The 121,896-nt window shown below is 42.1% G+C and overlaps 3 protein-coding genes and 1 long non-coding RNA gene across 5 annotated transcripts; 1 reads left to right on the forward strand and 3 right to left on the reverse strand.

Annotated features, from left to right (window-relative positions):
• Window positions 1-20,570: 20,570 nt before the first annotated feature.
• On the reverse strand, window positions 20,571-43,812 carry LOC132820105 (uncharacterized). Its single transcript, XR_009645171.1, has 2 exons — window positions 43,474-43,812; window positions 20,571-22,540 (listed from the first exon to the last, which is right to left on the reverse strand). It is a non-coding gene; the product is annotated as an uncharacterized LOC132820105 (long non-coding RNA).
• A 7,614-nt stretch (window positions 43,813-51,426) lies between these two features.
• zgc:110222 (uncharacterized protein LOC550336 homolog) lies at window positions 51,427-61,087 on the forward strand. 2 transcript variants are annotated; one of them, XM_060832032.1, is made up of 4 exons: window positions 51,427-51,488; window positions 55,602-55,728; window positions 56,734-57,053; window positions 60,617-61,087. In XM_060832032.1, the coding sequence occupies exons 3-4, from the start codon at window positions 56,801-56,803 to the stop codon at window positions 60,823-60,825; spliced, it is 462 nt and encodes a 153-aa protein (XP_060688015.1). In that variant the 5' UTR covers window positions 51,427-51,488; window positions 55,602-55,728; window positions 56,734-56,800; the 3' UTR covers window positions 60,826-61,087. The 2 variants fall into 2 exon arrangements, with proteins under 2 accessions (XP_060688015.1, XP_060688014.1); XM_060832031.1 differs by lacking the exon at window positions 51,427-51,488 and adding an exon at window positions 51,510-51,603.
• Window positions 61,088-75,960: 14,873 nt separating this feature from the next.
• LOC132820107 (heat shock transcription factor, Y-linked-like) lies at window positions 75,961-83,326 on the reverse strand. The gene is made up of 2 exons (XM_060832033.1): window positions 82,751-83,326; window positions 75,961-76,749 (listed from the first exon to the last, which is right to left on the reverse strand). Exons 1-2 carry the CDS (start codon window positions 83,324-83,326, stop codon window positions 75,961-75,963), a joined length of 1,365 nt encoding a protein of 454 aa, XP_060688016.1.
• An 8,278-nt stretch (window positions 83,327-91,604) lies between these two features.
• On the reverse strand, window positions 91,605-113,024 carry tmem185 (transmembrane protein 185). The gene is made up of 7 exons (XM_060832425.1): window positions 112,925-113,024; window positions 108,375-108,551; window positions 106,687-106,894; window positions 104,872-104,955; window positions 102,197-102,373; window positions 101,408-101,531; window positions 91,605-96,245 (listed from the first exon to the last, which is right to left on the reverse strand). Exons 1-7 carry the CDS (start codon window positions 112,960-112,962, stop codon window positions 96,001-96,003), a joined length of 1,053 nt encoding a protein of 350 aa, XP_060688408.1. The 5' UTR covers window positions 112,963-113,024; the 3' UTR covers window positions 91,605-96,000.
• Between the last annotated feature and the right edge of the window lie 8,872 nt (window positions 113,025-121,896).

The following is a 121,896-nucleotide window of genomic DNA, read 5'->3' on the forward strand; positions in this document are numbered from 1 at the left end:
CATCAGGAGTAGAGGCAGGAAGCCTCCAGGGTGGTTCGTTGGGGGGTGTGGACCTGACCAGTAGTCACGGAGGGAATGGTCTTTGCAGTAGGCGGAAAGGGGTGGGGAGGAAAATATATCCCTGGTGGTGGGGTCCGTTTGGAGGTGTCGGAAATGGCGGCAGATGATATGGTTAATGCGAAGGTTGGGTTCAGAAAAGATTTACAAGGATGTTGCCAGGGTTGGAGGATTTGAGCTACAGGGAGAGGCTGAACAGGCTGGGGCTGTTTTCCCTGGAGCGTCGGAAGCTGAGGGGTGACCTTCCATAGAGGTTTATAAAATTATGAGGGGCATGGATAGGATAAAGAGGCAAAGTCTTTTCCTTGGGATCGGGGAGTCCAGAACTAGAGGGCATAGGTTTAGGGTGAGAGGGGAAAGATATAAAAGAGACCTAAGGGGCAACTTTTTCACGCAGAGGGTGGTACATGTATGGAATGAGCTGCCAGAGGATGTGGTGGAGGCTGGTACAATTGTAACACTTAAGAGGCATTTGGATGAGTATATGAATAGGAAGGGTTTGGAGGGATATGGGACGGGTGCTGGCAGGTGAGACTAGATTGGGTTGGGATATCTGGTCGGCATGGACAGGTTGGACCGAAGGGTCTGTTTCCATGCTGTACATCTCTATGACTCTATAACTCTATGGTAGGGTGGAAGGTGAGGACCGGAGGGGTTCTGTCCTTGTTACGGTTGGAGGGGTGGGGTTTGAGGGCGGAGGTGCAGGATGTGAATGAGATGCGTTGGAGAGGCATCTTCAACCACATGAGAAGGGAAATTGCGATCTCTAAAGAAGAAGGCCATCTGGTGTGTTCTGTGGTGGAACTGGTCCTCCTGGGAGCAGATACAGTGGAGGCAGAGGAATTGGGACTATGAGATGGCATTTTTGTAGGAGGTGGGGTGGGAAGAGGTGTAATCCAGGTAGCTGTGGGAGTTGGTGGTTTTGTAAAAAATGTCGGTGTCAAGTCTGTCGTCATTAATGGAGATGGAGAGGTCCAGGAAGGGGAGGGAGGTATCAGAGATGGTCCAGGTGAATTTAAGGTCGGGTGGAATGTGTTGGTGAAGTTAGTGAACTGCTCAACCTCCTCGCGGGAGCACGAGGTGGCGCTGATGCAGTCATCAATGTAGTGGAGGAAGAGGTGAGCAGTGGTGCCAGTGTAATTACTGAAGATGGGCTGGATTATATGGTCTTCAGCAAGGCATTTGATAGGGTTCCCCATGGTAAGCTCATTCATAAAGTCAGGAAGTATGGGATATAGGGAGATTTGGCTATCTGGATTCAAAACTGGCTGGCTGACAGAAGGGAGAGAGTGGTTGTAGATGGAAAGTATTCTGATTGGAGGTCAATGTTGAGTGGGGTCCCGCTGGGCTCTGTTCTTGGGCCTCTGCTCTTTGTAGTTTTTATAAATGACTTGAATGAGGAGGCTGAGGGGTGAGTTGCAGATGACACAAAGGTTGGAGGTGTCGTTGATAGTATAGACGGCTACTGCAGGCTGCAGCGTGACATAGACAGGATGCAGAGCTGGGCTGAGAAATGGAAGATGGAGTTCAACCTGGACAAATGCGAAGTGATGCATTTTGGAAGGTCAAACTCGAATGCTGAATATAAGATTAAAGACAGGATACTTGGCAGCGTGGAGCAACAGAGGGATCTGAGTGTGCAAGTACATAGATCCCTCAAAGTTGCCACCCAAGTGGGTAGGGTTGTTAAGAAAGTATATGGTGTTTTGGCTTTCATTAACGGGGGATTGAGTTTAAGAGCCGCGAGGTTTCGCTGCAGCTCTACACATCCCTGGTGAGACCACACTTGGAATACTGTGTCCAGTTCTGGTCGCCCTACTATAGGAAAGATACAGAGGCTTTGAAGAGGGTGCAAAGGAGGTTTACCAGGATGCTGCCTGGATTGGAGGGCTTGTCTTATGAAGAGAGGTTGAATAAACTTGGACTGTTCTCTTTGAAGAGAAGGAGGAAGAGAGGTGATCAAGGTGTACAAAATACTGAGAGGAATAGATAGAGTCAATAGCCAGAGACTTTTCCCCAGGGCAGGATTGACAGGTACGAGGAGTCATAGTTTGAAGATATGAGGAGGAAGGTATAAAGGAGACGTCAGGGGTAGGTTCTTTACACAGAGAGTTGTGAATGCATGGAATGCGTTGCCAGCGGTGGTGGTGGAAGCAGAGTCATTGGGGACATTTAAGTAACTGCTGGACATGCACATGGATAGCAGTGAATTGAGGGGTGCATAGGTTAAGTTACTATATTTTACATTAGGATTAAATCACAGCACAACATCGTGGGCCAAAGGGCCTGTTCTGTGCTGTACTTTTCTATGTTCTATGATGCCCACTCTGCTCCTCAACACTACCCCTGTGGAGACCATGGTGGTGGTCATTGCCAACAACACCCCCTTCCATAGCCTATCATGCCCTCCAATACTGTTCTGACTACCTTCAATGCAAGGAGAAAGTGAGGACTGCAGATGCTGGAGTCGAAATGTGTGGCACTGGAAAAGCACAGCAGGTCAGGCAGCATCCGAGGAGCAGGAGAATCAACGTTTTGGGCATAAGCCCTTTATCAGGAATGATGAAAGGCTTATGCCCGAACTGTCGATTCTCCTGCTCCTTGGATGCTGCCTGATCTGCTCTGCTTTTCCAGTGCCATACTTTTTGACTACCTTCAATGCAAGTCTAGACTCCCTCCATCATTGCCTTTGTCCCCACTTCAACACACGCCTCTGCTTTCCCACCCATCCCAGCCTTCACTCTCCCACCACTTTAGGCAGTAACCAAATCCATAGGGCTCCTTTTCCCACTTTTTAATGATCGACAAGCAGATAACTAGGACTTTATTCATCCAGACCTCTGACTGACTTCAATAAGCAGCCCCTGGGCTTAACTGACCAGAGCCCTGACCACTGTGTTTGCAGCTCCCTGACGGATGAGATGCTAGTTCAGTGACTGCTGATGCTGGCCCTACAGTACACACCGCTCGCCACTCCTTGGACTGCAGACTCCTGATGGTGAGTATCCCAAGCTGGACAAGATAATGTGTGGACTGTGCCCCTGACTGACTGCACCAGGACTGCCTACCTAATAATAAACTGCACCCCTAACTCTGCTGAAATAATACACTACTGTGAACATTGATGTACTTAAACAGCATTCTAGTCTAATCAGTTACTTTATTTAGATTAAATTAGATTCCCCACAGTATGGAATAGGCCCTTCAGCCCAACAAGTCCACACCGACCCTCCGAAGAGTAACCCACCCAGACCCATTCCCCTACCCTATATTAACCCCTGACTAATACACCGAACACTATGGGCAATTTAGCATGGACAATTTACCTAACCTGCACATCTTTGGATTGTGGGAGGAAACCGGAATCAAATCTGGGTCCCCAGTGCTGTGACGCAGCAGTGCTAACCACTGAGTCACTGTGCCACCCCCACAGTCTGTCATTCTTTGGTTCGACACTCTCAGTGGTCTTGCAACTTCACAAAACGTCTGGTTTTCCAAAGATTCCACAATGCTTCCAATTTACCAGAATTTCGCTGGTGTAATTAAGAAATCATCTCCATTCTCTAAAATAAATGCTTTTCACCTCATTCTGTTTTGCACAGAATGTCACACCTGTGCTGACCCTAACAGGTGACCTGCCAAGGTCCAGAAAATTCTATGATCCAACAAAGGTCCTGTCTCAAGGCTACAGATTACAGAGATACAACCTGTACATGTCATAATATGGACTGTTTGATTTACACATACTTTGAATATCATTTAAGTTTAAATTTAGAATGTTGGAGTTAGTAATGTATGGGTTTTCTGTATGTCTGAAGTTAATAATTAACTTGTAAGTATTATTGTGGTCATGGTGACTTCTTTGAAAAGCAGTTTGTAAGGGTGACTTCGGTGGCCTAATGGATTTGTATTTACTTTAGGGTTTTATGACTAAGCAATGTGAAATATTATGTTTAAAGGCTTTTAGAAATTTCAAAACTTGGGAGTTTTTGATATCCAGCACACACAGTTCTTTGTTTTATTTTAAACAATTTTTATAAACTTAAGGGAAATACCAGCAGTCAGACAGGACGGTATTGATTTCACTTTTATTTTATTTTAGCCAATTCTGTGGAGTCCTTGTATGGACAGACATGTATAGAGCAGTGCTCCTGAGAAGGAGAGAATACAGTTTGAGATTAGCTTAGAATACCAAATTAGCGATAGTCTCAAGCCAGAAGTGTTGGGATAAAACCCTGAAGAGGACATGGACTCATAGACTCATACAGCATGGAAACAGACCCTTCAGTCCAAACACCATGCTGACCATGTAACCAAACTAAACACGTCCCACCTGCCTGCACGTGGCCCATGTTCCTCCAAATCTGTCCTATTCACGACCTTCTTCAAATATCTTTTAAATGTTGTATCTGTACCTGCGTCCATCACTTCCTCTGGAAGTTCATTCCATATTTGAACCAAATTCTTTGTGAAAAAGTTGCTCCTCGTGTCCTTTATAAATCTTTCTCCTTTCGCCTTAAAAATATGCCCCCTAGTTTTGAATTACCCCACCCTAGGGAAAAGACCCTTGTCATTCACCTTATCTATGTCCTTCATGATTTTATAAAGCTCAATACCCTAACCCTCCCACATTCCAGTGAAAACTTTCTTAGTCCTTCCACTCTATCTTTGTAACTCAAACCCTCATTCCCAGCAACAGCCTGGTAAATCTTTTCTGAACCCTCTTCAGTTGAACAACAGCCTTCCTATAACAGAGCAACCAGAGTTGCATACACTACTTCAGAAGAGGCCTCACCAATGTCCTGTACAACCTCAACATGAGGTCCCGACTCCTATACCGAATGGTCTTAGCAATGAACGTAAACGTGCTAACTGCCTTCTTAACCACCTTCTTGATGCAAATTTCAAAGAATTATGACCCTGAATTTCTAGGTCTTTCTGTTCTACTCACTACCCAGGGCCCTGCCATTAATTTTTTAAGTCATGTCTTTGTTTGTATTATCAAACTGTAATGTCTCACATTTATCCAATCAAACTCCATCTGCCACTCTTCAGGCCATTGACCCAATTGATCAAGATATTGTAATCTAAGATAACCTTTTTCACTGTTCATTATATTACCATAATTTTGATGAGATCTGCAAACTTACTAACCATGCCCCCTATATTCTTATTCAAAATATTTACAAAAACGACAAACAAAAGTGAATCTGATACTGATCCCTGAAGAACACCACTGGTCACAAGTGTCCAGCCTGAAAGAACAGCCTCCTTTACCACCAGCTTCTCCTACTATCAAGCCAATTTTGTGTTCAATTGGCAAGTTCAATCTGAATCCCGGGTGATCTAATTTTACTAATTAGTCTATCATGCAGAACCTTGTCAAAGACTTTCTAAAGTCTAAATAAACAAAATCTACCACTCTGCCCTCATCAATCTTTTTGGTTACTTCATTAAAAATCTCAATCAAGTTTGTGAGACACAATTTTCCTCACACAAAACCATGCTGACTATCCCTACTCAATCCTTGCCTCTCCAAATGCATGTAAATCCTACCTTTCAGAATCACCTCCAACAATGTACCCACCATCAATGTCAGACTCACAGGTCGATAGTTTCCAGGCTTCTCCTTACAGCCTTTCTTAAACAATGGCACAACATCAGCCACTCTTTCATCCTCCATTCACCTCACCCGAGTTTGTAGATGATACAAACATTTCTGCTCGGGACCCCGCAATTTCCTTTCTGACTTCCCACAATGTCTTGGATACACTTAGACTACAAGACCATAAGATATGGAACAGAAATTAGGCCATTCAGCCCACCGAGTCTGCCTCACTATTCAATCATGGCTGATAAGTTCCTCAACCCCATTCTTCCGCTTTCTCCCCATAACCCTTGATCCCCTTGGTACTCAAGAACCTATCTATCTCAGTCTTAAATATACTCAATGACCTGGTCACCACAGTGTTCTGTGGCAGTGAATTCTATAGATTCACCACGCTCTGGCTGAAGAAGTTTCTCCTTGTCTCCCTTTGAAAAGGTCTTTCCTTTACACTTAGGCTGTGCCCTCAGCTCCTAATCTCTCCTACCAATGGAAACATCCCAACATTCACTCTGTCCAGGCCATTCAATATTCTGTATGTTTCAATCAGATCCCCTCTCATCCTTCTAAACTTCAGCGAGTATAGACCCAGATGGACTCTATGTTCTTCATATGTTAAGCTTTTTATTCTGGGACCATTTTCACAAACCTCCTCTGAACATGATCCAAGGCCAATACATCCTTCCTGAAATATGGGCTCAAAACTGCACACAATACTCCAAATGTGGTCTGACTAGAGCCTTACAGAGCCTCAGAAGTGCTTTTATATTCAAGTCCTCTCAAAACAAATGTCAACATTGCATTTGCCTTCCTAACAACTGTCTCAACCTGCAAGTTTACCTTGAGAGAATCCTGGACTAGATCTCCTATGTCTCTTTGCACTTCAGATTTCTGAATTTTCTTCCCATTTAGTCAATAGTCCATGCCTCAATTTTTCCTACCAAAGTGTATGACCTCAGACTTACCCACGTAGTACTCCATCTGTCACTTCTTTGTCCATTTTCCAAACCTGTCCAAATCCTTCTGCAGCCTCTTCGCCTCCTTAATGCTGCCTGTCTCTCTAGTTATCTTTGTATCATCAGCAAACTTGATCAGGTCCTGAAGATTTTTCTGCCTTTATGTTTTTGAATAAGAACTGTTTTCAAAACATCAATATTTCTTTCCCTGAGTTTTCTAGCCTCCATTTCTTTCACAACAGTAAAAACAGACATGAATTATTCATTCAAAAGTTGAGTTTGTTTAAATTCAGGTTGAGGAATAACCTATCAGCATTTCCAGTCTAAGGCCCAGCTACGTTAAACCTCTCGAGGTGTTGGAGAAAGGGATTCTTGTGTAAGTACTGTGCAAGGATTGCTGTTGGCTATTGTCCAAGGGATGTTGCTGTTGTTTTTGGAACTTGAGAAGGGGTGTTTTGATTAAAAGGACTATACTTTTGCTATATGTTTACAACATTTTCAATGTTTTATAGTCATAGTCACTGAGTCATGCAGCACAGAAACGGAGCTTTCAGCCCAATTTGTCTGTGCCAACTAGGTTCCCGAAACTGAACTCGTCCCATTTGCCTGCATTTGGCCTATATCCCGCTAAACCTTTCCTATCTGAGCACTTGTCCAAATGTCTTTAAAATGTTGTAGTTATATTTATCTCTACCAATTCTTCTGGCATCTCATTCCATATACTCTGTGTGACAGAAAATAAATTGAGTCCTTGTATCTTGTCTTCTTTAGTTTCTTCTCTCTGATTCAGTTATCATTGCTATTCATCTGGAAACAATTATCTTTAGTGACCTGGTGGGATCATTGAACATCTAATAAAATGAGAGAGTTTTTGAGGATAATGGTGATCTCGCTCAAAGCTGCAACCATTTCTTTCCAGATGGTCCATGCTGCTTTGGTTGTTTTGCTGGTATTCGGACTACATTGCATTCCACCTAACTCTGATATGAGCTAGCAGCTTACAAATTACCATCACGAGAAAGAAACACTTCTTCTAGTTCAAACATAACCATTTCAGTCCTTCTTCACGTCATGTGCAGGTAGTTAACTCCATGAAGTCCTTCTGGAATGAAAGTTGCATTCTATCTTGGCCCCTTTCCTGAATTCTTCCCTCTCAATCCCTAGTTTTTCCTTGCCTACAATATTCGATTAGCTGCCTACAGTATCCAGTTAGTCCCATCCTACCAAATGTACAATCCTGCAACAGGGGGCCTGGAGCTCCCAAATAACATCTCTTAAAATAATGGTGTTCGGTTAAAAAGGTGATAGAAGTACAGCATGCCAAGAACAAATTGAACAGCCACACAAATGTGCTTGATATTATACCTCAGAAATTGTTACTGTCCAATTCCATTCGTGGGTGTAAGACGAGAACAATCAGCCCCATCCTCAAACTTCAATCCTTATGACAACTGAAGGATCAGTGCAAAATGGTCCTACTTTCCCTCCATTGCAGTTACAATGGAAATTCTGTGTTTATTTTCTGTGTTACAAAGCCAGGTCACGTTCTGACAGAGTGAACTAAACAGTAAGAAGGAAACAAAGCAAAAAGAATGAACTTGCATTTATATAGCACCCAGAACGTCAGGTTGTCCCAATGCACTGAACAGCCACGGAAGTATTTTAATAGTACGGCCAATGAAATGTAGGAAACATCCCATCCGATTTACACATAGAAATTTCCGACAATCAGCAATATGGTCATGACCGGGTAATCTATTTTTCATGCTTTTGGACGAGGGATGATTAATGGTCATGGCACGGTGAGAATTTTCAAGAATGTGATTACACTAGTTACATCCATCTGTAAGGGCAAGTGCATCCTCATTTTAAAGTCCCTCACCCAGAAAAGGGCACCTTCAATAGTGGAGCATTCCCTAATACTGAACTGAAATGTCTGCCTCGATTTTGTATCCATGGAAAGGGACAGAGACAAACCTCCAAGGAGCAGAACTCTGCCACTGAGCTTCTTCCAGGATTAGGCAACACATTAGAATTAAAACATTCTTCTTTTTTGGTTGTGCTAATATCCTAAATATTCTTGTTCCACCAGCATTGCCAATAGTTTCTGATTCCAAGAGCTGATTAATTTTATGTATGTTGTGGTTCATGTTGCTTGTCATCTGCGTGTGTGGCTACTAAGGATAGCTGGTAGTGTCGTTTTGTGGCTAGTTGGTGTTCATGGATGCGGATCATTAGCTGTCTTCCTGTTTGTCCTATGTAGTGTTTTGAAATAGAGAACACACACCGCATCATCAACACCACACTCACAGAAATCCGATTCACTAGAGAGGAAGAAAAGGACAACTAACTCCCATTCCTAAACGTGATGGTACAGAGCACACCGAACGGAGAATTCAGCACAAAGATATACAGGAAAGCCACACACACAGATCAAGTCCTGAACTATGAAAGCAATCACCCCAACACACACAAAAGAAGTTGCATCAAGACACTGTTCAAAAGGGCCACAACACACTGCAGCACACCAGAACTGCAAAAAGAGGAAGAAGAACACCTAAACGTGTATTCGCCAAAAATGGATACCTGCGCAATTTCATCAACAGATGTTTAAGGGAAAGACAATGGAATGAGGACATGCTGCAACCCAAAGGACTAGCCACACTACCATACATCAGGAGCATTTCCGAACTGACAGCCAGACTACTGCGACCACTAGGACTCATAACAGCACACAAACCAACAGCCACTCTCAGACAACAACTCACCAGAGTGAAGGACCTGATACCCAGCATGAGCAAAACCAATGTAGTGTACAAATTCCCATGCAAGGACTGCACAAAACACTACATAGGACAAACAGGAAGACAGCTAACAACCCACATCCATGAACACCAACTAGCCATGAAATGACATGACCAGCTATCCTTAGTAGCCACACACGCAGATGACAAGCAAAATGAGTTCGACTGGGACAACACTACTATTATAGGACAAGCCAAACAGAGAACAGGAATTCCTGGAGGCATGGCACTCATCCACAGATTCAATCAATAAGCACATCGACCTGGACCAAATATACCGACCACTGCAGCGGACAGCTGGAACTGACAACTGGAAGTGGCAGAGACAAGCCAGTATAAATGCCGGAGGAAAGATCACAGAAGAGCTTCACAGGAGGCTCCCAAGCACTGAGGATGTCATCTAGACGGGGGACGAAACGTCTGCAACACAAATTCCCAGCTCGGTGAACAGAATCACAACAGCGAGCACCCGAGCTACAAATCTACTCCCAAACTTTAATTTTATATATTTCTCAGGTTTTAGAGAAAATGCAGTGTTATTCACAATTTTACTCAGAGCCTCCTCCCATTAACCTTCTTCTATAAACATGATAATACAATTGTAGCACACATAAAGCAACCCACAAGGTTCCAAACACATGAAAAAAAAGTATCACAACCTGTCAGGATAAACCAAAGAGGCCAGCAGTCTAAGAAAGCCAAACTGTGAACACATACAGGCTGGATCGGCTGGGACACAGACAATGTCTGAGCTGAGATGTTACCTTTTTTTGTATAAAACCTTAAGTTATCTCAGGAATGTGACTTGAAAGAAGTTCTGGGATTTACATATTAACAAATTGATACCTGCAACCTATTCTAAAAAATGAAAGGCTTAACAGCAATCTAGGTTTGTTCAATATATCGTATTGGTTGCATGACACTATGATCTTGTGCTATACATTCTGTGTTCTATGATTCTGCTCCACTAGCTACCCGATGAAGGAGCAGCGCTCCGAAAGCTAGTACTTCCAAATAAACCTGTTGGACGACATCCTGGTGTTGTATGATTTTTAACTCTTTACACAGAGAATGAGTAGTTTGTATGAACTGCTAGAGGAAGTGGTGGATGCAGTTACAATATTTAAAAGACATTTGGATAAGTACATGAATAGGAGATGTTTGGAGGGATATGCAGGCAGGTGGGACCAGTTTAGTTTGGGAACATGGTTGACATGGACTAGTTGGACCAAAGGGTCTGTTTCGATGCTGTATTATTCTATAAATCTACATGTTACCTTTAAATACACAGACACACTGTTCATCTGCATCCTTTTTATGGTCATATAGTTAAATATTTAGCATAAGGAATGATTGAAAATCCATTTGTGGTAAATTACCAATCTTGAATTCCTGTCTTATGTAGACAATATAAATCACATTCAGCAGTATAGTGGTCACACTATTGTCAGTTATTGTATTTCCAACAACATCAAAATCTAGTCCAAATACCACAAATACCCAGTGTCAACTATTGTTCAACTCATGAGAGTCCAAGGTCATGCCAAAAGGCAAGAGTAACACTCTACTGCAATGCTGGGAGAGTGCTGGAGATGCCATTTTTCATCTGAGACATTAAACTGAGGCCATGCAAGAGAGACAGTCACTGGACTGTTAATCCGGAGACCCAGTCGATGTTCTGAAGATCTGCTTTCAAATCTCACGATGGAGGATAGTGGAATTTGAATTCAATAAAAATCTGGAATTAAGAATCTAATGATGACCATGAACCATTACCAAGTGTTGGGGGAAAACCCATCTGGTTCACGAATGTCCATTAAGGAAGGAGACTGCCAACCTTACCTGGTCTGGCCTATATATGATTCCAGACCCACAGCAATGTGGTTGACTCTGAACTGCCCTTTGGCCTAGCCCTCATCCCATGAATAAGAAACAATATCTGCTGAATATGGCGAATGAAAGAGATCCCTGAGGTGTAGGGAGTTCTTGCTGTTGTCCAATAACTAGCCCCACAAAAACAGATTACCTAGTCATTGTCATGTTGTTGCTTGTGGGAGCTGCCTGTGTACAAATTCGATTCTGAGATTCCTACTGTGCAGCAGTGACAACACTTCAAAAACACTTTGAGGTATCCAGAGGTCAAGTGAAGAGGCATATAAGTGCAAGTCTTCCTTTTTCACCCAAGTTAACTTCAGAAAAAAATAAACTAATTCCAGACAAGGTTGAGGAGATTTCTAATGCATTCCCACTTTACTCACTCAAGAATTTCAATAGTTTAAAGAAATTGGTTAATGTGTCTTTCATTTTCATGATTGTCTAGTGGTTTTATATCCAACATGCCCATTATCAAGTTCCCCTAGGTGATGTTTAAATGGACAATTTCTTTCCCAAGAAATCTGGATATAATCTTCCATCTGAAGAATCTTTCATTCTGATAGTTCAGACTCAGTGTGGAGTGTGGCTCAGTCAGCAATTACAGCACACAGCAAAGGATCCACATGGAGTGGTGAGATGAACAGTTAATCAATCAACTGGTATTGGCCGAGGGAAGGATGTTAGCTCAAGCCATGTGGGAGAACTTGCTGTGCTTCTATAAATTGTGCCAGGGGATTTTTCACAGTCAACAGATCATTCAACTTAACATCTCACCTAAAGGGCGATGCATCTGACAATGCAGCACTCCCATAAAACTGTAAAGTATCAGCTGAGGACTTGTGCTTCAACCTGCTGACAGAGAGCTGAGAATACAAGTAGCTGAGCCAAGCTAACAGACTGGAAATAGATTTTACAGCAGAGCTGGGGCTCAGTGGACACAACATGTGATACGGACTCAAACCCCCTTCCACAGAATTATGCTCAAAGTTCAAGCTGACACCCCAGTGCAGTACTGAGGGAGTTCTGCCCTGTCTTTCAAATGGGACCGAAGCACTGTCTGCCCATCTAGATTGGCACTGAAGATCCCATGGTATTGCTTGAGGAAGAGCAAAAGAAAGTACACTAGAGCGTTGGCCAATATTTAACCAACATTAATCTCAGAACAAGCTTGAGGGGCCAGATGGTCCACTTCAACTCCAATTTCTTATGTTCATACCACTTAAAAATAACAGATGATCCACTTGGAATCTTACGCTTGCGAACCCTGCTGTGTGCAAATTGGCTGTTGCACTTCCTACTTTACAACAAGTTACTGCACTTCCAAAGAGTGTTTCATTGGCCATCAAGCACTTTGAGTATGTGAAAAGTGCTAGTTAAATGCAAATCTTCCTATCGCTTCTCATGCAGTCACAACACAAAAAAAAACCCTTCGAGCATTCACAGTATTTTACACTTCCGTCTCCCCAAATTCTGGCTCCTGTTTAAAGTACTGAAATATTGGACAGAGTAGCTGGGAAACGAATCAGAGCCATAACTGGAGTAATTTTCTGCTCCAAACTGTGTTATTTGCCCCTGTGTTGGTTTCTTTTAACTGAAGTATGAACTTAACTGTTCCTCTCAACACTCAGCACTGTAGTTGTTTTTGAAGTCGTTAATCCTTGTACAATATTGCTCAAATCCATCCTCTGCCTGCACAGAAAGGCATCATATTTCATGATTCATATCAACAATAAATTACTTTTAGTGACTTCAATTGTCCAGCAAAAACAATTCAGATTAAAGCAAGACTGATGATTGGGATTACAAAGGAAGAAATGAAATTGAACACTAAGATGTGGCTGTATTAAATTAGAAAGGATCATATTCGGAGGTATTTACTAATTGACTGGAAAACTTGGGAAAACGCTGTAGGAGCAAATTACTGCAGATGCTGGAATCTGTACTGAATACATGTTGTAAATCATAGCAAGTCAGGCAGCGTCCATGGAAAGAGAGCAAGTTAATGTTTCGAGTCTGGATGCTTGTTGCCTATGCATACATGAGTTATTTAGTCAACAAGCAAACTCACAGAATCCCTACATAGAGTCATAAATTCACAGACATGTACAGCACGGAAATAGGCCCTTCGGTCCAACCCGTCCATGCCAACCAGATATCATAGAACATAGAACACAGAACAGTACAGCACAGAACAGGCCCTTCAGCCCACCATGTTGTGCTGACCATTGATCCTGATGTATGCACCCTCAAATTTCTGTGACCATATGCATGTCCAGCAGTCTCTTAAATGTCCCCAATGACCTTGCTTCCACAACTGCTGCTGGCAACGCATTCCATGCTCTCACATCTCTCTGACATCCCCTCTATACTTTTCTCCAACCAGCTTAAAACTATGACCCCTCGTGTTAGCCATTTCTGCCCTGGGAAATAGTCTCTGGCGATCGACTCTCATTATCTTGTGTATCCTAACCCAATCCAGTCCCACCTGCCAGCACCCGGCCCATATCCCTCCAAACCCTTCCTATTCATCCAAATGCCTCTTCAATGTTGCAATTGTACCAGCCTCCACCACATCCTCTGGCAGCTCATTCCATACACGCACCACCCTCTGCGTGAAAAAGTTGCCCCTTAGGTCTCTCTTATATCTTGCCCCTCTCACCATAGACCTATGCCCTCTAGTTCTGGACTCCCCGACCCCAGAGAAAAGACTTTGTCTATTTATCCTATCCATGATCCTCATAGTTTTGTAAACCTCTATAAGGTCACTTCTCAGCCTCCAACGCTCCAGGGAAAACAGCCCAAGCCTGTTCAGCATCTCCCTATAGCTCAAATCCTCCAACCCTGGTAACATTCTTGTAAATCTTTTCTGAACCCTTTCAAGTTTCACAACATCTTTCCGATAGGAAGACCAGAATTGCACGCAATATTCCAAAAGTGGCCTAACTAATATCCTGTACAGCCGCAACATGACCTCCCAACTCCTGTACTCAATTCTCTGACCAATAAAGGAAAGCATACCAAACGCCGCCTTCACTATCCTATCTACCTGCGACTCTACTTCCAATGAGCTATGCACCTGCACTCCAAGGTCTCTTTGTTCAGCAACACTCCCTAGGACCCTACCACTAAGTGCATAAGTCCTGCTAAGATTTGCTTTCCCAAATGTTGCACCTCGCATTTATCTAAATTAAACTCCATCTGGCCATTGGCCCATCTGATCAAATTCCTGTTATAATCTGAGGTAACTTCTTCGCTGTCCACGACACCTCCAGTTTTGGTGTCATCTGCAAACTTACTAACTGTACCTCTTATGCTCACATCCAAACCATTTATGTAAATGACAAAAAGTAGAGGACCCAGCACCGATCCTTGTGGCACTCCACTGGTCAAAGGCCTCCAGTCTGAAAAATATTCATCCACCACCACCTTGTCTTCTACCTTTGAGTCAGTTCTGTATCCAAATGGCTAGTTCTCCCATATTCCATGAGATCTAACCTTGCTAACCAGTCTCACATGGGGAACCTTGTCAAACGCCTTACTGATATCTACTGCTTTGCCCTCACCATTCCTCTTTGTTACTTCTTCAAAGAACTCAATCAAGTTTGTGAGACATGATTTCCCACGCACAAAGCCATGTTAACTATCCCTAATCAGTCCTTGCCTTTCCAAATACATGTACATCCTGTCCTCAGAATTCCCTCCAACAACTTGCCCACCACTGACATCAGGCTCACTGGTCTGTAGTTCCCTGGCTTATCCTTACCACCCTTCTTAGACAGTGGCACCACGTTTGCCAACCTCCAGTCAACACGCACCTCACCTGTGACTATCGATCATACAAATATCTCAGCAAGAGGCCCAGCAATCACTTCTCCAGCTTCCCACAGAGTTCTAGGCTGCACCTGATCAGATCCTAGGGATTGATCCACCTTTATGTGTTTCAAGACATCCAGCAGTTCCTCCTGTAATCTGGACATTTTGCAAGGTGTCACTACCTATTTCCCTACAGTCTATATCTTCCATATTCTGCAGGATAGAAGCAGGCCATTCTGTTCATCGAGTCCACACCAAAACCGAGCATCCCACTTAAACCCACCCCGACCCACCCGATCCTTGTAACCCTGCATTTGCCATGGCTGATCACCCCTGGACACTACGCATAATTCAGCGTGACCAATCCACCTAACCAGCACAACTTTGGACTATGGGAGGAAACTGAAGCACCTGGAGGAAACCCACAAAGACACTGGGAGAATGTGCAACCTCACCATGAGCAGTCATCCAAGGGTGGAATTGAACCCAGGTCCCTGGTGCTGTGAGGCAGCAGGGCTACACACTGAGCCACCATGCCGCCCAAAATGCACACAAGTGATAAAAGCATTTTGACAACCACTGCCTGCAGCACATGTTGTCATCAAATCCTAGAGCATAGGAAATGGAATGAAAGGGGATATAGACGATGCCTGATCAAGCATAGAAAATGCTGGAGAAATTCAGCAGTATGCGATGAGAGAAAAACAGAGTTAATGTAGAGTCGGGTACAACTCTTCTGGTCCAGGGCAGCAGTGCAAATAGAGTTAGGTCAAGGATCAACCTCATTGATTAGAGACAAAACATGCTCAAGAAGCTAAATGGTCTTCTTCTATTGATGAACTTGCATTTATATAGTGCCTTTGGCATAACTAAATGTCCCAAGGTGTTTTGTAGGAGCACCACAAAATAAAATTTGCCACTGAACCACAAGTGATAGTGGGACAGATGATCAAAAGTTGGTCAAAGAGGTAAGTTTTAAGGAGTGTGTTAAAAGAGGAAAGGGAGGTAAAGAGGTGTAGGAAGAGAATTCCAGAGCTTTAAGCACCGGCACCATGGTGGAGCGATTAAAGTGCAGGATGTGATCACGCTGGAGGAAATGCAGAGGTGACTCACCAGGATGTTGGACAATTTCAGCTATGAAGAGATACTGGATAAGTTCGGGTTGTTTTCTTTAGAGCAGGCAATGCTGTAGGCTGATAGAGATAAGACTCTGAGGGGAGTGGACAGGATAGATAGCAAGGGACATTAAAAAGGAGGAATAATTTGAGGGTGAAAGTCAGGGGAATGTAAGGAAAAATATTTTCACTCAGAGGGTTTTGGGAATCTGGAATGCATTGCCCAGGAGGGTAGTTGATGAGGCAGCCCTCAAACCTTTAATAAGTATGTAGATGAGCACTTGAAATGTCATAACATTCAAGGCTATGGCCCAAGTGCTGGAAAGGGGAGTGGTATAGAAACGTCAATGCAGACTCAATGGATTGAAAGCCCTATGTGGCTCTAAGAGGCTAGAAATAGAGGGACACAGATATCTCAGAGTGTGTGTATGGCAATGCTGGGGTTACAGAGTTAAGGGGGAATGAGGTTATTTAAAATATGATAAGAATTTTAAAGATGTTGCTTCACTGGGAGCTGGAGTAGGTCAGTCAGCATGTGAGTGGTGGGAGAATGGGATTTGATGTAACTTCTGTTCTATGGGCTACAGAGATATTCATGTTGCAGGTAGAACATTCAGGAAATCAGCCATTGCAGTACCTCACCATAGTATAACAGGCTGGGATCATTGCCTACAATTACCAGGGTTCAAAATCACTCTTGCTCAGGCATTGCCTTTGTCCCCTTTCATTTCATTTCCAGTCAATTCTTTTAGCATTGGTCCCTATTTAAGATTTCATTCCAGATTTGTAAAAAATTATTTCTATGAGCAATGGAAAACAAAAAGCAAAATGAGATGGCAGTTCTGAAGTGATAATAGTTCTAGATTGGTCATTTTCACCAGTAAAGATGCAAAGACCAGTTCTAATTCTGTTCTAAATATATCTACTAGTGTCACCAAATAGGAGATATAAGATCTTAAAGTATTTAATGTCTTCTGGGAATGTAGGAGATTCCTAGGACACAGGTATTCACATGGGGATTTACATATATTTAGCACCTTGGAGATAGCATTTCAGCATCCATTACCTTCATCACAGACCCATTTCACAAAGCATCCCTTGCACTTGTTAAACCATCTCATCATAAGCAGGGGTTTCCTCTGGGTGCTCTGGTTTCCTCCCACAGTCCAAAGATGTGCAGGTTAGGTGCATTGGCCATGGGAAATGCAGGATTTCAAGGATAGGTAGGGGTGTGAGTCTGGGTGGGATGCTGTTCACCAGGTTGGCATGGACTCAATGGGCTGAATGGCCTGCTTCCACACTGTAGGGAATCTATGATTCTGTGATTCCATATAATTATCTAAATCATGTCCTTGGCATTTGGCACACTGATGCAGGGAATGGGGGTGGGCAGGAGGCACGTTGTCCTTAAGCAGAAGGAAAAGCTTCAGTATGACACATAAAATATTGGCATCTCACCCTCCAGAATCCCTCGTAACTCCTACTCCAGCTGGCAAAAGCAAATTTCAGATTCTAGCACCCAGGGTGTTTAGGTTGTGAGCGTGAGGAGGAAAAACAAATGCTCTTTTATGTCTGAGGATGAATGAGTGAAATGGAAGCTACAGAAAAGCAGGCAGCTAAATGGGCAATGGATTGGAACCAGAATGGGCCTGCATTCATCAGTGAGATAATAAACAAACAAAAGATGCAAAGATCAAAATAGTGCAGATGCCGGAAATCTGAAATGAAAACAGGAATGCTCTTAACTCTCAGCAAGTCAGGCAGCATCTGTGCAGAGGGAAGGTAAACATATGGCCCTGGGTTTCTGTGTTAATTTCAATTCTCCACATTGTTCTGATTCTGCTGTTCCAATGAAGTTCAATACATGTTTGAATAATAGCACCTCACCTTTCAACTCAGCATGCTACCGACTTGGGGAATCAACACGGAGTTCAACAATTTTAGATCAGAACACGATATCCATCTTCTTCTTTGTATGTTTTGTTGCTTTGCTCAGGTTCAATTTCAGTATATTTCCTTCTTATTCCTTGACATTATGTTCAGATGACTGACATTCTTCCATTCACACCTCCTCTAGATACCTTCCGTTCCTTAACTTGTCCCATTACCACCATCTTTGGCTTCAATACCATTAACTCTTCTGTAATTTAATCTCCCTTGCCTTCCACCAATCACAGTCCCTTCCTGCAGGTAAGGGTGAAGTATAAATAAAACATTTCTACTAGCTGGTGAGTCTGGAACCGGGGGGGGACATTATTTCAGAATAAGGGGTCAACCATTTAAGACTGAGTTGGTAAGAAGTTTCTTCCCTTAAAGGCTGGCAAATCTTTGGAGGGCTGTGGAAATCAATGAATAACATTTGCAGGACAGAAATCAATAGATTTCTGGAGACAAATGTGACAAAACAATGGCTTTAAGAGGTGTATTTTGTCCTGTATTTTTTTGAAGAGCGGTTTTAGACAAAGATGTCTATCTGAATCCAATAAGGTCAGGAAGGTGTGAGGCCTCAGACTTTTTTAAAAGTTGGAAAAATAGAAGTAGCCTGAATGGATGGGGTCAAGCTCCTCCAGAACCAGGAGTTTTAGTTGTACCTTTTCAGGAGCAGTTGTTGGGGTCTTGAGGCTGAATTTAGAAGTTGCGGTACATCTCTCCCCCCCTACTCTCTCTCTCAAGAGTTCCCTTGGATTTTTTTTTTCCTTCTATAGTGGAAAACTGCATGCAAAAATCTATTTTACTGAATTTGGCTTTGCCAAGAGTGTGTTTATGGGATGTTACTATATTGGAAGATTGACTGTTTAGTAGTTAAATTACCTATTATTCTGTTACGCTTTCCAAAAGAGTTAAATTATTCCAACTTCTTCTTTCCTTTGTTGGTTTTTTTTAAAAATTAATGAAGAAAGTGTGTTTTGCTTCATTGCTAATTATATCTGCAATGCAATGCCGACCACATGCCTTTAAAATAAGAGAAAGTTAGGGTCAGGGCTATCGTCCTAATGTATTTTGAGGAGGAGGGTGATGATCTAGTCCATAACACTAATGATATCAAGGGACATGAAGATCATATGCAAAAGTGGTACAAAGAACAAAGAAAATTTACAGCCCAAGAACAGACCCTTCAGCCCTCCAAGCCTGAGCCAATCCAAATCCATTGTCAAAACCTATCACCCAATTCCTAGCATTTTTATCCCTCTGCTCCCCACCTACTCACGCATCTGTCCAGATGCATCTTAAATGAATCTACCGTGCCTACCTCTACCACCTCTGCTGGCAAGGTGTTCCAGGCACCTGCCACCTTCTGTGTAAAGTATTGAGGTAGATGATCAGCCATTGTCTAGTTAAATGTAGAAAAGGTCTGATGGGCTGAATGGCCCAATTCTGTTCCAATGTCTTTTTTTCCTTTTGCTTCTCAAAACCATTAAATTTCTAAATTTCCGCCATTCTGATAAAAGGTATGAAATGTTAACCCTGCTTCTCTCTCCACGGCTTCTGCCTGACCTGATTAGTTCCTCCAGCATTTTTTGTTATTTATTTCCAATGAACAAAGTTCTTTCCATCAGCTTTTAAAATGATAATGAACATGCTTCAAGAGTTATAAGTGCAGGGACAGAAGCAAGTCACTAAGGGTTAGCAAGAAGTGTGTGATCAAATTACGCTGCAGTGTGACAGGACAGAATGAATACTTGGGAAATTTAATTCCAAAGGGAAACTTTGGGGAAAGAGGTGCTTTATTGTTTATTGTAAGGTTTATTGTTTATTGTAAGGTTTATTGCCAGAAGTTAAGCTTGCTGCGTAGGCAGTTCAGTGAAGCAGGGAGAGGTTGCAGTTGTTGTTAAGTGTCTTAAAATTAAGAAATTTCAAAAACATAAATTTTTAAAATACAGTATTGCAATAAAAATTAGTTTGGAGGAAATAATACAAAACTAAGGTTAAGGTATGACAGGACAGATCAGCCAAGCAGAATGCTCATCCTGTAACATGTGGGAGTTGTGGACACATCACGTAAACCGGATACACACCTACACAGGAAATATTGTCAGCTGTACAAGCCAGAACTACTGGTTTTGGAGATTGAGCAGCAGTTGAGAGTACTCCAATGCAAGCAGCCCTCCAGTTACGGTCTTCTCAATTTTGGTGTGCTGCCTGGAGAATTTCAAAAGCAATGTCCTTGCTCAATAAATGCTTATAACATTCATTAACATATTACGGATAAGCCTAACAATCACTGACCAGCCATTTTAACTTCAGGGCAGAGGACTTCTCTTGAAATAATTATTCATGATAGAATTAGTTATCATGCAAGGAAAATGTGAGTTAATTAAGAAGTTAAAAATCACACAACACCAGGTTATAGTCCAATAGGTTTAATTGGAAGCACTAGCTTTCGGAGCGCTGCTCCTTCATCAGGTGGTAGTGGAGTACACCATTGTAAGACACAGAATTTATAGCAAAAGTTTACAGTGTGATGTAACTGAAATTATACATTGGAAAATACCTTGATTGTTTGTTGAGTTTTTCATCTGTTCGAATACCATGATAGTTTCACTTCTTTCATATGTAAATCACAAAACTTTTTTTAAAAAGTTACATTCTCAGGTTAACTGTAATAATTGATGTTAGCCAGATAATGTAGAAGGTGCTAGCCTCCTGTGTTCTCTGCCTGTGCCATAATATTTAGACTGATTCTAATCTTAAAAACTGAGTTAACAGAGTCTTACATGAATTCATGCAGTTTTTGAGCAAAGTACAATATAACTCTGCAAGTACAAATTCACCCCACAAACGTATATGTACATATATTTGTGTGTGTGTGTGTGTGTCTGTCTGTCTGTCTGTGGTGGTGGGTTGTGAGTGTGAGAGAGAGTGTATATGTGAGTGTAGAGTGTCTAAGTCTGTGAGTGTGGGAGTGTGTGTGTCTGCAGGAGTGTATGTATGCGTCTGGGGTGGGGGTTTGTGAGTGTCTGTGAGAGTGTACATATGTGTGTGCGTGAGTGTAGAGTGGTCTAAGTCTGTGAGAGGATGCATGTGTGAGCACGGGAATGTGAGTGTCTGTGTGCGTGTCTGTGTATACGTGTGTATGTGTGTGTGTAGGAGTGTGTGTGTGTGTGCGCGCGCGTGTGCAGGTGAGAGAGAGTGTTTATGTGTGTGTATAGTGCAATGGTGGTCACCTGTAGTGTAACATGGACCCAAGGTCCCTTATGAGGCCCTCCCTATGGGTACCGAACTTAGCTATCAGTCTCTGATCGGCCACATTTCGCTGCTGCCTGTCCCGAAGTCCGAATTGGAGGATGGTCACCTGAAGGTCAGAGGGCGAATGTCCTGGACCACTGAAGTGTTCCACAACTGGGAGGGAACACTCCTGTATGTTGATTGTTGTGTGGTGCCCATTCATCCATTATCATAGCCTTTGCTCGGTTTCCCCAATGTACCATGCCTCCGGGCATCCTTGCCTGCAACGTATAAGATTGACAATGTTGGCTGAGTCACATGAGTAGCTGCCATGTACATGGTGGGAGGTGTTCCCACGTGTAATGGCAGTATCTATGTCCACACTCTGACACGACTTGCACTACCTCCTGTGACAGGGTTGTATGGAGTTGTCCTGAGATCCGGGCAGTTTGCTATGAACGTTGATCTGTTTGAGGTTTGGCGGTTGTTTAAAGGCAAGCAGTGGAGGTGTGGGGAAGGTCTTGGTGAGGTGCTCATCCTCATTGATAATGTGTTGCGGGTCACGAAGAACATGGCGTAGTTTTACAGCTCCAGGGAAGTACTGGACAACGAAGGGTACCTTGTCAGTTGCAGCACGTGTCTGTCTCCTGAGGAGGTCATTACGGTTCCTTGCTGAGGCATGTTGGAACTGGCGGTCGATGAGTTGATCAACATACCCTGTTCTTATGAGGGCATCCCTGAGTACTTCCAGATGCCCGTCACGTTTCTCCTCATCTGAGCAGATCTGGTGTACGCATAGGGCTTGTCCATTGGGGATGGCTGTTTTAATATGTTTTGGGTGGAAGCTGGAGAAGTGTAGCATCGTGAGGTTGTCTGTGGGTTTGCAGTAGAGTGTCCACACCCCAGTCCAACAACGACCTCTCCAAATCTTAATTAAGAACCAGCATTTATTTCTTAATGGAAAATAGCATTTAACCAACATGCTGGAGTTTTTAGAAGATATACTGGAGAGTTGATGAGGGCAGTGTTGTTGATGTTGTGTATGCAGACTTCCAAAAGGTGTCGGATACAATGCTATACAACAGAATTGTGAGAATATTCATAGCTCATGGCGTAAACTCGACTGTAGCACCACCAATACAAAACTGGCTGAGTGAAAGCAAAGAAATTGGAATGGTTAATGGATAGTTTTTGAACTGAAGAAAGTTTCACAGCTAAGTTCCCGTGTGGGTGGGGTGGGGTGGGGTGGGGGGGTGGAGAGAGGGAGGGGAGGGTCTATGTTTTAGGACCTTTGCTATCTTGATACATATTAACAATCCAGCTCTTGGTGTGCAGATGATACAAAGCTTGGAAGCATTGTAAACTGTAAGGAGGGTAGAGAAAGACCACCAACTTGGAGGAGGATAAGCAGAGAGGTGGCAGATTGATTTCAATGCAGAGATGTGTGACATGACATCTTTGGTAGAAAGGACATGGAAATACAGTGTAAGATAAAATAGATTATCCCACAGGATGAGTAAGGACCAAAAATAGGTGCAAATGTGCTTAAGTCACACCAAGTGGCAGACAAGTAGAGCCAGCAGTTATAAAGTGTACTCTAGTCTGGACTTTATTAATAGGGCCAAAAAATACAAGAGCAAGAAAGTTATGCTGAACATATATAACACTAGTTAGGCATCTGCTAGAGTATTTTGCACAATTCTGAGCACTAGACATTAGGAAGGATGTGAACGCAATGAAAGAGTGCAAATGAGGTATTAGAGAATGGTTCCAGTGATAAGAATTTTCAATTGTATGGATAGACCATATAAAGGGTGGCACGGTGGCTCAGTGGTTAGCACTGCTGCCTCACAGTGCCAGGGACCCAGGTTCGATTCTAGCCTTTGGTGACTGTCTGTGTGGAGTTTGCACATTCTCCCCGTGCCTGTGTGGGTTTCCTCTGGGTGCTCTGGTTTCCTCCCACAATCCAAAGACGTACAGGTCAGATGAATTGGTCATACTAAATTGCCCATAGAATTGGTTCTTTAGTCAGGGGCAAATATGGGGAGTGGGTGTGGGTGGGTTGGTGTGGACTAGTTGGGTTGAAGTTGGGCCAAAACTATGAGAGAGCTGGACAGAGCAGATACAGAGACATGTCTATTATTTAAGTAGAGACAATATTCCAGGTTAAGGAATAGGAGAAGTACACCGAGTCATAATGCTCATACAGAGAGCCGGTACAGACAAAACAGGCCAAACAGTCTCCATCTTCACCATGACTGATCGATTATTCAATTGGCTGATCTACACACCCTTTCCCATTTCTTTTCCAAACATAATTCCCTGTACATCCAAACCAGCAAAAAGATCTTCCCCACTTCCCTTACACCCACTTGCCTAGACTTTGATCTTCTGTTCACCAAAACCTTTCGAGAGCTTCTAATCTAGTTGACCTCGTCTCCATCAAATCCATTACTCTCTCTCTAAGGGTCTTTTCCTGGTACAGCCAGGGAGACACCCTTAACATCTGAAGAACAAAGACTTGAATGAATATTGTGACCATCATTCACTGTTAGATCTGGCTCGACACTATTCTGTCGACCAAAATGACTCACGATTCCAGGATCATCCTGATAATCCCGCTACTACTGTCTACTGCAAGCCATCTTGTTAAAGGCTCCTCCTCAGTTTTCTCCAGCCTCTGCTGCAACAATCTGCAAAGAGTTCCCCTGGGATGTCTCAGATGGTGACCATTCAATCAGTTGCCTCTGATACATTCTCCCCTTTCACAAGCCCACCATCCTTAACCCCAAACTTACATCTTCTTTTAGTTTCTTTAAAAGACCACAAACTCTGTCCTCCAGCTCCCCTTTCCCTTAACCCCTCCCTAATGTCTGTATTTTATTTGTCATCGTTTTGGTTACAGTCAGAACTCGATGTTATTCTCTTAATACCCAGCTGCTCTGGATCTACGGCTTATCTTTTCTCTAATAGTTACCACTCCCCTTGTCCTTCATTTTATGACACCTTTAATTTCCGGTCTCCCACAACATCCCCCCCACCCCCCCATCCTGTGTCTCTGTCCCACTTCCCACAGACACTCCCACTCCCACTCGTAATCCCTCAACCCCACCCTCAACCCCTCCACCCTACCCCACCCACCCCCCAACTCCACCTCCACCCAGTCATGCTTTGCAGCAATAGAAAACTCCAGATTTTTTTAACCTCTCCCTTCAATCCCAAATAAGTCATGGGACTGGAAATGTTAACTCTGCTTCTTTCTCCAAGGTACTGCCAGACCTGCTGAGTTGCTTCAGAACTTTCTAACTTAACTAAACAAACGGTAATGTATAAAAATATGAGCAACAAACAAGAATAGGCCATTCTGCCCTCTCTGTCACTCAACAAGATCATGACTGCTCTGATTTTAACCTCCACTCTACATTCCTGCATATCTCTGATAATCTTTCATCCCCTTGTAATCAAGAATCCATCTACATCTGCCTTAAAAATATTTAACGATTCTGCATCCGCTGCTTTTCGAGGAAAGCAAATTCACAACCCTTCGAAACAAAAAATGTTTCCTCATCTGGCTTAAATAGATGACCTTTATATTTTAAAACTGTGACCCCTAATTCTAGATTCTCCCAAAAGAGGAAACCTTTCCACATCCACCCAGTCAAGTCCTGTCAAATATTTACCTTATACTCTAACATCAAGAATTAAAATGATGTAAACATGAATTAACAGGTGAACAGTGTTCGAATACACCAAAAATTACCATTAAATAATTACCACAAGCAAGGACCACAAATGTCTCAACAACCCATCCATAAGATCATTAGATATGGAAGTAGAATTAGGTCATTCAATCCGTGGAGTTTCCTCTATCTTTCAATCTTGGCTGATATTTTTCTCAACCTCCATTCTTCTGCCTTCCCCATAACCTTTGATCCCCTTAGTAATCAGGAACCAATCTATCGTTGACTTAAACACACTCAGTGACTTGGCCTCCAAAGCCCTCTCTGGCAATGGGTGCCATAGATTCATCTTCTGGCCAAAGAAATTCCTCCCCATCAACAGGGTCCTTTCCCTGTTGCTGAGTACGATCAAATCTATCAATCTTTGCAACATTTGGTGCTTTAAGAGTTATAATCTCCATTCAAGTGTTATTCTCCACAACTGTTAACACACAACAGGTGGCGATAGGCCTGACCCCATAACGAAAAAACTGTATCACATCCATATTGAAAAAGCTTCAGAAATCAGGACAATTAAACAAGACAGACTTCCAAAAAATGAAACCCAGATGGACCCAACACACCACGTTTCTCTGCCATACTGGAACACTATGGCACAACATCTTTCCGACAGGAAGGAAACCAGAATTGCACGCAATATTCCAAAAGTGGCCTAACCAATGTGCAGTACAGCCACAACATGACCTCCCAACTCCTGTACTCAATACTCTGACCAATAAAGGAAAGAATACCACATGCCTTCTCCACTATCTGATCTAGCTGCAACTCTACTTTCAAGGAATTATGAACCTGCACTCCAAGGTCTCTTTGTTCAGCAACACTCCCTAGGATCTTATCATGAAGTGTATAAGTCCTGCTAAGATTTGCTTTCCCAAAAAGCAGCACCTCACATTTATGTAAATTAAACTCCATCTGCCACTTCTCAGCCCATCGGCCCATTGATCAAGATCCTGTTGTAATCTGAGGTAAGATTAGATTCCCTACGTGAGGAAACAGGCCCTTTGGCCCAACAAGTCCACACCGACCTTCTAAGGTAACCTTCTTCGCTATCCACTACACCTCCAATTTTGGTGTCATTTACAAACTTACTAACTATACCTCTTATACTCACATCCAAATCATTTATATAAATGATGAAAAGTAGTGGATCTAGCACCGATCCTTGTGGCACTCCACTGGGTACGGTCCTCTGGTCTGAAAAACAACCTTCCACCATCACCCTCTTCTTCTACTTTTGAGCCAGTTCTGTATCAAAATGGCTAGTTCTCACTGTATTCCATGAGCTCTAACCTTGGTAACAAGTCCCACCATGGGGAACCTGGATCACGCCCACCCCTCTGCCCTCATCAAGCCTCTTTGTTACTTCTTCAAAAAACTCTATCAAGTTTGTGAGACATGATTTCCCATGCACAAAGCCATGTTGACTATCCCTAATCAGGCTTCAGCGAGCTTTTGCCCAAAACATCAATTTTCCTGCTCCTCGGATGCTGCCCGACCTGTTGTGCTTTTTCAGCACCACTCTAATCTATCCCTAATCAGTCCTTGCCTTTCTAAATACACATACATCCTGTCCCTCAGGATTCTCTCCAACAACTTGCCCACCACCGACATCAGGCTCACTGGTCTCTCGTTCCCTGGTTTGTCCTTACCACCTTTTTTAAACAGTGCACCATGTTAGCCAACCTCCAGTCTTCCGGCACCTCACCTGTGACTATCGCTAATACAAATATCTCAGCAAGGAGTCCAGCAATCACTTCTCTAGCTTCCCACAGAGTTCTAGGCTACACCTGATCAGGCCTGGGGATTTATCCACTTTTATGCATTTCAAGACATCCAGCACTCCTTCCTCTGTAATATGGACATTTTTCAAGATGTCACCATCTATTTCCTCCATTCTATATCTTCCATGTCCTTTTCCACAGTAAACACTGATGCAAAATACACGTTTAGAATCTTCCCCATCTCCTGCGGCTCCACAGGCTGACTTGTTGACCTTTGAGGGGCCCTATTCTCTCCCCAGTTACTCTTTTGTCCTTAATGTATTTGTAAAAACCCTTTGGATTCTCCTTAACTCTATTTGCCAAAGCTATCCCATGTCCCCTTTTCCCCTCCTGTTTCCCTCTTAAGTATACTCCTACTTTATGCAGAGCGTTATGAATGCATGGAATGCGTTGCCAGCTGTGGTGCTGGAAGCAGAATCATTGGGGCCATTTAAGCAACTGCTGGACATGCACATGGATAGTAGTGAGTTGAGGGGTACGTCGGTTAAGTTATTTTATTCTATATTCGGATTGACCCTTGGCACAACATCGTGGGCCAAAGGGCCTGTTCTGTGCTGTACTTTCTATTTTCTATGTTCTACTGCCTGTATACACTGCCAAGGATTCACTCAATTTATCCTGTCTATACCTGACATATACTTCCATCTTTTTCTTAACCAAATCCTCAATTTTTTTAGTCATCCAACATTCCCTATACCTACCAACCTTTCCTTTCGCCCTAACAGGAATATACTGTCACTGGATTCTTGTTATCTCATTTCTGAAGGCTTCCCATTTTCCAGCTATCCCTGTACCTGCGAACATCTGCCCCCCACTATGTTTTTGAAACTTATTGCCTAATAGCGTTAAAGTTAGCCTTCCTGCAATTTAGAAATTTAACCTTTAGATCCAGTCTATCCTTTTCCATCACTATTTTAAATCAAATAGAATTATGGTCACTGGCCCCAAAGTGCTTCCCCACCGACACCTCAGTCACCTGCCCTGCCTTATCTCCCAAGAGCAGGTCTGGTTTTGCAACTTCTCTAGTAGGTACATCCACATACCTAATCAGAAAATTATTTTGTACACACTTAGCAAAAACCCTGAAGACTATGACAGTCCTAGTCTATGTTTGGAAAGTGAAAATCCCCTACCATAATCACCCTATAATTCTTACAGATAACTGAAATCTCCTTGCAAATTGTTTCTCAATTTCCCTCTGACTGTTAGGGGAGTCTATAATACAATCCCAATAAGGTGATCATCCCTTTCTTATTTCTCAGTTCCAACCAAATAACTTTCCTGGATGCATTTCTGGGAATTTCCTCCGTCAGTACAGCTGTAATGCTATCCCTTATGAAAAACGCCACCCGCCACCTCCCCCCGCCCAGCACCCCCCCCCCCACCACCACCCCCCCCCCCACCCCGCCACCCCCTCCCTCTTCTCTTGCCTCCCTTTCTATCCTTCCTGTAGCATTTGTATCCTGGAACATTAAGCTGCCAGTCCTGTCCATCCCTGAGCCACATTTCTGTAATTGCTATGATATCCCAGTCCCATGTTCCTAACCATGCCCAGAGTTCATCTGCCTTCCCTGTTAGGCCCCTTGCATTGAAATAAATGCAGTTTAATTTATCGGTCCTACCTTGTCCCTGCCTGCCCTGACTGTTGACTGGCTTCTTCTCTCAATTGTACCAGTCTCAGAATGATCTCTTTCCTCACTATCTCCCTGGGTTCCAAACCGCGCCCCCCTCAACCTTACTAGTTTAAATCTTCCCGAGCAGCTCTAGCAAATTTCCCTGCCAGTATATTAGCCCCGTTCCAATTCAGGTGCAATCCGTCCTTCTTGTACAGGTCACTTCTACACCAGAAGAGATTCCAATGATCCAAAAATGTGAATCCTTCTCCTAAACATCAGCTCCACAGCCATGCATTCATCTGTTCTATCCTCCTATTCCTACCCTCGCTAGCTTGTAGCGCCAGGAGTAATCCAGATATTACTACCCGTGAGGACCTCCTTTTTAAATTCCTATCTAATTCTCTGTATTCTCCCTTCAGAATCTCAACCTTTTCCCTTCCTATGTTGTTGGTTCCAATGTTACAATGACCTCCTGCTGGGCCCTCTCCCCCATGCACATTCTGCACCTTCTCCGAGACATCTTTGATCCTAGCACTAGGGAGTCAACACTCCATTCTGATTTTTCGCTGTTGGCCACAGAAGCGTCTGTCTGTGCCTCAGATTACAGAGTCCGCTAACACAATTGATCTCTTGAAACCCGACGTACCCTTCATTGCATTAGAGCCAGTCTTGATACCAGAAACTTGGCTGTTCATGCTACATTCCCCTGAGAATCCATCACTCCCTAACTTTCCAAAACAACATACTTGTTTGAAATGGGGATAGCCACAGAAGACTCCTGCACTAGCTGCCTACCTCTCTTACCTTTCCTGGAGTTAATCCATCTATGTGACTGTATCTGTAACTTTTCTCCCTTTCTATAACTGATATCCGTCACACCCCCTTGCTCTTGTAAATTCCTCATTGCCTCTAACTGTCTCTCCAACCGATCCATTCGATCTGATAGAATTCACAACCAACAGCATTTATTGCAGATATAATCCTCAGTAACACGTAAACTCTCCCTAAATTCCCATATCCAACAAAAAAAGCATATCACTCTACTAAAGGCCATTTTTTGTTTCTTTCAATTTACCAACTCAGAAAAGAGCACCTTCTTATTCCTCTACAAAACACTGCTCCAGGCTAACTTAATATTTATGGCTTGTATTTTTAAGTTTAATCAAGAGACGTATCTCAATAAAACATCAAGGAAGAACCCACTCTACTCACTAATGCAAACTTACAGCAAGGTCCCACGACCACACTTAAAACTATTCAGTTGTTATCTGTTTCTGTGCTGTGACCTTTCCCAAACAGGTTCCTCCAAGATCAGTTGTGAATTTCACTGTTTGTTAATTTTCTTAGACACGCTCCAATGTCCAGCGATACGTGAATTCAAACAGCAAAGGCAGTAACTGTGCAGATTCACTGTTGTATCAGTAAGCAGTGTGGGCTTCTTTCTCTCTCTCTCTCTCTCTCTCTCCTGCACTGTCTGACCATGTGCTTCCTTTGCCTGTTCCTCTCCCTTTTAAAAGTGCTGTTGCTTTGACTTTTTTGTTCTCCACCATTCCAAAACAATGCAGCAACATATAAAACAGAAGTTGCTGCTCCTGGAATTCGAGGAAACCACCTCCAACACCTAAAATATCTCAAAAAAAGACCAGCCTGTTACAGCCAGAAATTTTTCCCATCCTCCATCTTGGATTACCCAGAATCCTTTTCATTTTCAAAGAATTCTATTAAGTTGGCAAGACATGATCTTCCCTGCACAAAACCACGTTGCCTATAGCTGATAAATCAATTTTCTTCCAAAGGTAAATAGATCCTACCAATCAGTATATTCTCCAGCAGCTTCCCTACCACTGATGTCAGGCTTACCAGTCTATAATTATCTGAGTTATCCCTGCTACCCTTCTTAAATAAGTGGACAATATTAGCAATTTTCCAGTACTCCAGGACCTCACTCATGTTCAAGGATGCTACAAAGAAATGTTAAGGTCCCAGCTATTTCCTCTCTTGCTTCCCTCAGCAACCTGGGAACTTGTCCACCTTAATACCTTTTAGAATATCCAATGCTTCCTCCCTCCTTATGCTGACTTGACCTTGAGTAACCAAACATCTATCCCTAACCTTAACAGCCGTCATGTCCCTCACCTTGGTGAATACCGATGCAAAGTCCTCATTAAGAATCTCACCCATTTTCTCTGACTCCATGCATAACTTTCCTCCTTTGTCCTTGAGTGGGCCAACCCTTTCTCCAGTTATCCTCTTGCTCCTTATATAGGAATAAAAGGCTTTGCGATTTTCCTTAACCTTGTTTGCTAAAGATATTTCATGACCCCTTTTAGCCCTCTTAATTCCTCGTTTCAGATTGGTCTTATTTCCCCGATATTCTTCCAAACCTGCTTCTGTTCTCAGTCACCTAGACCTTGTGTATGCTTCCTTTTCCCTCTTAGCTGGTCTCATAATTTCACCTGTCATCCATGGTTCCCTAATCTTCCCATTTCTATCCCTCATTTTCACAGGGATACATCTGTCCTGCACTCTAATCAGCCTCTGTTTAAAAGCCTCCCACATTTCAAATGTGGTTTTACATTCAAACAGCTGCTCCTAATCCACATTTCCCAGCTCCTGCTGAAGTTTTCAATAGTTAGCCTGCCCCCAGTTTAGCACTCTTCCCTTAGGACCACTCTCGTCTTTGTCCATGAGTACTCTAAAACTTATGGAATTGTGATCCCTTTTTCCAAAGTAATCCCGTACTGAAACTTCAACCACCTGGCCAGGCTCATTTCCCAACAGCAGATCCAGTATGGCCCCTTCCCAAGTTGGACTAGTTACATACCCTATAAAAACCCTCCCGGATGCTCCTTACAAATTCTCTCCATCTAGACCTTGAACACTAAGTGGATTCCAGTCAATGTTGGGAAAATTAAAATCTCCCATCACCACCAGCCTGTTGCTCCTATATCTTTCCATAATCTGTTTACATATTTGTATTTCTACCTCATGCTCGCTGTTTGGAAGCCTGTATTACAGCCCCAACATATTACCACACCATTCCTATTTCTGAGCTCTGCCCATATTGCCTCACTGTTCGAGTCCTCCATAGTGCAGCACAGCTGTATATCCTCTCTGACTAGTAATGCAACTCCTCCACTCCTCTTACTTCCTTCTATATCCCCCGAAGCATTTATATCCTGAGATGTTTAGTTGCCAATCATGTCCTTCTCTCAACCAAGTACGTAATACCAAAAACACCATACTCCCAGGTACTAATTCAAGCCCTAAGTTCATCTGCCTTACCTATTACACTTATCACATTAAAACAAATGCACCTCAGACCACCTCAGTCCCTTTGCATTCATCTGCTCCCTGCCTACTGTTCCCCTTAGTCATGCTGACTTCATTATCTAGTTCCTTACAGTCTTTAGTAACTGCTTCCATACTATCCACTAATCTAATCTAATCGCGGCGGCACGGTGGCACAGTGGTTAGCATTGCTGCCTCACAGCGCCTGAGACCCGGGTTCAGTTCCCGACTCAGGCGACTGACTGTGTGGAGTTTGCACGTTCTCCCCGTGTCTGCGTGGGTTTCCTCCGGGTGCTCCGGTTTCCTCCCACAGTCCAAAGATGTGCGGTTCAGGTGAATTGGCCATGCTAAATTGCCCGTAGTGTTAGGTAAGGGGTAAATGTAGGGGTATGGGTGGATTGCGCTTCGGCGGGTCGGTGTGGACTTGTTGGGCCGAAGGGCCTGTTTCCACACTGTAAGTCTAATCTAATCTAATCTAATCTACTCATTTGGTTCCTATCCCCCTGCCACATTAGTTTAAACCCTCCCCAACAGCGTTAGCAAAAGCACCCCCTAGGACATTGGTTCCAGTCCAGCCCAGGTGTAGACCGTGCAATTTGTAATAGTCCCAGCTCCCCCAGAACAGGTCCCAATGTCCCAAACATCTGAACCCCTCCCTCCTGCATCATCTCTCAAGCCACGCATTCATCCTGCCTACTCTTTCATTTCTACTCTAACTAGCACGTGGCACTGGTAGCAATCCTGAGATTACTACCTCTAAGGTCCTACTTTTTAACTTGCCTCCTAACTTCCTAAGTTCTGCTTCTAGGACCTCATCCCATTTTTTTTACCGATATCATTGGTACCTATATGTACCATGACGGCCGGCTGTTCACCCTCCCCCTTCAGAATGTTCTGCAGCCGATCTGAAACACCCCTGACCCATTGAATCCTCAGCCACTGCCCAAATACATCAGTTCACTCACCTTCCCAGAGTGCAACTCGACTGGTCCCACTCAGCTCTGCTGCCGAAATGAAAGGGCAATTTACCTTCCCAGCAGCCTCCGGTCCTCACTCTCCCCACTCCCACCACTGCTGAAAGTGGAGGAAGTTAAGAGCGAACCATATAGCCATGGGTCTGGAGTCACATGTAAACCAGACCAAGTAAGAATGGCAGATTTCCTTTCCAAAAGGACATTAAACTAATCAGATGGTTTTCTATTCTGTAGTCAGCAGCCACCATTATGTTAGTTGTTAATTCCAGATGTTTTTTATATAGAATTCAAACTTCACCATCTGCAATGGAGGAATTCAGATTCATGTCCTCAGAATATTCATAGAATTCCCAACAGTATGGAAAGACACCATTCAGCATCAGCACCCCCTACCCTATCCATGTAACCTTGAATTTTCCATGGTTAACCTATCTAGCCTGCACATCCCTGAACACTATGGGCAATTTAGCATGGCCAATCCATCTAACCTACATATCTTTGGACTGTGAGAGAAACCAGAGCATCTGAAGGAAACCAACGCAGACATGGGGAGAATGTGCAAATTCTACACAGACCGTCAGCCAAGTGTGGAATTGAACCCTGGTCCCTGGCATTGTGAGGCAGCAGTGCTAATCACTGAGCCACTGTGCTGCCTCAGAACATTAGCAAAGGGTTCTGGATTTATAGTCCAATGACCTTACCACTATGCCACAGTCTCCTCTTTGGTCATAGGGTGCTAGAGTGGGATTAGAATCGAGAGCTCTGGCTCAGTGCCAGGGACATTGCCCACTCCAGTATAAGACCTTTTTCTATTCCTCTAGAAATAATACCTCGTGTTCAGATGATCATGCCCAGGACTTGGAAAGGAAGAATCAGGCAAAGGAAGGGATGCAACAAGGTTCCTTGCAGAGTGACGGCACAGCCCAGGTACCAAACTGGGTATATTTATCAGTGAGGTGTCAGCCTCTCGAACCTATAGCTCAGGATGACTTGCATATCAAGGCAGCTGTGTTAGACACAGCTAAACTATCCCACAACCAATGAATCAGGTTGAAGCTCTGAGGTCCTGCCACATCCCATTGAGAAAGGTGGTGGACAACTAATCAGCTAACTGAAAGGCCACAAATATTCCCATCCTTGGGGAAAAGCTCAGCACAGTGTAAAAGACATGGCTGAGCATTTTGAACCCGTATTCAGCCAACGTGTCAAGAGAATACTGTGTCCCGACCTCCTCCTGGTGCCACCCAATGCTAAGAAATAGTGGGATCACAGAATTGTACAATAACTACAGCATAGATGGAGGCCAATCAGCCCATTGTGGCCATGGAGGGGCTTTATAAGCATAACCCAACTAGTCCCATTTAGAACCTAAACTAGCTCAGCAGGGCGATGGGAACCTGAGGTGTAGTTGTAGTGCACAGGAGGATGAGTGTAAGGAGGACAGGGACTGGATTTCACGGTCACAGGAATGTGCTGGCAGACGTCGGCTGGATCGGTTTTTGTCCAATGTGTACAGGAGGGTTTCCTGACACAGTATGCCAAAGGACCGACAAGAGGGGAGGCCCCACTGGATCTGATGCTTGGTAATGAACCAGGCCAGGTGTTTTAGTTGCAGGTGAGCACTTTGGACAGAATGACCATAATTTAGTTACGTTTAGTTTAGCGATGAAAAGGGATAGGTACATGCCACAGGTTAAGAGTTATTCATGGGGCAAGGGCAATTATAATGCGATTAGGCAAGAATTAGGATGCATAGAATAGGGTGGCAAAATGCAGGGGATGCAGACAATGGAAATGTGAAGCTGGTTTAAGGAACAGATATTGCGTGTCCTTGATAGGTATGTCCCTGTCAGGTAGGGAGGAAGTGATAAGGTAAGGGAACCGTGGTTTACTACAGAAATTGCATCTCTTGTTAAACAAAAAAAGGAGGATTATGGTGTTGATGAGGCATGATGGTTCAGATGAGCAATGGGGAATTACAGATCAGCTAGGAAGGATTTAAAGAGAGAGTTAGGAAGAATAAAGAGAGGACACAAGCAGTCTTTAGCAAATAGAATAAAGGAGAACCCTAAAGCTTTCTATAGGTATATGAGGAATAAGAGGATGATTAGAGTGGGAATAGGGCCAGCCAAGACAGAAGTGGGAAGTTCTGAGTGTAGACCCTGTGGAGATCAGAGAGGTGCTAAACAAATATTTCTCATCGGGTTTCACCCAGGAAAAGGAGAATATTGTAGAGGAGAAGAATGAGGTACAAGATATTAGACTAGAGAGGATCGAGGTTAGTTAAGAACAGGTGTTATCAATTCTAGAAGGAGTGAAAGTAGACAAGTCCCCTGAGCCGGATGGGATTTATCCGAGGATTCTCTGGGAAGCTAGGGAGGAGATAGTAGAGCCATTGGCTGTAATATTTGAGTTGTCATTCTCTACAGGTTTAGTACCAGAGGACTGGAGGATTGTAAATATTGTGCCTTTGTTCAAGAAGGGCAGTAGAGGTGACCCAGGTAATTATAGACCAGTGAGCCTTACAACTGTTGTCAAGCAACAGTTTGATTTCAAATAGTTAACATGGTTTTGATGGGCAGGTCATGTCTCACAAACCTCATTGAGTTTTTTGAGAAGGTGACCAAGCATATGGATGAGGGTAGGGCAGCTGATGTGGTGTACATGGACTTCAGTAAAGCCTTTGATATGGTATCACATGGTAGGCAGAGAAAATGCAGAGGCATGGCATTGAGGGTGATTTAGCAGTTTGGATTAGAAACTGGCTTTCTGAAAGAAGATAGTGAGTGGTGGTTGATAGAAAATATTCAGCCTGGAGTCCGGTTACGAGTGGTGTGCCACAAGGATCTGTTTTGAGACCACTGCTGTTTGTCATTTTTATAAATGACTTAGACACAGGCACAGGTGGATGGATTAGTAAATTTGTAGATGACACTAAAGTCGGTGGAGTAGTGGACAGTTGGAAGAATGTTACAGGTTGCAGGAGGACTTGGACAAACTAAGTTGGGCTGAGAGATGGCAAATGGAGTTCAATGCAAATAAATGTGAGGTGATGCACTTTGGGAAAAATAACAGGAAGACAGATTACTGGGTCAATGGAAAGATTCTTGGTAGTGTGGATGTGCATGTGGAGTCCATGTACATAGATCCCTGAAAGTTGCCACCCAGGTGGATAGTGCTGTTAAGAAGGCTTACGGTGTGTTAGGTTTCATTCATAGAGGGATTGAGTTCCGGAGCCGCAATACCATGCTGCAACTGTACAAAACGCTGGTGCGGCCCCAATTGGAATATTGTGTACAGTTCTGGTCGCCATATTTTGGGAAGGATGTGGAAGCATTGGAAAAGGTGCAGAGGTGATGTTGCCTGGTCTGGATGGAAGGTCTTATGAAGAAAGGCTGAGAGACCTGGGTCTGTTCTCATTGGGGAGAAGAAGGCTAAGAGGGGATTTGATAGAGAGTTACAAGAGGATCAGCGGATTAGATAGGGTAGACAGTGAAAGTCTTTTTCCTAGGATGATGATGTCAGTTTACGAGAGGGCATAACGACAAATTGATGGGGTGATAGATTTAAGACAGATGTCAGAGGCAGGTTCTTTACTCAGAGAGTGGTAAGGGCATGGAATGCCCTGCCTACCAATGTAGTTAACTCAGCCACATTAGGGAGATTTAAATAATTCTTAGGTAAGCACATGGATGATGATGGGATAGTGTAGGGGGATGGGCTTAGAATAGTTCACAGGCCGGCGCAACATCGAGGGCCAAAGGGCCTGTTTTGCGCTGTATCGTTCTATGTTCTAAACCTCTTACTTCCTATCACTTTTGGTTCTTTTGTCCTTCAGATTGGAGGAGCCCAGAGAGGAACTAGATACTGTGAGTATTGAGAACCTCTCAGCAATAGTCCTGAAGACTTGTGTTCCAGAACCTGCCACACCTGAGCAAAGCTATCCAGTGTTGGCTATAACACTGGCAAATACTTGGCAATGTGCATAATGTAGAAAGGGAGGTCTGCAGATGCTGGAGATCAGAGTCGAGAGTGTGGTGCTGGAAAAGCACAGATCAGGCAGCATCCGAGGAGCAGGAGAGTTGACGTTTTGGGCGTAAGCCTGATGAAGAGCTTATGCCCAAAACACTGCCTGACCTCCTGTGCTTTTCCAGCACCACACCCTTGACTCTGTGCATAATTGACCGTATATGCTGTGCACAAAAGGCAGAACAATTCCAGACTGGCCAATTGCTGCCGTAACTGTCTACTCTCAATCATTAGCACGGTGATGCTGTAGTGTTGACAATACATAGCAATAACTGACCCTCAGTTTTGATTCCACCAGGGCCACTCAGCTCTTGTCCTCATGGACAGGAGGGCAATGGCCTAGGGTAATATCGCTGGACTGTTAACCCAGTAACTCAGATAATGTTCTGGGGACCTGGGTTTGAATCCCATCACTTCAGATGATGAAATTTGGATTCAATAAAATATCTGGAATTAAGAACCTATTCATGACCATGAATCCATTGCCAATTATCAGAAAAACTCATGTAGTTCACTAATGTTCTTTAGGAATGGAAATTGCCATACTTACCTGGTCTGACCTACATATGACTCCAGACCCACAACAAAGTGGATGACCCTTAATTGACCTGTGGGCAATAATACTGGCCTAGCCATTGATGCCCTCATCCAGCGAATAAATCATAAAAATTTGATCCAAACATGGACAAAAGGGCTAATCTTATGAGGTGAGATTGACTGCCCTTAAAATCAAGGCAGCACTTTACTGAGTGTGGCATCAAGGAGCCCTGCCAACACTGAAGTCAATGGGAATACGGAGAGAACTCTCCACTGTTTGGAATCATATCTAATGCAAAGGAAGAAGGTTGGGACTGCGCTAAACCAAACAGCTCAGTCCCATGATATCACCACAGACATTCGTCAAGGTAGTACCCTGGACCAATCATCATTATCTGCTTCTGCCTTATGGTCAGAAGTGGGATGTTCAGTACCATTCACAATTTCATGAACACTGAAAGCAGTCTGCGGCCATATGCAGTAAGATCCAGGCTTGGGCGAGAAGTGGCAAGTAACATTTGAGCCACAAAAGCACCAGCTAATGACCATCTCCAAGAAGACAGAATTTATCTCCCTTTGACATTCAATAGCATTACCATTATTAAATCCTCTACTCTCAAAATCCTGGGGTTTACTGTTCACCAGAAACTGGACTGGACCAGGCATAGAAATGCTGGTAAAAACAATGACTGCAGATGCTGGAAGCCAGATTCTGGATCAGTGGTGCTGGAAGAGCACAGCAGTTCAGGCAGCATCCAAAGTGCAGCGAAATCGACGTTTCGAGCAAAAGCCCTTCATCAGGAATAAAGGCAGTGAGCCTGAAGCGTGGAATGCTGGGAAGAGTCAGTGTATTCTTGTTTCCAAAGTGCAAGACCTTGCATTTGCTCACATTGAATTTCATCAGTCATTTCTTGACCACTCTCCTAAACTGTCTAAATCTTTCTGCAGCCTCTCCACCTCCTCAGAACTGCTTGCCTGTCCACCTAACTTCGTATCATCGGTGAACATCACCAGAATGCCCCAGTCCCTTCATCCAGATCATTAATATATAAAGTGAACAGCTGTGGCCCCAACACTGAACCCTGCAGGACACCACTTGCCATTCCAAAACAGAACCTTTTATCTCAACTCTCTGCCTTCATGGCTTGGAAATATATTGCAGTTCCTTCACAGTTGCTGGGTCAGAATTCTAGAATTCCGTTTCTGACAGTGCTGTAGATGTCCTTACAGTCCAGGATTGTAATGGTTCAAGAAGGCAGCTCATCACCACCTTCTCAAGGGCAATTAGGAATGGGCTAGAAACACTGGCCTAGCCAGTGACTCCCACATCCCAGGAAGGAATAAAAAGGGCCACTGATCAGCACTAATCCTTTAACACTTTGGCATTTGGATGTTCCTGTAAGTTCTGCATGTTGCCCTAAGTTCTGGCATTCCCCCCCCCTCTGCCACTCTGCCTTTTCACTTTTAACATGCATCTTAAAGTCAACTTCTTTGATTATCTGTTCTACTCTCTCCTTTGGATCAGTGTTTGTGTGACTGAGTACATTCCAGGTCAAGATCTCATATTAAATTCTCTCTATGAATCTGAGTTATTGTTGTTGACATCCCTATAGCCTTTGGGGGACCAGTTAAACTAAACCACAGGTTAGAAAATAGGAGAAATACAATATCCACCATCACCATGCAAAAACTTGGCTGTGAGCAGATCGTCATTCATACGAGTCCCATTCTGGGCTCTCAGCTGTGGTTGGTTTGTTGGTTAGGGCTGGTCAGTGTGTCAGCTAAAGGAAAGGTGTTGTAAAATGGTGTCAAGTTCCCATCAGTGGAAACAAATAGCATTTGTTTCTGGGAATACTGAAGTTTCAGAGGTGATCCCTGAAAGATTTATCAAGGTACAGCTTGATTGGGATAGGATTCTTTGGTTTAAGTCGGGGTCAGGGAGGGAGACTGGCTTTATAATTCATGGCATTAGAAAAAAGATAAAAGAATTCAAATAGATCATAGAATCCCTACAATGCAGAAACAGGCCATTCAGCCCAACAAGTCTACACCAACCCTCCGACAAGTAACCCACCCAAACCAATCCCCCTACCCTATTACCCGACATTTATCCGTGACTAATGCATCTAATCTACACATCTCTGAACACTATGGGCAATTTATCATGGCCAATTCACCTAACCTACACATCTTTGAAATATGGGAGAAATGTACATGCTTAAGATACACCTTTGTTTCCTTCCAAAGGTGAAACTTGAAAAAGAGTATATGAATCCAGTTCTGGTCACTCTTTTATGGGAAGGACATTATTAAAGATGGAGAGGGTTTACAAGAGGTTTACCAGGATGCTGCGGGAATAGATAGGCTGGGACATTTTTCACTGGAGCATAGGAGGTTGAGAGGTGACATTACAGAGATGTCATGAGGAGTATAGTATAAGGTGAACTGCAGGTGTCCTTTCCCCAGGATGGGGGATTTCAAGACCGGGGAGGCTTATTTTTAGGGTGAGAGGAGCAAGTTTTAAAAAAGACATGAGGCGCAATTTTTTTACATCGAGAGTGGTTCATGTGTGGAATGAACTTCCAGACAAGGTGTTGAATGTAGATACAGTTACAACATTTAAAAGGCATTTAGATAAGCACATGAATAAGAAATGCTTGGAGGGATCTGGGACATGCACAGGTGGGTGGGACTAGTTTAGTTTGGGATTATGGTCAGCATGGACTGGATGGACCAGAAGGTCTGTTTCTGTACTGTATGATTCTATGACCTATGAAACAGTTTCAAGAGTACAGGGTAAGTGGGACTAACTGGAGAGCTATGTCAAAGAGGCAGTATATTCACCATGGGCCGACTGGTCCTTTTCCATGCTTTATGTTATGTGAGGTCACTTTAGCAAGATATCACAGGATCAGATGAGAGAGAGAGAATGGATCCAATAAATTAGCAGTTGGACTTGGCTAGAAGTCAGACTGGCTTTGGGAGGTGGAGGGTGGATTTGGGTGAATCGTGTGGGCGGGGGAGGGGTTGAACAAAAGGAGCTATTTGCACTGACTCTTCCCAGCAAACCTTGGCACATTGATCAGCCAGCTGATCCAATTTTATGATCTGCCAAGTTAAACAGTGGTGAAAAGGGCAGCCTCTTCATATTTCAGAGCATGCAGTGCAATATGGAATAGACTGCCATCTAGTGCAGCAAATGTTGAAATGTGAAAAAATGATGGATTCATCAGGATGCTGGGTAATGGGGACAGAGTACAACGACAGGCAGGAAGGGGACTGTGTCAGTGTGCTTTGGCATATCATCCTGAACAACAAACCCAAATAAATGGGTTAAAAACCCTCTCGCTGTTCCCACTGTCTGTTTTTAATGAATATATCAAGCCATCGTTTTATGCTTTTAATACAGTCTGACCTCTGTCACTGTCTCTGTTGTCAAACAACCAGAGTTTGTCTTCAACATTTGCATAACGTGCCTATGCCGTGTATAATTTGTTGTCCAAAGTTCGATGCTGCTGAGGACTGTTATAATGAGAATGGGCTATATTTAAAGGGGCATTACTACAAGGTTCCATCATAGACAAAGACAAAAGGACACGAGAGATAATGAGAAAAGCAATGGCATTATTGGGTCAGCAATATGAAAACATCGTTATGGAAGTTAACGCTTCAGCAGACTTAGTGACTGCTCCCAAAACGACCTTGTCATGGCAACCGATGTATCATCATCAGCCTCTGAAGCAGATGACTGTTTCAGGAATGAAGCTTAACTGAAAACTCCCCAATGATGTGCAAAGCTGTAACCCTCTGAATGTGTTAACACAGGAGATTGTCACACATTTGTTTTGCAAACAGTGTCAGTCCCAAAGTTGGCCTACTGGTGGCACTGGTGGGCTTCTCAGCAGCAGCACCAGCTGGTGGCTTTTGGTATTGCAGCCTGGGTCACACTTTTAAAGAGCAAAGATATGGAGGAGTCCATTTCTAATATTGTGGCACGATAGCCTCTAATACTTTCTGATACCTTATCCTAAACATTTACACTCAGTTTTCTAACTTACATAGAATTTACAGCATAGAAACAGGCCATTCAGTCAAACCGAGCTGTGCTGAGATTTATTCTCTACATAAGCTTTGTCCTAACCTTGCCCTTGATCTCACCCAATGACCATACTCTGCTACTTCATTCTTCCTCATGTGTTATGTAGTTTCTCCATACATACATCTTTTATATTCACCTCAACTACTCCTTGTGGTAATGAGCTTCATAATCTATTCACCATCTGGAATAGAGTTTCTCCTCCTTTGATCTATTCATCATTTTCTTCTACTTAAGACCCCAAATTTTGGGCTTGAACTTTAAGGAAGAGCAATGTTGTAATACATTTATCTAACTGCATCCATTGCTTTTTAAAATAATTCTTAGTACAGGGTTACAAAAACCTTCAAATGTACATGAGTGGGAGCTTGGGCTGAGAGGACTGTCCTATGAGCAGTGATTGAATCAAACAAGCCTCTGCAATTTAGAACAAGAGGTGCTTTCATTGAAAGATATTTAATTCTCTGAGGCCTTAATAGGTTTTGGGAGACTGTTTCCCCGGCCCAGGGTTTGCAAACACAGAGTAAGGGGAGATGGTGGCGTAGTGGTGCTGTTGCTAGGCTGGTAATCCCACTACCCAGGTTAATGCCGTGGGGGCATGGGACCCAGGGCAGAAAAGGAAGACTGTTTCTCCTGCCCTGTCCAGCCTTCTTGTGACTCCTGATCCACAGCATTGTGGTTGAAATGGCACAGTTCAAGGGCACTTAGAGATCAGGAACGAATGCTTGCCTTGTCAAATAATGTCCAGATCCCAGGAAAAGGGGGGAAAAAGGGTAAGCTCTTTAGCCTTGAAATAATGTGGAATTTCTTCACACAGAGGATTGTGGGTGTGAGGAATTCTCTATCCTGGAAATGGTCATCCATTGTGTATATTCTGGGAATTAAAGGGCTGGGGCAGGATAGTGGAGCTGAGACTGATATCAGACCTGTGGTGATCTAATTGAATGGAATTGCAGGCTCAAGAACTTTGTGGCTTATTGCTGCTTTGATTTTTATGAACATGCAGTTTGTGTTACAGTACAATATATCACACAAGCATACCTTGCAATTGTGTGGAGGCAGGAGTTATAAAATGAAGGAGCTTTCAAGTACCTGGATCTATTGCTTTCCTAGAGAGAGAGCAACAACTCTGACTAACTGGCTAAAGAAAGACACACACAAAGGTTGGAGAGAACAGTCTGGTTCCCTGTTCCCTAGTCAGAATTACTTTGGGCCCAAAAGAGATTGGAAAGAGTTAAACACCACAGTTTCAATTTTAGAAGGGGTTGCAAAACAAACAAGAAAACAGCTCAACGTGTAAGTCCTTATTCTTATAAACTATCAACATTTTACTTTACACTATGTACCTATTTGTTATTAATCAGACTACAGAGAGTCAATGTAGAATTACACACACTATCTAAAACTTGGTTTATTCCCTCTTCACTCCAAGCCCATTTACTGCGCTGGGTTTGCTACAACCTGACCAGATTATAAGTTTTTTCATTGCCAAATTGAGGCAATAATGTTACCTCGCCATGGTGACGAAACGTCTGAAAACAAACCTTCCAGCTCAGCGAGCTAACTTTATGCCGCCACCTCCCCAACATAAGAAAGAACCTGCATTAAAGTAGCACCTTCTCCTGAAAAGGTTTAGTCCCTGTTTTAAAGGGGGATTCACAGCAGTCAATGTGCATAACGCAAGATCCCACATACACCAGTGTACCAACAACAAGATTGTGTGGTTTTTAGGCGTTGACTAAGACAGTGGGATGGATTTCACTGTTCTTCTTACTCCTACACCGGGATCGTTTACATTTACCTGAATGTCATTCCTGGGTTTTCTGTTCAAGCTTCTGAAACGGGAATTACTTCAATGAACTCCTGACTCACAGGCATGATTGCCACCAGCTGAGCCACAGCTCTGAACATGCCCATTTGCTATCCTGCTAAACCTCACTGTTAACAAAAGCCTATTGAAGTAAAAGGTTCTGCCTATATTGCAAGTGGCTGCTTCTATTTGATACATTTTTACTCACCAACAGAATAAGGCTCCAAGAAGAAAGAGACTAATTTGCACTCAAGTCTCCAGATGTTCGTGAAAGACACGTCGGTGTTAAAGTGGGACGAAATAGCTAGCCAGTGCCTTGCTTTCACTTCAGAAATCCCACGACACCAGATTATGGTCCAACAGGTTTATTTGAAATCAATTATTTGTGATTTCAAATAAACCCGCTGGACCAGAATCTGGAGTCGTGTGACTTCTGGTTTTGTTCACCCCAGTCCAACACCGGCACCTCTACATCGTGACTTTATATCTTAGTCTCAGTTCATTGTTCAGTTTGGCACAAAACACCAGCATGTTCTGGCAAAAAGCCGCTCCCACTGCAATTTTCTGCTGGCTTCAATTCAAACTGCTTTCTGCAAAGGGGGATGGGCGGATAAAGACAGAGAAACTCTGTGTCCGAGCCAGGATTCGATGTAAGGGATGGAACTGCATTGTACAAGGCAACACCAGCCCCTTCCAAACAAGGATTGACGATATGGTTCTGGAAGCAGGAAATTTATCAGCCTGGAGTCAGGTCTGGTCTTGAGCAGTTTCATGTCTGAACCCAAACACAGATGGATTAACAGCTGCAACAAATACGTCCAAGTACCCTCCTAAATGATGGAGACTATTATTTAGAGTGGCACAGTGGTTCACTGCTCCCTCTCAGTGCCAGGGACCCGGGTTTAATTCCACTCTCGGGTGACAGTCTGAGCGGAGTTTGTACCTTCTTCCCATGACTGTGTGGGTTTCCTCTGGGTGCTCTGATTTCCTCCCACTAGGCAAAGTTGAGCAGGTTAGGTGAATTAGCTCTGCTAAATTACCCCATTGTATCCAGGGATGTGCGGGCTAAGTGGATTAGCCATGGGAAAGGCAGAGTTATGGGGATGGGGATGGGGATGGGGATGGGGATGGGCGGGATGCTCTTCAGAGACAAAAGTGAGGACTGTAGATGCCGGAGATTAGAGTCGAGAGAGCAGTGCTGGAAAAACACAGCAGGTCTGGCAGCATCCAAGGAGCAGAAGAGTCGACTTTTCGGACAAAAGCCCTTCAGGGGATCAATGTGGATTCAACAGACCAAATGTCTTGCTTCCATAATGTAGAGATTCTACAATAAGAGAAAGGAACAGGAATAGCCCATTCAGCCCATTGTGGCAGAAGTGGGGACTGCAGATGCTGGAGATTAGAGTCAAGATTAGAGTAGTGCCGGAAAAGCACAGCAGGTCAGGCAGCATCCAAGGAGCAGGAAAATCGACGTTTCAGGCAAAACCCCTTTTTCAGGAATGAAGGGCTTTTGCCTGAAACATCGATTTTCCTGCTCCTCGGATGCTGCCTGACCTGCTGTGCTTTTCCAGCACCACTCTAATCTTGACTCATTCAGCCCATTGTGTCTGCTTCACCATTCATAAGATGGTCTGATAATCCTCAACTCCACTTTTCCTGCCTTTTCCGCATTACCTTGATTCCCTGACTGATGTAAAAGCTGTCTATATAGCCTTGAGTATCTGTGAGGTCACAGCCTCAAATGGCCTCTGCAGTAAAGAATTGCCTCCGAGAGAAGAAAATCCCTCTCAACTCTGTCTCAAATATGCAGCCCCTTATTCTGAGATGATGCCCTCTGATCCTAGATTCTCCCACAAGGGGAAATACCCTGTCTAGATCCCTAAACTGATAGACTTTGAGTTTATTTTATATAACAGCAAGTACTTTTAGTAATATTCTGCTACAAATAACCTCAAGGTTCTCAGTCTTGGAAAAGTTATCTGGTTTGTTTTGGATAGTTATACAGTGATATTGAAGTGCATTCAGAGTTGATTCAAATTTAGGCTTATTTTTACACTCCCCCCTACCAATTAGAAATTGGCGTCTACATCATATCTCCCCTGGACCTCACAATTGAAATACAGACCTCACCCACCAGCTACCTTGGCCTTAGCCTTAGCCTTACCATCTCCCTTTAGTTGACACAGTCTCACTATGGTACACTTTATGTTCTTCTTCTGGATGTAGTGTTGTTCATGGTTCCTTTCGTGACAGAGAAGCAAACACTTTGGATGCTGAAATCTGAAGGAGCAAGAGAAGACGCTGAAAACACTCAGCAGGTCAGGCAGCAGCTGTGGACAGAGAAATTGAGTTATTGTTATGAGGCATCGATTCACATCTGTCTGGTATTCCATTGTCTCTGGACGAATACCACTATTTGCAAATGCTGATGCTAACATATAAAAGGAAAAGTGGATTCATTTGCTATTGTATTATAATGCAACCCCAGCTTCAACTGCAGTTCTCTAACTTCTCTAACCCAGAGAAAGATAGAGGTACACATACACCACACACTCAAATTGTCCCAACTTTGCTTCCAATTGCACTCTGAATATCCTCGATGTTTTAACCTCTACCACTTTGCCTATTTCAAACGTGGAATGTGGAAAGAATCAAGTTGGCGCTATTGCCATTTTGAATTTATGTCCTTTGGTCAAGCTCTTTGTGATTTACTTTGAAGTAACAATCCAGTTTTGCCTCATATGCAACAGTGAATGTTTTGCACAACTCAGTGGGATGCCCCCTCAAAAATTCCCTTTTATGTACCAGAGACATTTAGCTTCATTCTAGCTCAACACACGGCACCAATCCAGCTGATCCTTAAGGATGTGCACAGTGTCGGCAACTGGACGCAGCACATTAATCCCATTGTGCCCACTCCTAGAATCATAGAATCCTAAAGTGTGGAAACAGGCCCTTCAGGGGTGCACACCAACCCTCCAAAGAGTAACCCACCCAGACCCATTCCATTAACCCACCCAGACCCAACCCCATTATCCTACATTTATCCCTGACTAATGCACCCAACCTACAAACCCCTGGACAATTCAGCATGGCCTATTCACCTAATGTTAGAGCACCCGGAGGGAACCCACGCAGACACAGGGAGAACGTGCAAACTCCACACACAGTCACCCAAGGCTGGAATCAAACCTGGGTCCTTGGCGCTGTGAGGCAGCAGCGCTAACCACTGAGTCACCATGCTGTCCCCTACCTACAGCAGTTCCCAAAACACTGTCCTACTGTGACCATTCGAATTTAAAAGTCAGAAAAATAAAATGGCATTAGAGGATGTGTTACAGATACAATCATAATTTGCCTTTTTTTTTTCAAGAGAACCCACTTCAAATACACAACATGAAACCTCATTCGTGCCCAATAATGCACTCTACAATTGCAGACCAACTTCCTTTCTAATTTATGTATTGGAAAACCAAAGGATTACTTCTCCACAAGATTAAACCATATATTGATGAACTGAAACTGAAACTATCAACAAAACATTTATTACTTGCATTGGGATAAATGTTATTTTGTTGTCCTTGATTCATATTTCATGTTCTCATGTTCAGGTTAATGTTATGCAAAGAAAGGTGAAACGTATTAAAAAAAATTAGTGGCTGGTTAGAACTTTATTGGGATCATTTCCAAAAGGTTGTGTTCCTGATTAGCCAGTCCTGCAAATCCTACGCTGTCCCATTGCAAGGTTCAATCTGTGCTCAGTCAGATGCTATGTCACCTTAACAATCCTTTGTTTCAATCTGGCAGAACATTTTCCCTTGTGAATTCTTGTGGCCTCTTTAAGAAAGCCTATTAATTTATTGTCTACTACTGACAAATGATAGGAATTTTTATATTCTAGCCCTTCACACCCAATCGCCACCAGATTGAGCCTATGCCAAGATCATTTTACAGAGAAACTTTACAACCATCAGGCTGTGCTGAACTTTGAAGTCGATTTAGAAGATTAGCCACGATCTTATTGAATGCTAGCACAGGCTCGATGGGCCAAATGGCCTACAATGTTCCTATTTCTTATGTTCATATGTTGAATCCATCAATAACGGAATTGTTTTGCAATTTACTTCCTATTCCTGTTTAAAATATCACATATATCCACTATCAAGGCAGCACCATCAACGCTTGTTGCTTGTGCCTCTCTTCTACAGAAGTGGTATCTTCAGGTGTGCCCTCCTTACCCCAAGACATGACTTCTTCAATATTGTGTATGATCTATCTTGCTACATTGCTCTCCACCTTCAAATCTCCAGCTCATCTAACAGATCCAACTAGCCTGTGGCCTTAATAGTGGTGTCATGATGACTCACTGCTGCCTCACAGCGCCAGGGACCTGGGTTCGATTCCAGCCTTGAGCAACTGTCTGTGTGAAGTTTGCACATTCTCCCCGTGTCTGGGTGGGGGAGTTCTGGGTTTCCTTCGCACAGTCCACATATGAACAGGCGAGGTAGATTAGCCATGTGAAATGAAGAGGTAAGAGGAGTGGGTGTAGGTAGGATGTGTTTTGGAGGGTCAGTTTGGACTTGATGGGCTGAATGGCCTGTTTCCACACTGTAGGGATTCTATGAACAATCATCCCAGACAACAGGTCTATAAAGTCCATCAGTGCCAGTGGTGTAGGAGATGCTGCTCCAAAACTAAACAGGAGCATGGTAGTACCAAGTATTAAGAGTGGGGTTGGTGGTGAATGATATGCGCCAATTCCTTTCTATTTTTCTCCTTAGAGTGCAGCAGCTCTTTGGGCTACATTAAATCTCAAGCCTGCAGTTCATCAATCAATCTTCGCTTAAGTTTATGTACATCAGTTTTACCAGACTATTCAACTCTAAATGAATTATCAGATAACGGACACCTCCCAAGGTAATTCCCAACACTGGATGGCAGCTAAATACAGGATCTTGTGCTCCCAGAGGCGGAAGGGAATATACTTAGGAGCGAAGAAGGAATAGCAGATTACTACCAACTTCCTGCCTCCATCAAAATATTAATTGGTATGATCCCAATGGATATAAATACTGGACAAGTCCAATGACAGATTGAAATCTGGCTTGACAAATCATATTTTGTTTAATGTTGGTTTTAACAAGGTGGCCTCTTTCTCTGGGCTAAAAACACACAATATTGCAGAGTTGGTTTTAACAGTAAAATAAAAGTCTATTAACCAAAATATATGATGATTAAAATAGTACAAACCTATCTGTTTACAAATTTAAAGCTTGTTAAATACATGGTAAATGTATAATCCCTTTAATCTCAAAGAACTCCTTACAGGTCCCAAATAAAAATGGCCTCTACTCATCACTGCAGTGTTTTGGCCTCAGCTTTAGTGGAAATCAATTGTGATATTTGCTGCTTGGGCTCAGGGGGAAATTAAGGTAGCAAGTTTAAGATACAGCAAGAAAACTTAAGAGAAATTAAATTGTCCATAGGGTTAGGTGCATTAGTCAAAAGGGAAATAGGTCTGGATGGGTTACTCATCAGAGGGTCAGTATGGACTTGTTGGGCTGAATGGCCTGTTTCTACACTGTAGCTAATCTATTCTAATCTAAAAAGTCAAAATGTTCAGAAGGTTGTCCAGACGCGATGGGCTAAATGACCTCCCTGTGTGCTGAAACAATCCTGTAAACCAATCACATTGACTTATTCTCACAGACTTCAATTAAATTCTCAGGTGACAAAAAATATTATGATTGAACTAAAGTGAAGCTTAAATATCAATGAATAAACTTAAATAATTTAAAATATATGTACTTTTATGTCACTATGTGAAGAAAAATGTTGTTTCAAAAACCTGGAATTAGTCCCACTGGTGCAATGAAGCTGCCTAGCAACAAGTAAGAAGTTTGCATGCTGTTAGAAACCCAGCTGAACATCTTTCCACAAGATGCAAACTTTTCAGGGGATTTTTACGGAGACACAAACAGCGTAGAGTTCGTACTAGCTCAGAACATTGTAATGATTGCAGTCTGAAGCGCCTCAACACTGCAGCCTTTCAAGGGGCACAGAATTATTGACATAACCTTCTGAATTTCCACATTATTCTCTGCACCCAAAAGCTACAGCCATTACTACATTAAAATATGGGCCAGTGAATCAAGGTTCTATTTGTCTGTTTTAGGTGTGTATAGAAAATCCGCAGCGCTATTCAAAACCAAGCATGAGAGTCTCCCTGGCATCCTGGCCCATGCTGAGTCATTCATCAAAGTCACTGAAACGAAGAATTATCTGGCCATTGAACAGATTAGTGTTTGTGGGATTAGATTCCCTACAGTGTGGAAACAGGCCCTTCGGCCCAACAAGTCCACACCGACCCTCCGAAGAGCAACCCGCTCAGACACATTCCCGTATATTTACCCCTGATTGATACACCTAACACTATGGGCAATTTAGCATGGCTAATTCACCTGACCTGCACATCTTTGGACTGTGGGAGGAAACCGGGACACCCGGAGGAAACCCATGCAGACACGGGGAGAATGTGCAAACTCCACACAGACAGTTATAGAGGCATAGAGATGTACAGCATAGAAACAGACCCTTCAGTCCAACCCGTCCATGCTGACCAGATATCCCAACCCAATCTCGTCCCACCTGCCAGCACCCGGCCCATATACCTCCAAACCCTTCCTATTCATATACCCATCCAAATGCCTTTTAAATGTTGCAATTGTACCAGCCTCCACCATATCCTCTGGCAGCTCATTCCATACACATACCACCCTCTGCATGAAAAGGTTGCCCCCTTAGGTCTCTTTTATATCTTTCCCCTCTCACCCTAAGCCTATGCCCTCTAGTTCTGGACTCCCAGACCCCAGGGAAAAGACTTTGCTTATTTATCCTATCCATGCCCCTCATAATTGTGTAAACTTCTATAAGGTCACCCCTCAGCCTCCGACGCTTGGAATTGAACCCAGGTCCCTGGTGCTGTGAGGCAGCAGTGCTAACCACTGAGCCACCGTGCTGCCCCTTTTGCTGTGCACACGTTGGCAGTTATGCTTCCTCACATTACAAACATTCACAAAGACACGCGCTTGGTCATGGAACATTCTGAGGGAGTAAAAGGCGCTTTCCAGTTCTTCCTGACTCTCTGGTGTACGAGTCCAGCTGCATACTTAGAATTAGGTTCTATTATCACATGTACTCAACTATAGGGATACAGGGTTACAGTGAAATATATACAATGTTGTAATTCACAGCGCCATATTGTGTACATGGTGCCTCGGTACAAAGTCTTAGTTTAAAAAGTATAAAACTAAAGAAATATGTCAAACGTTCAACATTACAGTTCTTCTCAATGTAAAGCAGCAAATGAGAAATACAGTTAAAAGTTCCAAATTAGAGCCCTTCTTTAGCCATGGGTCTGCAGTTGCTCCACACTGAGTTTTCCCCATAATGGCTCCATTTACAATGCTAAAGTACAGTACTGAGCATTATTCAGTATCTGACCTTTTCTTATTTATGAACAAGAAAAATCCGTCAATCAATCAATCAATTACTGGGCTGGCAGAAATACTTTAAAAGTGAAGCCACAATCATCCAAATTGCATTTTAAGAATCTCTCAGACACTCAGGAACAGACTGGCTAGCCCAGATTTACACTTCACCTCATTTCAGATTATTCCAAAGTGAATGTACACACTGGACACCATAACCTTCTAAAGGAGAAATACAGATGCATAATAAGTAATAAATTAGAAATGTCACCAGCGGGACTCATATTCCAAGAATGAATACATTTTTAAAAACTTGGATACTGCTGTCTACATTTGTTTTACTCTCCAATAAAGATTCACCAGATCTAAAGAACACTTTGTACAGAAGGTTCTGTTCAGATTCAACTTGAAATGTTAACTCTGTTTCCCTCTTCACAGATGCTGCCAGAGGTAGGAGAGTGTTTTCTAACACCTGCTGTTCTTATTTCAGTTTTCCAGCATCCAATGTTTGGCCTTTATTTATAACACACAGGCCGTGTTGAGTGAAACGAAAAAAGCGAGGGCGAAACAGCCTGTTTGTTACTCCAAATTTTCATGTATTCTTTACACTGACAGTGGCCCCATGAGCATTTATGTCATCAATTGGTTAGGCCTGTGCATTGCTGTGAGCATGATGAATTGGTTTGGGCTGGTGCTTCCTGTTGAGGTTCCCAGGCTGCAGTGAGTTGTGAAGGTTAGTGTCTGTGTGTTAATTTTTCAATGAAGATACATTCACTGACCTGTGAATCTTCTTTCCTACCCAATATAGTCACACACAGAGGACTGTTCTGCAGCCCCTGTCTTCTAAGGTCAGCCTGAAATTCACTTCTTCCTTATTAAATATCTCTTGTAAATAATCCAGGGATAAGTCTACTTGTGGCCTGCACAGAGTAATTTGCACTGACCAGGAATTGTCCCCTAAACCTCTGTATTATCCAGTAGCTGATCTGCAATAATGTCTTAACACCATTTCTAATTTAGTATGATATGTGCAGTTGAAATCAGAGCTTTCTGTTTCATTCGGAGATGCCGGTGTTGGACTGGTGTACAAAGTTAAAAATCACACAACACCAGGTTATAGTCCAACAGGTTTAATTGGAAGCACTAGCTTTCGGAGCGACGCTCCTTCATCAGGTGATTGTGGAGGGCTACCACCTTCCACATCCACCTGATGAAGGAGCGTCGCTCCGAAAGCTAGTGTGCTTCCAATTAACCTGTTGGAATATAACCTGATGTTGTGTGATTTTTAACTTTCTGTTTTATGACACTGTTTTAAATTTTATGGAAAATACAGTAGCTGGTGTTATTAACTCCAGCCTCGACTGTAGTTAAGCGGTCATTCTCTCTTTTCCTTTGTAAACTTGAGCTCAGTTCATCCACAGCTCTGTCTCGTCAATCACATTGACTCCCATTTACCAACCACTTGCTACATCAGAATGTTAGGCTCATATCTGATTTGAAATGACTTGATGATAAAAGGGTCAACGCAGTTAATGATGACTAGACTGGGTAAATGCAGGAAAGATTTAAAGATGCCGGTGTTGGACTGGAGTGTATAAAGTTAAAAATCACACAACACCAGATTATAGTCCAACAGGTTTAATTGAAAGCACTAGCTTTCGGAGCGACGCTCCTTCATCAGGTGATTGTGGAGGACACAGTTGTGCCTTAAAATTAAACCTGTTGGACTATAACCTGGTGTTGTGTGATTTTTAACGAAATGCAGGAAGGATGTTCCTGATTACTGGGGAATTCGGGACCAAGGTTCACAGTCAAAGGAAACAGGGTAAATCATTTAGGACAGAGATGAGGAGAAATCACCTCACCCAGCGAGTGGTGAGTCTGTGGAATTTTGTACCATGGAACATTGCTGAGACCAAAACATTAGATTGTTTCAGGAAGTTGTTAGATATAGTTCTTAGGGCTAAAGAGATCATTGGGTATGGGGCAAAAGCAGGAACAGTAGACTGAGTTGGATGATCATCGTGAGTACATTGAATGCTGAAGGAGGTTCGAAGGGCCAAATGGCCTATTCCTCTTTTCTATGCTTCCATGCAACATCATTGGACTAGTAATCCAACAGCCCAGATTAATGCTCTGGATCCACAGGTTCACATCCCATGGCAGCTGGTGGAATTTAAATTATTTGAACTTGTACATTTTGGAATATAGAAGAATGAGAGGCAACCCTATTGAAGCATACAACAGGGAACTCGAAGGGGTGGATTTGGAGAGGTTGTCTCCCCTAGTGGGAGAGTCGAGGACTAGAGGGCATCATCTAAGACAGAGATGACAAAGAATTTCTTCTCTCAGAGGGGCGTGAATGTGTAGAATTCTTTACCACAGAGAACTGTTCAGACCAGGTAATAGAGTCATAGAGATGTACAGCAAGGAAACAGACCCATCAGTCCAACTCATCCATGCCGGCCAGATATCCCAACCCAATCTAGTCCCACCTGCCAGCACCCAGCCTATATCACTCCAAACCCTTCCTATTTATATACCCATCCAGATGCTTTGTAAATGTTGCAATTGTACCAGCCTCCACCACATCCTCTGGCAGCTCATTCCGTACACGTATCACCCTCTGCATGGAAAAAGTTGCCCCTTAGGTCTCTTTTATATCTTTCCCCTCTCACCCTAAACCTATGCCCTCTAGTTCTGGACTCCCCCATCCCAGGGAAGAGACTTTGTCTATTTATCTTAACCATGCCCCTCATAATTTTGTAAACCTCTATAAGGTCATCCCTCAGCCTCCAACACTCAGGGAAAACAGCCCCAGCCTGTTCAACTTCTCAGTACAGCTCAGATCCTTCAACCCTGGCAACATCCTTGTAAATAATTTCTGAACCCTTTCAAGTTTCACAACATCTTTCCGATAGGAAGGAGACCAGAATTGCACGCAATATTCCAACAGTGGCCTAATCAATGTTCAGTACAGCTGCAACATGACCTCCCAACTCCTGTACTCAATACTCTGACCAATAAAGGAAAGCATACCAAACGTCTTCTTCACTATCCTATCTACCTGCGACTCCACTTTCAAGGAGCTATGAACCTGCACTCCAAGGTCTCTTTGTTCAGCAACACTCCCTAGGACCTTACCATTAAGTGTATAAGTCCTGCTAAGATTTGCTTTCCCAAAATGCAACACCTCACATTTATCTGAATTAAACTCCATCTGCCACTTCTCAGCAAGGCTGAAATGGACAGATTTCCAACCAGTAAGGGAATCGAGGTTTATAGGGAAAGGGCAGGAAAATGGAGTTGATGACCATCATATTAGACAATCTCATTGAAGGGCAGAGTGGACTCATTGGGCTGAATGTCCTACGTCTGCTCCTACAGTTGATGGTCTCATGGAAACATTAACTCTGTCCTTCTTCATGGCTGCTGCCAGAAGGAGCAGAGTATCTCCAACACCTTCTGTTCTTATTTCAGATTACAGACCGATTTTGGCTTCCTGTCCAGCCCTGCTTTGATTTTAATATTCTCAGACTCCAGAGATGTCGGTTTGAATCCTATCATGGCAGATGGTGAAATTTAAATTCAATTAATAAATCTGGAATTAAAAGCAATTGTAGTGACTGGAAAAGCATTACTGTAAATAACTCATCTGGTTCACTAATGTTCCTTTAGACGAAGGAAATCTGTCGTTACCTGCAAAGACCATTCAGCCCCTTGAACCTAGGCAAAAGTGAGGACTGCAGGTGCTGGAAACCAGAGTTTAGATCAGAGTGGTGCTGGAAAAGCACAGCAGGTCAGGCAGCATCCAAGGAGCAGGAAAATTGACATTTCGGGCAAAAGCCATTCTTGATGAAGGGCTTTTGCCCGAAACATCAATTTTCCTGCTCCTTGGATGCTGCCTGACCTGCTGTGCTTTTTCAGCACCACCCTGACCCAAGCCTCTTGAACCTGCTCAGTCATAGAGTCATAGAAATGTACAGCATGGAAACAGACCCTTTGGAGTTATTCAATAAAATTGTGGCTGATCTTATTCCACATTCCCATCTACCCATGACAGTCCTTGGTTTCCCTACCTTACAAGAATCTATCGCTGATCTTATTCCACATCCCCATCTACCCATGACAGTCCTTGGTTTCCCTACCTTACAAGAATCTATCACAGCAAACACAGGGAGGGATTGCTGGAGAAACTTTGCAGGTTTGGCAGCATCTATAGAGAAAGAAACAGAGTTAGCATTTCGAGCCCAGTATGGCTCTTCTTCAGAACCCATCTGTGTCTTAAAAATATTCAATGACCCCTCATCTCTACCACTTTCAGAAGCAGAGTTCCAAAGTCACACAGCCAACTGAGAGAAAACAATATTATTGCAATTTATGAATGGCTGTGAATATCAGAATAACAAAATCTAACTGTGAAAACAGTTTTGAAAACCAGTTTCACCAGTTTGAGGAGGGGGAGTTAGTTATCGCTCTATAGTCTGAGGTGAATTTACTTCCCCTATCGAGGGTCAGATGGTTTTGTGGTATGTACCTACTCACTTTTGCCTAGGTTCAAGGGGCTGAATGGTCTTTGCAGGTAACGACAGATTTCCTACGTCTAAAGGAACAATAGTGAACCAGATGAGTTATTTACAATAATGCTTTTCCAGTCACTACAATTGCTCTTAATTCCAGATTTATTAATTAAATTTAAATTTGAATGGTTTTCAATGAGGGGCGAGGAACACATTGACAGGATAAATGAATTGAAAAATGATTTGTGAACAAAGGACAAATCATAAATTAAAAATTAACTTTAATTTGAAGTATAATAAATTGTGATTATTTTACTCTTTCTTAGGATCTGGACGTTGCTGACCAGGCCAGCATTTGTGGTCTATGCCGAATTGCCCCTGAACTCAGTGGCCATTTCAGAGAGAAGTCAACCACATTGTTGTGGGTTTGGAGTCACATGCAGAGCAGACCAGGTATGGGTGATGGCAATTTTCCTCCCCTGAACAAGATGGGGTTTTATGACAATAATTTCCTGATACATATTTCCTAATTAACCTGTTCAGACTTGACCTCAGTCTGCCTGGCTTAGAGGTAAGGACATCACCTGATTTTAGATTAGATTACTTACAGTGTGGAAATAGGCCCTTCGGCCCAACAAGTCCACACCGACCCGCCGAAGCGCAACCCACCCAGACCCATTCCCCTACATTTACCTCTTCACCTAACACTACAGGCAATTCGCCTAACCTGCACATTTTTGGGTTGTGGGAGGAAACCGGAGTACCCGGAGGAAACCCATGCAGACACGGGGAGAAATGTGCAAAATCCACACAGTCGCCTGAGGCAGGAATTGAACCTGGGTCTCTGGCGCTGTGAGGCAGCAGTGCTAACCACTGTGCCACCATGCCACCCAATACGCCCTAAAGACACTGGAACCTTAATCCAGTGCTTTTGACTACAGCAAACAACAGCATGTAAGCTGGGGCTCAAACCCCCAATCTTGAGATTAAAGATCTCTCAGTTTATCAGTTGAGCTAGCTGATACTGACCAGGTCTGAGTCTGCTTAGCTTACCAGACCAGACCTACCGAGCTATGGGCAATAGGTAATAGCACAATTACTGGGATTAGGTTTCAATTTCTAGGTATCTTTATGACTCAGTTCAGTATATTAATTAAGTGAATTCAAATTCGACCCACTTCTGTGGTGGAATTCAAACCCCACGTTCTTGGGAATTAGGATGGGCCTTTGGTTTATAATCCAATGACATTACCCCCACGCCACTGTCTTCCTTGTTATGTCAGACGATAATAGCTGCTATCTAGAGTCCAAAGTAAATGTACACTGTCAATTTATGAAAGTAGGCATTTCTATCTCAAATCTGAAAAAGTAACGAATCAAGGTAAAGTTTTCTTAATTTAAAAATTTGAGGTCAACAACATTATGACTGGGGATACTTGTTTATTTCTTTTCTTACAGATCCCGGTCTGGAATAGGTTTACCGTAGTTGGCCCTTTATTGTTTTGAAGGGGTTAATAGGTTGTCAATGCGAGTTGGCTGTCTCTCATTCCGCCAGCCTTATGCAGGCCTGATATTGAACAGTGTGAAGACAGTGGAGACCCGTTGGAGACCTCTGCTGGCTGAGCTGCAGGACTGCACCCTGGCTATTCACATAGCTCACAAGGATTGGGAGGATCTGGAATGGAGAGAGATCCTCACTCACGGACTGCAAATGAGCGAGTCCCAAATACAAAGCCTCCTGGCTGAAGGGGAGAAGTTTGGCAGGGGAGTAATTGTCGGTAAGACGAGAGAATTGTCTCAATTCTGCTTCATCTGAAAACGTGGAACGGTTGTATAAAATGTGCCCCGAGCAGACTCCAAACTCAATACCACCTTCTCATCTCACACTTGCATGCCCTCTGGCATTTACAGAATTACAGAACTGTTACAGTGCAGAAGGAGGCTATTCTGCACATCGTACCTGAACTTACTCAATGACCTGGTGCCAATCTTCTGCCTTTTCCCCATATCCATACACATGATTACTGTCCAAATACTGTCCTCATACATGGAACTATGCAGGTTCAAGGGGCTTGGGTACAAGAACAATTTACAAGAATGGTTCCATCCAACCACAAGGGATGAATGCAAACTTGTCCAGCTTCCTCAGTTCCCCTCCCCCCACCTTATCTCAGTCCCAACCCTCTGAACTCAGCACCACCTTCTTGACCTGCAATCTTCTTCCTGACCTCTCTGTCCCCCACCCCCTCTCCGGCCTATCACCCTCACCTTAACCTCCTTCCACCTATCGCATTCCCATCGCCCCTCCCCCAAGTCCCTCCTCCCTACCTTTTTATCTTAGCCTGCTTGGCATGCCCTCCTCATTCCTGATGAAGGGCTTATGCCCGAAACGTCGAATTTCCTGTTCCTTAGATGCTGCCTGACCTGCTGTGCTTTTCCAGCAACACATTTTCAGCTCTGATCTCCAGCATCTGCAGACCTCACTTTCTCCTCCTTACTGTCCAAATAGCCAACCATAGCTCCCTCAACTGTACCTGCCTCCACCAAATTTCCATGCGGTGCATTCCATCTGTAGTAACTCCTGATGAGAAAAAGTTATATTCTCGCATCACCTTTGCCTCTTTTGCTTGTCACTTTAAATCTATTCCCTCTCATTCTTGTTCTTTTTTTTATGAGCAGGAACAAATTTTCCCAAACTACTCAATCCAGCCTGCTCATGATTTTAAAAGCGTCAGTCAACTCTCTGAGCCACCTTCTCTCCTGGGAGAACCATCCCAACTTCTTCACTCTGTCTTCATACTTAAAGTTTCTCATACATGGAACCATTCTTGTAAATTGTTCTTGTACTTTACTCCAATACATTCACCTCCTTCCTGTAATGTAGTGCCCACACGACTGAGATGGGGCAAGGAGATGAAGAAATATTCTTCTCACAAATGGTAAGAACCAGCCAACAAATCAGATATTGTACCACACTTTCTTGCACCAAAATTAAGAAATGTTAATTTAAATTGTCGTGCAGCTCATAAATTAGATAGTGTTTGAGCTACAAACTGTTTTAGAATTATTCTAATTTTTGCCAACTACTTTATGCTTTGCCTTTTTCAAACATAACTTTCCACAATCATACTTGCCTTGATTAGGCACTAGGTTAAGAGAAAAATAAGACTTGTACTTATATGACACCTTCCACAACCCCTTCAGAAGATCCAAAAGCACTTCACAACAAATAGGGTATTTTTACATGTAGTCACTGTGATAATGTCAGAAATACAAATGGTAATTTGCACACATCAAAATGTTCGAGATACTAAATTGTTGGTAATAATATATATTTCTCAAGGATGAATAGGATTTTCTTCCCATACTCCAGTCTGTAAGTGAGATGTCAGGCTGGAGCTGTGTTCTGCATTTGCTAGTGGCCTGTCTCTCATTGAAGTGACAATTCCTTCAGACCTGGCAGTGCTGAGGCCAATTGGCTCACATCTCCCCCTGTCTCAGCTGAGGCCTTCTGTTATTGTGTCATAGGATCAGGCAGGGATACCTGAGACCAAATGGATTAGGGCGCAGTGTGGGGAGTGCCAACAGTGTGTTGGTATTTAGTGATTTCTAAGTTAAAATAAAACTCTGACTAGAAAAGTATAGTCCTGGACAATGTCTAACCAACCATTAACCTGTTGTGTCTATCACCGACTATCACATTAGGGATTAAACATGTGATTTTATCCATGCAAACGTCACCTCTACATCCAGTGTTCTCCTGTTTGGCCTCCTATCCTTCAATCATGTAATCTTCAGCTCACCCCCAGAAGTTCTGCCCTGTCTCAAGAGTGGTCCCACACGCCCAATTTGCCTGCATTTTCTACAGTAGTGGCCTTTAGTCCCCCACAAGGGGAAATTTAAAATCCCCAATCTCATGTTTAAATAGCTTTATTGTTTTACCTCATCCTGTCTCTGTAACTGTTTTCAACCATCCCTGTGCTCTTTTAAATGACTCTTCTGCTCACTTCGCTACACCAATAATGGCTGTGTTTTCAATTATCTGGGATCCAAGCTTAGGAATGGCCTTCCGAAACTGCTCCATTTACTCATCTCCAACGATTTAGGTTTTTGTTGCAATTACCTTCACCTTTGCCTCTTTGGTCATTATATTTCCCTGAAGCACCTTGGGTCATTTTACTGCATGAGAAGCTCTGTACCATTGCAAGTTGTTGAGAATTTCCTGTACCTCGTGACTCAGTGCCATTCTTTGACATATTTAACATTATTCAGAGTAACTGTGAGTCATTGGTGTACATCATCAGATTGTTTAAACTGATGATTGTAATGAAAGCAAAGGATTTGTCCGCTGGTATTAACACAGATACAGAGCACTCGGCCATTTCAGCATTTTTGCAATGACGGGAGGAGAGTGTGTTTAGCTCAACAGGGCCTCCCTGGACTGTGTATTGTTAGTTTTCACAGTATGATCAGTGACACTATTAACAAGAATAGCTCTAGGAATTAGGACCTTCACTTATGCTGATGAATTGGAGAAATTAGGAAAGTTTTCCTTGGATAACGTGAAAGCAGATGTGATGGAGTTGGTCAAAATGATGAAGAGTCCAGACAGAGTATATAGAGAGAAACTGTTCCTATTGGTGTAGTTGGAAAAAAAAACAATGGAGTGAAAGGAGAAACCGATGGACGCAGTGAGTTGTTGGGATCTGGAATGTGTTGTCCAAGAACATGGTGCAGGCCACTTCAATCGAGACTCTCAAGAGGCAATTAGTTATCTGCTAAGGAAGAATTTGCAGGGCTACATGGGGAAGACAGGAGAACAGCACTTGTGAATCATTCATTTGGAGAGCCAGCACAGGCATGATGGAGCGAATTACCTCCTGTGTTGTAACAAGATTCTGATTCTGTGAACAGGGAGTGAAAGGGAAGAAGGAAAGAGTAAGGGAGGAAGGTTTAACCACACTCTGTGACACTTGTTTGTCTTTACTGCAGAAATGTGGAAACCCACCTGCTCCTCTTAGCCGGTGTCGGGGAGGGGACGAGGGTTTGGACAATGTGAGCAGAGCTTAGTCAGAGGGAGGGAGGAATTTGCAATTTAATCAGATATTGTTGCTGTCCAATTCCTTTGAGAATATTAAAGTTCCTTTGTGAAGATTCTGTCACATAAACACCTGACAATTATTGCCGATAAAAGGACAGTGCCAGCCCAAGAGAATGGGCCTTTGTTGCGTGTGATGCCTGCTCCCTGGCAGCCACTCATTGTGAACCGTCAGGTTCTATACAGCGATGAATGTGTCTCCACCATTTTAAAAGCAAAAATCCCTCTGTGTGTTTACCAAAGGATTAGTTGATATCGGAGAGACCTGGCAATGCCTGAGTGACATAACTCCTGAAGAAATGAGGAAGCTGGAGGGACAGGCTGTCCTTCGAGGACTGGAGCACAAGTATCTCACCACTTTGTCCAATCCGCGATGGCTGCTTGAGCCAATTCCAGCCAGAGGACACAAGGATGTATGGATGGTGGATATTCCTGACGAACTGATTCCATGATGACCACAGACACCAGGATTAAAACCTCTGATAGATACGAAGGAACGAGCAGAATTATTGTGATCTCAAAAACTGGGACTACTGAGCGAGTGGGAAAGTATTACTTTTAATTCCCTAGTTTTTGTTACATTGCTTCTTGTGTATTGCTACAGTTGGTGATGTGGCAAAAAATAAATTGTGAACTGCAATGTGTTCACCCTCAATAAAAAGAGTGGTGTATGTCTATATGTTGCAATAAAGATACAGAATTTCAAATCAAAAATGTTGTAATTTACGTGCAATCATTTTGTACAAAAGCTACTTCTTGTACAAGATAATTGATCAGTGGCTGAGATATGGCAAATGGATTTTATTATGGCTCGGGTCACTCAATCAGCCATGATCGAATGGGCCTAATTCTACTCCTAAATCTTATGGGTTTATGGTTATACTTATACATGGCTAAGATAGTCATCTCAACTCCAGAACATCTCTGCAAGAGTTCCCCATTGCTTCATCAGTGACCTTTCCTCCCATCATAAGGTCAGAAGTGGGAATGTTCACTGGCAATGTTCAGCACCATTCACAACTCCTCAAATACTGAAGCAGTCCATGTTCAAATGCAACAGGATCTGGACAATATCCAGGCTTGGTTTTGCTAAGTGACAAGTAACATTCAGGCCACAAAAATGCCAGGCAATGACTGTGTCCAAAAAGACAGAATTTAACCATCACCATACATTCAATGCCATCACCATCACCGAATCCCCTGAAATCAATATCCTGGGGTTTCCACTGATTAGAAACTGAAGTGGACAGTCATATATATACTGTAGCTACAACAGCAGGTCATAGGCTAGGAATCTTGCAGCACGTAATTCCCCACCTGACTCCCCAAAGCCTAGTCATCATCCGTAAGGCACAAGTCAAGAGTGTGATGGAATACTGCCCTCTTGCCTGGCTGGGTGCACTTCCAACAACACTCAAAAAGCTTGACACCATCCAGAACAAAGCAGTCTGCTTAATTGGCACCACAACCATAAGCATCCACTCCTTCCACCACCAACACTCAGAAGCAGCAGTGTGTACTATCCACAAAATGCACTGCAAAAACTCAACAATGTTCCTGAGACAATGTCTTCCAAGCCCATGACCACTTCCATCTAGAAGGAACAGGGCATCAGATACAGGGGAACATCACCACCTGCAAGGTCCACCCCATCCTGACTTAGTGCTAATTGGTCAAATTCCTGGAAGATCACTCCCCCCCCTCACATTATAGTGAGTCTACGTTACAAATAGATCACAGCAAGTCAAGAAGGAAGCTCACTAACCACTAAAGATGGGCAGCAACACTACATCCCATAAAAGAATAAAAAGAAGAACTCAAAAACCACCCAATTCACTTGAGGGGGAGTCCTAAGTGGCCTTTGTCTGTACAAGTAAATATCTAAATCATCCAATGTGGGCTTCATCGACATCAAATGAGGAGAATTACAATCTGAGTTAAATATCCCCCCCAGTTCTTTAACGGCAGGACACAAGAGGGAGGGCTGGCCTTCCAGATTCATTTGAAAGACAATCTAACTGACCTAACTTGTCAGATCAGACAAGATTGGATTTTATTGTCATGTGGACTCAAATGCAGACGTACAGGAGGACAGTGAAAAGCGTACAAGGTCGCCAATCCCAGTGCCATCTTAGATGCAAATACCAAGGTACAAAATCTTAGATACAAGGTGGAAAAATAAAGAGATAACGTTAAAAGTTAAACATTACAGTCCTTCTTAGAATAAGGTAGAAAAATAAAGAAATAAAGTTAAAGGTTAAACATTACAGTCATAGAGTCATAGAGAAGTACAGCATGGAAACAGACCCTTCGGTCCAACCCGTCCATGCCGACCAGATATCCCAACCCAATCTAGTCCCACCTGCCAGCACCCAGCCCATATCCCTCCAAATACTTCCTATTCATGTACCCGTCCAGATGCCTTTTAAATGATGTAATTGTACCAGCCTCCACCACTTCCTCTGGCAGCTCATTCCATACACATACCACCCTCTGCATGAAAAAGTTGCCCCTTAGGTCTCTTTCTCCTCTCACCTTAAACATATGCCCTCTAGTTCTGAACTCCCTCACCCCAGGGAAAAGACTGTTGACTTATCCTATCCATGCCCCTCATGATTTTATAAACCTCTATAAGGTCACCCCTCAGCTTCTGACGCTCCAGGGAAAACAGCCTTATTCAACCTCTCCGTGCAGCTCAAATCCTTCAAACCTGGCAACATCCTAATACAAAGTTGAAAAATAAAATTCAACATTACATTACTTCTTAAGTTAAATGGTGTCCAATGATTGTGAAAAACAGTCAGTGTGTTAATGAAGACAACATGTTCTGGTCAAGGCTCACCCAAATGTGAACAATAGTATGAAACAGTCAGATAATACTGGCATCCTTTTGTAATGGTTGTTGCAAATATGTAATATTATACATTATATTATCATAGCCTTCAAAGGGGACACACTATTAAAGGGATAGATGAAGAGAAATTTAGAGGAGGGAGACACAGTCCACAAGAAAATATCTTCTCCCCAAAGTAATAAATTATAGACAGCAAAATTAGAGGAAATAAGGATAGAGATTTCTCATGGACCCACTGGTCCTCTCAGAGTCATTCTGGTAAAAAGTGCCTCCTGGCTATCAACAGAGACACCTGCTAAGTGTAGTTTATTTAAAGGCCAGCACTTGAAGTCCATGAACCTGGAATTACATTCACAGGATTACAGGCAATTCACCCAAAGGACTATACCAAGTGTCACAGTCAAGGCTGAAATGTATTAGAAATAATCACCTGGAAATACCCCATTGTTGTGCAGTAATTAATAATCAATGACTATTAATGTTTATTACTCATCTGGTTTATGATATGTGAACAGTTATACTGACATCATACAGATCAATGGTGAGAACCCATTCTAGATCATACCATTCAATCTTATCGCCTTACCTTAAAAGAGGGTGCATCCAGATGGGGAGCAGAAAAACTTCAGATTTGTGAGAACCAAGTTTGTAGGTGGTGTCAAACAAATCAGTGTTCTGTTTCTGAAAAGTAAGACAAAAGAATACATTATAAATCCTTTTCAACAGAATCAAAGCTTTGGACAAGGTTAGAGATTATGAGGAGCGAGGAATATATTCCAAAAAGAGAACTAATTTATCCCAATCATAGAATGATATAGTACAGCAAGAGGCCAACCATCCCATTACGCTTCTGCTGCCTTTTTGAAGTAGTATTCCTTTTAGTCCTGCTCTCCATACTCTTTGTCCACAGTCCTGCACATTTTTCCACTTCCTGCAGATATCCAGTTTGCTTTTCAAAGTTACAACTGAATTTGCTTCCACCATCACTTCAGATCATCAAAACACCCGGTGTGACCAATGGTTTCCTTATTTCATCTCATCTTTTCCCAATTATCAAGTCACAGAGCTGCACAGCATGGAAACAGACCCTTCAGTCCAACTCATCCATGCTGACCAGGTATCCCGAAATTAATCTAGTCCCATTTGTCAGCACTTAGCTTGTGTTCCTCTAAACCCTTCCTATTCATATACCCATCCAGATGCCTTTTAAATGCTGTAATTGTACCAGTTTCCACCACTTCCTCTGGCAGCTCATTCCATGCATATACCACCCTCTGCATGAAAAAGTTGCCCTTTAATTTTAAATCTCCTCTTCCCACCTTAAACCTATGCTCTCCAGTTTTGGACTCAAGTACCTTGGGAAAAAGACCTTGTCTATTTACCCTATCCATGCCCCTCATGATTTTATAAACTTCTATCAGGTCACCCCTCAGCCACGGTCACTCCAGGGAAAACAGCTCCAGCCTATTCAGCCTCTTCCTATAACTCAAACCCTCCAACCCTGGTAACATCCTTGTAAATCTTTTCTGAACCCTTTCAAGTTTCACAACATTCTTCCTGTAGCAGAATTAAAAGCAGTATTCCAAAAGTAGCCTAACTAATGTCCTATACAGCCACAGCATGATCTCCCAACTCCTACACTCAATGCACTGACCTTTAAAGGCACGCATACCGAATGCCTTCTTCACTATCCTATCTACCTGCGATTCTACTTTCAAAGAACTATGAACCTACACTCCAATAGTTTGTTCAGCAACACTCCCTAGGACATTACCATTAAATGTATAAGTCCTGCCCTAATTTGCCTTTCCAAAATGTAGCACCTCACATTTATCTAAATTAAACTCCATCTGCCACTCCTCAGAATATTGGCTCATCTGATCAAGGTCCCATTGTAATCGAAGGTAACCCTCTTCGCTGTCCACTACACCTCCAATTTTGGTGTCATCTGCAAACTTACTAACTATACCACCTATGTTCACATCCAAATCATTTATATAAATGGCAAAAAGCAGTAAACCCAGCACCGATCCTTGTGGTACTCCACTGGTTTCAGGCCTCCAGTCTGAAAAGCAACCTTCCACCACCACTCTCTGTCTCCTTCCTTTGAGCCAGTTCTGTATCCAAATCGCTAGTTCTCCCTGATTTCCATGTGACCTAACCTTGCTGACCAGTCTACTATGCAGGACCTTGTCGAACACCTTACTGAACTCCATGTAGTTAAATCAGGTTTCCCACCACCTATTATTGGAAACAGTTTCTTCTCATTTACTCCTATCAACTCTCTTCATTAGTCTGAACACTGTATTGAATTATACTTTAGCCTCCTGGTAAGGAAAACCAATTTAATTTGTCAAGTCTTGCCATATTACCAAACTCCCACACCCGGTACAATTGTCAAAACTTGGCTCTGTGCGCGAAGGCCTTTTTCCAAAATGATACCTAGAACTGACTAAAAGCAGACGCAAGCTATATGTTTTATGAAGATTGTTGAGTACACCTTCCTGACTTTTGTACTCACTGATTTATTTATCAAGCTAAAAATCCTGTACTGTTTAAACTTGTGCTGCCACCTTCAAAGATTTGCACCCCTTTTAAGTTGCATTACTTCATTCATGTTGCATCCAGTCATCTGTCCAAACAAACTGTATCACAGAACACTTTTCTGTATTAAATTTCATCTGCCACTTTGCCAGTCTATCTACATCCTACTTATGTCTGTTTAAGTCAACACTACTTACAACATTTCTCAGCTTTGTCAGTAAATGTTTAAATTATGCCCAAGTTCCTTACACTAATATAGATCAAAGAGCAGTTCAGTAAACAACTGTGCAGACAACCTCATCCCTCATTCCCCTCTCCCCACATTATCCCAGTTCCAAGCTCAGCACCATCCTCATGAACTGTCCTACCTGTCAATCTTCCTTCCCACCCATCCACTCCACCCTCCTCTCCGACCTATCACCTTTAACCGCCCCCCCATCCACCTATTGCACTCTCAGCTACCTTCCCCCCAGTCCCACTCCGCTCCCATTTATCTCTCCACCTCCGAGGGTCCCTCCTGATGAAGGGCTTTTGCCTGATACATTGATTTTCCTGCATCTCAGATGCTGCCTGACCTGCTGTGCTTTTCCAGCACTACTCTAATCTTGACTCTAATCTCCAGCATCTGCAGTCCCCACTTTCGCTAACCTCACCCAACACAGTGAGCAGTGGTGAGGATCTCTCATACGACATTGTGATCAATGTTTAATGTTCAAAGTTAATTGCATCTATTTCTTTTTATACTTCCTCCCTCTGCATTGACTCATTAACCCAAAAAGATTCCAACACCACATAATTACCAGCCACAAACTCCATTTCAAGGACATCCATTTTTGCACTTTTTCATGTGTCACAGTTATTTTGGAATTTCTTGGAAGGAGGAAATACTCTCCCTACGCTTACCTGCTCCTTTTAGAAGTAACTATTCACAGTTTATCAACATCTCTTAACACCTCAAGGTTAGGCCAGAAGCAGTTTTCCTTTTCCATTTTATAAGCTGCAATTAGTAATTGACTAAGCCAAAAATACATTTGAGGGAATCTTACTTGCCAAAATCAAAGAGTTAAAGTTTTGATTATCCTCATATCTCTTACTTCTTAAGGCCAGCATTTTCTTTTATTTTATATCTTACTCATTCAACCTCAAATATTTATCACCTGTTTGTGAATTTAAATGGAGTAAATGAGAAGAAAGTGTTTTCTTTGGCAAATGGAGTGGTAACCAGAGGACGCATACTCACTAGCAAAGGAAGCAGGGAGAACATGAGAAGCTTTTCGTCAGCATTCCCATTGGAAAAGGGCAATGTTAGTGAGAATACAGAGATACAGGCTAATAGATTAGATGGGATTGAGGTCGACAAAGAGGAGGTTTTAGCAATTTTGAAAGATCTGAAAATAGATAAGACCCGAATGGGATTTATCCTCGGATTCTTTCGGAAGCCAGGGAGAAGATTGCAGAGCCTTTGTCTTTGATCTTCATGTCATTATTGTCGACAGGAGTTGTGCCAGAATAATGGAAAATGTTGTTACCTTGTTTAAGAAGAGGAGTGGGGACAACCCTGGTAATTAAAGACCAGTGAGCCTTACTTCAGTTGTGGGTAAGGTGTTGGAAAAGGTCATAAGAGATAGGATTTGTAATCATCTGGAAAGGAATAATCTAATTAGGGATTATTGAGTTCTTTGAGAAGGTGACAAAACATTTGAATGAAGATAAGGTGATTGATGTGGTGTACATGGACTTCAGTAAGGCGTTTGACAAGGTGCCACACAGTAGGCTATTGCACAAAATACGGAGTTTCGGGATTGAAGGTGATGTAGTGGTTTGGATCAGTAATTGGCTAGCTGAAAGAAGACAGAGCGTGGTGGTTGATGGGAAATGTTCATCCTGGAGCTCAGTTACCAGTTGTATGCCGGCAGGATCTGTTTTGGGGCCACTGCTGTTTGTCATTGTTATAAATGATCTGGAGGTGGGCGTACAAGGATGGGTTAGTAACTTTGCAGATGATACTAAGGTAGGCAGAATTGTGTACAGTTCAAAAGGATGTTGTAGGTTACAGAGGGACATAGATAAGATGCAGAGCTGGGCTGACAAGTGGCAAATAGAGTTTAATGCGGAAAAGTGCGAGGTAGTTCACTTCGGAAGAAGTAACAGGTATGTGGACTACTGGGCTAATAGTAAAATTCTTGACAATGTAGATGAACAGAGCGATCTCCGTGTCCAAGTGCATAAATCCCTGAAAGTTGCCACTCAGGTTGATAGGGTGTTAAGAAGGCATATGGTGTGTTGGCATTTATTGTAGGGGGATTGAGTTTTGGAGCCACGAGGTCAGCTTCAGCTATACAAGACACTGGTAAGCACCTGGAGTACTGCATGCAATTCTGGTCACCGCATTATGGGAAGGATGTGGAAGCTTTGAAAAGGGTTCAGAGGAGATTTACGAGGGTGCTGCCTGGTATGGAAGGAAGGTCTTACAAGGAAAGGCTGAGGGAACTAAGGCTGTTTTGTTGGAGAGAAGAAGTTTGAAAGGTGACTTAATCATGATGTATATGATAATGAGAGAGTTAGAAAGGGTAGACAGTGAAAGCCTTTTTCTTTAAGATGGCGAATGCTAACATGAGGGGACATAGCTTTAAATTGAGGGGTGAGAGGTTTATAACAGATATTAGCGGTAGTTTCTTTACTCAGAGAGTATTAGGGGCGTGGAATGGCCTGCCGGCAACAGTAAGACACTTGCCGATGTTCAGGGCCTTTAAATGGGCATTGGACATACATATGGATAATAATGGAATGGTGTAGGTTGGATAGGCATCAGGTTAATTTTGCAGTTCGGCGCAACATTGAGCGCTGAAGGGCCTGTACTTCACTGTAAAGTTCCATGTTCTAAAGTTATGCACTGCCTGAAAGAGGGCTGGCATATGGATAAGTTGGGCTGAAGGGTCAGTTTCCATGCTGTAAACTTCTGTGACTCGAGGACAAACTTGAAAGTTGGGAGGAAACAGGAAAAGAGTGGGAGTAGTTGCATCTCAGGGCTAGTCTCTTGGTCTCCTAGTCCTAGTGCTCACTCACTTAATGCCTACCTTGGGCCTTCTTCCTCTCCAGAAAACAACACAATCTGGACTTAGCCAAGAAAAGTACGATCCAGCCCGACAGTTCAATGAAAAATTTATGGATTGTAGAGATTTCACTACAGATGTAAGCGTTTGCTTTATGGCAAATTGAAGGTAAAAGTTCTTTCTTATTGCTCCTTTTGTACATCCTTTAATATTTATTCAACTAAATGATTATCTCATGTTTTCTTATCTTCAGTAACTACTCGTGAAAACACACAACATTTTCTAATAACTCTATTGATAAAAAATTCTGAATTCTATGTTTCCAAAGAGTTTTAGTTTATAAGTAATATTTATGGACTAAATATCACCTCTGCTAATAGCTTTTGTGATAAAAGGTATCTGAATTATATACAGGTATATATAAAATCATGTTTTTGAGGTTGGAATTTTAAATAGTGGCATATGAGGTTGGTTACTTCTCAAGAGTTTTAAAAAATTACTAGGTCAGATAGTCCTTCCTAAACAGTGACCTAATCTAGTATGTAGCGAACAGCATGGACCATCTGGAGCGTTAATGGAAAATGATTTTTACAATTGTGGTTTAGGACAGGTGGGGTAAACATAGAAAGCCATTAGCTTATCTTTGCTTCAGTATAATCAAGAATTGATTTTAGATGGGAAAACTTAGAGACTAAAGGGAAATTCAAAGAAGACATGGTGCTGATTAGAAGCAAGTAAAGTATTCTCTAAAAAGGTGGATAGAATAGTTCAGGGAAAACACAGTTACCTCAGTATGAAAGTTTTGTTTGTGCATCTTGCAGACCAGGAATGATCAGCTAGAAATTTGTAAATTATTAGAAGCTGAGCAAATCTAAGCTCTCAATTTTATGAGTATTCATATAAGACTTAACAGTTCAGAAGAAAGAACTGGGAAGAATCTGTTAAGTCAAACTCAAAGTTTTGATATGGAGTGGTTATTTCTCTGGATTTGAGACTCTGTATCAGATAGTGTTAGGAAACAGGCTGTGACTTTGTTTTGATGGTTGTTTAAGATCTTTCAAATTGTGTTCTATATTAAATATTTATATTTCTATAAACCTTTGTTCCTTTTTGAAAGAAACTATGCAGACTTGCGTGACCATGTTTCAGTGAATGTCTGCCACATTAACTGAAATTTTAAGATATGATCCATCAAATTAGATTTCATTCTAACATCTGGCTTTTCTAGTAGTGCTGACAATTGGGATCATAATACTTTGAAATGCATACTACACCCAAGATTTAATGACACAGGAAAACATGCCAGCATAATAAAAACACTTGTTCAAAATACTGAGCTCACAGCAAATACCTTAATACCGGAATTACCATTGATTCATCATTCTATCATCAATCATAGCTCTGCACACTTTGACAATTTAAAATGGTCTCTGTCCCTAAACTGAAACAAACCCATTCTTACTTCACACTTAACAATAGCTCGGCAATGACAAGATGTAAGTGGTAACAGTGAAAAGATATAAAAGAATATAAAATCCAGCCTATTAAACTGAGGTGCAAATTGTTCTGTGGTTAGAGTCTTAGAGTCATGGAAATGTACAGCACTGAAACAGACCCTTCAGTCCAACTCACCCATGCCAACCAGATATCCTTAATTAATCCAGTCCCTTTTGCCAACATTTGACCCATATCCTGATGCCTTTTAAAAGTTGCAATTGTATCTCTTACACCACTTTCTCTAGCAGCTCATTCCATTCACGTACCACCCTCTGTTTGAATTAGTTGCCCCTTAGGTCCCTGTTATATCTTTCTTCTCTCTATATTTTGGACTCAAGTTTTGGTTTCCCCTACCGTCAGAAAACGACCCACCCTATTTACTCTATCCATGCCCCTCATGACTTTGTAAACTTCTATAAGGTCATCCCTCAGCCTCCGACACTCCAGGGAAAATAACCCCAGCTTATTTGGCCTCTCCCTATAGTTCAAACCCTCCAACCTCAGCAACATCCTTGTAAATCCTTCATGCACCCTTCCAAGTTTAACATCTTTCCATAGCAGGGAGACCAGAACTGAACATGGTATGCCAATAGTGGCCTAACCAATCTCCTGTGCAGCAGCAGCAATGACATCCCAATTCCTGTACTCAATGTACTGACCAATAAAGTGTACCAATTGCCTTCCTCACTATCCTGTCATCCTACGACTTGTTAGATATTTGTAATCAACCTATTAAGAGATGTTTTGATACACCTCTGGAGCAGATAGGACTTGGACCTTGGGCTCCTGACCTAGATCTAAGAGTGTGGTGCTGGATAAGCACAGCCAGTCAGGCTGCAAAAGCCTGAAATGTCGATTTGCCCGCTCCTCGGATGCTGCTTGACCGGCTGTGCCTTTCCAGCACCACGCTCTTGGCTCTGATCTCCAGCATCTGCAGCACTCACTTTCACCTCCTGACCTAGATGTCAGAACACTACCACTGTATCACAAGAGCCATATCTACGTTTGTTAAATGCTAATGGAAATCAAGTCAGTTGCTGAATAGGCAAACAAACTAATTTTGAGGTGGTAAGCAAGAATATATGTAAAAAGACAGCCAGCTAATATATTCAGTTAAACAGAATGAGAAGAAATACCATATCCATTTATCTCTCACTGCTGAGAATCTGGGAAAGCTACATTAACACCAGTGTGAGAAATTTGATAGTTAACTTGCAAAAGCAACAGGTGATGTCCTAGTTATACACTACTTTTAATACAGGCATATAAATGCTGTATAAATTGTGACTTATTTTAAAAAGAACTTAATTTATATCCAGTTGTTTATATCAAGTTAGGTTAACACAATGCACTGGCCTGCAGGAAAGATTATTCATTGCCCTTTGTCAAATTTCCATAACATCCCAGCTGGTTGAATATTAAACATTTAAGTGTATTGAAATACCACAATGAAGCCACTATCCCATCAGGACAATTACTGTGATGTAATTTAGCATGCAAACAAAAAAAAACAATTAGTAAATCTGTTTTGATGATGTATGGCCATATTTACAGTATAAAGTATCAGAATTTTCTGTAAAACCATGTGCATTCTCAATAACAATAATCAGTAATATGCTCAGATGAAATACAATTGCCTTACCAGAATGGTACTGAGATATACAAGTTCCTTTGTAGAAATACTCCAAACAACTGCAAAAGAAACATTTGTTATTCAAAAGGAGCTAGTTCAAAGGATATAAGTAAGATGCATACAAAATTGTGGTTACCTGTGAAATCTGTGTATCGGGCAGGTACTGAGCAGTACATTCTCCTTCAGTTCTGGAACTGCAATTTAAATCCAACCCTGTCTAATGGAATGGCAATCTCTTCTCTCTCCCCTGGCTGCATTGATCCATTGCGAAGTTAGGCTGAGATTTCTGATTGTGTTTTCCTGCTGTTCATAACATCATAACGAAAGATTGGCTGTGTCACCCAAGAGAGTGACAAATGAAGATGAAATTAAATCAAACTGATGGAAATTGAAGAGTTCCACCACAGCTCATGACTCACTGGAGAACTTCCTGATGTCACTTTGATGATGTTCTATGCAAGGCAGCTCTGCATAAATTGTTTTTACTCTATTATTTTTAAACATATAACACACAAACAAAGAGTGACTGAAAGACCTTGGTGAATACTGTTCATCACTTTTGGTAACATTTATTGGAATTAGACATTCCAGTTGAAACGTTATCCCCTTTATATAGACAATCGAAAGGTGACACTAAAATAAGGTGACATTTTACCACAGATGTCCAAACTGAAGAATTATAATACATTATTCCATAGAGAAATAGAAACTACAAAGAATTCTAAACATGTGCTGGATGTCTACGAAATTGAAGAAGCACAATGTAGACGAATCTGAGAGACACAATTTCAGTTAATGTGTAAAAACCTTGAATGATGATGGTTATTTCCCAAGAGTGGGACTTGGTTCTATGTTGTACTGTGTACTCTGTCCATACAACTGTCTAACAATTTAGTAAAATTCATGATTAAAAACAAACAAGTCTTTACTATTTGGTCTATTAACTCATGCAACATGTCAAAGAAGTGAGTAGGTGGGGATAAAGAGGTACAGCAATCTTTAGAGTTATTCTTACAGAGTTACTTAGCAGATGCTCAAGTTGAATGTGGCCTATGAGTTTTGATGAATTTGCCTTCCATTGATCAGGAAGATCATAACCCTGCAGCAAAACAGGTCTAATTTGCAGTATTCTAAAATTAAGCTCCAAATGAAGTTTAACCACTTTGAGAAGGCGCCTGGAAACAACTTAAGACATCAGATCAGTTACTGTGACAGAATAAGAAGCATATCGACATCGGAACATTCCAATTTAGTCATCGCCGCTAATATTTATCATAATCTACACACAGTATAAAATTACAACACATTGTGCCACATAACACCAACCAAAAAATAAAGTAGCAACCGAGCATTCATATTTCAAATGATTTTTTTACAGAATACCCAACAAAATCATATAATAACAGAAACATGGCTGTTACCAAACGCTTTTGAAATGGATATCAAATAATCGTCTTTGTTTTCATATGCTTTATATAGAAACAATATAATATCTTCCTCTTATTGCCAGTACAAATAACCTGATAAACTCACTCATATTTGTCAGATTTACATTCACTGATGGCAACAAATTGGGAGAGAGTTGTAACAAATTGTAATGCATGTAGGGAATGACTAAGGGAAGGTAGGAATCAGGATGGCAGTCATATTTCAACAGGCAGTGCATATTAGATGCAAACATAAGAGAAAGAAGAGCACCTAAAATGAGTAGACTTTAACTGGAATAGAGGAGCTGAGGCTGAGGGTGTTCAAATACACAGGTCATTAAAAGCAACTAAAGTAGACATGTCTATTATAAAGATAAGCAGAATCCTTGGTTTTGTAGCCAGAGGGCTAGAATACAAAACCAAGGAGTCTGTTTTGAATTTGCACAAGATTCTAGTTGAGACCTCTCTTGGAGAGTTACACACAGGTTTAATTCCTCTCTTACAAGAAGCCTATGACAATTAGTAGAAAGTGTGCCTTTATTAGGATCTTGCTTGAAATAAGGGTTTTTCAATCTACCAAAGTCTGCGGAATGATGTGCTAAAGATTCTTAAGACTATGAAATGTTGTAGAATAATTGAAATGCCATGCTCCCGCTGTTTGGTGAAACAGTTGCAAGGCTCAAAATTAAGTTGTTCGATTGGTGAATTCTCTCCTTCAACTTCATAAATGAAGTAAAGACCATAAATACTTGAAAGAAAATGAATAACATGGTTGTTTGAGAGATGTTTAAAGAGTGTAAGGAGCAGGAGAATGAGATCATATTAAGTGACCGATCCAGAAAGGCATCAAATGAGACCTGATGGGCCAAATAGCTTATGTTGTAACATTTGAGCCATGCTGTGCACACTCAAAAAGACCTAAGCTTGAATCATCGTCCTTCATTTATAAAATGATGGATGATAATTAATGTAAATTTCTATCTTCTGCAAATGATTTTACCTCAGACAATAATTCCCTCACTAACTCTGTAACTGGCTGAAAAACAACAGCTGGACAAGATGGTTTTAGGGAGAACTCTATCAAACTCAAGGTTTGAAGGTGCCGGTGTTGGACTGGGGTGCGCTATCTTGAGAATGTAACTTAGAAGATGCTCTGGGATTTACATAGCAAACCAGCATATGCCATTCTAAAAGAAGAAAGATTTAATCTAAAATTGTTTAATGTATCACTCATGACACTGGACTCTTTTGGCTATAAATTCTGTGATCATGATCTTACACTCCACGACCACTTGATGAAGGAACAGCACTCTGAAAGCTAGTGCTTCCAAATAAACCAAATAAACTATAATCTGGTATTGCATGATGTCAAACTCAAGGGATATTCTTTGTCATGTGCCATTGTCTAAAAGGTCTAGTGAACTCCGCAGAATGGTGTGTCTTCCTAAATCCAAGAGTATTGCAACCTCTTCCTAATGGCTGGTATAAAATTATTCCTCCTTTTATTTTAGCAGAACATTCTAATGGCTTCTGTATCCAGAGCATGCAGTGCATCTAGTCACTGAGGGGGGAACAAATCAATTCCATCCTCAAAGTAGTCCTCAGATGAATTATTTTAGTACAAACTCTGGCCACCAGTATTAGATCGAAGTATATGTCCAATGGGTATGGCTAATGTTCAATTAGACTGCAGAAGGAATCAAAGATGTCCAAAACTGGACAATCTGTAAACAAGCATAAAGATAAAGGTTTATAATATTTAGATGCTTTGTTACCAGAGCACCACATCTAATAAAGTCCACTAAATCCTCAAGAGTGGAACACTGACTTTGGAAACATGTAGAAATATTTCTCCACTCTGACAATCTAACATCAGCCCTCAGAAAACTGGGATACAGGAACCTGAATCTGACAGAACAATGTTAGTCACTTTAACTACTCCTCCTCTTTAAACATGTCGGATTATGTGGCAAATCCTCAAACATTGATGGGTTCAGTGACGTTCTGAAAGTTTATTTTACAACAGCAACGGGACCCATGAGTGAGTTTACTTTATCAATTTAAGCTGAGATGCAACTGTCAAATCACTACAGCTTTTTCTTTCTTAGTATTTTATTTTTTTCTTATTCTTACAGCTTGCAGACCCTTCCAGAGGGGCAACAGGTTGCAACAGATATACACATCAGGAATACAGTTTTTAACAACATTTTAATGCGCATAAAAAATAAACCAAAGTTGTAGGTTATATTTCAGTCTAAGCTCAGCCTAGTACTGTGTCAATTTTAATAATTAAACAGTAATGCTTCTTTACAGTTACCATATTTCCATTTCACGATGCACCCATTTCGATAGGAAAATAATTAATGATTTTTTTTATGGCAAGCGCCAACAATTAAAGAAACTTCTCAAAAGTCAAGTTAGGAGACTAAAAAAAAAGAGTCACAGCAAAGGAAGAGAACAGGGAAAAAAATCACAGGCAAATACACCAATGTTGATAAGAACATTTGTTCAGGAGTTTATTTTAACATGTTCTTTAGATATCATTTCTGGATAAGTTCTCTTCATCACTTTAAATACTCTTATCTGTGTGGCCCTGTCATATAATCACTGTTTCTGGGACCACTTCTTGTGGAAGATCCACTACCTCCTTGACAGTTGCAGTTGGGGCAGTGGTGATGGTGTGGAGGAGGCCGGTGATGGTGGACCGAAGAGCCCGATGACATAGAAATAGCAGATGCAGCCGCCATCATGGGCATGGAGAACCACGGATTGCAAAATGGCAACAAGCTGGCCAGGTGTGCTTGGGCGGCCGCCGCAGCAAGGTCTGGGTACATGCCTTGGAAACCTGGCATCCCCATCATAGGTCCAAAACCAGCAGCCATGGGGGGCATGAGATGGTACACTGAGGTGGCTGAAGTGGTGCTGCTAGTCTCCACAGCATGATTGCCAGCCCGGATCAGGCCGCCATGTTGTGACGGATGAAACTGAGTCATTTGGTTTACTTTAGTGCTTTGCTCTGTAGCTATATGGTCGGCTGGTCTTACTGCAAGGGCAGGGGGAGCCGGATTGCTAGGACCATTTGTGTTCCCAGTATTGGTGACTCGTTGATTGCTGAGGTTATTTTCAAATGCAAATTTTTGCTCACTTTCCCTCGTAGGTGACACTAAGTTGTTCTGCTGTACAGCTAATGTCTGTATTAGTTGTCTTGGGCCTCCTGGTGTCCCCCCACTGACAGGGAAGTCACTACTGGAATCCCCTTCTGTGCAGTTAAGATTAGGAATCGCACTTTTAATGCCAACTCTTCGCTTCATTCTGGGCAGCAGGTGAGGGTAATCTCTTCTGAAATTCAGGTTATGGTAAAACTGAAACTGAAATGAAAATACCATCATTTTATTAATCACCAAACGGATATAACTGACTTAACCTTTTCAATTTTGAATTCTTTTGGAAGCACTGTAACTGGAGCACACCAGAACGTTGCCTTAGCCTTACAGGGCTGTGGCTATTGAAACTTTAATCACTTTCTTAAGCATCTGAAGTATATTGGGTTGTTGGATGAATCCCTGAACCTATCATCACATGACCTGCCTACAACCACTCCAAGCTCTTAGGAGCTCAATTGCCTATTCCTGCTCTTACTTTCTATCTTTCTATGTTTCCAATGATCCATCCTTGTGCCATTTCACCTTCTCACACCAATTGAAATGCAAAGACTCGTGATCTGAGTGAATGACTGCCCATCATCAAACCGCCCTTATTTATATTCTTAAACTAATATTCGCAAGAGCTCAAGAGAAGTATTGTTAAAAATAGCAATTTTCTTCATGTGTATTTTTTTCTCTCACAGATTGCTCACAGCAGTGTCTTGAAGATTGTTTTTAAATTCCTGGAGGCTGCTGAGCAATTCTGAAAGATCGGCTGCTCTCATCATACATGTTGCAGAGGCTTATCCTTTGCTAATGGATTTCTGTACATCTTTCAGACAACTTTTCAAATGATTAACTAAGCTTTCCATAAGCAGTCCACAACTATTTCAATAAGACAAAGTCCCTCCATTTTATTTCAAAATTTCAATAAATGCAAAGTACGATGAAATTCAAATTTTCACGGTTAATAATTATTCTTCCTCTCCCCCTGCTATTTTTATGCAACGTGAATAAAACAGCTTTTTAATTTGTATGTCTTGGGTGATGATAAACAGTGGTGAAGAAATATCTATTGCCCATGTCTCTTAAGATGTTAAGAATTAACAACGTAATAAAGGGAATTGCAAGTCTAATATAGGCTAGACCAAAAGTTTAGAGCAAGATTTCTTCCCTGGAGTGCATGTGAGAGCCACCTGGATTTTTAAAACAATCCTGCATCTTTCAATATCTGTACACAATGAGGAAAATAAACTTGATTGAAAGATTGAAATTAGGAGAAATAGTAAGCAATAATGCTGATATGTGTAATCCTTGGTAAACATTATTGTTGCTGGCATTTGAGTTAGGACAAGAGATGTACAGCACACAACCAGACCCTTCGGTCCAACTCGTCCATGCCAACCAGATATCCTAACCAAATTAGTCCCATTTGCCAGCACTTGGTCCATATCCAGATGCCTTTTAAATGCTGTAATTGTACAAGCCTCCACCACTTCCTCTGGCAGCTTATTCTATACATGCCCCTTTGGTCCCTTTTATATCTTTCCCCTCTCACCCTAAAACTATGACCTTTAGTTTGCCTGACAAACCTGTTAGAATTCTTTGAAGAGGTAACACATAGATTAGACCAGGGAAATCCAATGGATATTATCTATCCAGACCTCCAAATGGCCTTTGATAAGCTCCCTCATGGGAGGCTGTTGAGTAAGGTGAGGATCCATGGTGTTCAAGGTGAGCTACTGGTATGGATTAAGAATTGGCTGTCTGACAGAAGGCAGAGAGTTGGGATAAAACGTTCTTTTTTGGAATGGCAACCGGTGACAAGTGGTGTCCTGCAGGGTTCAGTGTTGGAGCCGCAGCTGTTCACTTTATATATTAATGATCTGGATGAAGGGACTGGGGACATTCTGATGAAGTTTGCTGATAATACAAAGTTAGGTGGACAGGCAGTAGTACTCAGGAAGTGGGGAGGCTGCGGAACGATTTAGACAGTTTAGGAGAGTGGTCCAGGAAATGGCTGATGAAATTCAACGTGAACAAATGCGAAGTCTTGCACTTTGGGAAAAAAGATTACTGGCATGGACTATTTTCTAAACGATAAGAAAATTCATAAAGCCAAAATACAAAGGGATCTAGGAGTGCCAGTCCAGGACTCTCAACTTGCAGGTTGAGTCCGTGGTTAAGAAAGCGAATGTAATGTTGTCATTTATCTCAAGAGAGTTGGAATATAAAAGCAGCAATGTGCTTCTGAGACTGTATAAAGCTCTAGTTAGGTCCGATTTAGAATACTGTGTTCAATTTTGGGCCCCACACCTTAGGAAGGACATACTGGCACTGGAGCGTGTCCAGCGGAGATTCACACAGATGATTCCTGGAGTGGTAGACCTAACATACGATGAATGGCTGAGGATCCTGGGATTGTATTCATTAGAGTTTAGAAGGTTAAGGGGAGATCTAATAGAAACTGACAAGATAATGCATGGCTTAGAAAGGGTGGATGCTGGGAAGTTGTTTCCATTAGGCGGGAAACTAGGACCCGTGGGGACAGCCTTAGAATTAGAGGAGGGGGTCAATTTAGAATGGAAATGATGAGACATTTCTTCAGCCAGAGAGTGGTGGGCTTGTGGAATTCATTGCAACAGAGTGCAGTGGAAGCTGGGATGTTAAATGCCTTCAAGGAGAGATTGATAAATTCTTAATCTCACAAGGAATTAAGGGATACAGGGAGAGTGCAGGTAAGTGGCGTTGAAATGTCCATCAGGCTTGATTAAATGGCAGAGTGGACTAAATTAGCCGAATGGCCTTACATCCACTCCTATGTCTTATGGTCTTAGTTCTGGACTCCACCACTCCAGGGAAAAGACCTTGTCTAATTATCCTATTCATGCCCCTCATGATAATTAAACTCTATAAGGTCACTCCTCAGCCTCTGATGCTCCAGGGAAAACAACCCCAGTCTATTCAGCCTCTCCTTGCAGTTCAAATTCTCCAACCCTGGCAACATTTTTGTAAATCTTTTCTGAACCTTTTCAAATTTCACAATGTCCTTCCAATAGAAGGAGACCAGAATTGCACACAATATTCCAAAAGTGGCCTAACTAAACTCCTGTATACCCGCAACATGACCTCCCAACTCCTATGCTCAATGCTCTGACCAATAAAAGGAAAGCATACTAAAAGCCTTCATCACTATCCTGTCTACCTGCGACTCTACTTTCGAGGAGCTATGAACCTGCACTCTAAGGTCTCTGTTCAGCAACACTCCCCAGGACTTTACCAATAAACGTATAAGTCCTATTCTGATTTGCTTTTCCAAAATGCAGTGCCTCATATTTATCTAAATCAAACTCCATCTGCCACTCCTCAGCCCATTGGTCCATCTGATCAAGATCCCGTTTTACTGAGGTAACCTTCTTTACTGGAAGAAAGTGAGGACTGCAGATGCTGGAGATCAGAGTCAAGAGTGTGGTGCTGGAGAGGCACAACAGGTCAGGCAGCATCTGAGGAGTAGCAGAATCGACATTTTGGGCATAAGCTCTTCATCAGGAATCTCTGAAACATCGATTCTCCTACTTCTTGGATGTTGCCTGACCTGCTGTGCTTTTCCATAACCTTCTTCATTGTCCATTGCACTTTCAACTTTGGTGTCATTTGCAATCTTACTAACTGTACCTCCAATGTTCACATCCAAATCATTCATATAAATGATGAAAAGTAGTGGACCTAGCACCGATCCTTGTGGCACTCCACTGATCACAGGCCTCCAACTTCAAAAGCAATCCTCCACCACCACCATCTGGCTTCTATCTTCGAGCCGGTTCTGTATCCAAATGGCTGGTTCTCTCTGTATTCCATGAGACGTAACCTTACTAACCAGTCTCCCATGAGGAACATTGTCAAACGATATACTGAAGTCCATATAGATCTCGTCTACTGCTTTGCCCTCATCAATCGTCTTTGTTACTTCTTCAAAAAACTCAATCAAGTTTGTGAGACATGTTTTCCCACACATAAAGCAATGCTGACTATCTCTCATCAGTCCTTGCCTTTTGAAATACATGTAAATCCTGTCCCTTAGGATTCCCCCCAACAACTTGCCCACCACTGATGTGGTGTAAGTGTAAGTATAACAATTGTAAGAACTCAGAAAAGGTTCCAGCAATTCAGTTTCTTTCCTAATCTTCTCACACAGCAAATCTGGAACCAAACCATAAGGAAAAAACATGAAGCACATTGGACAAATCTGCCCATAAGTGGGAAGCACTGAACATTTGTCAATCAAACTGCAACTTCAGATGAAACTAAGCCTAGGCTGCATTTGACTAACCCAATCAGGTAATATCAACTGAATACGACAAGAGAATTGATTAAAACAACTCATGGATCTCTTTTGGCATTGCCAATGGAAAGTTAGTACAAAGCAAATTCCTCTCAGGGTACTGAGATTCGCTACAGGTATCAGTGGTTAGGATCAGGAGTATCTTTTGCTGTAAGTGAGAATTGAGAGTGTGGTGCTGGAAAAACACAGCAGGTCAGGCAGCATCCAAAGAGCAGGAGAATTGATGTTTTGGGCATAAGCCCTTCATCACTTTCTCCTATGTTATGCTGTAAACAAGGAATGGTGGTGTTCAAATAAGGAGTGCTAAATGTCCATCACAAACTTGATATACATTGTACATGTTTTCCTGCTTCGGTATGTTTTGTGTGTTAATCCACAATGCATTGTCGTGAATATTTTTAATAATGGTTCTTCCATTATTTTATCTTTTGTGTGTTTTGCTCTCAGCTTTCTGAACATTGTGACTTTTAGGAGGGCACTGTTCAAAAGGGGCCTCATGACCTCACCTGACACCACTCATTCTTCGTGCGTCATCCAGACAGTGATTGTTGGGTGGGTTATGTGGTCAAAGGCAGCATCAGCCAACATCAGTACACACTTAACAGTGATCCGGCTGGAATCCCAAATACATTTTAGTCACAGGTGCAATCACTTTGGCTGAAATCAATTATTCAAGCACATGAGGAACTAAACTTACATTAAACCTTGGCTTTCTGGCTCAATAATCCAAAACAATATGCATTTACAAACTGAACCATCTGATTTTAATCGTTATGAATGCATTTGGTTTACATATGGTTCAATATGGAGATCATTCCTGGTTGCTGTTTAAGAACAGGGTGGGTCCCATTTTTACAACCCATGAAAGAACACAATGTGTTGGATATACTTCTTCAGCAATCTGTCTGTTGCATATCTACTTGGGCAGATATCGCATCGACATGAATCTCCACCACATATTCTCTCAATTGCAGGTCTGTTAATGAAAGATGTCCAGCCTCCAATTCATTCTGACATCACAGATAATATAATTAACATAGCAACAGGGAATGACCTATTATGGCATCATCACCTTAGCAACAATGTCAGTCACTATTGCAGGTCAACCTAGTAAAAATGTACAGAGGATACAGGTCAGGAGGTTGTGTCCATTTATTCCATGAGTGACTCCAACCTGGTCATAATCTAGGAGCATTGTGATGATCAAGGTTGTGAGTTAAATAAGATTACATAGACAGCCAGCACTTGTCCATTATTCCAAAGACACACCATTAAAGACTTAAATTACCATTATTGACTATGAACGTAAGGGGAATGTGGTTGGTCAGAGGATAAACTGGTCAACAGGCTTAGAACTAGTTCTGTCAGAATGCTGTTGGCAGCTTGGAATGGCTCTGGTCACATTTAACAGACAATTTTAATAATCAGAGGGAAATGCATAACTTCCCTATAAAACTGCCATTGAACTCTACCATCTCCTTTACTGTAGGATTAAACAGCTTACTTAAGCCGGACAGGACAGACTTTAAAAAAAACATTTATAAATATTTTGCTATTTGCTCACAACAACTGCTGGCAGTGATTGTTGTTGTTGGAACTATTATAAACATGACCTGGGAGGCAATAAACCACATCCCAAACACGCAGTCTCAGAAATGTTGAGCATCTGCTGCTACCCACTGAGGTTGACCTTAAGCCATCTACCTACATCTCCAGTAGACTGAGGTGTCTCAGAACAGAAGGCAAGAGAGAGGTTTGGGATTTGGAGGGGATGGGGGTTGTGTGAAGGAGGGAAATGTGCGTCCGTGCGACATCAGCGACAACAATTGTTTGTTACTCTAATACTTGTTTTTGCTTTGATGCGTTTTGTTTCTTTTTTTCTACCTTGGTCATTGAAACTGCTCCTTTTTCTTCAGCAATGAATTCAGAAAGAGAGGCAGATCGTTGAAAATCTTGGCGGATTTTGCTAAAACCATACAGATTCAGCTGCCGAATGAAACTTTTCATGCAGTCAGTTTCAAAAATCCTGGAGGGACCGCGCCGCTCCAGCACCTCTTTCTTAAAGGATTCCTCATCTATAACTACACAGTTTCCACCCTCGTCCCACCGGATGGATGCAAACTGATCGCTCTCAACGATTTTCCAGAGTTTTTTCGGGAAGGTAAGTGACATAAGGTCAGTGTCACCTACCTCCTCGTAGTAAACCAGCCGGGGTCTTTTTAAAACCGACTCCTCAGTCAAAGCTTGGAGAGCATTTTCTTCCAAAATTGTCCTCAATTCCGAGTCTCCTGATGCTGTCTGGTCACACCCGGAACCGGCTGAAAGCACTTCATGTGTTTTGTCAGTAGAGTGAGGGATTTGTTTCTGGTCAGAGCAACCTGCGTCCCCCGCTGAAGAATTTAAGTCACCTTCAGTGTCGCTGTCCTTTTCCACTTTGATGGTTTTCTGGAGTGCAGACATTTTTTTTTGTTTGCTTGTTTTCAAGTTTTGGAAAGATGTGGGGGGGGGGGGGGGGGGGGTGGTGGGGATGCTGATGCTGGGAGGGAGGGGGAAGCAAAAGCTGCTGAAGGTGTTGTCCTTTATTGGTGCCACAGGGAAATGTCACAAGGGTTCAACGCCGCTGATTGAGTTTTGGGTGCACCACACAGGAGCCGGAGCTGGGACGGAATAAGTTGGCTGATGTATTTTTTTTTCCCCCCCACATGGTGAGGAGTTCCAGATCGTCATAAAACAAAACCACCAACGCGCTCAGAGCCGTCACAATGCGGGTTGCCACAATCCACGGGCCGTCACAATAAGGAAACTTTCACCCCCACCCTGGAAAAATATTGTCCATCCTCTTCCCCCCCCACCCCCTCCACCACCACACCCCCGCTCCCTCACCTCTTCCCCTTTTTACACAAAATCCTGGGGGGAAAAAAAAGGGCTGGAGATCAGAAACGAGGAAGGAGGGGTCGCTGGAACCATACTCTGCTTTCTCTGTCTCCAGACCCGCTGAGTTTCTCCAGCAATTTTCTTTTCAACAGCAGAGTTTCAGCGCCAGAGAGTCTCCTGGGGCCTGAAGCTTGTTAAGATTTTGCCTAATTAGTGAAAAGAAGAATCCCGTTGAGGTCTGATCCACGATTACAGAAACAAAACTAATTAGTGGAGTTAAGAAGAGGGTTATTTTTCCCTCCCGCTAGCAGGTTCATCCTGCAGCGCTAATTCTACTCACCAAAAATGAGCCACTAGGCACTCGCATTCCATGCCTAGTTCCAAGCTAGTGAGGCGGGCATGTTACCCATTTAAAGTTCGAGAACACACTGTGATTGTTTCGTCCCCAAGATCTCTAATCATTCGCTTTACCAGGTAAAACTGCGTGGCGAATGAGCACCAGCTATCCTGAGGGAAACTTCAGAGGGAACCAGCCACTAGATGGTTCAATTAGTCTTTTGCCCCAATAACAAGATCAGATGACGGATTTGCATGTCAAGACCAAAAAGTGTGATGCTGGAAAAGCACAGCCGGTCAGGCAGCATCGGAAATGCCTGATGAGCTGTGCTTTTCCAGTTCAACACATTTTGACTCTGATCTCCAGCATCTGCAGTCCTCACTTTCTCCTTGCATGTCAAGACCGCCAAAGACCTCCATCAGAGTTTCTTCAAATTATAAATTTATATTTACTTCTCGACGTGCTGCCAATCCTTTCATTGTCCTCATCAACAGTCAGTCAGAGAGCTTTGGAGCCTTACCAAAACCCACTGCGTGGAAATCCGCACACGAGATTACATTCACATCAATGTAACTATCCAATAAACCTTTCTTCAAAATCGCCCAGGGCACCATTTTGCCTTATGGAGAAAGTGTGGCTCATTTTGCAAGATACACTGACCATTGCCCCTCTTTGACTTATAAAATAATTGCATCAATTGCTCCTGAATCACATGATCACATTCAGCAGCATCAAAAGGTATCCCACTCTTCAGTGAATGTAATTCTGAATTAATCTCAGGTCAGCCATGCACGGAATTTCATACACTGTCTGTTATGTCATCTTCCTCCTTGGCATTATCCTGAAATGGCTCTGCCTTACTTGCTATCTCAGGTAAACATTAACTGGTGGGAGAAGGGTCTACCTGGGATTCTGGTCACCATGCTCTCTTAATTCATTACATATTTCATTGTATGCTTCTCCTGCATTCCCAACGATAGTTCTCTGTGTCAATGATCAAAGTTGATTTTTTAAAAAGTCTGAATCATAAAAGTCTTATGGCAGAGAAATAGACCATTCACCCCATCATGCCAGCACCTGTTGTACAGTATGGACACAGACCCTTTGCTCCAACTTGTCCATGCCAATCAGATATCTAAATTAATCTCATTCATTTGCCACCATTTGGCCCATATCCCTCTAAATCTTTCCTATTCCAGTACTCAACCAGATACCTTTTTAATGTTGTAATTACACCCACCTCCACCACTTCCTCTAGCTGCTCATTCTATACTTCTGCATGAAAAGGTTGCCCCTTACGTCCCTTTTATATCTATCCCCTCTCACCTTAAAATTATGCCCTCTAGTTTTGGACTCCCCTAACCTGGGGAAAAGACCTGCTCTTCAAATGTACATCACTACCTAATGCCAACCTCTTGCCTTTTCCCCATACCCTTGTACATTATTTTCATTCAAATAATTGTCCAATACTCTGTTGAATGTATCAATTGAACATGCCTTCACTACATCTCTGAGCTGAACATTCAATTCTCCAACTACTAGATGAGTGGGAAAAGATTTTGTCTCAGAGTAACCTTGATTCCTTCGCAAATCACTTCAAATCTATGCCCTCTCATTTTTGTCCATTCTACAAGTGGGAACAGTTTCTCCCTATCTTTCCAACCCACACATGATTTTGAAAGCCTCTATCAGGTTAAAACAAAAAAGATGAAAATAAACCAACCAGAAAATGTGAAAGGTTTACAAGTAGAAAGCAAATGTGTAGCTAAAGTAAATGTTGGTCCATTAGAAGCACAGACAGGAGAAGGAGTGAGGAAATTAAGGAAATTAGCATCAGCAGAGACAAAGTACTGGAGAAACTGAAGGGACTAAAAATAGACAAACCCACAGGACCTCATGGCCTACATCCTAAGGTTTTAAAAGAGGTAACTGCAGAGATAATGGATACCATAGCTATTCTTTTCAAAGATTTCCTAGATTCTGGAATGGCATCTGCAGTTTGGAAGTTACCAAATGAAACACATATTCAAGAAAGGAATAAAGAGAGAAAACAGGCGTCTACAGATCAGTTAAACTGACACAGTCATTAGGAAAATCTATTAGTAAGTTAGTTCTAAAACACCACACACAAACACACAAGGGGCTTGAAGAAAATTTGCACGTCTTGAAGTTTGTAAACAAGAGATAAATGAAGAAAGTGGAATTCAAAACTGTAGAAATCTCATTTATCTTTTTAATTAAAAAAACTTCTGGCTGGATGAACTTATTAAACTTGAAATAGATTTCAGCCAGTTGCATTTCCAAGAAAGGTTACAGTTGCAGTTGTTTAACTAATGAAGAGTCAGCCTTTGACCTGTGGTAAACTACTTAATGATAGTGTGATCCAAATTATATATTCCTTGAATGACAATGAGACATTCATTCTCAAAGTATGTCATAACATAAAACTACAGATACCTTCTATCTGATGGCCAAACCTTCAGAAATAAGTATTGCTCTGCAGAACGCAAATTGCATATTTTGATTTGCAAATCAGTAAGGATGAAGAGTTATCCCTGAGTTACATTAACGGAATAGAAAATCAGCGATAATGTGTAACTGATGATTTGCTGGCATAACCTTTCACTTAATTGGCAAAGACCAACTTCCTCTCTTGGCTCACTAGTTTGGCAAAGACAAGATAGATTTAAATCTAAAAACAGCAAGTGCTGAAGAAACTCTGCAGAAGCTGCTCGTACTGTTGAGTTTCATTAGCACTTTTTGTTTCAATTTCAGATCACCAGCATCTGCAGTAGTTTGTTTATATTGTAAGTGTAAATGTACCCTTAATAATCAAGAAAGCTGCTTACATCACAACCTAGAGTCAGAAATTAGGATTGAATTACTGAGACAAGGTCCTGCAGAGATGAAAGTCTCCATGGAACACTAACTTAAAATGAATTAGCTCCTCGAAGAGAGAAAATAGCAACAACAAAAATGCCCTGTATGATGACTCATCACATTTACACTGCACTCCTGAATTGCATCAGATTTCTGCAGATGAGTTTCCGCAGATTTTTAAGAATATAATAAATTCTCGACAGTACACCAATGTAATTATATTCTAGACTGCTTCAAGTGGTAAAATAATTTAGTAACTAATTGAATTCCAGAAAGAATGATGGCAAGTTGTAACTCACCTCTACAGAATCTTTTTAATAAATGTGGAACTGAAGATCCCAAGGGGAAATCTTACTTTGGAACTTGAAATAGTGCTAGAAATTTCATCTGAAAACCGTTCTTGGCAGGGTGACAATTCTTGACGTTCCACAGTTTTTTTGACTCCTCAGTGAGCTGCACTATGATCATATAATGCGAAGTCAGGCGGATGACAGAGATTGGGGATGGGTGGCAGGCGCCATGGTTGGAACAGCAGAAGCCTGAGAGAAAATGTCTTTATTCTTCTAATGTGCAGGCAGTACTGTTTCTGTACAAATTCAGCATCAGTGTACTGAAGGAAGTCATTCAGCCCACACAAAAGCAAAAATCTGAGGACGTTAATAATCTGAAACAGATGCAAAGGATCGAGTGATAGAGGTCTATACCATGGAAACAGGCCCTTCAGCCCAACTTGCCTATGCCACCCTGTTTTCACAATTAAACTAGTCCTATTTGCCTGCATTTGGTCAATATCCCTCTGTATCTATTCCATCCATGTATCTATCTAAATGTTTCTTCAATGATGAAAATGTACTCGCCTCCACCACTACCTCTGGCAGCCCATTCCAGACATTCACCACCCTCTGTGCGAAAAAAGTTGCCCGTCAGGACCCTTTTGTATCTCTCCCTTCTCACGTTAAAGCCATAACCTCTAGAAAAACTCAGCAGATCTGGCAGCATCTGTGGTGACAGACACAGAGTCTCAAGTCTGGTCTGACTTTCTTCAGAGTTCTGAAGAAGAGTCATACCCGACACAAAGTTAACACTGTTTATTCTTCACAGATGCTGGCGGATCTGCTGGGTTTCTCCAGCATTCTGTGTTTGTTCAATTCAGTCCGTTACACCTTCAAGAGAAATGCAAAATTAACTCATCCTATTACCTGACCCTCTTTCTATAGGCCAGCATCTAATTCTGCTTAAAACATCGTCCCTTTTTCTCGCCCTTACAAATTGAAATTGTCTTTCATCTTAATTGCTCATGACAAAGTATTCTATTCTCCAGCAGTTCTCAGAATAAAGGATATGTCCTTAAAACCTCCTCTTTCGTGAGAAATTTAAAATTGGTGCCCACTGACTTCTAACTTAAGGAGGAGTGATTTGATGTGATTTATTACTGTCACATGTACCGAGATACGGTGAAAAGTATTGTTTTGTGTGCTAACCATACAAATCATATCTTACATAAGTAATAGAACAGAATGCAGAATATAATTTTACAGCGACAGAGAAGGTGCAGAGAAAGATCAACTCTAGTACATCAAAGGTCCATTCATAAGTCTGATGACAGCAGGGAAGAAGCTGTTCTTCAATCTGTTGGTGCGTGTTTTCAAACATCTGTATCTTCTTCCCGATGGAAGAGGTGAAAGAGAAAATAACTAGGGTGGGAAGCATCTTTGATTATGTTGGCTGCTTTCCCGAGGCAGCAGGAAGCATTGACAGTCGATGGAAGGAAGGCTGGTTTTTGTGACGGTCTTGGGCAGAGAAGTTGTGATGCATCCAGATAGGATACTTTCTATGGTGCATAAATGAAAATTTGTAAGAGTCATTGTGGACATGCTGAGTTTCCGTTGCTGTCTGGAGGAAGTAGAGTTGTTGGTGTGCTTTCTTGACTGTAGTGTTTATGTGGATGGACCAGGATAGATTATTTATGATAGTTACTCCAAGGAGCTTGAAGCACCATTGCTACAGCCAGGGGATGTCCTCCACTCGCTTCCTGACATTGCTGACTAGTTCTTTCATTTGCTGACATTGAGCGAGAGATTGTTGTATTTACACCATGCCACTAAGCTCTCTATCGCTTCCCTATACTTTGTCTCATCGTTGTTTAAGATCCAACCTACTCTGGTGGTGCCATCAGCAAACTTGTAAATGGAGTTAGATCTGAATTTGGTTACACAGTCAAGCGAAGTCCTTGTCTCTGTAAAATAGTAGTCACTACAAAAATCTTTTTTTTCATAATACCTCTATTCAATCTCCTCAGCTTTTTTTTTGTAACACTATTTGCTTATAATTTGATTAACTCACTCAAAACATCTGAAAATAATCATCTGGCAACATGGCAAGCGAAGCTAAACCCATACCTGCAGTTGGAGTAATTCAACACCATTATTAGGTGTCACTAACAGACTTTATATAAAAAGGTTCTGTGGAAAATAACAGCAGAGAGCAATTAATTCATGGTAAAATCTACAGAAAAATCTGAAATGTCTCTTTTCTTTTGACAATTACAACTTTCAGACACCATGTGTACTTAATTGGAGCCCTGTACACAAAAGCACTACACATGGACCTAGAAAATAGAACATTTCCTGGCTCTGCCTCACTATAGTAGTTTGTCAAATTTGGAACTAAAGTTTAAATTTTAAAAATTGCTGTTGAAAGGTTTAAATTGCATGGTGTTCAAAATAAGCACTAACAGCTTGTAGTTATAGAGACCTTTAACATAGCAAAACATCTCAAGGAGGTTCAGAGTGCAATCTGCAAATTAACCTTTAACCAATGGGAACACCAGAACTGGTGACTGAAAACTTTGTCAGAGGTAAATTTTAAGGATCATCTTGAAGGTCAAAGAGATGTAAAGAAAGATTGATTTACGGAGGGAATTCCAAAGCTTAAAACAGCAGAAGCAAAGCATTTTCCAAATTTCTTCAGTGTAATTATTGCCATTATAATCTTAACACTCAGTTTTATTTTGTTTCATGTAAAAACAAAACTGGAAACAAGTCAACATTATTGTTAGGCACGTGTTTTAAAATGAAGATGCTCTAATTGAAACAGTCTGTGAACACAAACACTGAATTTGTGAAACTTTTGTTGGGGTAAAATCTTAAATAGTTTTGGAAAAGTCAGCAAATATCACTAACTTCTTGCCTGTCCCCACAACACCCGCCCCCATCCTCCCAACCCTTCTAATTTCCAAAACGAACTCTCAAGAACCAGTGCCCTAGCTGGGTGACTCCTTCACACTGCGCTCTCGGTCATTAGATAATTCTCATTCTCCACTCACTGCCAAACCCATCCTTGTTCCCTGCAACCTTTCTCCCCAAAATGACTTGAACTTCACGCTGTTCAAACCACGTGTCTTCATTCTTTCTGTTTGTCCCAAATTTCCACCTTTGCTGTTCTGCTTTCAAATGTGATAAACACTGATGCAAGTTCAAAAAGGAAATAACTATTAACAGTATATCCCTAAGGTAAATTATGATTAATGAGATGAAATTGTTCTGTGTTAATAAAAACAATCTTGGATTTCCTTACATGACAGCCTATGCAGTTACTTTCCAACAAGTTGTGGAAACCATATTTGAATTCCATGGTCATTCCATGGAATATACTCTCCAGGAAGAAGCAAGGAACGGTTATTAATTAATTCATTACAATGTAGATACACCTGCTGGTATACACCACAATGAAATGTGGTGAAAATAGAAAGCTAGAGAGAAACAGGTGACTTCGGGCACATGGTTACCAAAGTTCTTCATGACTACCATTTTACCTTGTGTCACGAATGAGTCTGTAGTAATTGACGGAGATCGACTGTTGTGCAAAACAACTCCATTATTGCTTTATCATGCAATTACTAGGATGATGGAAGCCAAACTAGACCAACCTTGTTTTTAAGCCCTTCTTCATGAAACGTCAATTCTCCTGCTCTTTGGATGCTGCCTGACCTGCTGTGCTTTTCCAGCAACACATTTTTCAGCTCTAATCTCCAGGATCTGCAGTCCTCACTTTCTCCAACCTTGTTTTTTAATATTTAAACAACTCTTGTGGAGGAATGCTCAGCCAGCTTGTGTATAACCTAATTCAAAAGATGGATGTTGGTCGTTTGAACATTGAAATGGACTCAATTCCATTTTGGGACCACCTCATGCTTGCTCAGTGGAAAACCTAATCGTTATTAGGGGTGGTAGACCACAGAAAGCAATCAGCTCCACAATAAATTAAGGAGATCCAGCAGATCTAGTATTATTTACTGATTTTGAAGTTTTGAGCATTCAAGATTACCAAAGGAAAGGAGTACAATTCATGTAAAGAGCTCAGTCTATAAAGTTCTCCTGGTACCTCCCACACTCTCTATACACCATTTCTCCTCACTCAGGCATTACAGCAGGCATATGGCTCAATGACTGTCCCAGCCAGTTTTCCATTCTCAGTCAACGCATGGATTTTGCGAGCAACTTGCCAACTGCTTTAAATTAATTAAAATCGATCAGATCTAGGCTGTGCAATCGTTCCATCAGCCCCTCGTACCCTTAAGGCCAAATTCAGAGCTAGTACATCTGCAGAGAAAGTTAAGTTTTGGTAACGGAACTGAATTCAGAAACATTTGGTTATTTGATTTATTGAACAAAAAGCAGCATGTACACAATACACATTTACAGATATTTCACAAATAGTATTATATGAAAGAAAACAAAACACAAAATGTCAATCTCTGTTTGGTCCAACAATAAACAATTGCTATTTTACACCAAATGATTGCACTTCTTCTCAGGCCTGCTGAGAGTTCCTGCTTTGCACTCTCCTCCTTGATCAACACAAACTCATACTGCTAAAGCTTAACGATCTTTAGGTCTGAAATACTTAATATGTCATACCCGTTTATATAACCACTCAGTGTAGCATTATATATAAAGTACATTACCCCACCCCCCTCGCTCTCTCTCTCCACCAATCAACATGTTCATTTCCCACCCCTCCTCCACAGCATTGGTGAAATAACAACTTACAGAACATCCGTAAAATACTAGTAACACAATTTATTACAAGATGATCAATTATTTGTGAGACTTTCATCATATATGTTGATTTTTAGTGGTACTCAGGATAGTTAATCTAGGTGTGGGTGGCTTGCCAAATATTGCAATTGAACTTAAATTATTGTTTTAAAATTAAAGGAGAAATTAAGCTTTAATATAACAGCGGCAATACCTCAGTTTGAAATAATGTCTGCAAAACTGATCAATTTAAGACATACCATAAAATTAAAGAATAGCTGAGATCAACAAGACTACCTAAGCAATATCCCAAAGGACACTTGATATTTGTGTACCAAAATAACCATTTCATGATGTCATAAAAGATAAGTTTTCTCTTCAGTGACCGATAATCACTGCTCAAAATGCATAGGGATAATTGTCAACTCCCAATGCCTGTACAGTAACCTGGCAGAGCATGTCCCTCCTCAACACTGGTTAAAGCCACCCACTTTACTGTATCACTGATAGTCAGTCAGTCAAGAGCTGGCAACTTCCACAACAGGTTGACAACAGTCTCATTAGGGTAGCATTTTCTTTCATTTGTACATGGGATGTAGTTATCGTTAGCAAACCCAACATTTTGTCACCATACCTAACCACCGTTGAAGTGAGTGGCTTGCTACGCCATTTCAGAAGGCAGTTAAGAGTCAACCACAGTGCTGTGGATCGGAAGTTACATGTAGGGCAGACCAGATACGAATGGCAGAGTTTCTTCCAATAAAGGACATTAGTGAACCAGACGGATTTTTACTACGATAGTATGAAGGAATAGCTTCACAATCACCATTACTGGGACTAGCCTACAATATTATTTTCTAATTTGAATCCTATATAAACTGAAGTAATGTGAGTGCAGCATCAGCAGTGGTACTGGCTAAACTCACCTGTGAAACAACGAATCAAGGAAAAACACAAAGAGAAAAACTTTCAGATCTTAACAGCCCAAATAACAAAATAGATTTTAGTGATAAGATGTTGTAGAGGCAAGGAATAGAATCTCAAAATGCATATCTTACATGCACTCAAAAACTATCTTTGAAACCAGTACATATTTAACAAGATATTGAAACTACACTGAATGCTATTCTAAAGCAGTTTGCAGTCGCCACTGCTATGGTAACACTTCCCTTCTGATCACGTTAAATGCCAAATCACATTTATAAATTCAAATCTGTCACTAATCATCTTATGGAGTTCAGGCATCACCTATGAAAGGTGAAACCTGAAACACTAACTCTGTTTCTCTCTCCACAGATTCTGATTGACTTGCTGAGCGCTTTCAACATTTTCTGTTTTAAGTTTTTCAGCATCTGCACTATTTTCCTTCTGTCATAATCTCCATAGTTTGGATTGACTAGGAAGAAGCAACAGTTGGCAAAGGGTTAGCTACTTAGATAGTAGCTAATGCAGCTTGATAATGCTAAGAATTAGCCAGATTGATTTGAGTTAATACAAGTTAAATCTAGTCTTTCCTAAATGCAATACACAGCTATGAACCATTCGAGAGAAACGCTTTTGATATTGCTGGTGCAAGCTCAAGAAAATAAAGGATAAGAAACTTTAATAGGGTATTACTTACATTACATGGAATTTATCTTTTCTATTCATGCTTCAATTTTGCAGCAGAATCATAACATTGACTGGGCAAGTATTTTGTAAAGTTGACTTCCATCCTGGGCTGAGATCAACACTACTGAGTGAATCACTCCCAAGATTATTTTACAATGATGTAAAACGATTCATTTCAGTGTTTAAGTAGGAAGTTAGGCCACATTATGAACCTCAGTTGTAGAATGTAAATTAAAGCAGCAAACAAAAAATGGCCATGATTTCATTGAATGGCAGTGCAGGTGGAAGGAGCAGTATCACATACTATTTAAACCACAACACGAAAATTTATGTGTAGACATATAAAGTGACAAGAATAGACACTTTTAAACTGTTTCTGACTTCTGATGCATTGCTAAGCAGATTCATCACACTGTTCCATCCCCAAAGCTGAATAAGCTATAGTACGTTTTACCTACCCTCAGAACACAAGTAAATATCTCAAACTGCAGCCCCCCCCCCCCAATAAGTGATGCCTTAACCCAATTTCTGTTTAAAAATCTCAGCAAGCAGATACCTCGATCGCCATTCAAAGAATACATAGCCATTAGAACTAGGAGGGGACATTGGAGGCATCGATATATTACAGCAGTCTTTTACATTGCATCAAACACCTAACCAGAGACAAATATTATTTCAAGGGAAGGTGTTAATCTACTGAGTACTTAGGGTATTCAAAAAGCATGATACACTTTTCACTGGAGTTAAACTGGCTAAACAGCCAATGGCATGAGGCGACCTACTTTAATATGTCACACAATAAAAATTCAAATTTCTATTCATGCATTAAAAAGTTACATTTACTTTCTACACAACATATTATTGCACTCCATGTCTTCGTTAGGAATAAGATCAAGAACAATGTCATGCATCAGGCACACGGAGCAAATGTATTGTTCTCCAAACACACAAGAAGTTTTCTTAATCCTCTTTCCAGGCAGATTCTTTAGAGACCTTCATTGCACTTAGATTTCTAAATGTTTGCAACCACTTTTGGGAATACTAACTTCCCTAAGCAGAATTTTAGTAAGAATGTGGCTGGGCGGCACTGTGGCTCCATGGTTAGCACTGCTGCCTGACAGCACCAGGGACCCAGGTTTGACTCCAACCTCAGGTGACTGTCTGTGTGGAGTTTGCACATTCTCCCTGTGTCTGTGTGGGTTCCCTCCAGATGCTCTGGCTTCCTCCCACAATCCAAAGATGTGCAGATCAGGTGAATTAGCCATGCTAAATTGCCTGTAGTGTTAGGTTCATTAGTCAGTGGTAAACATTGGGGAATGGATCCTGGTGGATTACTTTTCGGAGGGTCGGTGTGGAATTGTTGGGTGAAATGGCCTGTTTCCATACTGTAGGGAATCTCATCTAAGTAAATGAGTTCAGATTTATGATGATTTAATTATTATCGTTCTGAGGGAGAGCTGTGATAATAGACCTGAATGTGTTTTATATCAGGTCCCAGCACAATAAAGACAATCTCTTCAAACTAATATGAATGGGGGAGAAAAACTGTTTCTGGATTTACTATTAAGAGTTTTGTCCTGGGTGTGAATATAAGTGCAGCCATCAAAACAAACTTCAATCAAAGCTGTAAAATGACAGCATGGTGAACAAAGAAAGCACAACTGCAAAACTAAAGAGTTGCAAAAATTAATTGAAGTCTGCCTCCAATTGTCTTTTTATAACAACAGATGCACTTTACCTGGGTGTATGGAGAGAAACGGGTGAAGAAATAGTTCCCATTCCTTGGCTCTGAAAAATCATTATTATTCTTCTCAATTGTCATGGCAGTCGATTGGTAATGTAATTTCAGCTATTCTCTACCGATATTGTGCTAACCTTTCAATCATTATGCTACATGTAAAGCATCACTTAAGTATAGTTTACTCCCCTCAGTTCAAAGTTGGTCAGTTCTACTTACCAGTTCCATCTAATTTCTTTGACCATTAAATTCTGAATTTGCAGTTTTATTTACATCATAATTCAGATTATTGATCATTCAAGTTTTATATTCAAACCTTGAAACTAACAGGCATAGGTTATATTAAAGTGTGAACTCAGCACAGTGTCTTTTCCAACATCAGTGCATTTCAATGTAGCAATAAAATACCAGCACCTTTTCTACTCCCTGGGTGTAACCTTTACGAAAGCTGTAGGCACAGGAGCTCTGTTCACTTTTAAACTGACAAAAAAAAGGCAAACAGAGAGTGAATACAGATTCAATTTTACATTACTGGCAGCAGAATTCCATGTGCCAGAACAAGTCCCATTTATACAAGAACTAGTGCATGTTAATCATAAATGTACCATATCCAGACAGTACTATTTCATTCCAAAGTCCATTACCATCTCCAATCTTAATCAGGCATGTCGATGTTGAGTTTTTGAGGAGGAACAAAGTACTTCCCAGGGCTCTGGGTGATCACAACTCCAGTCTTTTTATGGAACATTGGGGCTATTTTGGCAGGCTCTGGTACAGGTATTTCCTCAGAGTCCTCGCTATCATCATGATGAAGTTCATATGAAATGTTTCCATATTCCCTCAAGAAAGGAAAGATCTCCAGGAGGAACTGGCAGAAGTCTTTGCGGATTCCAAACCACCCTACAAAAATATCAAAATCAGTGCTCTCAAGAGATTCAAAAGTCATTCTCATCATTGAACAGCTAACAGCTCTATTGAGGGTCAAGTCCATTACTTCAATACAATTTGGAATATAAGATCCTTTTAAAGATACAAAGCAGTGAGTTTTTAGATAGCAAGAATGAATGCAGTCCTCAAAATTGAAATATTGAGTCTGAACCCATGTCCAATGTGGATGCCTGAAAATTCAACAGTCAGCATATAACTAACATGGCATTCAAAACAAGGTATCTCCTCCGAGGGAATAAAGATCATTCCTGACTTACCCAATGGAATTAAACCTCTTCTTCCCAATCTTATCAGGCCTCCCCCTTCAACATGAGATAGTTACAGCACAGTCTTTGCTCAGTTCACCCATATCCCCAAAGATAGATGTTTCCCTGAATCTGATTCTATTACAAAGAAATTTGGCCTTGGAAAGTTTCAACATGCACATTGTGATGCTAGAAGAATGGCATTGCCAGATCGTCGGGAGAAGTCATATGAGGCCATTCTATAGTCCAATAGGTTTATTTGAAATCACAAACTTTCGGAGCACTGCTCCTGCATCACTTTAGGATAAAGGTGCAGCGCTCTTAAAAGTTGCGATTTCAAATGAACTTGTTGGACTGTAACCTAGTGTCATATGACTTCTGACTTTGTCCACCCCAGTCCAATACCACCATCTCCACATCATAAAACATAGGAGCAGAAGGAAGCAATTCAGCCCATCAAGACAGATCCACAATTCAATGAGATTATGGATGGTCCTCCACACCACTTTCCTGCCTTTTCATTATAACCCTAGATTCCCTTAATGATTAGAAATTTGTCTCTCAGCCTTGAATGTACTAAACAGCCCTCCATGTTAAAGAATTCCATAGATCCACTACTGTCCAAGAAAATATATCCTCCTTATTTAATGCACCCTTAAACAGGTGACTCTTTGTTCTGTGACTACACCCTCTAATCCTAGACTCTCCCAACTGCGGGAACAACCTCTCCTCTCTACCTATCTAGCCACCTGAGAATCACATATGTTTCAAATAGGCCAATTCTCATTTTCCTAAATTCCAGTGAGGATAGATTTTAGTTATTCAACTTTTCACACCATCCCTGCTATCAACACAGCGAACCTTCTATTGACCCATTGCCAATGGCAATATATCTTTCCTCAGATAAGGAGACCAAAACTTTTCAGTTCCCTACTTTTATGCTCCATTCCCTTTGAAATAAAAGGTACATTTTCCATTTGCCTTCGCTAATAGCTGTAAAATTTGAATGCTAGCTTTTTATGATTTGTACAGGAGAACCCCTAAACCCCAAGCTGAATAAATATTTTATATTAGCTTCATGGCAGAAGACACCAATAACATGCCATGAACGCTAAATAATGGAGAGAAAAAAGAGGAATAGGAATTAGATACAACAAACAATACTAGAGAAAAAGTACTAGGAAAACTAATGGGGTTAAAGCTCAGAAAGCTCCCTGGATCTGATGGGACGCATCCTAGGAAACTAAAGGAACTGACTATAGGAGTTACTGGATGCACTGCAGTTCTTGCCACATTATACATCTTTTCTTTCTATTTCATGCTATCTTTAACTTCCCTGGTCAACCACAGCTGGCTTATCCCCTTCCTAGAATTCTCCTTTCTCACTGAGATATATTTTTGTGGTGAGTCATGGAACATTTTCTTAAACGCCTACCATTTTTCCTCAACCAAGTTTGTTCCTATGCTCTTTTCCTAATTGACTCCAACTAGCTCTACCCTCCTTCCTTTGCAATGACCCTTACGTACATTTAGCACAGTTGTTTCCAACCCAAGACTCTCCCTCTCAAACGGAATACTAAAATTCTACCATGGTATGGTTCTTGCTTTCTAGGGGATCTTTTAATGTGACATCATTTATAGAGTCATAGAGAAGTACAGCATGGAAGCAGACCCTTCGGTCCAACCCGTTCATGCCGACCAGATATCCCAACCCAATCTAATCCCACCTGCCAGCACCCGGCCCATATCCCTCTAAACCCTTCCTATTCATATACACATCCAAATGCCTCTTTAATGTTGCATTTATACCAGCCTCCACCACATCCTCTGGCAGCTCATTCCATACACGTACCACCCTCTGCGTGAAAACGTTGCCCCGTAGGTCTCTTTTATATCTTTCCCCTCTCACCCTAAATCTATGCCCTCTAGTTCTGGAATCCCGATCCCAGGGAAAAGACTTTGTCTATTTATCTCATCAATGCCCCTCATAATTTTGTAAATCTCTATAAGTTCACCCCTCAGCCTCCGACGCTCCAGGGAAAACAGCCCCAGCCTGTTTAGCCTCTCCCTGTAGCTCAGATCCTCCAACCCTGGCATATCCTTGTAAATCTTTTCTGAACCCTTTCAAGTTTCACAACATCTCTCCGATAGGAAGGAGACCAGAATTGCAGGCAATATTCCAACAGTGGCCTAACCAATGTCCTGTATAGCCGCAACATGACCTCACAACTCCTGTACTCAATACTCTGACCAATAAAGGAAAGCATACCAAATGCCTTCTTCATTATCCTATCTACCTGCGACTCCACTTTCAAGGAGCTATGAATCTGCACTCCAAGGTCTCTTTGCTCAGCAACACTCCCTAGGACCTTACCATAAAGTGTATAAGTCCTGTTAAGATTTATTTTCCCAAAATGCAGCACCTCGCATTTATCTGAATTAAACTCCACCTGCCACCTCTCAGCCCATTGGCCCATCTGGTCAAGATCCTGTTGTAATCTGAGGTAACCCTCTTCACTGTCCACTACACCTCCAATTTTGGTGTCATCTGCAAACTTACGAACTGTACCTCTTATGCTCCCATCCAAATCATTTATGTAAATGACAAAAAGTAGGAGGGCGCAGCACCAATACTTGTTGCACTCCACTGGTCACAGGCCTCCAGTCTGAAAAACAACCCTCCACCATCACCCTCGGTCTTCTACCTTCAAGCCAATTCTGTATCTAAATGGCTAGTTCTCCCTGTGTTCCATGAGATTATTAAACCTTCCTCAATAAACACATTACCAGATCCAAAAACAGCATGATTCCTGGTTTGATCCACAATGTAATGTTCTAGGAAACGGTCTTCTTCTGTGTGGATACCTCTGCCAATTTGACTTTCTCAATCTACTTGAAGATTGGTGCACTGTCTTTTTCAAATGCCCTCATAATCTCCTGATTTATTCTCTGTCCTACCACTTGGCTCTTGTTAATGGGTCAATAAATTAAAAACAACAATGTCTTCTTCCCTTTGTTATCTCTTACCTGCATCCTACATCATTCAATCCTCAATCATTTCTTGCTATTGTACTATGCTAATTACCCTAATTTGCACTGTTTTCCTATCTTTGTACACTCTGTCCATCCTGCCCCATTCTGGATATTGTTATCCAAATAGCTGCCCTTTAATGCTGCTATCTGTTTTGGCTTTGTAAATCTACATTTTGAACATCCTAAATATCAACCCCTATCAATTAGTTTGAAGCCCTCTCCACAACCATAGTTATTAGGTTCACCAGGACAGTGCTCCCAGCATGGTTCAAGTGAAGCCCATTCCATTCGATCTCTTTTACCCCAGTACTGATGCCAGGCTCCACAAACTGAAATTCATCCCACCCACAGCAATCATTAAGCCATGCACTTAACCCCTTGATTTTATTTATCTCATGCCAGTTTGCCCATGGCTCAGGTATCATAAAGTCACAGAGATGTATAGCATTATTACCTTGGAGGTTCTACTTTTTAATTGAGCTCGCAATTGTTCAGCAGGATCTCCTCTATAGTCCTATCAATGCTATTGGGACGAATGCGAATGACGACAACTGGCCCCGCCCCTCTTACTCCAAGTTCTTCTCCAGCCCCAAGGTGATGTCCTTATACCTGGTACTGTCTAGGTAACGCAATCTTCGGGACTCTCACTCCCAGTCACAGAGAACAATATCTATCTCCCTAATTATAGTGTCCCCCTATCATTATTACATTCCAAATTCCTCTTCTTACTTGAATGGTACTTTGTACCACAGTGCCATGGTCAGTTCACTCATCCCTGCAATCCCTACCCCATATCTGCACAGCTTGCAAGGCCTTAATCATGTTATTAAAGTGCTTATAGGTGGCGTTGCTGCTTCATCAACCCCAAAACTACACAAAAAAAAAACACTCCATCACAGAACTGTTATGGTGCAGGAGGGTGCCATTCGGCCCACTTATTTGCACTAGATCTCTGAGCATTTGGGTTTCATGCCTATCTCGTGCCCTTTCTCCCTTAATCAAAAAATCAAAATCAAATTAAACTTCACTCATGCACACTTAACTCCCCAAAGTCTCGACTCTATTTGTACATTGTTAAATTCCATTAGGTAGGAAAGAAAATTATTCCAACAATTCTCTCCTCATATCCCCTCTTTTTCTTTCTTTAAAATAACAGCTTCACAGTGGGTAATGCTGTTACACCATACCCACCCGCATTTACTCTCTCAGTGAGGTAATACTGTACTGGGCAGGGTGTAAAACCAGTGTTCTCCCTGATTCCATGGGATTCCCACCTGATGAGCCTCTCTGCTCTCACTCAGACGTTGCAATGATTGGACTCTGAAAGACTCTTCTGACAGGTTCTACTCCTTTTAGTCAATTCAGCTGCAAATGTTTTGAGGATGAATTTGGCCATAACACTGACAGAACCAAGTCAAACTCTAATAATTAACGTACTCAGAACAGGAACAGATACCAATCAACAATTTATCACAACTAATAGTCCTCGAGGAGCTCATTCGGAATAGCAAGTCAGCAGAAAACAACAATATCAAGAGTAAAATTGAATGTGGGCTTGTGTTTTTTCTCAAAAACTTTAATAACTAGTGCTCAAACCAAGATGTTCTCTATGCATACATTTAATATAACGTTATTTATTAGAGGCTGAGGAAGTTTTGTGAACAGAAATGAAGCGTAATGAATATTGCTAGTCCCAAACAATATTTAATCAGGACATAGCTATCACTATATTTGCACAGTCTGATCTCATTACTGTAATGAGCCACTGCACTATTGTGACAATATACATCAAAATGATTTACTGTAAAAAGTTAAATGCACACGATTCATACTTACAGTGATTACCTCCTTTCTGTCCAAATGTGGTTGCCATTAACGTTATCAGAGAGAGCCAGAGAGGGATGAAAATTGGTATATAAGAAAAATTATTGTGGCCATCCAGTTTGTGAACCAAAAGAATCTAGGGAGAAAAACCAGAACTATAAATACCTATAGGGAGAGCTTGGACACTCCATCTGGGGCAAGGAGAAACCACACAAGGGTGACTGTCTCAGCCGTCTGATTTGGACAGTCTTGTGCCAGGTTGGCATGCACGCCAAAAATACTTTTGAATTCAAGCCCAACTGATACTTGAACATCCTCTACTTGAATATTAAGCTAGCCAGCTGGCTTGAGAAGGAATATTTATTGGATTATTTGGAGTAGTAGTGAAAAGGACATCAATCCCAGGCTGATTTTGTGCATTGCTTTATGAACACTATGAAGTGGTGACAGCACCTTTGGTTTTATCATTTTTCACCCTAAGTCAGCGAGGGGAGAAAGAGACCTGAACTAAGGTTTCATGACTCAACAGTCCTCCCCCTGTGGCTTCCAGATTGCTACTGATCATTGCATTTCAAGGCTGGCTTGCAAAAACACAATACTTGTCAAAGGCTTTTTGTGCTTGATCAATCAAGCGAATGACAAAGTAAAACTTAAACCTGGAAATTCCCTAAATGAATGAAACTGTCCACTAAGCATCAATATATCTTCAGCAATCAAAGTCAGATCAACCAAACACTAACTGCAGTAATGCTGGAGTAACTGAAGAGTGCACTGACCCCACTGCCCAAGCAAGTTGCATACCTCAAAGGTCAAAAGTGGAACAACAATGGTCATCCAACTGATAGCCATTGTAACATGGGTCCGTCTTTGTTCAGCTATCACATCCATAGACCGCAAGAAAAGTACCGACCACACAATGTAGTAGAGCACAACAAGGCAGAGAAATGACATCAGGATCCACAAAGGAACACAGACCACCTACAAAAGAAAATCAGCAATACCTGGCTGGAGAAATTATACTGTTTTTAAAATGAATGTTCCTAAATTTACACATTTTTCATTTCACTGATGTTCTACCTTTAATAATATTCAGTTACTCTGAGCCTCTTGACATGTTGAAGATTTAACAACAGTAACTAATATTGTAATACAATGCACAGAACATCAAAAACAGCTCAACCCACTTCATGGCTCTTATAATCTGCTTATCACAGATAATGCATAATGTTTTGCTTCCTAAAGCGGCCAAGTGATTTAACTGCATGCCTTTTAACACCCAGCAGAATAAACCTTCCTGAACCCAGTATATAATGTTAAAAGAGATGTAGAGCTTTCTGATGCAGTTTATTGAAATGTATTCCTATGCTAGTGAGCAGTGAGAGTGAAAAATACATGAATAGCCAGTTGTATCTATATCCTGCTTAAATTGAATCAATTGGATTCCATTTCTTTTAAAGGCAGGCTCCTTGACTCGTTGCTGGAAAAGCTCAACAGGTCTGGCAGCATCTGTGGGGAAAAATCAGAGTTAACATTTCAGGTTGAGTCACATTTCCCCCGAACTGATGGTAGCTAGGAAAATACAGCAGGTCAGGCAGCATCCAAGGAGCAGGATATTCGATGTTTCGGGCAGAAGCCCTTCTTCAGGAATGAGGACAGTGTGCCAAGCAGGCGAAGATAAAAGGTAGGAAGGAGGGACTGGGGGGGAGGGGCGTTGGAAATGCGATAGGTGGAAGGAGGTTAAGGTGAGGGTGATTGGTCGGAGTGGGGGTGGGGGCGGAGAGGTCAGGAAGAAGATCGCAGGTTAGGAAGGTGGTGCTGAGGTTGAGGGTTGGGACTGAGTCAAGGTGGCGGGGGGGGGGGGGGGGGGGGGGGGGGGAAGAGAGGGAAAATGAGAAACTGGAGAAATCTGAGTTCATCCCTTGTGGTTGGAGGATTCCTAGGCGAAAGATGAGGCGTTTTTCCTCCAGCCGTCATGTTGCTATGGTCTGGCGATGGAGGAGTCCAAGGACCTACATGTCCTTGGTGGAGTGGGAGGGGGAGTTGAAGTGTTGAGCCACGGGGTGGTTGGGTTGGTTGGTCCGGGTGTCCCAGAGGTGTTCTCTGAAACGTTCTGCAAGTAGGCGGCCTGTCTCCCCAATATAGAGGATGCACAGCGGATGCAGTAAATGATGTGTGTGGAGGTGCAGGTGAATTTGTGGCGGATATGGAAGGATCCCTTGGGGCCTTGGAGGGAAGTAAGGGGGGAGGTGTGGGCGCAAGTTTTGCATTTCTTGCGGTTGCAGGGGAAGGTGCCCGGAGTGGAGGTTGGGTTGGTGGGGGGTGTGGACCTGACAAGGGAGTCACGGAGGGAGTGGACCTGCCTGACCTGCTGCGTTTTTCCAGCAACACATTTTCAGCTCTGATCTCCAGCATCTGCAGTCCTCACTTTCACCTAGCTAGGAAAATGTCAGTTTACATGCAAAAGGCGCATTGGATGGGGGTGGTGATGGCAATGGGTCTAATAGCTGACTATGTGTTAACAAGGCTGTTGTGCGAGGGTTGGAAGAGGTCAAGCTTGGGAGAGCTCAAGCCCGAAAGTTATTGAACTCGATATTGAGTCTTAGCATGGGGGGAGGAGGTAAGGAGTTAACAACAGGTGGGCATAGAGCCCAACTGCTCTTCTCTCTCTTTGGGCGCTATCTCCATCTGTCATTTAGTCCTTACCACACTCTCTCCTACTCCTTCTTCTCCCCCCACATCTTCTCCATGAAAACTGACATTTTCCTAGCTTCCAACAGTTCTGGGGAAGGGTCACTTGGCCCGAAACGTTAACTCTGATTTCTGTCCACAGATGCTGCCAGAACTGCTGAGCTTTCCTAGCAATTTTTCTTTATGTTTCCGATTTACAGCATCTGCATTTTTTTTTAAATTTTCCTTGACTCACTGTCTACTGATGGTTCATCTTCACTGTCTCCAGAGCAGTTTTTGTCAGTGGTGTTTGTCATTGCCTTCCTGTCACAGGGGTGGAGCAAGGAGGTAAGTCTCAAGTCTACCTCAGAGTGTGGACTGAAACCCTTTGGTGAACATTTCTACAGGCAGGTCATGTCCATCTTAACAGACCGTTCCACACAGTATTCAATGCTAGTAACAGACCATGGAAGAGAAGCCTGAAATCAGAGTCAATTTTGACCTTTAAAATGTATTGAAATATCTCCGAGACAGAACATTAAAACAGGAGATGACCATTTAGCCTTCCATGCTGATCTATACCTCAAATAATATTTATCTGCCTTAGCTCTATATACCATAATAATTGCTTAACAAACTAATAATCTCGTTACTGAAAGTTTTTTAATTGACTCGCACATCCAGGATAAAATTCCAAATTTCTATTACTGGCTGCGGGAAAACATCTCCCATTTTGCCTCAACTTATGCCCCTCTATTCTTTACCAGCACTCAAAAGAAATGCTTAGCAATCAGTGGAAGAAAAGTTACCAGCCAAGGCCACTTGATGATGTCATCCAGTCTTAGAGCAATGAATATGAACTGAAGAATGTTCACAGAGCACAGGATTTCTAACTGATGAACAGAGTAAAAAAAAAGGGAAATGTAACAAAATATTACTCAAGATATTCATATAACATTGTAATATTGTTAAAAGTATGTACATCAACATTTATTTGTAATATTAGCAATAAGATAAAAATATAAATTTAAAATAGTTTAATCCATTACATCAGATCTTTATACCTGAAATGAAAACAGAAAAAACTGCAGAAACTCACGTCCGGCAGCATCTACAGACAGAAAGCAGAGTCAACATTTCGGATCCAGAACTCTCCTTCATAACTCAGCTGAGTTGTCAGATGAATTTCAATGCAGAGAAATGTGAGCCATTTTGTTAGAAGAAACACAGAATGACAATACAGACTCAATGATACAACTATGAGGAGAGTACAGAAGCAGAGAGACCTTGGGGTTCAAGTAGACAATTCTCTGACCTCAGGGAGGTTGAAACAGCTGTTAAGGAGGCTTACAGGATTCTTGAGTTTATGAACAGAAGCAAAGAATATAAAGCAAGAAAGCGATGCTACACCTCTACACATGTGGAGTATAACCTTCAGTCTGGGTACCTTAGTTAAGGAAGGATATTAAATCCCTGGAGAGAGTTCAAAGTAGATTTACTGGAATGACACCAGGAATTTGGGATCTTAGACATAAGGAAAGAAATTAGGCTTATTCTCGTTGGAACATAGAAGACTAAGAGGTGACCTAAATGAGGAGTTCGAAATTATGCACAATTTTCACAGAGTAAATAAAGATATTCTGTTTCCACTAGTTGGTATAACAGTAACTAAGGGTCACAATTTCAAGATGATCAGCGAGACAGCTAGGAGTGAGATGAGGAGAAACCTCTTTACTCAAAGGTGTTGTTAGGATTTGGAATGCACTGCCTGGGAGACTGGTGGAGGTGGATTCAATAGGAAGTTTCAAAGTACAGCTGAATAAATATTTGGAAGTGATGAATTTGGAGGAGAAATGCTGCAAAATGGGATGGGTTAGGTAACTTTTGGGAGCCGGTATAGACGCAATAGAGCCTCCTTTTGTATTATATGATACTATGCTGCCAAACATGCTGAGTTTCTCCTGCTCTTTCTGCTTTTGTTTCAGATTTTCAGCATCTGCGATGCTTTGCTTTTTTTTGTTTATATCTGCAATAATTGATGTGTGATAGCCAAAACAAGGTTTTAATTCCACTCAAATAAAAGCAAAGTACTGTGGATGCTGGAGACAGAAATAAAATCAGAAAATGCTGGAGAAACTCAGCAGGTCTGACAGCATCCCTGGAGCCAGAAACAAAGTTAATGTTTCACGTTTGATATGACACTTCTTCAGAACAGAACAGTCTTTCAAAGAAGAGTCACATCAGGCTGGAAATGTTATCTCCTTTTATCTGTTCACAGATGCTGCCACACCTGCTGAGTTTCTCCAGCACTTTCTGCTATCTTGTTTTGAATTCTACTAACCAGGTTTGAGTTGCATTGGCTGTTTTGATTAATTCATACCGGTATTCTGCAGAAAGGCGCGTGCGCACTATTGTGTATCATTTCTTAACAACAATTTCCATTTTTATAGCATCTCTGAAGTAGAATTTGCTGTGCAGGAACTATTAGCAAATAATAGTTTGATGCATAAGGAGGTATCAGCGCTGATTACCAGAAGTTGGTTGAAGAACGAGGTTTTAAGGAGCTAACATATTAAATACAAGATTTGCCCAACCAACAACAATCTCTAGCAAGGATATCTTACCTCCAAAGACCGATCATGTCGAAATCCCCATACACAAGCAGCTACTGACACCGGAGATACAAAGAACAGAGGCATGAAGACAAGGAGCCAGAAATGAGTGCCTCGTTCAATCCGGTCACACACCAGAACTTCAAACATCAACAACAAAAGGTGGATTCCCACAGCTATCAGCATTGCTTTAAATTCCACACAGGTTTCCCCTTCAGCCCTGTATTGAAAGAGAAGTAAAGATGAAAGAACAAAAAACAACCTGCAACTTTACAGCATACTTATTAATAGATTCAAATTAACAGAGATTCAATCAAAGAAGAGTATGGACTGTTGTAGTGCTTTTGATTTACTTTTAAATGCAGGAAAATGGAGCTAACTGGATTGCTGTTTCTAAGAACTGAGATAGGCATGATGGATCAAGTGTGCTATGTCATTCAATGCTCAACAATAACTTTTTCATATAACCTACTTATATATAGTGTCCTTAATCATCTCAGGTGATATACAATGTTAAATAGAAAAGGTTAAAATGCGACACAGAGTCCAGTCATAGATCTGTTGAAATAACCTGATCAGATAGGTTATGAAGCATCTCTAGAGCAGGCGGGACTTGGACCAGGGCATTCTGGCCCAGAGGTGGGGAACAGACCAGTCATATATTAATCTCTTCAAGGAAGTTTGATTTTTAATTCATCAACTCCAACAAAACTGCTACTTACTCACCATGTTTCTACACCAAGTTCTCACCTAATTATCCTTGAATTAAGATGTAACCCTCACTTGTTCCTTAGTTCCACTAGGTTTCAGAACATCAGATATTAACAGACAGAACTATTAACTAACTGACAGTTGAACTTCCTCTCACAGAATATAAATTAGTCCGATAGTTTGAAAAGGAGCATCCATTGATAAATTCACTTCTTGACACAAAGGAACATTCTGAATTTGGAATTCAGGTGATAACAATGTAACAAATTAATTGTTATCATGTTGATTTCCCATCATATCCCAAGATTTGAACCAGAGGACACCATCTCAAAAAAGACGCCGGCCATTTCGGACCTCCCTTATTCCCTACAGTGTGGAAACAGGCCCTTTTGGCCCAACAGGGCCACAATGACCCTCCGAAGAGTAACCCAGCCAGACCCATTCCCCTCCTCTCTATTTACCCCTGACTAATGCGTCTGACACTATGGGCACTTGAGCACGGCCGATTCAACTGACCTGTACATCTTTGAATGGTAGGAGGAATCCAGAGCACTCAGAAGAAACCCACACAGACACGGGGAGAATGTGCAAACTGCACACAGTCGGTCGCCCGAGGCTGGAATTGAACCCAGGTCCATGGCGCTGTGAGGCAGCAGGCTTAACCACTGAGCCACCGTACTGCCACGTCTGCTCCAGAAAGGCTCAGTCATTGAGTATATTCAAGACAGAAGCAATAGATTCCTAAATAGCAAAGTTGGCAGAGGGCATATAGGAAGGGTGTGGAAAAATGGCATTGAGGTAGAACGTTTGTCATAGCCAGTTGATTGGCAGGGTGGGCGGGCTATTTCTATGATCCACTAGCTGCCTACAGGCTGTGCACTGTCCTGAATGCTTCTTTCTTCGGCATTTTTCAAATTAAACCTTCAAGCTGCCTTGCTAAGTTTTGGGTGGCATACATACTTGACGTCACACTTTCAGTCACTGCTCACCTGTACTGCGGATTCCGTGCCCACACTCCTGTTCCCACTGAAGCTCCAATGATGACCATGAGTTTCCATAGCCAGACAGGTGTAAAGACAGCCCAATAACTCCACTGGATAATCCCATCCAGGCGCAGAGAAAGCAAAACAGAGAACAGTAGCAGGCAGGCATAGATCAGGAACTTGCTGCAACAGAGGGAAGTGAGACAGAGACAGATCGAGGTTATATGGTTGTCGTTGCTGATCTAAAAGACTAAAGACATAAAAGCTGCATAGTGCTAACTCACCTGCACAGCCAATGAGGAAGTGAGCATTGTGGCATGGATGACACTTTCATATTCTTTAATAAGGCTATTTAGGAATTTCCCAAACAGACTACATATAAAGGGATATGCAAATAACTCATTAGAATGGGAAGAGGTTTGTGTCCACCATAATATCTACATGGACCAGTGGGCAAATGTTATGTGTCTATGCTGTGAATCTCCTTTTACAAGATTAAACAGGATTGTTTAAACTCTGTAAATGGATGTCTTCCACTCATAGGTAGGATACCAACAACTCCATCACAGTGTAATGTTAAAAGATTAACTCTCTGGAATATCTCTCTGGACATTGATGTAATATTAAAGAGTTAAACTGCACGGGGAGTGAACATTTTGGAAGTGGATGGGGGCAACATTCATACAAGAATGCAAATCACCAACACCCCAATTAGACAGGCATTTGCTGCTACTCCCCTACTATTATAAAATTAAACTATCATTCAATTTCTTCCATTCAGAATGGCTTTCTAGCCATCCCCTGAAGCTAGGTTCATTGCACCTGCATTGTCCTGGGGAATTAGCGAGTCAGGAAATTGTCTGCATCGATTATCTCGGGATGGGCAATAAATGCTGACCCAATAAGCAATGCCCACATCCCATCAATAAATAAAAACCGGGGGAATTAAAAAGAAAAATTATAAACAGGAAAAAAAATTTTAAAAATAAAAAAAAGAAAAGATATATTTTTTTAAAAATGGCAAAGGTAGCATTGCCCTTTGATGTGAAGGGCACTGCTTGTCACAGGCCACTTGGGTGTTTCCTTTCTTCCTGGTGGTGGAAAAAAAAATAAAAACCTGAGGGCACTGTAACCTCAAAGCCTGGTTCAGATGTAGAGCAGACCCTTCATACAACTCCATGTATTATTTTGGTGTGGTGTCAGGCTGAGTTTAGAAGTTGCCAACCACCATCATGTAAGCAATCATCTCTTTATATCAGAGTCAAAAAGTGTGGCGCTGGAAAAGCACAGCCGGTCAGACAGCATCCAAAGAGCAGGAGAGTCGACATTTAGAGTATAAGCTCACCCTCACTTTCTCCTCTCTTTATATCAAGCTTTATAAGTGTGCTTGAGCATTGGACAGTCTTGGTTACAACATTAAAACATTCAAACACAAACCAAAAACACACACACAGAGCTCCAGGGTTCATAAGTTCTCTTGGTAGCAGTGAGTCATTCACAGAAACAGGCAGCCTCCAACATACTAATGGTTTTACCAGCTGCAAGTCACATTCCAGTAGCTATTGCTCTCTCACTGCGGGCATATAATACCCAAATATATTAGGAGATCCTGTGCAGCAGCTTGACTTTTTCTCAAAAAGACTAAAAGCTTAACCTTTTAGAGGAAGGTCTGGATAGAGTGTCTAATTATCTTTATCTGCAGATCCAAGACAATTGTAAGAGAGTCCAAACCATCTAAACCTGTGAACCATTCAGACTGTCTGTCACTATTACCTGGCGTACATTAATTGAAAGAAAACTTCAGCAGCAAATTCATGTCACAATAAACAGACTCAAGATACAGCACATTCCTGACAAACTATTAATTCTCAACTCCTACCAATTTCAAAAGATTTTACAACATGTTAGAAAGCCCTCTCTGGCTATTGGACCTTGCACAGAATTGTGACATTCCAAAATTACTGTGTGTGTGATTCCAATAAACTGATGCTGCGGAGCAGGAGAGATAGCAATGTACACACTTCTCTCCACAAATTCAAAGCATCCTGCAGATGCTGGAAATTGGAAATTAGAAACTAAAGATGCTGGCAACAGGTCAGGCCTGCAGGTGGACCAGGCCGTGTCGTCATGGCAGTCAACGGCTGAACTCCTGATCAGGTGTGAGAGTGACTGCCCGTGACATCAAGGCAGCATTTGATCAACTGAGGGATCAAAGAGCCCGAGCAAAACTGGAATCAATGGGACACAGAAAAAGCTCTCCAATTGTTGGGGTTAGACCTAGTACAAAGGAGGTCGGTCACCTCCATCCCTGGACATCACTGCAGGCATTCAGGGGAGTGACCAAGGCCCAACCATCTGCTTCACTACAAAGGGTTTTGTTCATGATTGCCCAATATCCAGCACCATTTGCAACTTTTCAAATACTGAAGCTGTCCACGTCAAAACATGGACATCATTCACGTTTGAGCTGATAAATGACAAGTAACATTCATGCCAAGCAATGAATATCTCCAACAAGAGCAAATCTAACCATCAACTCTTGACTTTCAATGGCATTACCATCACTAAATCCACCAATACCAGCATTGTACAGTATTAGAAGAAACTGAACTGGTGGAGCCAGATTAATGTTGTGGATACAATAGCAGGTCAGAGATTGGTAAATTTGCATTGAGTATCTCCCCTCCTGACCTTTCAAAACCTGCCCACCAGCTGCAAGCTATAAGTGCAATGGAATTTCTCCACTTATCTGGATGAACACAGCTCCAACAATATTCAAATATTTTGACAATTCCAGCACAAACCAACCTGCTTGATTGGCACCGCATTCACCACCTTCAACTTTCACATCCTGCACAATCACTGTACATAATTTGCAAGATACAAGCTAATAAGTCACCATGGATTCCTTAAGACACCCTCCAAACCCAAAACCTCTATCATCACAAAGGGTAACGGCAGCAGAAATATGGGAATGTCACCACCTGCAAATTTCCCTCCAAACCACTCACCATCCCAACTTGGAACCATGTCATTATTCCTTTAGTGTTACTGGGGCAAAGTCCTGGGACTCCCTCCCTATCAGCACTATGGGTGTAGCTACACCACATGGACTGTAACAGTTCAAGGCAGCAACTCAGCATTACCTTCTCAAAGGCAATTTAGAATGGACAATAAATAGTGGCCCAGCCAATAACACCCACATCCCATGAATGATTAAAAGAGAACTTTCCTCATCTGATATCAGTGTCATTCCCCTGATAGCATATTCAAGGCTGAGATAATTTTTAAACAGTATGGGAATCAAGGCTTATTCGTGAAAAGAGTTGAGGATTATCACAGCAGCCATGATTTTACTGAATGACTCAATGGGTTGAATGGCCTCTTCTGCTCCTGCATCTTGTCGTCTTATAGGAGTGAAAAGGACCTGACAAGTTGATTACTTTTCCATTGATTAAGCAACTCATCCTGCAAACCAGCTCAGAACTCCAGCATGCAGGCTTTAACTGGGGCTCTTGAAACCATAATCCATTCAGTATCAAATGTAGATTTGTTGGTTGCCCTTTAAGAATTTGGGAATAAGAACTCACGTGACTGTCAGGTATTGTGGTTCACTTGTCATATGAATTTGATGAAAATAATCAAACTTTTAATCAATGTATACTAGTGAACAGGCTGGATGGTTTATAGGTTCAGGTGTGTATCATCCTAAAAGGGTTCAAGTCCAAGAATTTCACTGCAACAATATAGGCTGCTGTACTATTGGAGGAGGGTCCCGATATATGAATGTAAAAGATTCCATGGCTTATTTCAAATTGCAGGCATGGTATCCTCAGTGTCCCTGCCAGTAATTTTTAGTGATGTTTGAGGGATAAAAAGACTCAGGTCACTGTAGTATTGCTGCTTGTGGGATCCTGCTTTGCACAAATTAGGTACCATATTTCCTACAATGCAAATGACAACAATTCAAACGTTTTATTGGCTGTAACGTGCAACAGGATTTCCAATAATAATGAAAGATGCTAAATAAATAAGAACATAAAGGAGTAGGAGGCCATTCTGCCCCTTAATCCTTCCCTGCTATAAAATCATGACCAATCTGCCCCAAAATACCTTTGCATTGTATACCACTCAGCAAGTACTGTGCAATAGCATTTGCAATTACCTCTTCATAAATGAGATCAATACAGTTTTAAAATAAAATTACTCCAATTTAACAGGGTGTTGTAGTACTCTTGCTTTGCATCTAGTTCCTGATGCAGAATCAGGCTTAACATTTATGGACACCAGGCGAATTATCAGCACTTTCAAGGCACTTTTACTTTCGGCTTTGTATTTTCAGTCAGTGATTCTTTTAACTTGAATTACTGGTGCAGCGAGGGAGGGGAGAGATCACAGGCTGGCAGCTCAGGCCCGGCTGTTGCAGTAACCCAAGCCCGAGGCTTCTGTGCTGCACATTAGGCCTTCCTTTCCCCTGCCCCAGACACCGGCCTCTCGCCTTCCCTTCTTCACTCCCCTCCTGCTCCAACCGGGAACCGGATTGTTTTTATTATTACCTGGGATTGAAGTCCTGGAAGAGCCCGCGGAGATTCATGGCTCTGTCCTGCCCAGTGAGAGCAGCCTCCAAACCCTCTCTGCCTCTCCTCTCTCCCTGGAGACGCTCATCCAGGGACCCGCCTAAGTGCCAACCCCTGCAGTCAATCAACCAACCAAGCAACCTCCCAACCCTGGCCTGGCCCATCCATCAGAACACATCAGCCAGAGTGCAAAGCAAACCTCTCCACTAAACAACAAAAATTAAACTCCCAGGATTAGGTTTCCAACTCACTACACACCATCCAATTCATAATTCTTTACAATCATACATATCTTGTTCAAAAGCAATGGCTAATGATTGTTTAAACTCCAGGAGCAATGTGGCTGCTCCACTCAACAATTTTGTACAATTTCAAAAATTAGGAAACACTTTGAGCGCAAAAATATATTGGTCGGTGGAGGTTTGAAATTCTCATGATCGAAATGTTCTGAACAAAGGGGTGCTGGATATGGGGCAGCACAGTGGCTAGCACTGCTACCTCACAGCACCAGGGACCCAGGTTCAATCCCACCCTTAAGTGACTTGATGTGTGTGGTTTACATATTCTCCCCATGTCTGTGTGGGTTTCCTGCTGCAGTCCAAAGATGTGTACACTGGGTGGATTAGCCATGGGAAATGTAGGGAGTGGGTGGGATGCTCTTTGGAGGCTCAGTATAAATTTGATGAGCCAGATGGCCTGCTTCCATACTGTAGGGAATCTAAGACTGGAAACATTAACTCTGCTTTTTCTCCACTGATGCTGTCAGACCTGCAGAGTTTCTCCAAGAATTTCTGTTTTTGTTCAAATTTCCAGCATCGGTAGTTCATTGTTTATTTATTATATTGTTAAAGTTAAAGTGTGAGTGGCACAGTGGTTAGCACTGTTGCCCCAGAGACCCAGGTTCAATTCCTGCCTCAGGTGACTGACTGTGTGGAGTTTGCACATTCTCTGTGGTATAACAGAGCTATAACTCTGTGTGAGTTTCCTCCCACAGTCCAAAAATGTGCAGGTTAGGTGAATTGGCCGTGCTAAATTGCCTGTAGTGTTGGGTGAAATGTAAGGGAATGGGTCTGGGTTGATTGTGCTTTGGCAGGTCAGTGTGGACTTGTTGGGCTGAAGGGCCTGTTTCCACCCTGTAAGTAATCTAAAGTTATGGTTGTTCAATTTTAGTACTGATATTGATAGATTTGTGCTAACCAAAGGTATTAAGAAAACGTGACAAACGTTTGCAGATTTGTCATGATCTCACCAAACTGGGTGAATGGGCCCTTTGACTCAGTGGTAATTGCTAAGCCTTGGCTAGAAGGTCCTGGTGTAAGTCTCACATCATGACATGATGGCCCACAGTGTATCATAACACACCTTAATTGGTTGATTAAAACTTGAATTGGGTGTGAACAGGTTTGAGAGGCTGAATGGCTTACTCCTATTTGCGCATGATGTTTTCAATATCGAAAAATATCGTTAGGTGTTACACAGAAAGTTTGGTTTAAAAAGTGAAATGGCAGAGCTGTTTATGAGGGGTGTTTCAGGGAATGATTGAAGGTACCTGGTCAGTGCTGGGAAGAAGAGGATGGATATATAAATGTAGTGGATATTTTTGTGGTCAGCTATAAAATTCCATTGTTAGCTGGAAATTTGTTACTTTTTCCCCAATTACACATTGTATATCTGCCAAATGATCTGGAAGTTTTATCATGAATCTCTGGCATAGCATGCTAGAAGTCAAGCTTAACTATTCCCAGAGTCATCATAAAAGTCAAAGCTTTTGAAAGGAATATGTAAAATCTCCAAATTACCTGATTTTCAGACCCAGGTTAATGAAAAATATAGACCCTTTTTATGTACTTAACAAGAAATCACTAATTATTACCATAACACCACAAGACATAGAAGCAGAAATTCGGCCATTCAGTCCATTGAGTCTGCTCTTCTAGTCATGGCTGATAAATTTCTCAAGATTAGAGTGATGCTGGAAATGCATAGCAGGTCAGGCAGCATCCGAGGAGCAGGGGAAAATCGATGTTTCAGGCAAGATGAAGGGCCCCTGCCCAAAACGTCGATTTTCTTGCTCCTCAAATGTTGCTTTTCCAGCACCACTCTAATCTTGACTCTAATCTCCAGCATCTGCAGTCCTCACTTTCGCCTGATAAATTTCTCAACCCCATTCTCCCCTTTTCTTACAGGTCATTAGGTTCTAGCTAAAGCTAAACAATTAAACTAAATTATGAAAACTCTACACATCAAAACTCTAAACCCCTTACGAATACTCCCTTACACACAGAGAAATATAAACCAGAAAGAAAAAATACACGGGCAGAGAGAAAACAATTCTATAATTTTTGTTCCCAAGATCTATTGGGTTGGTTCTTGTTGATCCGAAGGTTTCTCATCAGTCTTCCTTTTTCCAAACATTTCCATCAGTTTGCAAGAGGCAGAGGGTGGTTGTTTCATTTATAAAAATGTCACTGACTTATTTCACAACTTGCTGCATCTGCTGAAGAAAAGATAAGCTTGTTTTCTTCAGGTTTCAAGTGGCTTACTGCCGAGAACTGAGCGAGGGAGATTTCAGGCTGCTGCAAACGTGTTTGCTTCTTTTTCAGTCTGAACTAGGCTTTTTCCATCTTGTTCAAAGCCCAGGCTGCCCAGCTCCCTGTTAAACAATCACCTTGTTATTGGCAGGCAGAGGACCTTCGTCATTGACAATTCACAAACCAATCAGCTCCAGAACCTCTAGACTCCAGTTCATCTACACATTGTTGGAACCAACAGCTACACAAAAAGGGTTCACAGGAGGTATCAACTTTCTTATGTTTGAAACCTGTTGCAACCTTGTAAACCCCTGGTTTCAGACAGTTCTTTATAATTTCCAGTTTTTTTAGTTTTAAATGCACAAATGGTTAGCACCGCTGCCTCACAGTGCCAGGGACCCGGGTTCAATTTCAGCCTCGGCTGACTGTGTGGAATTTGCACATTCTCCCCTTGTCTCTGTGCGTTTCCTCCAGATGCTCCGGTTTCCTCCCACAGTCCGAAGATGTGCTGATTAGGTGGACTAGCCAGTCTAAATTGCCCATAGTATCCAGGGATGTGTAAGCTAAGTGGATTAGTCATGGGAAATGGAGGGTTAAGGATAGGGTAGAGAGGGGTGAATCTGGATGGGATGCTCTTCAAAGAGTCAGTGTGGGCTTGTTGGGCTGAATGGCCTGTTTCCACAATGTTGTGATTCAATGGAAAATAAAAGGACAGGTCTTTATGGTCTGTAGTCACCTTCTATTTGCAAGCCAATTCAAATCCCTTCATGCCTACCCTCCTCCAAATCTGTGACTTCTTGTAGGGGAGTTATTCCTGGTGTCCTGGTTAATATTTCAATCAACACCACAAAACATGGGCTATCTGGTCATTCATATTTGTGGAAATTTGCTATGGCAAATTTGCTGCTGTATTCCCTACATACAAACAGTGGCTCTGCTTCAAAAAGCACTTCTTCAGTTGGAAAGCCCCTTGAGGTAACCAGTGCTTGTGGAAGGAGTTATATAAATACAAGTATTTCTTTGTTTTTCTTTAAAACCTATATTTTTGATCACATGTCCTAATCATCTCTTTATGTGGCTTACTGCCAAATCTTGTTTGATAACAAAAATAGAAATTGCTGGAAAAGCTCAGCAGGTTTAGCAGCATCTGTGGTGAGAAATCAGAGTTAACATTTCAGGTTGACTGACCCTTCTTCAATCCCAAACGTTAACTCTAATTTCTTTCCATAGACACTGTCAGACCTGCTGAGCTTTTCCAGCTAGTTCTGTTTTTGTTTCTGATTTACAACATCCACAGTTCTTTCAGTTTTTGATAGTGCTCCTTTGAAACGTCTTAGAACAATTTAATTTGTTATAAGTACGATATAAATGCAAGTTGTTGTCAACAATATCAATTCTATTTATCATTGACGGTTGTGCCTTCTAAATCTTTTTCCATTGCTTTACCACCCTCTGCATTTAAATAACCTTCCTTAAAAGCCCAACTTTTAAATCAAGCTTCTACTGGAATCAATGCCTGACTCATTTATTAATACTTTCAGTTCAGAGTGAGAAAGTGAGTTCAAGACTCAGTCAAGAGATTTAAGTGCATAATCTAAACTGACACTCCAGTGCACACTAAAGGAGTGCTCCACTTAGTATGGATTCTCATCGTGATTTCACAGCAATATTCAAAAGGAAAGCAGAGGATCAATCTCAGCTGTCCTGAACCAAATCGAAACCTCAACCAACATGATTGAAAGAGAATATCTGGTTAATATCACATTATTGTGTTGTAGCTTGCTGTGAACAATTTTTTTTAGATTACCTACAGTGTGGAAACAGGCCCTTTGGCCCAACAAGTCCACACTGACCCGCCGAAGCACAACCCACCCATACCCCTTCACCTAACATTACGGGCAATTTAGTCATGGCCAATTCACCTAACCTGCACATCTTTGGACTGTGGGAGGAAACCAGAGCACACCCACGCAGACACGGGGAGAATGTGCAAACTCCACACAGTCAGTCGCCTGAGGCGGGAATTGAACCCAGGTCTCTGGCGCTGTGAGGCATCAGTGCTAACCACTATGCCACAATGCCGCCTAATTGCTGCTGTACTTCCTACAACAGTGACTGCACCTGAAAAAAAATGCACTTTATTGGCTCTAAAGATATTCGGGCGTTCTGAAACTGTGAAATGTGGTATATCAACCCAAGCTTACAGTTGCCAACAAATATGGAGGCTTTATGTTGTGCAGTGTGTGGACTATTTCCTAAATGTGGGAAGGTTTCGGAAATCCAAAGCACAAGTTCAAGATTCTCTTCGGGTAAAAGCAAATTACTGCGGATGCAGGAATCTGAAACCAAAAGAGAAAATGCTGGAAAATCTCAGCAAGTGCTGCCAGACCTGCTGAGATTTTCCAGCATTTTCTCTTTTGGATTCTCTTAGGGTAGTTTCTATTGGCAGTTATGAAATCAAATTCAATGTTATTCATCTCAAGGGAACTAGAATGCAAGAACTGGGACATACTGCTGAGGCTGTATAAGGTTCTGGTTAGACCACATTTGGAATATTGTGAGCAGTTTTAGGCCACGTACCTAAGGAAGAATGTGACAGTGTAAGAGAGATTCCAATCCAGGTTTACAAGAATAATCCCAGAAATGAAAGCTTGTCATATGAGGTGAGGCTCTGGGTCTGTACTCAATAGAGTGCAGAAGGATGAGGAGGGATCTGATTTAAAATTACAGAATAATGAAAGGCCTGGATAGGGTGGGACATGGAGAAACTAGGACCCAAGGGCACAGCCTCAAAGTGGAGGGACCACCCTTTAGACCTGAGATGAAGAGGAATTTCTTCAAGCAGAGAGTGGTGAATCTGAAAATCACTGCCTCAGAAGGCTGTGGAGGCCAAGTCATTGAGTGCCTTGAAGACAGAGATTGGTAAGTTCTTGATTAGTAAGGGGATCAAGGATTACAGGGAGAAGGCAGGAGAATGGGGTTGAGAAACAGATCAGCAGAGTCAATAAGCTGAATGATCTAATTCTGCTCCTATATTTTACGGGAGAATGTGAGGACTGCAGATGCTGGAGATCAGAGTTGAGAGTGTGGGGCAGGAAAAACACAGCAGGTCAGGCAGCATCTGAGGAGCAGGAGAACTGACGTTTCAGGCATAAGCCCTTCACCAGGAATGAGGCTTGTGGGCCAGGGGGCTGAGATATAAATGGGAGGGCGGTGGGGTTGGGCGGAAGGTAACTGAGAATGCGATAGGTGGGTGAAAGTGGGGGAGAAGGTGATAGGTCAGAGAGGAAAGTAAGCGGATAGATGGGAAAGACGATGGACAGGTCAAGAGGGTGGTGCAGAGGAGGCTTGGGACTGGGATAATGTGGGGGGGAAGCAGAAATGAGAAAACTGCTGAAATCCACATTTATCCCGTGTGGTTGCAGGATCCCAAAGCAGAAGTTGAGATTTTCTTCTTCCAGGCTTCAGATGGTAAGGGTTTGGTGATGCTTCTGCCATTGCTAATAAATGTTTGTTTTGGTGTGTGTGCTGGGGAATAGCGTGGAGTACTGTGTACAGTTTTGGTCTCCTTACTTGAGAGTGAATATACTGGCACTGGAGGGGGCGCAGAGGAGCTTCACTAGTTTTATTCCAGAGTTGAGAGGCTTGGTTTATGGGGAGGGATTGAGTAGATTGGGATTATATTCATTGGGATTTAATATAATGAAGGGGATCTTATGGAAATATATGAAATTAAGAAAGGAATAAATAAGATATAAGCAGGGAGGTTGTTTCCACAGGTGGGTGAAACTAGAAGCAGGGAGCATAGCCACAAATTAAGGGGAAGCAGTTTAGGACTGAGTTGAGGAGGAACTTCTTCATCCAAAGGTTTGTGAGTGGGGCATTCCCTGCCCAATGAAGCGGTTGAGGCTACTTCATTGAAAGTTTTTACGGCAAAGATAGATAAATTTTTGAGCAGTAAAGGAATTAAGGGTTATGGTGAACGGGTGGGTAAATGGATCTGAGTCCACAAAAAGATCAGGCATGATCTTTATTAGCAATAGACAACATTGTTTTGTGTGAGGGAGGTCATGCCTCACCATCTTGATCAAGTTTTTTGAGGAAGTGACAAAGATGATTGATGAGGGAAAAGTAGTTGATGTTGTCTAGATGGATTTCAGTAAAGCCTTTGACAAGGTCCCTCATGGCAGAATGGTACAAAAAGCAAAGTCACATGGTATCAGGGTGAGCTGGCAAGATGGATACAGAACTGGCTTAGTCATAGGAGACAGAGGGTAGAGGTGGAAATGTGCTTTTCGAAATGGAGGGTTGTGACTAGTTGTGTTCCACAGGGGTCAGTGTTGGGACCTCTGCTGTTCATGGTCTACATAAATGACTTGGAGGAAAATGTGGCTGGTGTAATTAGTAAGTTTGCAGATGATACAAAGATTTGTGGAGTTGTGGATAGTGAGCAGAATTGTCAGAGGATACAGCAGGATATAGATCAGTTGGAGGCATGGGAAGAAAAATGACAGATAGAGTTTAAATCTGGACAAATGTGAGGTGATGTATTTTGGAAGGTCAAATACAGGTGGAAATTGTACAGTGAATAGCAGAACCCTTAGAAGTATTGATATGCAGAGGGATTTGGGTGTGCAGGTCCACAGATTGCTGAAGATAGCAGCAAGGAAAGATAAGATAGTAAAAAAGGCCTATGGCATGCTTGTCTTCATTGAAAGGGACAAGGAGTATAAGGAGAGACAAGTTATGCTGCAGCTTTATAGAACTTTAGGTATGCCACACTTGGAATATTGTGTACAGTTCTGATCACCACACTACCAGAAGGATATGGATACTTTGGAGAGGGTACAGAAAACGTTTACCAGGATGTCGTGTTGTATGGGGGATTTTAGCTATGAAGAAAAGTTGGATAGAGGGTTTGTTTTCACTGGAATGTAAGAGGTTGAGGGGCAACCTGATTGAAGTTTAAAAGATTGTGAATGGAATGGATTGAGTTGAAAATGTGAAGCTTTTTCCCAGGATGGAGGGATCAATTACTAGAGGCACAGGTATAAGGTGCAGGAGAGGTGGGGGGCGGTAGTGGAGTTTAAAAGAAATGTGTGAGGCCCGTTTTTCACACAACAGGTGGTGAGTGCCTGCAACAAACTGCCAGAGGGGGTGGTGGAAGCAGACACAGTAGCTGCATTCAAGAAGCACCTGGACAAATACATGAATAGGAAGGGAACAGAATCCTGTAAGTGAAGACACTTTTAGTCTGGAAGGGCAACATGTATAGGTGCAGGCTTGGATGGCCAAAGGGCCTGTTCTGTTCTTTGTACCTTATTGAATGATGGAGCAGGCTTGGGCCTGATGGCCTACTCCTGTTCCTATTTCTTAGATTCTTACATAGAGCACAGAGTCCTGCGTCACAGATCTGCTCAAGACAAACTTCAACAAAAACCACTGCCATCTCTCTGCAGACTTTCTTTGCAAAGGCACATTCCAGCAGGAAATGTGTGACAGTCTTTTCACCCTGCAATGGCTTCGAGGGCAGAGTGCAATGGCAGAGACAGTCCAGAGGTACAGGAAGGATCTCACAAGTAGTCATCACCAACCAAGCTGCATTACGATGCTTGCTGCAAAGTTCTGTCAAATAGGCATTCTGCCAAATGACTTCTCATTTATACAGAGCTCAGATGGTACCTGAGTACCATTTTAAACATCACAGACAGGATTTCAATGGGTTTAGCTGTCCTGTCAGTGACAGAGTGACTGAGAAACTGTCTCAATTCCAGCCAGAGGACCTGTTCAGTGCTTTGAGGGGCATCAGTGGCTTGAGGTGAGATTTGACACCAACAATCCTCCCCCACAGCCGGGGAGAAATCCTGGCTATACAAATTGAGAGCCAATCTAATCAGTCGGCAGCTCTCCAGTGCCAAAGGAATATCAGGACAGTTAGCAACTTCTGGAGTCACAGTGAAGATGAGGCAGGAGCCAGCTGGCAGGAATGTTTGGGTAGCTCTCAGCAGGGCCTAATGGAGGGAACGGGTGGGTGAGGGGCTGGAATGCACAGGCCATGTGCAGGGGCCATCAGACGGAGGGGCCTCCAGTTCTAAACAACCAACAAAGGATGCAATCCTTTGAGGCCCAAGCTGCCAGGCTTCCCAGGCATTTCTGATGCCATTAACTGCCTCCCTATTTTTTCAGTTTGAATATAGGTGGGTGGGAAGCATTAAATTGCAGCAAGGTAAGGAGAGATAAGTAGACAGCAGGAAAGGCACCACAAAATATCGCATCTTCAACCTTATCTGCAAACCTGCATGCCCAGCAGACCATAAAATTCTGCCCTCATCACAAGAACTTACCTGTTCATCCTAGAAGGTGAGATGACCACGTCTTCAGTACTAGTTTGTGTATGCACCTCCTTGCCTGGTATTTTAT

This window comes from Hemiscyllium ocellatum, chromosome 11, assembly GCF_020745735.1.
Source record: "Hemiscyllium ocellatum isolate sHemOce1 chromosome 11, sHemOce1.pat.X.cur, whole genome shotgun sequence".
Classification (NCBI taxonomy): Eukaryota; Metazoa; Chordata; class Chondrichthyes; order Orectolobiformes; family Hemiscylliidae; genus Hemiscyllium; species Hemiscyllium ocellatum.

Coding starts and splice junctions, on each gene's coding strand:
- tmem185 (XM_060832425.1), bottom strand. CDS start 112,962: ATGAATCTCCGCGGGCTCTTCCAGGACTTCAATCCCAG. Junction 102,374..104,871: donor TCATCAAGTGGCCTTGGCTG/GTAACTTTTCTT, acceptor TTTCTTTTGTAG/GTGGTCTGTGTTCCTTTGTG. Junction 96,246..101,407: donor ACAGAAAGGAGGTAATCACT/GTAAGTATGAAT, acceptor ATATTTTTGTAG/GGTGGTTTGGAATCCGCAAA.
- LOC132820107 (XM_060832033.1), bottom strand. CDS start 83,326: ATGTCTGCACTCCAGAAAACCATCAAAGTGGAAAAGGACAGCGACACT. Junction 76,750..82,750: donor GAGCAGTTTCAATGACCAAG/GTAGAAAAAAAG, acceptor TTTTCATTTCAG/TTTCAGTTTTACCATAACCT.
- zgc:110222 (XM_060832032.1), top strand. CDS start 56,801: ATGCGAGTTGGCTGTCTCTCATTCCGCCAGCCTTATGCAGGCCTGATA. Junction 57,054..60,616: donor TGGCAGGGGAGTAATTGTCG/GTAAGACGAGAG, acceptor TGTTTACCAAAG/GATTAGTTGATATCGGAGAG.